This window comes from Schistocerca americana, chromosome 7 (genome assembly GCF_021461395.2).
Source record: "Schistocerca americana isolate TAMUIC-IGC-003095 chromosome 7, iqSchAmer2.1, whole genome shotgun sequence".
In the NCBI taxonomy this organism is placed as follows: domain Eukaryota; kingdom Metazoa; phylum Arthropoda; class Insecta; order Orthoptera; family Acrididae; genus Schistocerca; species Schistocerca americana.
The window spans coordinates 84916280-85060458 of record NC_060125.1 but is presented as its reverse complement, the minus strand read 5'-3'; positions in this window follow the sequence as shown (position 1 = coordinate 85060458).

Below are 144179 nucleotides of genomic sequence, written 5' to 3'. Positions count from 1 at the left end.
GGCGCAGCGCGACCTCTGGACAAGGACTCGGCCGTGAGGGGACAAACGGAGCTGAGGTCCGACTGCGACGGCGCCCCTCAAACACTCCAAGATCCTCCAAGTAGAGGACACTGCTCGGGAACTGACGAGCGAGTCAAGCCAGGTGCGGGATCATAGATAGTTCTTCTCTCACCTAAGCGAAGCACAGTCTAACTCACAAACTTTCGACAACGCTGTAAATTCGAGGCGGTTACACAACATAATTTCCTTTCTCTTGTTTGTCGTTTGTTAAACAGCTCATTTAGAAATATCTCAGTACATACTCCAATGCTTTGTAAACGTAACAAATACTGCCATTTGTTAGTGGCATGGAAACTATTTGTGAAAGTGATTTTATTCTGCACGCAAGAATTCTAATTTATTATTTATGAAACGTTTTCTCGAAGGTGTCAATAAGCAAACAGTAGAATGTGTAGTATGAAATACGTATCTGTAAATCGAGGGTTGCCCGGAAAGTAATGCAGCGAAATTTTTTTCTTGAACAAGTCTTTACTGAACATAATGAGAATTACACACACGAAAGAATGCTGTTTTATCTACACACCCTATTTTTCCACGTAGTATCCATCCCGTTCCATGGCCTCCCTCCGGCGTGAAACAAGGGCGTGTATGCCCTGTCGGTACCAATCCATGTCCTAGTGGCGAAGCCAGTGCTTCACTATGTGAATCACTCCCTCATCGTCCTCAAAATGTCTTCCACGAATGGCATCCATTAATGGTCCAACGAAATGGAAGTCCGAAGGGACTAGGTCAGGGTTGTCAGGTGTGATAGCAGTGGATGGTCTCCCAGACAGCTGCAAATCGTGGAGCTCCGCCTAACCGTCTTTTGATCACCTCACCCTCAGTGCCCAGCGACTAACTGTACTTCTGTCGACAGCAGATGCTCCATAGATTTCGCACAAGCGTTTGCGAATATTCCCCACACTTTCTTTCTCTGCAGTGAGAAATTCGTTGGCAGCACATTTCTTGTAACCTACATCACTTACAGACGCCATTTTGAAACTGTCCTGCAGCTACGCTATCTGTCGGAAGTGACGGAAACTTGGCGCGCTCACTCAGAAGACTTCAAATAATACATACGTAACGTTTCGCATTCGTAGAATTGTTTTCGGCTGAGAAAAAAAATGCGGGGCATTATTTTCTGGGAAACCCTCGTATTTTCGCTAATTTCAGAAACAGAACTCCACTGAATAGGCCACAGACATTGAGTCGAACAGTTGCAGTCTGCTACTGGCATTTTGTCACTGTGCTTTGAATACAGTCGTCTGCACTAAGGCGTCCGGAGTAAAACTTACGGCTATGTATATGTGAGGGGACGATGTACTGAGATGGAGATATTAATCACCATTCATTATTAACCCTATGACACCAGTAAATGAATATACCACAGCAACTACCAAGTATAATTTTTTCTCCTGGTTCACTGGCATTAATATTTCACCCTATATCTTATAGTGGACAGAGTGAAACACGTATGTAACATAGCAGCGATGGCGAGGCATTGTAGCATCTGTGACCAGAGAGTATGCGCTTGACCGCGCGAGTGTTGCGAGCGGGTCTCAGTCAGTAGTCGTTGCGAGTCTGTAGCTCTGTCTAGTTGAGAGCAGTACTCTGTCAGTAGTCGTCGCGTGCAGTACGCTAATAGTCGTCATGCAGAGCGGTCGGTCAGCAGTCGCAGCCCAGTGCGGTTGTGTGATGTAGGCGGTCGGCAACACTGGTCAAGATAGTGAATAAGGTATACTGTTAATCAATGTAATCATTAGATCATGTAAAAATTTATTTATTGTAATTATTCTCCAACAAGTTCCCCAATAATAATTTTTATTTCAAAAGCATTTTTTCAAAAAAATTAATTTTTATTGAACTAAAGATTTCGTTGCACTTCCCATTTCACTCCACTTCTTTTGAAGAAAAATTTCACTAAAATCACAAAAAAAAAGAGAATATTATTATTTGCAATGCAGTTCCTCCAAGCGGTGCGCAACAACAAGAGCAGAAATGTGACATCCATTTATTGTGAGGTAAGACTTTAATTCTGATTGTTTTGCACAGGGCCAAAGACCGATATTTCGGTTTAATTGTATTTTCTTGTCACTGAACGGACTTTAAATTTTGTGAAGAATTTATATTTGAGTCAGATTGCGAATTTCACATTTTTGTTGCCATTGTCAGTACATTTCATTGTGGGCAGGTTACGCTTAGCGCAATGTCCATTAGCATCCCTAAATAATATTGTCCATTATTTTAAATTTTGCGGGGAGGTTACACTTGGCGACACCCAGTCCAGGATCGTATTTCGTTGAGAGTCTTTTGAACAACAGTCAGATATCTGCTCTTGTTTGCTTAGATATAATTAGGATTTGGCGCAACGCTTTTATTAACTTGTAATTTTTTTTCTACAGGTCAACGGCAATTCGTTGCTCTATTGTATTTGTGTGTTGCTTTTGCATTTGTGCTTATTGTTTTGTGAATATTTGTGACTGTTGCAAAAATGCCGCGAAAGACTGTGAATAGTGTATCGCGAGGTATTACGAACGAAATTACCGGCTCAAACGACTCTACCGATAGGACATGTGACACGCAGTGTAATGATGACAATCCTGCGTTCACTAACAATCTGTGCATTACATCCACTAGTGATGACTTTTATATTAATGATGAACAAACGAACTCAATTGTCTCCTCTGTTAATTTGACGACAATTGATGACGCGGGACGCTCTATTGTAATGAGCGCTGCCGAGCTTAACACACCCGATTTGGAAAATTCATGTAACATACAAACAAATTTTTCGAATGAAAATGGTCAGTGTAGTGAGAGTACGACGGATCCATTTAATTCCGAAATAATGTGTGACAGTGTACATCCGACTGACAAACCTTTTTGTAAATCTCAGAATAACCAAATGGTTACAGAAAACGAGACAATACCAGATCCACCACTAAACAGTACAGATAATATAAACGCTAATTTTGACTTGGTACGAATTATGACAAGTTTGATACAACAGCAAAGTGAGAAAATGGACAACAATTTCAAACAACTTAATGAAGAAGTCAAACAACAGAGTGTAGATAACAAACAATTTAAAGAGAATTTCAAACAACTTAGTGAACAGCTCAGACAACAAAATGAAAAATTAGACGACAATTCGAGACAGCTTAGTGAACAAATTAGAGCCGTTGCTGCGCAGTGCCATGACACTAAGGAACAGTTGCGCGTAGAAATTGAGGCTTGTTCACAAAAAAATAGCGAAGAAATTAAGTCTGTTGCGCAGGAATTAAGAGAAATGCAAACAGCCGCAACAGATACACTCAGAGACGAAATTAGCGGAGTCGCTAAACAATGCTCTGAAAAAGCTACACAATTACGGGATGAGTTTAAAGCAATGACGGTAGAACTTTCGCGCACTATGGACGCAAAGATAGACGCGAAATTCGAACAGCAGAACACTCAGATTAACGAGCGCTTTAATCAGCACATACAGAACAGTGATACGCGTTTCCGCAGATTTATTCAGGATCAAAACAAAGTAAAACGACAAGTCATGGAAACAATCACTGCACAAAGACAAGAGGACAAACGTAAAATGTTCGCGAAAGCGAAGACGTATGTAGACAATAATATTACTACAGTGTCCGACAAAATTAATACCATAGAACAATTGAACGCGGAATTACGGGATGAAATTTCTGACCTTAAATCAAAAACAGATACTCACACAGTAAATATTCAAACAGTGACAGATAGTTTCGAACAATTAGATCTAACACAGGATTGTGATGTTATCAAAGCTGATGTTAAAAAACTGAGCGAAACTACGCGCAAGTTGCAAAAACAGATTAATGCGTCTGATTCTAAAACCGACGATCAGGTTAAAATACTGACTGAAAAATGTGATGAATTGGCCAGTCGTATTGATGTTATCGGAAATACTAATGACAATAAATCAGACGATACTGCACCGGTTTCTTTTATCCAAACACCTGAATTTCAAAATTTACAGCAGACAATTAATGAGATCGATTCATCTAACAACACGTTACGTAGGAAGTTATCAAATTTACAACAAGAAGTAACAGAGATGAAAAACATTTCAGTTAATAACATGCCACAACAGACGCCACTTTTTGAACGTGAGTCAGACTCACGCAGTGCGTATAATTTGGGTAATCTACAGAGAGTACGGGACTTAGATTCCGATCAACCACAGTTCAATAGATTCTCTTACGATCCTGAACCTGTTCCATCACACAGAGATGATAATTTCGACTACAAACATTTTCTGTCAGTGAGAAAGTTTAAGGTTTTCAAAAACGATAGAACGCAGATTCACCCATTGGATTGGATTCAACAATTTAGCTTTGCTCTTCCACCGACTTGGCCTGTAACACACAAACTTGAATTTATTTGCAGCTTTTTGGAAGGCGAACCGGCAACTCGTATGAGACCGATCGCGAGACAGTGTTACTCGGTAGAGGAATTTCAGAATGCTTTTCTGTCAGCGTACTGGTCGAAGACGACACAGCGCGGAATTAAAGATCAGTTAATTAGTTTGCCAAATTACGAGAACTCAAATTTTCCCAGTGTGACGCAATTTTTTGAGCACATGGTACAACAAAACCAATACCTGAGTGAACCGTACAGTGAATCCGCACTTATACAATTATGCATCTCTAAATTACCACGGTCATTACGAGTGTCACTTCTAACGGGCCAGCAAAAAGAAAACATTTCAGCATTCAGAGATTTGTTACAGCTCTTGGAAGTACAACAATCTGATTATTCTTTTGTAAACAAAAACTTTTCGTATAATAACCAAGGTCAACAAACGTACAGCAATTATGATCAGGGACGTAATTTCAATCGGAAAGATAACAGACGCTTTAGGAACAACAACTACCAAAACTTTAATAACAGGCAAAATTCTAATTATCAATACCGTCAAAATTTTCAGCAACAGGAACAACACTTTAGTAACAATAGAGGTATTTCACAACAACAACATCAAAACCAGCCGGTTAGCATACCTAACCAACAATGGAATACACAAGGTCAACCAGGCTTTAATGTTTCGCCGCGTGGACGTATGGTCCCTGGTTCAACAAATAGTAACGCACGGGAGCAGAGAAACAACTATGTACAAAGAAGACAGTATTTCAATTCCCATCGCAATACACCGTATAGGAATGACTATTACGACAGACGTAAAAACGATGAGCACAATTACCAGCGTACATATAATAACAGTCGGTCTCACCAACAGCAAAATCATACGCAAGAACATATTCTTATGAATGAACCCGACAGTAGGTACCATCCAGAGCGTAACACGTCTGGAAGAAGTAATAGAACGGTTCAAATAGTCGAAATGCCACAGAATCCTCCTAATAATAATAACACGTCAGATAGAATCTGACTAGATAATGTACAGGACGCATCTTCCAATAATACAAGCACTACCTTAGACACGCAAAGTGTTGTTCACGAAAATGTAATTACTTTTGACGACATCAGAGACACTCTTTTAGAGGAAAGACCAGTTATTCAGAAAACCATTTCACATCCTGTTATCGAAATTAAAATTGGTTCATCGAAATTCTCAGCAGTAATTGATTCCGGCTCACCTATATCAGTAATAAATGAGGAGACTTTTAATGAGTGCAACAAAGAGAATACCTATCCGACACTACCTTTAGGCAAAACAAAAGTGAAAGGAGCAGTATCGAGTAAAGGTGTAGACGTTAAATTACAGACGCATTTATCATTTTGTATTGGAGGTCATACTTTCCACTCTAATTTTTGGATTGTTCCTTTATTGACAACAGACATTATTTTAGGCACGAATTTTCTGGTACAACACGACGCAGTCATTGATTTTCAGAATTCTTATTTAATGTTAAAGGATGAAAATGTACAACTTGCTTTAGAATTTCAGCACTCATTATCTGCGGAAGAACAAACAATCAACCGCACAGAGGTCATTTCCGCAACACGTAACATAGACTGTAATCCCACATTGTTCACGGATACGTACGTACACAACTATAATACTCCAGACGAAGCTGACTACGACGTAATGCAATTGATTTCTGATAAGGTTAAAGAGAGCAATGCAACTACAGACGACGAACGAACGCAATTACACAAAATTCTTTTACAGCAAGCTCCAGTTTTTGACAACATTCCTGGTACTATGTCCGGTTTTATGTATGAATTTCAAGTCAAACCGCACGACACATTTAAAGCAAAGCATTATCCCATTCCGTATATTCACAGAGAACAAGTTAAAAAAGAATTGCAGGATATGCTCGATCAAGGAATTATTGAACCAGCAGTTAGTCCGTACATAAACCCGCTACATATTGTTAAGAAAAAAGATGGCTCACTTCGCCTTGTACTTGATTCACGTCACATTAATGACATTATTATTAATGAAACAGATCGACCACAGACACTAGAGGAACTTTTACAGAAATTTCATGGTACTGCTATTTATTCTACATTAGATTTGAAATCAGGATTTTGGCAAATTCAACTTCATCCAAATTGCAGAAAATATACAGCTTTTCTCTGTTTCGGCGACTGTTATCAATTTTGCAAATTACCATTCGGCTTAACTATTTCTTCTGCAGCTTTTATTCGCGGTTTGAATACTATACTTCCGACAGAACTTGAGGACAGAATTACGACGTATGTAGACGATATTCTTATTGCAGAAGCTAACTGGTCTGAACACAATATGATTCTTGAACAACTGTTGCAAACTTTTCATGCTCAAGGACTCACAGTTAATCTTAGTAAATCGCACTTTGGCAAAACTTCCATAAAATTTCTTGGACACGTAATTTCAGCAGAAGGCATTGCACCTGATCCGGAAAAACTTCAGGCTTTACGTGACATTACTGTTCCTACAACAAAAAAGCAATTACGCAGTTTTTTGGGCTTAATTAACTTTTTTCGCAAATTTATTCATCATTCTGCTTTAGACACGCCTAGACTATGCCAATTAACAGGTAAAAACAGTATTTGGTCTTGGGATAAGCAAGCACACTCTGAATTCATGAACCTGAAACATGCTTTGTTGAATGCACCACTATTATCGCACCCAGATCTTACTAGAAATTTTTCCATTGCCACTGACAGTTCCAACACCGCTTTAGGCGTACACATTTTCCAGGAAATTGAAGAAGATGGTTCAATAGTAATCAAAAACATCGCATTTGCAAGTCGCATTTTGTCACCTGCTGAGCGAAATTATTCTGTTACAGAACTTGAAACATTATGTGTTGTATGGGCTTTTATGAGATTTAGGCACTTTCTTTATGGCAGACATACCACAGTTTACACAGATCACAGAGCGATACAATTTTTACTTTCGGCCAAATTCACGCACGACAGATTAAGCAGATGGAAACTGTATTTACAGGAATTTAATTTTACAATAGTTCACATTCCCGGCACACAAAATGTTATAGCAGACGCACTATCGCGTTCTCTCGGCAACAATCAGCAAGACGTAGCAACCAACTTCTGCAAAACAAATTTCAGTGTCATGTACATTCAACAAGTTGCATTTGAAAACTTTATTTCATCGTCATTACAGGACATAGCACAAGAGCAAAATAAAGACAATGTGTGGAGAGAAATTAAACAGCTTTGGCAAGATAAGAATAATGTTACGATTAGGAACCATTACACTGTGCGCAATGACATTCTGTTTCGCCGCTCTCATCCTGATAGCAACAATTGGTTATTATGCATTCCTGACGAACTGGTTAACAAATTAATTTGGTACACTCATTTAAGTTACGCACATTACGGAGCACGAAAATGTTTTCTTATACTGAGACAGAACTGTTATTTTACTAACATGGAAAAACGTATACGACGAGTTTTAGCGTCTTGTAAAATTTGCCAGAAAGCTAAATCAGACACCACTTCACATATTCCTCCTTTATATCCCATTATACCTGTTAAATTAAGACATATGGCCGCAGTAGATATTTTTGGTCCGATTCCGAGAACTAACAGAGGTTTTTGCTACATATTTGTCGCTGTTGAGCTCACTTCAAAATTTGTTACTTTCACTCCATTACGCAAAGCTACTGCTAAAACTGTTTCGAAAGCATTTGTAAAACATTTTCTATCTCATGTAGGGCATGTAATGAAAGTAATTTCTGACAATGGATCTCAATTTCGTAGTACCGTATGGACACGCATGTTACGAGCCAGAAACATTTCTCCGATCTATATATCCAAGTACCACGCTTCTTCGAACCCTTGTGAAAGATTAATGAAAGAAATTGGTAAGCTGTGCCGAATATACTGCCACAAAAGACATATTGATTGGGACACACACATATTCTCATTCCAAGATGTAATTAATTCCATACCAAATGAATCCACTATGCTATCTCCGTCTGTTATACTGAAAAATGCTGAACCACCTAACAAAATTAAAGAATTAATAACATTTCCTACATCTCGTCGATTACGACACCACGAAATAATTGACATTGCGCTGAACAACATCAAACGTGCCGCAGAGCGCCGGAGAAGACAGCAAAAACAGGTTTGTACACGCCGCGTCTTTCACGTTGGACAGAAGATACTAGTACGTACACACTATTTATCCAGTAAATTAAAAGGTAAGTGCAGTAAATTTGAACTTCTATACGCAGGTCCATATCGGATTCGCAGCATTCCTCACCCCAATGTTGTACACGTCGAAACTTTGAGAACCAGAAAATCGAAAGGCAATCACCATATCTCAAACATTAAACCGTTTATTGAGTGAAACCACTGTATGATTCAACACACTATGATACCATTTACTAATGCAATTATTTCACGTGACTAATTACTGATGATTATCGTATTTTTTCTTGGCAAGTGCCCGGCAAGGTAAGGTTAGCAGGTCGCTTTTCTTGTCGTTACACATCAGACCGTGCACATTTTCCACTTTTTTTTGTGTGTATGATTGTACTCCAGTTTTGTTTGTATACACTATGAAATAGTTAAGATATAACACACACCAGTCGACTTTGACATTTTTTTTGCCTTATGACATCTCAACATCGTGACTGTTTCACTTTTTTTTCTTTTTTTTTTGCTGCTGCATTGTATTATTCTGTGTACATTTTTGCATCTGAACACTGTCAACGTCTTTAACATATTACGTTTTCTGTCATGTTACGCTGTATGGTTAATTGTGTCACCATAAACCAGTCATTATTTAGTGGGTATATGATTTAAATGCAAGACATTAATCTCTGCTCATCAATTTCAGAAAGAAATGATGCATGTAAGAAATAAATTCAACAGAAATGGGAATTTCACCTACAGGATAAACGAAAGGAGATGCAATAACTTTATGAGGAAGAGTAAATGGATCAGGATTAACAAGCATTAACAAGACTATACTGTACTCATCACAGAATAGCAGTCTTAACTAATTTTTTCTTTCAGAATACAAGGTGATTGATGCAGGCTGTCAGACTGAACTACACATCTTAGTTTTAGTGATGAAATATGCTAGAGATAAGGAATAGTTATGTAATGGGTAATGAAGTGATTTTTTGCAGATGATAATGAATACTGATGAATAATGATGAAGGATATGATGTTATGAATAATGAAGTTTTTCTTTACAGGTGATGATAATAGTGAAGTTATGATGATATGGATAATGAAGTTTTCTTTACAGATGAGGATAATGTTGAAGTTATGTATTTATGTTATGTAGTTATTTAAGTATTTGTTGCAGTTTGCTTTGACAGCAGGTGTAATATTGCATAGTAGGATGACGGAAAGTTTTGGAAAGGACAGCTATGGAACACATTTTTATACACATTTCACTACCTGTTAATTCGAAGTTCACTACTTTTCAGCATAGTGTGCGTTTCTTCTTTCAGGTCAATAATCCGTTTTTGTATTTTTTCCAGGAGAAGCTTTTCATGATACTTACTAAACCTGTTAGTTATTATACCTGTTCTAGTACTTGCATTTTTATTTTTTACCCATTTGTGTCTATCATTTATAAATGTGATCACATATACTGCCTTGTTACATAACCTTGGTACAGCTGACTCATGATGAATGACGTTACCTATCCTCATTTGCTGCAATAGGTCAAAAGCAAATAGTGTTATGTTTCAGCAATTAATTATCGATCCCAACGCAATGCATTGCCACCAAAAAAATGTATTACCAGTCCCACATAATGTCACTAGTTTATGATAATTCTGAATAATACTGATCAACTCTGAATAGCATGTCACTTGAGTAATGACCTCTTAATGAGACTATATTCAAAATAATGCTTTGTCACTAGCTAATAACTGCCACTGTTTATTGTAATGATACTACTTATAATGCCTGTGATTACTAATGATTTGACTGCAATTAACTGATTTTAATAATGACTTTGTAATGATCTGAATACTACTGAAGGAGGAACACTGTTTATTGTAATGATACTACTTATAATGCCTGTGATTATTAATGATTTGACTGTAATTAACTGATTTTTAATAATGACTTCGTAATAATCTGAATAATACTGAATGATGATTCTATTCAATACTTGCTGGCCACTGAGTGCCAATAATTTGTATCACTCAATGTATTATGTTAATGCTAGGCCAATAATTGACTCTCCTTTTCAACTAAGACTTCTGATGAACATTATTCTGTCATACTAAATATACTTTGTAACTGGCCATGGACCGCCACTGTTTAAAGTAATACGATTACCCATGATGCCAGCTAGTGATTCTTAATAGATTGGAATGACACATAATTAATTAAATATGGTACTGTTTAATAATGCTTTGTAATTAGGAGAAGACTAATAATTCTTACTATTGGAATGACAAATGATTAATTAACGACAGATGATTAATTAACTGTAATTAGACAAATGATTAATTATCGACAAATGATTAATTAACTGTAATTAGGAAAAGGTTAATGATTATTATTGGAATGACAAATGATTAATTAACTGTAATTAGGAGAAGGTTAATGATTCTTAATTACACTCTGTAACTGAAAATAATGCGATTATTTAATAATGCTTTGTAACCAGGAAAAGAAGGCTACTGATTCCATGTAAAACAATTAATGAACATTTTTCTGTAATACTACATACTTGGTACAGAAATGTTCAATAACTGGGCTATGAATGCCACAAACTAATTATGTCTCTAATTGTCAATATTATGTGACTTGATGTCCTTCACCTCATAAGCTGACTACCCTGAATTATTGCAATGTCCATTTGTCCTGTTTATCCCAGTGATCATGGAGCACTATCTTTGGTTTTGCACTAATTCTACGTTGGTGCGCCTTGTAAGAGCGTGGTGTTGACACGACATGCTGTCCACCACCGTGAGCGATGAAGACGTTATTATGGTCGCACTGTTTGGCGTACCTAATGTACTGCCAAAATGAAAACATGAAATATTACTACGACAATTCAGTGTCTTGGCTACGCTGATAAATTCTGATGGGAAAAGAACTTCAAGTTGTGTCACTTGGTGTTGTACTTCTGTGGAAAGATATGGACTTTCAGAGCAGCTGTGTGCAATCTAAAGTGCTACAACCATGATGCAATCCTTCCCTTTCCTATCCTGATTCTTGTCACATAAAAAAAAAAAAAAATTTTTGGTAACGTCATTTATGTTCATAGGTTATACATTTTTTCGATTTGTTGAACTCCAGTGCGAGTACACTTATGGCACTGGTCGACATGATTTTTTTTTGCCATTATGTTTATTTATTGCAAAAATACTAAAGACATTTTTTTTTATTTGTTCTGAAGTACAGTATATGTACACTCTTGTCTTTTATATTGTATATACATTTTTATTGTAATGATATGTTCTGAACTACAGTGCATGTGCACTTATGTTAGGTGTTAATATGTTTCCTACTGAACTTCAGTGACTGTGCACTTTTCTCATTTTTCAATATGATTTGTACTATTCTGTATATTCAATACTTCAATGCGTATGCACTTATGTCATTTGTTACTCATTGTATATACGTTTCATCATTTACTGATATGTTCTCAACTGCAGTGCATGTGCACTCATGTCACTTGTCAACATGATTTTTTTTTGCCGTTCTGTTTTTGCTAAAGAATCTTTTCAGTGCGTGTGCACTTTGTTATCTGTCAAATAATTTGTATATACATTTTTCTGATTTGCTACTATGTTTTGTACTCGCATTTTGTCTTTGTCTGATATATTTTGTACTTAGTGCGTGTGCACAACATTTAAATATTCTGTAAGTTGTAGAATTTTGTTAATTAAAGAAAAATTTTGCCGCGCTTGGCAAGTCCAAATGACTCACCATCGCTGCCAAATTTTTGCCCCCCCAGTGGAGGGTTATGAAACACGTATGTAACATAGCAGCGATGGCGAGGCATTGTAGCATCTGTGACCAGAGAGTATGCGCTTGACCGCGCGAGTGTTGCGAGCGGGTCTCAGTCAGTAGTCGTTGCGAGTCTGTAGCTCTGTCTAGTTGAGAGCAGTACTCTGTCAGTAGTCGTCGCGTGCAGTACGCTAATAGTCGTCATGCAGAGCGGTCGGTCAGCAGTCGCAGCCCAGTGCGGTTGTGTGATGTAGGTGGTCGGCAACACTGGTCAAGATAGTGAATAAGGTATACTGTTAATCAATGTAATCATTAGATCATGTAAAAATTTATTTATTGTAATTATTCTCCAACAAGTTCCCCAATAATAATTTTTATTTCAAAAGCATTTTTTCAAAAAAATTAATTTTTATTGAACTAAAGATTTCGTTGCACTTCCCATTTCACTCCACTTCTTTTGAAGAAAAATTTCACTAAAATCACAAAAAAAAAGAGAATATTATTATTTGCAATGCAGTTCCTCCAAGCGGTGCGCAACAACAAGAGCAGAAATGTGACATCCATTTATTGTGAGGTAAGACTTTAATTCTGATTGTTTTGCACAGGGCCAAAGACCGATATTTCGGTTTAATTGTATTTTCTTGTCACTGAACGGACTTTAAATTTTGTGAAGAATTTATATTTGAGTCAGATTGCGAATTTCACATTTTTGTTGCCATTGTCAGTACATTTCATTGTGGGCAGGTTACGCTTAGCGCAATGTCCATTAGGATTCATAATTAAATATTGTCATATTTCTTTCTTTCAAATTTTTGTGGGGAGGTTACACTCGGCTCCCATTTGTATTAAGTATTGTCCTTTATTTCTTTTAAAATTACGGTGGGGAAGTTACAAGAGGAATAAGTAATAAATTGACATCAGTTTCATTTATTACCATTCGCAAAGAGCACATGCTGACACATATTTCATTCTGTATATTAACAATCTCACAAACTCCATTCCGCCACTAAAGTCATAATATTCACTTCAACAATGCACCTACACAGATAAGTCGAATAATAAACTTTGTTACGTGAAGAGTGCAGAGTTCAATTTTTTTAAAATTCTATGTCATGTGTTGATTAATCTAGTTGCTTTTTCAATCCCAGTTTCAAACCCATTATAATTGAACAGTATTAGTTATTGCACTGAAATGGAAAAATAAATTAGCTTCAGTAACGGTGTATTTGTCACTAGCGCACATCTTAATTCGCTTCACGAATTCTTCCTCACAATATTTATAAAGGCAATTACAGTCATGTCAGAGAACCTTACTAGCTGCGGAAAATATTTTAATAATGCTTACAGCGTTGTTTCTATGCGTGACAATGTACCTCATATGATTCCTACTCTACTGATACATAAAATTTCGCAAATGCAGAGCTGGAGGATATCAAGCCCTTCATCATACTGCCGTCAAACTTCCAGTTATCTAATTTTTATTTCGAAACTGCCATACTTGTGTGTGCTTATAAACTTTCATTGTAACACGGCGTTGTGAGTCCGATGTGCTACGGTCATTATACATAATTAGGAAGGATATTTATGTAGTAAATCACATCAACCGCTTTAAAAGTCTGTCCTTGACCATGATTATATGTGACTCTTCTTCACAAATGCATAGTCCCGATGACAATCAAATTGGACACATTTTTGACAGGTTGAAAGGTCTGTTGTGGACATGTGCTGAGCGCTACTTACGTGGCAATGTGAGTTCGCTCAATTTCACACATCTTGAATCTAGACCTTTCACTACTTCTATTTTGCTTCCTTTTCACATTTCAGTACACCTTCTTAATGTTTTTATGTTTGATGTGTGTTCAGTTTTTGACAGGCTATCCATTGGGCGATGTTACCACTAAATCTGAGGGGGTGGGGGGAGGGGGTGCGATAGGGTGTTTCCCTCATTAGTAAACCTATCTGCCCGTAGGCTCGTGTTGTCGAGAAATGTGAAGTCGTCCTCACACCGGGCGTGCCGCGCGGGATTAGCCGAGCGGTCTAGGGCGTTGCAGTCATGGACTGTGCGGCTGGCCCCGGCGGAGGTTCGAGTCCTCCCTCGGGCATGGGTGTGTGTGTTAGTCATTAGGACAATTTAGGTTAAGTAGTGTGTAAGCTTAGGGACTGATGACCGTATCAGTTAAGTCCCATAAGATTTCACACACATTTGCCCATTTGAACACCGAGCGTGTTTCTCACCGTGAAGCACGCCAGGCGAGGTTTCCATCGTGGCTGGAGCGCGCTCCGAAACGAGCCGGTACATGGCACGGAACGTAACTTACTCCTCATCGTAATTTGCGGCCACAGCAGTAGTGCAGCTGTATGTGGCGTGCAAACCACACTGTCCACGAAAACAGACGCGTCCGAAAGTGCTTCGTTGGCTCTGTAAAAGCGAACATTTCCTCCCTTGTCCTTGTGCTATCCATGTTCTGTCAGTAGGACACATGAATAAAATTTTTAGTATCGATGAACATGATACAAGGCAAAAAAGAAAGCTCCATGTGCTATCCGTCAGGTTTTAAAAGTTGCGTTATACATAGTGTGATGAAAGTTACAGTAGTCTTCTACATGATATAAAAATTATTATTTTCACTTTTTTAATAAAACTCTGCCAACGGCCTTACCGCAGTGGTAACAACGGTTCCCGACAGATCACCGAACTTAAGCACTGCCGGGCTTGGCTAACACTTGGATGGGTGACCGTCCGGCTAGCCCAGCGCTGTTAGGATGCGGGGTTCACTCAGCCTTTGTGAGGCCAGTTGAGGAGCTACTTGATAGGGAAGTAGTGGCTCCGGTCACGAAAGCTGCAGCCGGGAGAGCAGTGTGCTGCCCACATGCCCCTCCATATCCCCATGCAGTGACGCCCGTGGGATGCGGACGACACGGCGGTCGGTCGGTTCCGTTGGGCCTTCAAGGCCCGTTCGCAGGGAGTTTATTTTAGCAAAATCCTAACCTTTCCATTATCACTGCTTCTATTCAGTGGCGGAATTTTCAGAACTTGTGAAATACAGTATTCCAAAATCTGGGACATTTTTTTGTATGAATGAATAAATACTGAATTGCGATCGAATTAGGTAGTGATATAGGAACAATTCTTGCACTTCACACATCCATCACGAATTGCGACTTAGTCGGAGCAAAACCCCATTGATCCAGGAAGGTATTTATACATTTATTGTAGCTGCAGATTACAAACTTGCTCACCCGGTCAGTACTGACCGTCTTCGGATCTACGAAACACCATATCGTCTTGTCGTGCAGAGTACTTCATATTTACTTTCAAAGTTCTTCATATTTACAAAGCAAATCATCAAATACCAACATAAGCGATAAAGACGGTCACCTACCTGAGTGCACATAATATTCCAACCACACTGAACCAACGTAATGTAAAAATGATACAGTGAAAGTAACAACTGCCGTGCCTGAGGTGAGACACTTTAGCAGTAGCTCGCAGGGTGGATACAATTAAACTTTCGCTACTTGAGAGGGCCCCTTGAAAAACGCGTGATCGTAGGACAATTAAACTCTGTGGAAACATTTGTAAGGGCAAGCGGGAGAGAAATGCCGTATATACCACTGAAAGAACACATTTCAGTTTCCACATTACAAACGTTGCTCAATGTGACGACCATCTGCACCCACGACAGCCTGGAACCGAACTAGAGATTGCTCTATTGCTGCCCAAAATATTTTAGGTGGGACGTTGGCTACCTCTCTCTCTCTCTCTACGCTCGTCTTCAGCCTACAACGCTTGTTAGTGTCCCGTTAACAAACCCTGTCCTTCAGGGAACCCACTGTCAGAAATCAGACAGGTTCAAATCTGGTGAGCTTGGTGTCCACGCAGTTTATAACGATCTGTCAGTGATCCGCTTTTTCCCAAATGTGTTACGGAGTGACCTCACAAGCAGTTTGAGGTGGAGCTCCATCGTGCATCAAAACAGCTGAGTGCAAAGCACCTCTCTCACGTAGAGCGGGGATCACATGTTGGCGAAACAGACCACAGTTAACATGTGCCGCCCACGCTGCATGGTCGCTGGGGTGCGAGTTTCTCGGTATTCCCTTAACGCGTCGCTATTCGCAAAGAGCAGCATCACTATTGCCGTTGTTTTGACAAAACAGTTTTACGAGTAAAGCTCTGCTCACCTTGTCCAGATCAGTGTTGACTGTCTGCAACTGTAGCGTGTTTCAACCCTACGTCGCTGTACTAGTACCACGCAAATAACGGCAAGTCCTGACACAGTTCCTGCAGCGCACGTCCTGAACATCATTCCTGTAAAGTTGGGTACCCATATGGTAAGTAAGTAGTTTTCTGTCTCCATTGCCTCAAGTAGTGCACATTTAATTGTAACCATCCTGTACATTGGCCATTTACTGAATGAATGAATGCTCAAAGCAGCTTCATTACGAGTAGATAAAGTTAATGTAAGTGCGGACACCAGGCCAGTAGCACATAAAATAATCACGAAAGGAAAGGAGGCTTTATTAAAGAAAAATAATAAATATTACAAAATAGTCTTTAAAAAAATAACACTGCAGTATCTGAAATAGTAGACGTAAAACCAGTCTGAAGCAAAAATGCCAATACATTGCCGTCACATATACATACAGAAAATGAATATCCTGCCACTAAAATTCTGTGACACGAATACATTCCTTGTGTTCTGAGAAATATAACTAATTTTGTGTCATAATTAAAGGGTGCCAATACAAAACAAAATGCAACAATTAATCATAAGCGTATGTGCCAACCAGATCGAGCGTAACATATTAGTACATGTGTGCCTGCTTAACTGAGTGGTAACGCGCTTACCTCCCATGCAGCAGGCCCGGGTTCGGTTCCCGGCCGGGTTGGAGATTTTCTCCGCCCGTGGACTGGCTGTTGTGTTCTCCTCATCATCGTCATCATCTCATTCTCATCGACGCGCGAGTCGCCCAATGTGGCGTCACATGGAATAAGACTCGCAACACCGCGGTCGAACTTATTCCGACAGGGCCTCCCCGTTAACAATCCCATACGATTACTTACTTCATGTTGGTACAACTCTTGACAGCCAGTTTATAAATGTGTAATGGGATGGAGAAGCTATTGTCAAACACAACATAACTAACATAACTGTCTTAGACAGCAGATGTTTACAGTTGTTGTTGTCGTGGTCTTCAGTACTGAGACTGGTTTGATGCAGCTCTCCATGCTACTCTATCCTGTGCAAGCTTCTTCATCTCCCAGTACTTACTGCAACCTACATCCTTCTGAATCTGCTTAGTGTATTCATCTCTTGGTCTCCCTCTACGATTTTTACCCTCCACGCAGCCCTCCAATGCTAAATTTGTGATCCCTTGATGCCTCAAAACATGTCCTACCAACCGATCCCTTCTTCTAGTCAAGTTGTGCCACAAACTTCTCTTCTCCCCAATCCTATTCAATACCTCCTCATTAGTTACGTGATCTACCCACCTTATCTTCAGCATTCTTCTGTAGCACCACATTTCGAAAGCTTCTATTCTCTTCTTGTCCAAACTATTTATCGTCCATGTTTCACTTCCATACATGGCTACACTCCATACAAATACTTTCAGAAACGACTTCCTGACATTTAAATCTATACTCGATGTTAACAAATTTCTCTTCTTCAGAAACGCTTTCCTTGTCGTTGCCAGTCTACATTTTATATCCTCTCTACTTCGACCATCATCAGTTATTTTGCTCCCCAAATAGCAAAACTCCTTTACTACTTTAAGTGTCTCATTTCCTAATCTAATTCCCTCAGGATCACCCGATTTAATTTGACTACTTTCCATTGTCCTCGTTTTGCTTTTGTTGATGTTCATCTTATACCCTCCTTTCAAGACACTGTCCATTCCGTTCAACTGCTCTTCCAAGTCCTTTGCTGTCTCTGACAGAATTACAATGTCATCGGCGAACCTCAAAGTTTTTACTTCTTCTCCATGGATTTTAATACCTACTCCGAATTTTTCTTTTGTTTCCTTTACTGCTTGCTCAATATACAGATTGAATAACATCGGGGAGAGGCTACAACCCTGTCTCACTCCTTTCCCAACCACTGCTTCCCTTTCATGCCCCTCAACTCTTATAACTGCCATCTGGTTTCTGTACAAATTGTGAATAGCCTTTCGCTCCCTGTATTTTACCCCTGCCAGCTTTAGAATTTGAAGAGAGTATTCCAGTCAACATTGTCAAAAGCTTTCTCTAAGTCCACAAATGCTAGAAACGTAGGTTTGCCTTTCCTTAATCTTTCTTCCAAGATAAGTCGTAAGGTCAGTATTGCCTCACGTGTTCCAACATTTCTACGGAATCCAAACTGATCTTCCCCGAGGTCGGCTTCTACCAGTTTTTCCATTCGTCTGTAAAGAATTCGCGTTAGTATTTTGCAGCTGTGACTTATTAAACTGATAGTTCGGTAATTTTCACATCTGTCAACACCTGTTTTCTTTGAGACTGGAATTATTATATTCTTCTTGAAGTGTGAGGGTATTTCGCCTGTCTCATACATCTTGCTCACCAGATGGTAGAGTTTTGTCAGGGCTGGCTCTCCCAAGGCCGTCAGTAGTTCTAATGGAATGTTGTCTACTCCCGGGGCCTTGTTTCGACTCAGGTCTTTCAGTGCTCTGTCAAACTCTTCACGCAGTATCGTATATCCCATTTCATCTTCATCTACATCCTCTTCCATTTCCATAATATTGTCCACAAGTACATCGCCCTTGTATAGACCCTCTATATACTCCTTCCACTTTTCTGCTTTTCTTTCTTTGCTTAGAACTGGGACTACATCTGAGCTCATGATATTCATACAAGTGGCTCTCTTTTCTCCAAAGGTCTCTTTATTTTTCCTGTAGGGAGTATCTATCTTGCCCCTTAGTGAGATAAGCCTCTACATCCTTACATTTGTCCTCGAGCCATCCCTGCTTAGCCATTTTGCACTTCCTGTCGATCTCATTTTTGAGACGTTTGTATTCCTTTTTGTCTGCTTCATTTACTGCAGTTTTATATTTTCTCCTTTCATCAATCAAATTCAATATTTTTTTCTGTTACACAAGAAGTTCTAGTAGCCCTCATTTTTTTTACCTACTTGATTGTCTGCTGCCTTCACTACTTCATCCCTCAGAGCTACCCATTCTTCTTCTACTGTATGTCTTTCACCAATTCCTGCCAATTGTTCCCTTATGCTCTCCCTGAAACTCTGTACAGCCTCTGTTTTAGTCAGTTTATCCAGGTTCCATCTCCTTAAATTTCCACCTTTTTGCAGGTTCAAATGGCTGAAATGGCTCTGAGCACTATGGGACTTAACATCTGTGGTCATCAGTCCCCTTGAGCTTAGAACTACTTAAACCTAACTAACCTGAGGACATCACACACATCCATGCCCGAGGCAGGATTCGAACCTGCGACCGTAGCGGACATGTGGCTCCAGACTGAACCGCACGGCCACACCGACCGGCCCTTTTTGCAGTTTCTTCAGTTTTAATCTACAGTTCTTAACCAATAGATTGTGGTCAGAGTCCACATCTACCGCTGGAAATGACTTACAATTTAAAACCTGGTTCCTAAATCTCGGTCTTAGCATTATATAATCTATCTGATACCTTCTAGTATCTTCAGGATTCTTCCATGTATACAACCTTCTTTTATGATTCTTGAACCAAGTGTTAGCTATAATTAAGTTACGCTCTGTGCAAAATTCTACCAGACGGCTTACTCTTTCATTTCTTAGCCCCAATCCATATTCACCTACTATGTTTCCTTCTCTCCCTTTTCCTACTGTCGAATTCCAGTCACCCATGACTATTAAATTTTCGTCTCCCTTCACTACCTGAATAATTTCTTTTATCTCATCATACATTTCGTCAATTTCTTCATCATCTGCAGAGCTAGTTGACATATAAACTTGTACTACTGTAGTAGACGTGGGCTTTATGTCTATCTTGGGCACAGTAATGCGTTCACTATGTTGTTTGTAGTAGCTTACCCGCGCTCCTATTTTTTTTACTCATTATTAAACCTACTCGTGCATTACCCCTATCTGATTTTGTATTTATAACCCTGTATTCACCTGACCAAAAGTCTTGTTCCTCCTGCCAACGAACTTCACTAATTCCCACCATATCTAGCTTTAACCTATCCATTTCCCTTTTTAAATTTTCTAACCTACCTGCCCGATTAGGGGATCTGACATTCCACGCTGCGATCCGTAGAACGCCAGTTTTCTTTCTCCTGATAATGACGTTCTCTAGAGTAGTCCCCGCCCGGAGATCCGAATGGGGGACTATTTTACCTCCGGAATATTTTACCCAAGAGGACGCCCTCATCATTTAACCATACAGTAAAGTTGCATGCCCTCGGCCGTAGTTTCCCATTGCTTTCAGCCGTTCGCTGTACCAGCACAGCAAAGCTGTTTTGGTTAGTGTTACAAGGGCAGATCGGTCAATCATCCAGACTGTTGCCCCTGCAACTACTGAAAAGGCTGCTGCCCCTCTTCAGGAACCACACGTTTGTCTGGCCTCTCAACAGATACCCCTCCGTTGTGGTTGCACCTACGGTACGGCCATCTGTATCGCTGAGGCACGCAAGCCTCCCCACCAACGGCAAGGTCTATGGTTGCGGGGGGGGGGGTAATAATTATAGGTTTCTTTTTATCTAACTTCATATTTCGCTGATTCAAAACCGATGTTTCAATTTATTTCCTGCCTTTTTATGTTGCCCAATCAGTTCTTTATCAATTTTATTGCTGTCTTTGGAGCTCCGTTAACTATTTTTAGCTGTCCTGTGGAAACTCCAGACTTGACGAATACTTCAGCAATATTTTCGATTCTAAAATATGGGGTAATGTTATATTGTAACCTTTCTGTAACAGAGTGGTTTCCTCCCCTCTGCATGCAATTTCTGTCAGATTAACTACCCTACAATACACTGTGTGCTGTTTAGCATTTTCTATAATCTTAGCTACTTTCTTCTGGCTCGTAAATAGTTCACTAAATTTCTTGTGCCTGCTGTATCTTTTCTAATCTGTCTTACTCTTCTAGAAATATCTTACCAAGTGAAATGAAACCGAGAATTCGTTACTAAGTGGTAAATACAATTTGTAAGCCTCCCTTCTTTAAGTCTTTGTGATTATATGACTCCCATTCTACGACTTGCAGTAGTCCTGAGTCAAGCTTTCTCCTAGGTACCACCGATTGCAATAGCCTGACTCATTGGACAACAGACAGTCGCCTGACAACATAATACCTCAGCACACAAGACAATTCAGAAACAGAGATATGCCATTTGTCGGCAGAACGAAAAGTGCTTCTTGACACGAATTATGACATCCCTGTTTATGACGACGAAAAGACTGCCAACGAAGAGGAACAAGATCCTGAAAAAGCAGATGAAAAAAAAGTGGTTTACGACGAGTTTACTGCTATCACCACTATCAGCTACAGCATGATCCTTTTCCTCTTTGCCTTTACAACCTGTGTGACTTTGCTGAAAAACGCTTCTGGCAAGATTATTTCCCAGCTCCATGTGGTTCGCAGTGAAGACCTTGTGCAGAATCCGTGTGAGAAATTTAATCATTTCTGGAAGCAGTTTCTCGATTTTGCAGTGTCTCCACAGGGATGTCAATTTGTGTCATCAGGAAAATGTCTAGTGTGGTATCGATAGTTCCGATTCCACATCGTAGGTGCACGCTCGTAGGTACTACGAGAGCGGACGAACTACTCCGACCACAGCGCCCTCTAGCCGACGCTGTGGAGCTCAACGAGCGCCTCAAACTGAGCTTCTACTTGTAGGGGGGGGGGGGGGGGAGGGGGGAGGCTAGCCATTATAGACTTTGCCTTGTAACTTCTAGTAACTGTTAGCTTTGATACATGAACGGCTTCGCACTTACGTGATTATCTGTACTAAAGTTAAGTAATGTGTTTGTATATGTTTATACACCAGTAAAGGTGCTTGAACTTTACTTGCAGTACCGAAGTGCTTTATCTCACCTGCTCCTACTAGCTTCCTTCATTTGGCCTACTTTACAGGTCTCAGGAGCAGACCCACGCGCCTCCTTCCAGGCGGGATACAAAATCTAGAACCGCCTTTACTGTCTGCCGACAAAACTTGAGTTTCCTCTGGTCAGTATGTTACCGCGACTACAGGAGACAGTTTAGAAACATTTTATTTTGGCTTGTGTGGGGATCTTGTTTGTGTCAAATGAGTGACTGAGGCTACTGCAATTGGTGGTATCTGGTAGAAAGCTTGTCGCGGGGCTATTGCAAGTCATCTGGGGCGGGAGATGGGAGTCATATGAAGATTTAAAGAGCAGGATGCCCTGCGACTTGCAACAGCAACTTAGTAACGAATTATCATCTACACAGTTTCAGTTCGTTTGGCAAGAGATTTCTAAAAGAGAAAGGGAGACTGTGGATTAAATAGAAAGCAGCCGCCACAATAAGTTTTGTAAATCATTTACGAGCCAGGAGAATTGGTTAAAGTTATAGAAAATGCAAAATACCCCACATTCTATATAGGATTGTCAATCTGACATATTGCTTTTAGTGAGGGGGAAACCACTGCTACAGAAAGGTTGCAGTGTAACATCACCGGAAATATTGCTGACGTTGCCATAGAAATAGTTAAAAATAGCAAGGTAGTAAGGCAAGTATCAAAGGTTATGGTTCAGATTAATAAGGCACTCGATGAGCAAAACAAGGCGAGAGCAGCAAATGAGCCATGGGGTAGGATCGAGAGTACCCCAGACCTAACACGAAGCGGGAGATGGCCCAAAAACTCCCCCCCTCCCCCCCCCCCCCCATGCCTCACCCCCCGCGCCCCGGAATTCGGTTAAAATGTTGGAAATAAAACCATTTCCGCAGAGGAAACGGAGAACTAGTTCAGTTGTGCGTGACATGGCTGCCAATATTAGAATCAAAGAATTCGGAATTCAGCATGGAGGGCCAGAAGGAGGAGGTATTCCATCCGGATGTGAGTTATTGTCTTTAAGCATCCGTAACCACAATGTGGAGGTGGTTACATAAAATAAAACTATGAGCTAGTCTGGCATATCCTATGTGGCGGCGTCGTGGTGGAGTCCTTGTGGGAGGAATGGAAGGAGTAACTTCATCAGCAGTAGTGTCAGTGATGGCGCGGAATTTATTACAGGGGGCAGTGGCCCACCAGATGCCGTTCCATCTATGAGTGAGGAAAGGTCTTATTTACAGCTCCAAATGTACAACTGGGATCGTCGAAGGAAATGCCGGGAGACTATTCGTTTATCCAGCCAAATGGTTGGCCAGTTCATACCCTGTAATATCCACATGGCTTGAACCCCAGAGAAAAACTGAGGAGGCATTGCGGCAAAGGTCAAAGAGGTCATGAATAGCATGTATCAAGGGGTGACAAGAGTAACATCGATCAACAACCTGGAGATTGCTCACTAAGACACTAGCCGCAGCCAGGGAGGTCTGATAAATAAAGCGCAGGGCTCCACTATGGCTTTCAGCTCCGCCGTAAAAACAAACAAACTATGATCCTGACCCGTGGAAGACGTAAAATTGAATATAACCAGTCACAACTGCACAGTTAGCGTTGATGGAGGTGTAGCGCGTGCTCCGTTCATAGCCGCCATCTACATCATGGTGTGGGTCTGAAGATGGTCTAAAAGAGACCGAAACCGGTAACCTTATATAATTAAAAAAGTTTATTGCAGTTGTGACTGATTATACAGGGTGTTACAAAAAGGTACGGCCAAACTTTCAGGAAACATTCCTCACACACCAAGAAAGAAAATATGTTATGTGGACATGTGTCCGGAAACGCTAACTTTCCATGTTGGAGCTCATTTTATTACTTCTCTTCAAATCACATGGATCATGGAATGGAAACACACAGCAACAGAACGTACCAGCGTGACTTCAAACAGTTTGTTACAAGAAATGTTCCCCAAATGTCCTCCGTTAGCGAGGATACATGCATCCATCCTCCGTCGCATGGAATACCTGGTGCGCTGACGCAGCCCTGGAGAATGGCGTATTGTATCATAGCCGTCCACAATACGAGCACGAAGAGTCTCTACATTTGGTACCGGGGTTGCGTAGACAAGAGCTTTCAAATGCCCCCATAAATGAAAGTCAAGAGGGTTGAGGTCAGGAGAGCGTGGAGGCCATGGAATTGGTCCGCCTCTACCTATCCACTGGTCACCGAATCTGTTGTTGAGAAGCGTACGAACACATCGACTGAAATGCGCAGGAGCTCCATCGTGCATGAACCACATGTTGTGTCGTACTTGTAACGGCACATGTTCTAGCAGCACAGGTGGAGTATCAGGTATGAAATCATGATAACGTGCTCCATTGAGCGTAGGTGGAAGAACAAACTAAAATGAGCTCTAACATGGAAATTAAGCGTTTCCGGACACATGTCCACATAACATCTTTTCTTTATTTGTGTGTGAGGAATGTTTCCTGAAAGTTTGGCCGTACCTTTTTGTAACACCCTGTATTTAGTTTCAAATAACACATAAACCACTGTACTCCAAATAGACATGTTCTCAAAAATTACTAATACATCATTCTGTTCATGGTTTTAACACGGTCAGTGTAAATTACCTTTTTGTAACACCCTGTATTTAGTTTCAAATAACACATAAACCACTGTACTCCAAATAGACATGTTCTCAAAAATTACTAATACATCATTCTGTTCATGGTTTTAACACGGTCAGTGTAAATTACCGTAGCACCCCGATACTCCGGAAAAACAAAGGAACAGATGCCGTAAGGTCATGGGAGCGACGAACTGCGGAATAGAGCTATCCTAATTCATGGCCTGGACACCAAAAACCAGCAGGTGGCGGGGGAGGGGGGGAATAGGGAGCAGTTTTTAAGGATACTAGGTAGGGATCCCAACCAAAGGCCTCGAGGTGCATTGCAACTGCTAATCCCACCTGGGGTACGGTGTCATGAGGTACATGGCCTTCGTCTGCTAAAAGAATGTGGTAAGTTGGACGATTAGGAAATTGTCTAAGGATGATTGCAAAAGTTAATATCATCAGAACGCATTAGGGAAGATCCCCACTCTGGCAAGGAAACGCTCTATGGGATAAGTTTTAAAGTTGCCAGTGGTCAGTGTTATACATGATGACTGACTGGGTCCTACGATTTCAAAGCTGAAGGTGCCACTGGGCCATTAACCTGGCGTAAATAGCACAACCAGAACGAGACCAGGGCACGGTAAATTTGGGGGGCATTCCTCACGACAAGGGGTGTGGACAAGCGAGCAGACAGAATTAAGCTTCCACACGCAGCTAGTCCGTAGTTGATGAATATGGGGCAGCCAAGTCAGCAATTTCTGAAAGAGGAGTCCCAAACATATGAATTGTGCAAGCACGTCCAATTACTGGGTTCCCAATTAGAGTTAAGGATCAGGATAGAATGTGATACGATGACAGAAACGTTTAACTGGAAACCATTGTAAAATGTCCCAGTGGAGGGCCTTTGGACGGCGCCTTGGAGATGGCCATAAGCCAAAGCTAGAAGCAGTTGTTCCAAGTGTAGAAGTCGTCGAAATGCAGCACAGGGGGACAAGTGGCCCAACGGATGTCACTAACCCATTGACGGGGTAAGGAAGGGAAACACGCAGCGCGTAGCCGTAGGGTATCCCACCCTTTTGGACATATGGCGAGCTGAGTGATGTAGTAGCTCTAGCCCGAAACAACTGGTGGGATGAAAACTGACAAAAACAATCAGCAGAGAGCCTCAAAAGACCTAGTCATGTGGGGTGAGTAAAATGTGACGACGCCAAGCCATGTCGTATGCTTTATGCAAATCACATGAGACTACCACGAGATATTGGCGTTTAGAGAAAGCCTATATAACTGTCGTTTCCAACCTAAAAAGAATGGTATGTTGATTGTGCCTCCCAGGAACTACATAGATAGAGCGAAACAAGTGCTCGTTATTCGGAAAACCAGTGTAATCAACATCATATCAAGTAGTTTTCAGACTACACTGATGCGAGTGATCGGTACTTAGCTTTCGGAGGACGTTGGTTTTTTGTTCAGTTTAAGGATTCGGTCGATAACAGTATCTTTCCATTGTAAAGGGAAGAGACATTCTAGCCAACCACGGTTGAAGATCTTGGGTAGATCGAATAACGTTCAAATGTATCACCTGATTATAAATTGAACATTTATGTGAATGGACAATGTGATACTTACCCAATTTGCAGATGATACGGACTTTCTCAGCAGTGGATGTATCCACACAGCGAACGTCCGAAGACTTCAAGCCTAGCCCACGGCAATCGAAGGATGATGTAGGAAGAAAAAAGTACGACTAAACACCGAGAAGTGCACCGCTACCTATTTCATCTCAATGGACCCGCAAGAACGACGCAACGCTCTCCATAAACAGTCAACTAACGCAGGGGCGAGGACTGTGAAATATCTGGGTGTGTCACACACGCAATGCGTATCGTTAAGGATCACGTCCAAGATAAAAGACGGCGGATGATGAGCATGACGAAGATGTTGCCGTTTACAAAGGACCTAACAGCGACCAGAAAGGAGAGATAAAACACAGTTAGTGGTGGTGTGGTTATTGCTGTGAGAAGTAGTTTATCTTGCAATGAAGTTATTGATGGAGATAGTTCCTTTTCATTAGTATGGCTAAAGGTCGTTCTTGGCAACCGGAATAAATTAATAATAGGTTCCCTTTATAGACCCCCAACTCGTATGTTATAACTGCAGAACAGGTCGAAGAAAACTTGAGTCATTTCAAATAGATGCCCCACTGACGCAGTTTTAGTTAGTGCTGACTTCTATATACCCTCGACATGCTGGCGAAAATACATGTTTAAAGTCGATGGTAGATATAAAACATCTTCAGAAATCGTAATGAATGTTTCCTCTGAAAATTGTTTTGAACAATTAGTTCAAAATCCCTCTTAATGTGTAAATGGATCTGAAAAAATACTTCACATCTTCGCAACAAATAATCCTGAGCAGATACGGAGCATCATGAGAAATACAGGGATTAGTGACCACAAGGCCGTTGTAGCGATACTGAATAGCATAACCTTCAAATCCACCAAACGCAAAAAGTATATATTTAAAAAAGCAGATAAAATTCGATTGAGGCTTTCTTAAGAAACAGTATCCACTCCTTCCAATGTATGCAAGTGTAAACCATATTTGCTTTAAATTCAAAGAAATAGTATCAGTGGCAGTTGAGAGAGATATATATAAGAAATAAATTAGTAAGATATGATACTGATCCACCATGTCACACAAAACAGGTCGGAACACTGAGGAAGTAACGAAAAAACCATGCCAAATTGAAAAGAACACGAAATCTTCAAGCTTGGCTATGTTATACTGAAGATCGAAACATAGCGCCGACGTTAGTGCAAGGCGCTTTCAGCAGAATTTTCTCATTTTGAGTGTACAGGAGGAGCAAAGTGCTTTATTTGCTAAAAACATTCAACAGCCTAGACCGCATAAAATATTTCATTATTTAAGTCAATCAGTTTCGACGACTTTGCTGTTATCTTCAGGTCTCTAAAATCTTTTTGTTGAGAAACGTGTTCATTTTACGTTGAAACTCACTCCAGGTTGTTAAGTGGTTATATATATTGTTCACTCTATACGTACACAGTAGCAGATCTGAGACCTGAGTTTCTCCTGGCGTATACAACTTTCACATAACTTCCGGGAATTCAGCCAGGTAACACTTTCAGCGACCGCCGATATTTCGGCGGGAGAACACCCCGCCATTTTCAAGGCAGTTTGCCTCGTTACCTGGCTGAATTCCCGGAAGTTATTTGAAAGTAGCAGATCTGTTTACTCGAGATGGACACTGAAAATCCAAAAACGGCGAATGAGGTACCACAATATTTAATGGTATCTAGCATGTTCAATGTTTATACTTTTAATAATTCCCACAACGCAACACCCTCTTTAAACCTAGCAGAAAATGAAAAGAAATTCTAGCTGTATGTAAAGTACACCAGCGGCCAGAAACAATAACTTCACTGCGTGACAGCAGTGGTGATGTTACTGAAGAGTGCCACTAAAGGAGATTTACTAAATATGGTTTTCCCAAATTTCTTCACCAAAGAAGGCGAAGTAAATATTCCAGAATTCGAATCAAGAACAACTGCCAACATTATTAACTTAGAAGTAGATATCCTCGGTGTAGCGAAGCAGCTTCAATCACTTAATGCAGGCTAGGCGTCCATAGATTGTATACTTGTTAGTTTCCTCTTAGAATACGCTGATACAATAGCTCCGTGTATGTAAAACTGGTTTGTTTGTCATAACCTAAATTCTGCGTAATGAAAGTTTGTTCTAATATAATGGTTTTGGACGTTGTACAAAACTGCTTGAAATTTCCTGTCCCTTTCCATTTACTTGTATGGGGTTCAAATTTTTGTATTTGGTTTCTCATTTATAAATTGTGTCCAGCTTTACTAACATGTTCTGGAAGTCAGAACTACGTCTTCTTCGCAGCGAAAGGATTTATGGGGGATAGTTTCCATCAACTAATAGTGGAAAACCTTTAACGCAAACTTATAGCTCTTACTGAGAAGATTACGAAAGCTTTTAAATGTGTGAATTAGGTCAATTATATGAAATAACGAGAATTAAATGTTTGTTGCCCAGGAAGCCGTTAGATGGGCAACCTGTAATTCGGGTCGGGTGACACGGTTTAGTAAGTCTTTTGCTCTAAATAAGCATCCTTTCACAATCTTCACTACTGGCCATTAAAATTGCTACACCAAGGAGAAACGCAGATGTTAAACTGGTATTCATTGGACAAATATATTATACTAGAACTGACATGTGATTACATTTTCACGCAATTTGGGTGCATAGATCCTGAGAAATCAGTACCCAGAACAACCACCTCTGGCCATAATAACGGCCTTGATACGCCTGGGAATTGAGTCAAACAGAGCTTGGATGGCGTGTACAGGTACAGCTGCCCATGCAGCTTCAACACGATACCACAGTTCATCGAGAGTAGCGACTGGCGTATTGTGACGAGCCAGTTGCTCGCCCACCATGGACCAGACGTTTTCAATTAGTGCGAGATCTGGGGAATGTGCTGGCCAGGGCAGCAGTCGAACATTTTCTGTATCCAGAAAGGCCCGTACAGGACCTGCAACATGCGGTCGTGCATTATCCTGCTGAAATGTAGGGTTTCGCATGGATCGAATGACGGGTAGAGCCACTGTTACTGCCGTCATGCGAACAAGAGGTGACCGAGACGTGTAACCAGTACCATCACGCTTGGTGATACGCCAGTATGGCGATGACAAATACACGCTTCCAATGTGCGTTCACCGCGATGTCGCCAAACACGGATGAGACCATCACGATTCTGTAAACAGAGCCTGGATTCATCCGAAAAAATTACGTTTTGCCATTCGTGCACCCAGGTTCGTCGTCGAGTACACCATTGCAGGCGTTCCTGTTTGTGATGTAGCCTCAAGGGTAACCGCAGCCAGGGTCTCCGAGCTGATAGTCCATGCTGCTGCAAACGTCGTCGAACTGCACGTGCAGATGGTTGTTGTCTTGCAAACGCCCCCATCTGTTGACTCAGGGATCGAGACGTGGTTGCACGATCCGTTACAGCCATGCGGATAAGATGCCTGTCATCTCGACTGCTAGAGATACGAGACCGTTGGGAACGAGCACGGCGTTCCGTATTACCCTCCTGAACCCACCGATTCCATATTCTGCTAACAGTCATTGGATCTCGACCAACGCGAGCAGCAATGTCGCGTTACGATAAACCGCAATCCCGATAGGCTACAATCCGACCTTTATCAAAGTCGGAAACGTGATGGTACGCATTTCTCCTCCTTACACGAGGCATCACAACAACATTTCACCAGGCAACGCTGGTCAACTGCTGTTTGTGTGTGAGAAATCGGTTGGAAACTTTTCTCATGTCGGTATGTTGTAGGTGTCGCCACCGTCGCCAAACTTGTGTGAATGGTCTGAAAAGCTAATCATTTGCATATCACAGCATCTTCTTCCTGTAGGTTAAATTTCGCGTCTGTAGCATGTTATCTTCGTGGTGTAGCAATTTTAATGGCCAGTAGTGAAGTTTATCCACCGAAGCTTCGTCAGCCATACGAATGAGAAGTTCGAGACTGGAAGAGGTGGGAGTGGGGCAGGGGGATGGGGGAGGTTAGGAGCGAGGAGGGGAGGAACCAGCAATGGAGGGGAGAGGCGACAGGAGGGAGGGGAAAGGCTACCTGAGCGGGCGGCTGGCCGGTCTCTGGTTGCAGACGCGGACGCGGAAGCCGTAGACGAGTGGCTGGTGCCTGGTGGCTGGTGGCTGGTCTCTGGGGTCTGGCGGCCCGAGGCTGCGACAGGCGATACGCGGCGGGCTGCTCGCGTTGCCGGCAGGTGCACGCCGTAGCTCCGACCGACCCCACAGGGCGCCCAGGTCAGCAGTACGCCGCAACACTCTGAGCGCCGGTAGTGTCATCTCTACAGCAAAGACACCGAGCCGCAACAAGTCACTCGCTAGGTTTACCTCCGGATACTAAGTTTCACACACCTACGTAGTGACGAGCTTACCAGACTTTTATAGATTCACGTCTTCCTAGAACATAGAACTCAACACGTTTTTAATCGATCGAAATCGACAGATGTCAAGGTAGTTTTCTCGAGAATCATAAATAAGTCGTACAGAACCGCTACTTTTTACAGTATCAAATATAAATGAGAATATTTTTGACTACTGGAAATACCAGGGCATTTGAAAAGTCCGTGCAAATATAAAAACTACTTATGGGTTTGGGGTAAACCTTTTTTTATTTTTCGACATAGTCTCCTTTTAGACTTAACCACTTCGTCCAACGATGTTCTAATCTGTTGAACCCTTCCGAATAATAGGAATTGTCCAAGTCTGCAAAATAGCTATAAGTTGCTGCAATAACCTCCTCAGTTGAATAAAATCTTCGTCTTGCCAACCATTTCTTCAAATTGGAGAACAAATAGTAGTCCGAGGGAGCCAGATCTAGAGAACAGGGGGGATGTGAAACGAGTTGGAATCCTATTTCCATTAATTTTGCGAACCACAACTGCTGAAGTGTGTGCTGGTGCATTGTCGTGATGGAAAAGGACTTTTTGCAGTCCAATCGCCGGCGTTTTTCTTGTGGCTCTGTTTTCAAATGGTCCAATAACGATGAATAATATGCACCTCTAACAGTTTTACCCTTTTCCAGACAGTCGGTGAGGACTATCCCTTCCAAATCCCAAAACATAGTCGCCATAATCTTTCCAGCCGAACGATTGGTCTTCGCCTTTTTTGGTGCAGATTCTCCCTTGGTAACCCATTGTTTAGATTGTTTTTTGTCTCATGGGTATAGTAACGTATCCATGTTTCATCCACAGTGACGAAACGACGCTTAAAGTCCTGCGGATTCTTCCTGGACAGCTGCAAACCATCCTTGCAACACTTCACGCGATTCCGTTTTTGGTGAAGCGTGAGCAATCGCGGAACCCATCTTGTGGATAGCTTTCTCATGTCAAATGTTTATGCAAAACATTATGTACCCGTACATTCGAGATGCCCGCAGCACTAGCAATCTCACGCACCTTAACTCTTCTGCCATCCATCACCAAATCATGGATTTTATTAATGATTTCTGGAGTCGTAACCTCCACAGGGCGTCCAGAACGTTCAGCATCACTTGTGCCCATATTGCCACTCCGAAAATTTTGAAACCACTTATAAACTGTTCTAATCGAAGGTGCAGAGTCACCGTAATGTTTATCAAGCTTCTCTTTAGTCTCCTGAGGCTAATGTTTAATCCCCACATGAAATTCTTTTTCGTCCATTTTTTGACAATCACTCGACTTCCTTGATTCACACGAACGCCAAACACAAAGAAATAGACCAATATGGCTGAAACTTGGTGTGCGTTATTTCCAAAGATGCTACTAACTAAACATGACCTCGAGACGCGCCGGCGGTGCTATCTCTCGGACTTGGCACGGACTTTTCAAACGTCCCTCGTACACGGGCATATCGTGTTTCTCCAAACACTGAGGCGACAAAAGTCATGCGATACCTCCTAAAATCGTGCCGCACATCCTTTTGCCCGGTGAAGTGTAGCAACTCGATGTGGCGTGGACTCAATGGAAGTCCTGCGGCGAAATACTGAGCCATGGTGCCTCTACAGGCGCACTGCCAGTGCAGGATATTGACCTCTCGATTACATCCCATAAATGTTCCATAGGTGACAAAAACTTTCGCTCGAATTGTTCAGAATTTTCTCCATAGCAATTGCTAACAATTGTGGCCAAATGATATGGCGCACAGTCGCGCATGTAAGTTGCGTCGTTGTTTGGGAACATGAAGTTCATGAATGGCTACGAACGGTCCCCAGGCAGCCGAACATAACCGTTCCAGTAGTCAATGATCGGTTCAGTTGGACCACAGCCAGGCGTTATAGAGCCACCACCAGCTTGCTCAGTGCCTTGTGACAAATACGGTCCACTGCTTCGTGGGGTCTGCGCCACACTCAGACCCTACCATCAGCTCTCACCAACTGCAGTAGGGATTCATATGAGCAGGCTACGGTTTTCCAGTCGTCGAGGGTCCAATCGAAACGGTCACGAGCCCAGGAGGGGCGCTGCACGTGATGCCGTGCTGTTAGCAAAGGCAGTCGAGGCGGTCGTCTGCCGCCATAGCCCAGTAACGCAAAATTTCGCCGCACTGTTCTAACAGATACGTTCGTAGTAGGTGCTACACTAATATCTACGGTTATTTCTGCAGTGTTGCTTGTCTGTTAGCACTAACAACACTTCGCAAAGGCCGCTGCTCTCGGTCGTTAAGTGAAGGCTGTCGACCGTTGCGTTGTCTGAGGTGGGAAGGAATGCCTGTAATTTGGTATTCGCGGCACACTCTTGACACTGTGGATCTCGAAATACTGAATCCCCTAACGATCTCTGACAGGTATGTCCCATGTATCTAGATCCAACTACCATTCTCTTATTTCCTGTTGCGCAGATTTTCGAGACACGGCGAGAGCAATCTAAAGTCACCCGATGTGCCCAAAAAAACTGTTTTACGTAGATGAATCAAAGCTACACACACACTTACACACACACACACACCTAATATTTACCATAAATATTGACAGCTGCCAAGAGTACAAGAGATTGACCTCATTCAAAGATAATTCATCGCACCAACAGCTTGTACCCCTTGTCAGCTTAAAACTGTATGTACATCAACTACTGGCACAAATGTATATCTACCTGCATATTTCATAGCATTAACCAATGTATTCCCCAACCTTTAGGCAGCTACTATATGCAACATGCAATCTTAAGACTCCTTGCCATGTAAATGTTTCCTCTCAATAATCACTCTTTCCTCTCTCCCTCTCTCTCTCTCTCTCTCTCTCTCTCTCTCTCCCTCTCTCCCCCTCCCCTCTCCCTCTCCCTTTCACTCACACACACACACACACACACACACACACACACACACACACACACACACACACACTTTTTCTCTCCCTCTACCTCTCCTTCTGCCTCCAGCCCCTCACTTCACATCTGTTTATTAACCCCAATCAAAGAGTGTAATGTATGTATGATTTTACTGTTGTAGCCAATATGATCATTGAAATTATAGTCTGTAACATTTCACCTAATTGTTATCTATAAGTATGATGTTTAAGCCATTTTAATATTTCACCTGTTTGTATAAACAAGTACGAATGTTTGCTGTTTTAACTTGTCAGAATTGGATTTATATACCACCTGAAGTACACACACATATATTTGACACCTGAAAACAAACACCGCCAAATGCTTAAAGCAATTATTCTGTAATAATATTGTTATGATGTATATTCTTTGCACTTTGCGATTATGTCTGCTATACGAACTTTGCACCCAGCTGATTCCAGACGCCATATTTGTTTACAAATGTGGCAGTATACATGTGATGTGTTGCGACAGCAAAAGGAACCTGTGATCACTGAAGGTACTGTAGTTTACTTATTTAATGTTTACCATTAGATATCAGTTTAATTTTTCATAAAAGTTATCCTAAACCATATTCTGAAATAGTGTCTCGTTTCTCCACTAGGCAGTGCCACAAGTTCCTCCAAAAATCGTAACACAACACACACACAAATGTAATACTTACTAATGTAAACCCACCCGATGATGGAGGTTTAAACCTTCGAAACGCGTCGTGGAAATAAATAAAACGGTGACTGGTAACAGTGAAATTGTTGTTTCATTTAACTAGTTTGTTTCACATTTCACACAAAAACTACCGTTTTGGGATTCACGCTTGTTCTGCAGTATACAGCTCTTCTCATTCGATTCTGAGGAAAACATTCGGCAAAAAAAAAATGATTTTTCCACATCTTATAGCCTGAAATTATTGTTTTATAACGAATTGGTTTCCCTTTCGTTGTTTCCCATAGTGTTATTGTGATACTTCGCAGGTATAGTGTAAGATGGCAAGAACTATGCCCCTTACATGAAGTCATTAAAGATCACCTAACTCACGTTGAGCGAACAGTAGGGCTGAACAAAAATGACTGACAAGGCACAATGCATCTTGTAGAGGGCATAGTATGGACGTATTAGAATAATTAATGTCGGATGATGGTTTTAAAGCAGTTCACACGACATGAAAACTTTGTGGAAACACGTCGATTTACTGGAGGCTAGTTTATCCCAGGGAAGTATTCGAGTTGACCGTGGCCGTCTGTGGAGTGGCAAAGGGAAGCGACAGTAGGCAGCTTAGGGCGGCTCAAACTCTTGAGAAAGCGGTAACGGGGCATGGCCTCCAGCTGCCTTAAGATGAGTGACAGTGAGTGGGTGGTTGACCCCGACTCCATGCTGGTGTACCGGGAAACAGATGGAGAACTTTACACCTGTTGATAAATGTCCGTCATCCCGTTTTCAGTGAAACATGCGAGAAATCCGCGTAAAGCTACGGTGGAGCAGTCAACAGAGGCCAAAATGTGCGTGTTCGTGACTATAGCAACTTAACGCTGAATTCATGGTGAAGAGCGACAGAATGAAATGCGCCGGCCTCCGATGGGAACGTAGGACCGAGTACTCTCCTGGGAGTCAGAATTCCGGAAAAATTGGTGTTTTGTGCAGATGCTAACCTTGATGGGTGGCCAGGGAGGAGCCAAATAGCAGAAGTTGAGAGGAAGGGAAAATTTGTGCGAATTTGTTCACTTCCCAGAGCAGGCACTGGTCGGCGCTGGGAACCGACGCATAATTAACGCGACTTGCGCTGCAATTGGCGTAAGTGATTTTGCTGGAGGGGAAACTGGGGCGAAGAGCGGACTGGGAGAAGTCTCCGTAGAGGTCTTCCGATCCCAGCTTGCCTAGAGTGAGGACGTGCCGTTCTTAGCTTGCCTGAGAGAGAGTGAGCATCTCTGCAGCTTAGGACTTAGCAAACGGAACGATTGAGCTTGGAGATAGAAAGTTTTCGTTCAGCTATGTACTGAGCAAGATAGCTAGAAGTGAATAGACGAGCGCAGCCTTGCAGCACCACGAGGTCGGCCGACGTCCGCATAACGACGCCGCGCCGCCACGCTGAATTCGGTGATATTGCGCCCGCTCCGGCCACTGATTAATTTGTTGGATCACGTCGGCAAATTTTCCACGAGGGTTTCATGGTCCGTGTATTGTAGAATTCTTCTCACACTTCGCATTACGCCTGGGTCAGTCGATAGGAATTACTTTTGATTTATCGCGCTTTACCCCACGCAAACGCAATTTATTACCACTGCCTGTTAGGAGAGTCATGTAATGTGATGATTGAAGGCCGTGAGTTGAAATAAATCTGTGCTAATCGACTGCATCTGTTTTCAATCAAGTAGTTGAAATCCCAAGTCACTTTCTTAATTAATTTTATGTTCAACATTTGCATCTGGTGTTCAATAGCTGAATAGAACATCAATGTGCACCCCTTTTTGGATAAAAAGGGATCAATTCTGAATCAATTAATGTCAACACTGCCACCGCAGTTCAATCAGGAGTCACAGGGCCTTATTACTTTCTTTGCGTTATCCGACATTGCGGCAGTTTTGCACTCTCTGTTGATCTGTTAGTCAATTACCTGGGTTGAACACACACCAAAATCAGATAAGTGACAGGTGGGGTATTACAGTAGAAGCCACCGAGCACAACTGTGAAGAATACAGTCGCTGGCCAGTTTACGTTCGCTGGATGTCAGGTCACAAGTTACTCTTGACCAAATGTAGAGAAAATATCGAAATTATTTTTGACAGCTCTACCTCTTTCCGTTCTCGAGAGCATACGCGAGACATATTGGAGCTCGTCCGCGGTGAGACTGGCAGCCATGCACTATACGCGAGGCTGTATCGCCGCCTGCAATGCGGAGTGCCTCGTGTTTCTCTACAAGCCGAATCTGCAAATGAAAAACTTACTGAAATGAAAAGACACCGGGAACCGTCATCTGTTGACGCTGACTTGCTGTTTTTACCAGTCTGTGCTTCCTGATTTCAGAAAACTTTGCGAAGGCGCGAAAGGGATCTCAAAGCTAAATTCCTGTTACTTCTGAATGAACGGCTGGACGAAGCCGAGAAGGATATGTTGGGATTTTTGTTATAATCATGGGCTTCTTACATTTCTGCAAATATGTCGTCTACCACTGCGAAGAGGTCACCGCCCACTGCTACATCTTTGCTGGTGACTGATCAAACATCATTATCTATTCATTTACTCGTAGCGATGCAAGTTACATCGCGAGGTCGGTTCGGCGTTTTGCCATTATCAAGTGGACTTGTGAAGATGGTAGAACAGTTATAATACTGTTCCTTACGTCTGTGTTAGTCTGTGTCTACATACGGCACCTTATGCTTACGTCTTAGCGGGTACGAGGTGGTCCGTATAGCATCTTGCAGCGTAAATATCAGTTGTCGTTTTGTTATGACTAACATCACCTGTGGTTGAAATTCGACCAATTGAGCCAGTGGACCTGATCTGTGACAAAAAGTATCATGTCTCATAAGATGATAAGATGACAACACCTAAATACGGCGTCTGAAATTTTAGCCTCAGAATTTACCCATATCCAATCGCTGCATTGTAGATATGAGTATTCTTGAAATATTTCTTTGATTTCTCTTTATTTGATCAAGTATTTGAAGTGAGTCCTTAATACATTGCACAGAAAAATAAATTTTGCTTTTTTGACGGCAAATTAACTTTTCCTTTATGACAACACTATGCGAATGCCGAGAGACTGCGTAAAGTACACATCAGATGGGAACTGACTTGCATTACAAAATCTGTACTGTAAATTCACCAAACCGCAATTATAGGACTCAAAATTGTTTGGAATTACATTCAGTGAACATTTAAATGTATCTTTCAAAACAACGATAGAATTATCAACGTCCACATTATTCCTATAACTTTGTTTATGCAAAAATTGTGTCTCTCTAGCTCTTCGTCTCTTAGTCCGACCCGTTAGTGATCTTTTTAGAGGCGTTGCCTAAAACAAATACAGTTTATGTGTAATAAGGACAGTCGTAGCTGTTCAAAATGAAGAATTTCAAAATTACTAACACTTCAGATTTTAATGTGATGGCGGGAAAAGAACACAGAGTTAATTCCGTTTACTCTTCGACAGAAGCAAGTCAGGAAAAGACGCTAATAGATAATGTTTGTTGCCCTCGACTGCTTCGTTACTACGCTTCATTACTCACTGCTGACAATACCAACGACGTAGCAGTTGTGGAACTGCTGGTACGTGTGTCTTACTGCAAATGAACTATTTGCCACAATTAAATATGAACGTCATTAGATGCGATTTCATGAAACATTGTTACTTTCACGTGTCATTTTTACCATCATTTTTACCATAGCACCTGATCGCTGCGCAGGGCAGAAGCTGGTAGCAGTTCAGTTTTGAATCTTCACATATTGAAGATTTTAATGCGTGATAGAGAAGGTATAATCAGAGTTATGAATATGAAAGCATCTTCTTCCTTTTACAACTCTTAACGGCTATGTACACACATGCTTTTTTCTCTGTGCACATCTACGGCAAAGTACCTTTCGAATCTTATAAGTTTGATTGGCCTCCTTGTATAGTTAGCATTAAAATTGGTACTTCAGTTTTCGTATTCATGTATTAATATTATTATATGATACGTTATTTATTAGCATGATTTTGTAAATTTATTTTTTACTGCTTTTTCGACAGCTTCGGCTCCAGCGATGCTATAACTTTACAATGGAATTTCTGTTTCATGGAAAGTCAATGATTCCGTTTAATTTTTCAGAGATAGTATTATTGTGCTTTTTACATGGAGGTAAAGAAAGAAAGGAATTGTCATTGCGTCACAAACTTGAAGCCGACCTCAGCCATCTTACGTAGCCCAAAAACACTAGGTTCACCGCATTTATACCACCACGGTTCACCGCTATGATACTTATCCGTGACGTCTCTCTGATGTGCCCATGCCCAGCTGCGATTCTTAGCAATAACCATCGACTTTCCTGATCGTATCCCAAATAAAATCTGCTGCTTTTATTGTGTGGAGAGGTAAATGTTTCATAAAAATCTTTGTTATGCATGCAGTTCTCTTTCTTTAACCTTTCCATAATCTTTCACTTTGTTGACATGCATAAGACACGATAGCATGCTTTGATTCTTTCCTCATTGCACAGATTTGTGGGCTGACAAAAAACCCGTTGGTACGTTTTTCGCAAACGTGAACATTAAAAATGTTGTGCATACAAGCTGAAAATGTAACGAACAAGAAGCAGTGCCAGTAAGGAAACAAACATTGGTTTCGCAGTTCCAGCTTCATTTGCTATCAATACAAACACAGTAAAATTGGAATTATTTGGATTACGAAAGCACCCTCACACCACAACCCCCTCTTCTTGGTAATTTGTAGTATATCAGGAAAAAACAAGTTACATTGACGAGGCCAAATGTGTCGTATTACTAGAGAAAATTACGCATTCAAGAAAAGAAAAACGTTCGAAATTGCCCTCATGACACAATGTTATTCATGTAAGCATTGTAATTTTTAGTACCGTACTTAAAAGAGCTGTTGCATGCACACGACAGAAATAATGAACAAGAAGAAATTATAAACAGTAGTCTGCTAACGTTTTGGGCTATTTAAGATGGCGGCAGGCCTTGCCCACTCTTACTTCAAACAACGTACAGCCTAAGTCTATAGTGCCATCTCCCTCCTTTTTTTACCTCCATGGGTTTTACGTAAATGATAAGCGTCCTATTGTTTTCTATTTATCACGATAATTTACCGTTTTTCTTTTATAATGTCTATAAAATTTTCGAGGTATTCTGTATGTTTTGAATCAGTTTGATCGTTGAGAATGTCTTCAGGGTATTTTTCTGTATGAGTGTAAATTTCCATTTTCTGCAAAATATTCATTGTATGTCCTTTAGGTAATTTTAGTAGAATTTTTAGGACATTTTCAATATTTTCTGCTTTATGTTCTTGGCTTTTTAAATGCAAGTAAAATGTGGATTGGTTGGTTTCGCAGTTTCGTGTGTGTTCTTTAAAACTGATTCCGAAATTCCTGCTCGTTTGTCCGATATAAAATTTATTGCAGTAATCACAAGAAGGTTTGTAGGCGTCTGGATTTGAAAAAGTGGAGACATTATTTTTTGTCGATAGTATTTTGAGCTTCAAGTTGTTATTCGTACGGAATGCAAATGTTATTTTTCTTTTTTTAACAAGTTGTTCATATTTTCCAATATTTGGACTATGTATGGTGTAACATGGATAGTTTTATTTGTGATTTTTTCTTCTCTTTTTAATATTATTTCTTTATGTATGCTATCTGTTTTTCGTTTTGCATGTTGTTCATATGACTTTAGAACTATTGTGTGCTGAATATTCCCAAAACTGAATCATAATTATACTAATTTGCGGAATTGAACAGCTGTAGAAATACTATCATAAGTTTTTTAATTTGTAACAATTATGTAGATGTTGTTGTTGTTGTACTCTTCATCCCGAAGACTGGTTTGATGCAGTTTTTCATGCTACTCTATCCTGTGCAAGTTCTGCAATTTTCACAACTATCAGCAAATGCTTTCTTTGGAATTGGAATTATTATATTCTTCTTGGAGTCTGATGGTATTTCGCCTGCCTCATACGGCTTACACACAAGATGGAAGAGTTTTGTCATGTGCCAGTTCTGACGGAATATTGTCTACTCTCAGGTCCTTGTTTCTACTTAAATTTTTCAAACCATTGTCAGATTGTTCTTGCAGTATCATATCTTTCATCTCATCTTCATTATGTCCACTTCCCTTTCTATAGTTTCGCTTTCAAGTAGTATATATATGTATCGCAATGAGTGAAGTACCATACCAGGGGTCTTACAAAAAATAAAATTTTCCATGGTGACATTTTTAACGTCATTCACAACACTTTCATCAACTTTACGTTATTGTGATGAGTAGCTGCTTCGCAGAAGAAACAGCAAGTACAAAATCTGTGTCTTGCTTTTCCAGAGCAGCTGATAGTAGTACTCCAAAAAGTGGAATTTGTCTGGACTCATTCTGTAGAATTCGTGGGATTTTTCGTGTTAAGAGACTTCACAAGAAACCAACAGTTGATCAACGTTTGAGACTTATGGCATTGTACGGGTGCACCCAGTACTTCCGTTTCCTTTTCAGTTTTCTGTGCTGTAAGTAATGATAAATCATAATAGCGTCCTCTTCAGAAGGACTTTCGATTGCAGCTGAAACTGTAACAGGAGCGTGATTCGTGCTGTGTCGCTGTTTCTTGTATGGCGAGTAGCCCGTCGCATATCGCGTCATCCCAGTGGGAACTAGAGTGTCGCACCGGAAAGAGTCGCATCGCGCCAGCTCTACTGCAACGTGGCGTGCTGCACATCGTACAGTCTCATTGTGAATCGCGCCTAGCACCAGTAACTAACGATTCGTCAGAGCTGAGGGCCACAAAACAATCTTCCCTTTTGTGGAGTGTTGTGACAGATGTTTCCAACACGCGCTTCGCGGCTGCCTGCGGCGCTGCTGGAAACAGATGCCAGCTGGTAAAACGAATGAAGCACGGCGCGCTTGTGACGTAACAAAAGAGTGGTGGAGCGCCGGTACAGGCAAATGGCGTGATCAAAGAGCTATTTAAAAAAAATTGAAAATAAAACCTTCGGCTGAAATTCTGGATTTGCAGCATATGCTTCTCACGATTTCACAGCTAGAAACGGGATTAAATTTAGTGATGTTACGCAGCAGTTCATTATGATTTCGCCTCCGATTCACTGGCAATTTTCACTGACAAACTTGAGCTCTGACTACAGAAATTAATCGAAATACTTTTATATGGAAAATGTCCCAGAAGTTATTGAATTCTGCATTGCAATTGTGTAGTTCTTCTGTTGACAACAGGAACATGATAACACTTTGTGGTTGATAGCTACAGAACTTTTCGATGATCAGTGTCAGAACGTACACCTCTTTACAATGTCTCTAATGGATCTAAAAGAAAACTGGGACCCTGTTAGCTAGATATCCTGTGTTGACTACGATGTCTCTTATTGGCTATCGTGTAGTCATAGTGACGGAGTGCCAGCAGCTACATTCCCCCCCCCCCCCCCCCCCTAGGAATGTGAGGGATGTGCTCCTGGGCTGCCGCTCTTAACATGTCAGGATAGCACGGCACCTTCACAACTGATTGAATGTCCTAATATGCCCGTCCGTCCCTCCTAGACTTGTTATGACCTTCGTCTTCAAGATTTTCGGTTCCTTTGCTTGTTTTTAACGTTCAGTTAAAAGAGGATTCGTAAGAGAACTTAAGTTTCGTACCGGAAGGGTAGGGGTCTCAGCCAGAGCCATTCCAGACTTCTCCTGAAGGAATGGAATGAGAGTATGATTACTAAGCTGGCTGGCTGGAGTGTGAACTTACATTCTGAATACGACTGAAGTGTGCCTCGATCATTTAACGAGTTATTTCACTATACGAAGTACCATAGTATTCTTTTTGGCAATTAACTGTAGGAAAACAAAATATGACATTTGATGTGCTCATTATGTGCCACGAGAGGTTGAAGCATCCGGTGTGGATGACGTTATATTGTACAGATTACCATTTAGAAGAACAGACTATTACAGTTAAAAACGACTTTATGTGTAACAGGACTCTTATGTTTCTTATGTTTCTAATTATCGAAAAAGTGATGCATGGAAGTACTTCTGGGTCTCTGTGTTGAAATATATTGGGAGGGTGGGGGGAGAGGGTTGGGGGACGGGAGAGAGGGGGGGTTTACAAATTTCCATCGGTATAGTAGTAAAAAAAAAAACTCTCATTATCTTCTTACACCTAAATTATGTGATGCATGTGATCTCATGTAAGTAATTACTTCATTCAGCATGTGCTATAAGATTCAGAGCCCTTCTTTTGACCTATAGATAAGAACAACATGTTCATTTAACATGTAGTAACAAAGGTACATCACATCATTTATTTTAAAATAACGGAAGTAATTGGAAACAAAAGGGAGAACTAATGATCTAAATAACACTTTATAGTTCTCTTTTATACTGTCTATTAAATACCCAATGATTTCACACGAATATGTAGCAAAAATTGTAGAAATTTTATTAAATACTTTGCACATTAATATTTATTATTCCATATTTAGTTATTAGTCTCCTGATTATAATAGTATAGCTAGTTCTATTAAAAATATTTCGGTTCAAGAAACATGATAAAATTACGAAAGGCTACGTACGAAGTATGTATTACCTATAATTTCCACACAGGTGAAAGTTAATTGTATTAGACTCTATACGCCTCAACTGAAACCTCCTTTTCTCCACGTTTGAAAGAACAATTTCTTTGCCTATAAATTATTCGTTTGAAAAGGTAATGACAATGACAAGTTTCGACATCCACAGTATTCTTTTGTAAAATTCAAAAGAGTTGAATAACTGATACTATGTTCCTGTGCTGATAACAGCCACCTTTCTAAAAATGTATACTTTTGTCAGAATTAATGTGCTAATTATAAAAGTTGCAATTTCGAGAAAATGCTCAAGGGAAGTGGGAGACTATAAATATGGGTGTTGGCTGCCAGTTCTGAGAGTCTGTGTTTAGCTTATGACCTGTAAAGATAGCATGCCAATCAGCCTGTGAGTAACTTACTACTTGAAAGATATCACGTCACTCGTCTGAGTATGTCATTTGTCTGGCTTGTTTGTAGAAACAGCTGATCTGATGTTAAGAAATGAAGAAAAGCCAAAGAAATGTAGTTTAGTCATCAGATGACTAACCTGACCAGAGACAACGAGCAGGAAGCAAGAGAGAAAAACAAGTAAAACACACGTTGCTTGTAATTATTTCCTTCCAAATGCAGGGTTTAACAGATATAGGTGCAGATATTTGTATAAGTGGTACCGTAATTTGTACACAATTCAGTGAGTCAGTTGTTTCTTCCTCTCTGGCGAACAGTCTTCCCATAAACAGATCACAAGCTATGGACCTGACGTTTTCTGCACGGTCGTAACTGTGCCGCTAAAAGGACTACGCCTGTCAGAACAGACTAACTGTTTTTCGTCCATGTTTCAACACACGACTTGCTGCCCAGGGGAAAATAAGAATTAATGGCTTGCTCTTCCCACATGTACTTGGAGGTACTAATCAACCTAAAAACATATTACTCGTAATAATTATTGTTATTGGCCTGCAAATGACTTTAATACTGATATAATGTTGTTAAGTACAGTATAATTAAGTAGTACAGGAATAGTGACTACTTATACCTAAAATGCACTTACTTTGTTTGATGATCAACATTGTTGTATACTGATGAGGATGGGATATTGCGGTGTCCTGCAGGCACAGTATTTCAGTACACCTGAAAGTTACAGTGTGGCCCATCGGACATAGAGATGCAGCCGTATAACCCATGAATTACTTTGTCAACTTCACATGTGGACAATACTGTAATTCCGATACCAGATGAAAGTAAATGGACGGTAGTGTGTAACATTTTCTTTACTTTCATGTTATTAAATGCGAAGCATCATTAACACTTATAATTTTGACAAGGATAGATGATTCAGTAGCAATCCCATTGAAGAACCGATTGTAATCAGTGACTGCAATCACTAAAGGAATACACGTAAATCCTGAAACAGAACGGCATGAAGATGATTCATACCACTTCTTCTCCCCCCCCCCCCCCCCCCCCCCCTTCCCCCACGCAATATGAACGCTTTATTTCAGTCGCATACTACGGTTGCAGAGAGAAGTTACTAGATTATTCTGTGAGTTGTAGATGCTACGTTCATGGGGAGAGAGTAATGCTCCCTTTCTTGTCAAAAGACTCGCAGAATTGACACCAAAAGTAATGCACAGCAGTGAACAACGACGGCTTCTTCAAGATGTTGTATGTATTGGAATAGTTACGAATATCTCATTGAGCAAAATAACAACAGGCAGCATTAGCAGGAACCCTAAGTGCAGTAACAGGGAACGCCGTAAGAACCTTCTGTTCAGTAACAACAAATGACATGAGAACCAGGGTGGTACAATGGCGACAGTAATGATGTTGCGTCAGTACAAGACATTAGATTATGAAAGACGCTCTTAAAACATCCGGGATACAAACAAGGTGAAACTGAAGAAACGTACTGAACTTTCGAGGAAGATGTCTGCGGCAAAACTCCCGGGTTCTAGTCCCGGTCGGACAGAAAGCTATAATACTCAGGGAAGTTTCAAATCAGCGCACGCTCCAGTCCAGAACAAAAGATTGATTCTATGAAAATTAGACATACATGTCGGCAAGGATTATTCGTGATCCTCAATGTAAAAAGTGTAGCTATTATCCGTCTGGGGATCGCTGTTTTTGTTATTTCAAACTGCCCATCTGAAGACGGGCGACACTGCCAGAACTAGTCAGTTTGAAATAACAAAAACGGCGATCAACAGACGGAAAATAAGATCCTTGTTTCATATACAGATTCCAAGTTGTGGTAGTACAAACTTTCAGCGAGTATACAGAAAAACCTTATATCCATCTAGGATGTGGAATCCTGTTCCGGAAATGACCGAGTCGAACGCTAGTAAAGGGCTTAAAAAATTAAATTAGCCATGTATTTGCACCGTGAGACAACTGCGCAAGAAGGGTGGCGCGTTATCTCTAGAGAGTACTTGTTCTGCGCTTCCCGCAGACACAGTTTTGCTGCGGTACGGATAACAGCTGCAGGAGAGTGTGCGACTGCAGTGACACGCCGACTGGAAACGTACTCCAAAGTTGAAATACTTGGGACAGTACGATTCTTGTAGACACAACATCTAAGCTACACACACATTCACCGTAGAATTCTGGCAATATATGAACCAAATGCAATATCGCATCCAGCTGTAGAGAAAGGTCAAACAATTTGACCAAGAACTCCTGATGACGTTGATCGGAGAGGAAGGCCATCGATATCCATCACACACAACAATGTCCAAGCACGCACAATAAAAGATTATTTATTCTCACACGAATGGTTTCGGGCTTCTGCCCATCCTCAGGGGTTTTACACTTTCATGTACCTATATGTTTGTATTGCTGGAGATCACTGTTTGAATATAAAGAAAATTATTTGCTGGTGACTAAACAGATACAAGTGAAACAGTTGTGAGTGGCAAGGCTATTTCCTCACATCGAAATTCTTCAAAAGCAATTGCTGAAAATGATTACAAAAAATCCAAATGACAAGATTAATGTTTCCAGTGGGCGGAGACTTGTGAGGAGGAAATGCTGTCGTAATCGGCGCTTGGCGCTACCAACGGAAACTGCGAAGTTTAACCTCACCATGCAATTTTGACATTACAACTGCTAGGTCGCTGACGTTGGTAGAAATGAAAAAAACAGGGGAAGTTGTCTTGAAGTTTTTCGGACAAGTCTGATATGTGACGAAACCAACGACGAAACCATCGGACACCTTTTATTGTGGCACTTACATGCACTTACTGTTGTTGGCAAAGTGGATATCGCCAAGCGTGAACGTGCACCGTTTTCCTTTCAATTCTTTTTATAAGGGGGATAGGTAAGTTGTTAGCTTGTTGATGAACAAAATACATAATAATAAATTAATACTTAAATAAACAGCTCTAAAACCGGTAATATATTTACAATGTGCAGCTGATATTTTTATAGGCCGGTTCGTCGATATTTTTCCGTCGATATATCTACACACATCAAAAAAAGTTTTGCATCACCCCGGTTCCCAGAACTTCTGCAGTTAGACGTTGACTGATGATATTGTATCACAGACACAGTCCTTTTGACTGTGCAGAGATGTCACTAAACCCGCCCAAAGACGTAAACAACCAAGCATGAGCAGCGCCTATTTGACGAAGGGGGGGAAATGGGTCCGACAGCCGATCAGTTCCAGTCATTCCACCAGGAAGGAGGTACACAGCTCGTGTTGCCTGTAGTTCAACCATGCCTAGACCATCAGTACCGCGGTTTGATCGCGTCCGCATTGTTACTTTTGTGGTTTCACCGCCAGACACCACACTTGCTAGGTGGTAGCCTTTAAATCGGCCGCGGTCCGTTGGTATACGTCGGACCCGCGTGTCGCCACTATCAGTGATTGCAGACCGAGCGCCGCCACACGGCAGGTCTAGTCTATACAGACTCCCTAGCACTCGCCCCAGTTGTACACACGACTTTGCTAGCGATGGTACACAGTCCACATACGCTCTCATTTGCAGAGACGACAGTTTAGCATAGCCTTCAGCTACGTCATTTGCTACGACCTAGCAAGGCGCCTTATTCAGTTACTATATGTCTTCTGAACAGATAATATTGTGAATCATGTACCGTCAAGAGCGACGTTCCTCATTAATGGATTAAAGTTAAGTATCAAACTAAATATGTCCGCTTTCTGAATTCTCATTCCTTGTCATGTTCCAGACCTCACGTCAGTATAGTTCTTCTCTCCTCAGCCCAGCCTGCGTGAGCTAAAATGCGTGCATTTCGGCCTCCATTCATAACACGGTGTTGGCTCTTCTGCCAACACAGCAACTTTGTGCCAGGAATGGCTCTCAACAAGGGAAGAGTCCAGGCGTCTCGGAGTGAACCAAAGTGATGTTATTCGGACATGACGTAGATACAGAGAGACAGGAACTGTCGATGACATGCCTCGCTCAGGCCGCCCAAGGGCTACTAATGCAGTGGATGACCGCTATCTACGCATTATAGCTCGGAGGAACCCTGACAGCAACACCACCATGTTGAATAATGCTTTTTGTGCAGCCACAGGACGTCGTGTTACAACTCAAACTGTGTGCAATAGGCTGCATGATGTGCAAACCACTCCCGCGTCCATGGCGAGGTCCATCTTCGCAACCACGACACCATGCAGCGCTGTACAGATGGGCCTAACAACATGCCGAATGGACCGCTCAGGATTGACGTCACGTTCTCTTCACCGATGAGTGTCGCATATGCCTTCAACTAGACAATCGTCGGAGACGTGTTTGGAGGCAACCTGGTCAGGCTCAACGCCTTAGACACACTGTCCAGCGAGCGCAGCAACGTGGAGGTTCCCAACTATTTTGGGGTGGCGTTATGTGGGGCCGAAGTACGGTGCTGGTGGTTATGGAAGGCACCATAATGGCTGTACGATATGTGAATGCCATCCTCCGACCGATAGTGCAACCATATCGGCAGTATATTCGCGAGGCATTCGTCTTCACGCTCCCCCATCGTGCACATCTTGTGAACGACTTCCTTCAGGGTAACAACATCGCTCGATTGGAGTGGCCAGCATTCCCTCAAGACATGAATCGTATCTAACATGCCTAGGACAGATTGAAAAGGGCTGTTTATGGGCGACGTGACCCAGCAACCACTCTGAAGGATCTACGCCGAATCGCCGTTGAGGAGTGGGACAATCAGGCCAATAGTGCCTTGATGAACTTGTGGATAGTATGCCACGATGAATACAGGCATGCATCAGTGCAAGAGGACGTGCTATGGTTCAAATGGTTCTGGGCACTATGGGACTCAACTTCTGAGTTCATTAGTCCCCTAGAACTTAGAACTAGTTAAGCCTAACTAACCTAAGGACGTTGCACACATCCATGCTCAAGGCAGGATTCGAACCTGCGGCCGTAGCGGTCTCGCGATTCCAGACTGCAGCGCCTAGAACCGCACGGCCACTTCGGCCGTCTGAGGACGTGCTACTGGGTATTAGAGGTGCCGGTGTGTACAGCAATCTGGGCCACCACCTCTGAAGGTCTCGCTGTATATTGGGACAACATGCAATGTATGGTTTTCATGAGCAATAAAAAGGGCGGAAATAATGTTGATCTCTATTCCAATTTTCTGTACATGTACCGCAACTCTCGGAACCAAGGTGATGCAAAACTTTTTTTTGTGTGTATATACATCGATACTTGTTTCCGATAAAGCGAAAGCAGGTTATGATATTTTTTTAGTATCGCTGTATGAGATTCTCGATACCTTTAAAAATATCAAGAAGGGTGATTATATTGGAAAACACTGTCAAGTGTCAGTATCACTTTGAAGTGTAGCGCAGTATTCAGTAATAGTTATGTGGCGTACTATAATAATGTGTAACTCACTTTTTGAAGTCGTGTCGTATGCATGAAAATGGAAAAAGCTTCGGATTTGCTGTAGTTCCACTGACGGTGATAAGAATTCGGATGGATATATTTTTAAAAAAATTACTGTTCTGCACAAGATGGTACATTCACTATAGTTGTTCAAAGTGGCGTCACCCAGTTTGTGTATAAGCATTACGTCGTCACACAAACTGGCGTCATACCCGTTCGGACAATTCCTTTGTACTTCGAGCGAACTCACGGGCAGCGAGAATTCTTGCCAGTATCTCCTATTCAGTATCGACAGTCGTTTTGCGCTCTAGATTATGGACACGATCCCACAAGAAAGAATTAATGCGGGTCAAATAAGGTGAACAAGACGGATACGAAACAGGACATAATCTTTCTATCGACCTATCGTCTGATTCAGGTGTTCACGAGAAAAGCGAGGAAAGTCAGCTGGAATTACATCATATTGGTACCGTTAGTAACTGACTTTATCTATCCATGAACTCACAGCAGATATGTGCTGGAGAATCTTCAGAATTGGTAAGTGGCGATTCTCAATGGCCTACACATAAAATCGAGTATTCCGTCTCTGGGGAAACAGGCTTCCTGCGAAGAGAGCAGCAACGCATTCAGTTCGGGATCGACCACACATCGTTGCGCTACGCACTTGTGCAACGCGACACAACGTCTGAAGTCAGCGGTAGTTAGAGCTTATAAGCAAACCAGACAAAGCATTAGTCACACATATGATTCATCACGCTAATACCGTGTAGCACTGCCTTGCTAATGGCCGCAGTTCAGCGAGGAAGAGAGTCCGCCAGTTTTTTTTAGGTATTATATGATATATCCAGAAGATGCCACTCATCAAAGATTAGGAACCACAGAGTTACCTGTCTGCAGATATTTTGAGTGCTACGTTTCTTACGCTGCGTCATACAGCAAGGCCTCAGACGCGGCTGCTCGCTTTGACTCAAATTTGGCTGGTCATTTGTGTATAATCTAAATTAAAGGCTCAAAAATATTCTGACTCAACACCACGTCCCCTCCCCATTCTGCAGAAAACCACCCCAAAATTTATCACTCGCAGCTGACTCAAAAATTGACAGATCGATAACTAATTGGAAATTGAGCCATTCATCATTATACATGTGGAATGAAAACGCATACTTCCGTAGTAATCGAACACAGAAACCGTTACAACTACTGCTTGTACACCCATAAGGTAAACGCTGTTTGACGAGAGAGCCGCTGGTATAGCGACCAACCCATTTCGCTCGGGAGCAGAGAACCTGTGTTTGATTCTCAAATGCATTCTACAGTTTTTTTTTATTTTACTTTTTTTGCGTACCGAAACTGGTAAGAATAGAAGAGTTAATAAGGTAATCAGTAAAGGATAATAACAATGAAGGAAGGTAAATTTCTCAAAATAATTTGAATCAGTAAAGAACTAAAATTTTAATTCTAGTTACCTCACAATGGCTTTCTCACACGCTGTCACACGTGTGAGATGGCGATTTTTTTATGATATTATTGGATGTATTAATATTTGTATAGGAAAATGATATATTTGAAGAATTGTGGTCAGCGAAGCAGTTGTTAGGCAGCAGCATTTGTGTCTGCGATAACAGCACTGTGGAGTCGTAGAATCTTTGACAGTCACCAGCGATTAGCTGCGGTGTGCAGCAGGCAGGGTTCGTTGAGTGTACAGTGTAATGCACGCACGCACTTTTGGAACTATGTAGGTTGCAGACTTTTTACGAGCAGGAATGATGACCTAGAACAATGGCTGTATAGCATATGGACATAAAAAAGGTTTTGAAATGAAGAACACGGTATTATTTGATGTAGGCTTGTATAGTTGGTCCAGTTCACTCTCGTCACAGTCGAATTTTTGATAATTATTCTGTTGACTGATCTTCCGAGTTGATTTACTGTACCATGGAAGTTATTACATTAAATGAATTTTCATATTAGAGTCTATGATTGTCTTCTTTGATAAGTTCTTCCCCCCTCCTCCTCCCCCCCCCCCCCCCCTCCTCCATAAGAGAGTTCTGCACACTTTGTCTGATAATTAACATCCTAGAGACGTTGCGGTCAGGCCAGTGTTGTTTAGTTGTGCATAACGCTTCCCCAGCCCCATGAACCATGGACCTAGCCGTTGGTGGGGAGGCTTGTGTGCCACAGCGATACAGATAGCCGTACCGTAGGTCAAATCACAACGGAGGGGTATCTGTCGAGAGGACGGACAAACGTGTGGTTCCTGAAGAGGGGCAGCAGACTTTTCCGTAGTTTCAGGGTCGACAGTCTGGATGATTGACTGATCTGGCCTTGTAACATCAACCAAAACGGCCTTGTTGTGCTGGTACTACGAACGGCTGAATCTAAGGGGAAACAACAGCCGCAATTTTTCCAGAGGATGTGCAGCTTTACTGTATGATTAAATGATGATGGTGTCCTCTTGGGTAAAATATTCCGGAAGTAAAATAGTCCTCCATTCGGATGTCCAGGCGGGAACTACTCAGAAGGACGTCGATATTAGCAAAAACAAAACTGGCATTCTACGGATCGGAGAGTGGAATGTCAGATCCCTTAATCGGGCAGGTAGGTTAGAAAATTTAAGAAAAGAAATGGATAGGTTAAAGTTATATATAGCGGGAACTAGTGAAGTTCGGTGGCAGGAGGATCAAGACTTCTGGTCAGGTGAATACAGCGTTATAAATACAAAATCAAATAGGAGTAATGCAGGAGTAGGTTTACTAATGAACAAAAAAATAAGGACGTGGATAAGCTACTACGAACAGCATAGTGAACACATTACTGTGCCCAAGATAGACATAAAGCCCACGTCTACTACAGTAGTACAAGTGTATATGCCAACTAGTTCCGCAGATGATGAAGAGATTGAAGAAAAGTATGATGCGATAAAAGAAATTATTGAGACAGTTATGGAAGACGAAAATTTAATAGTCATGGGATTGGAAATCGATAGTAGGAAAAGGAAGAGAAGGAAAAGTAGTAGGTGAATATCGACTGGAGGTAACGAATGAAAGAGGGAGCCTTGTGGTAGAACTTTGCACAGAGCATAACTTAATAATAGTTAACATTCGGTTTAAGAATCATGAAAGAAGGTTGTGTACGTGGAAGAGGCCTGGAGACGTTAGAAGATTTTGTTTCCAGGGACAGATGTGGACTCTGATTACAATTTATTGGTTATGAACTCTATACTAAAACTGAAGAAAGTGCAAAAACATAGGAATGTAAGGAGATGGGACCTGGAAAAACTGAAAGAACCAGAGGTTGTAGAGAATTTCAGAGAGAGCATTAGGGATCGATTGACAATAACAGGAGAAAAAGATGCATTAGAAGAAGACTGGGTAGCTTTGAGAGATGAAATAGCGGAGGCAGCGAAGGATCAAGTAGGTAAAAAGACGTGGGCTATTAGAAATCCATGGCCAACAGAAGAGATAGTAAATTTAATTGGTGGAAGGATGTTTTGCTATTTGAGGAGAAAAATAGCTGATAACTGTCGAAGAAGGGAGAATATAAATTGTATACAGGGTATGCCAAGGAAAGCATTTTTGAAGAAGTGAAATTTATAAACATCAAATATAGATTTAAGTGTCACGAAGTTTTTTCTGGAAGTATTTGTATGGAGTGTAGCCACGTATGGAAGTGAAACATGGACAATAACTAGTTAAGACAGGAAGAGGATAGGAGCTTTCGACATGTTGTTATACAGAGGAATGCTGAAGATTAGATCGGAAGATCACGTAACTAATGAGGAGGTACTGAAAAGAATTGGGGAGAAGAGGAATTTGTGGCACAACTTGACAAGAAGGAGGACCGCTTGGTAGGACACATTCTGAGGCATCAAGAATTCACCAATTTAATAGAGGAAGGTCAAGAGATGAATACACTAAAAAGATTCAGAAGGATGTAGGTTGCAGTAGTTATTCGGAGATGAAGAGGCTTGCACGCGGTAGTGGAGCATGGAGAACTGCATCAAACCAGTCTCTGGACTGAAGACCGCAACAACACAATAAGTTCCTCTGTAATTGAAATTTCGGCACTTAAAGGTTGAGTATGTGTTTCAGTGGCACTCTGTGTCAAAATTATGAACCCAGTTTCCCTGGACCAACTGTAGTTAGTTTTCAGCAGTATTTTTTTAGCTTTTGCGGAGTGTTGCTGTGCTGCTGTTTCTGCCAGTACTGCATTTTACAGGTCACATTTATAATTCGTGATTGTTTCGTTTCCTTTGCGCAATGTAGGTTCGTCAGTTTCTTTGTTTTACCAGGGCCACATGTCAGTGCAGAAATGTTCGTATGTGTGGATTACATTCTTATACAGGTCGACATTACAGTTTTTTTCTATACAGCTACTTTTTTTTTCAAACAATTCGCACTGACCAAATCTACTGAGCGTGAAATTATTGGTTCAAAAGGCTCTGAGCACTATGGGACTTAACTGCTGAGGTCATCAGTCCCCTAGAACTTAGAACTACTTAAACCTAACTAACCTAAGGACATCACACACATCCATGCCCGAGGCAGGATTCGAACCTGCGATCGTAGCGCCTAGAACCGCTCGGCCACACTGGCCGGCTATTTGGTTATGAATGAGCGTTTTCACGCACACAGGATTCTTTTCAGTTCCAGGTAAGTGATATTGTTTGAGCTCAGTAGCTCATTTAGGTTTTCAGTTCACATTCCCAGGCTTATATTTACGATACAACGGACAAGGCTACTGACTTACACACGTCCTTACTTTATTTCCAACAGTTTCACTGAAATGACAAAATTCATGGAAAAAAATACCTCCTTTTGCCCGGCGTTGAGCAGTAACTGGACATGGCATACACCCAACAAGTCGTTGGAAGTCCCCTGCAGAAATACTGAACCGCACTGCCTCTATGGCCGCCCATAATTGTGAAATCGTTGCCAGTGCAGGATTTTGTGCACGTACTGGCATCTGCATTATGTTCGGGCGATCTGGGTGGCCAAATCATTCGCCCGAAGTTTCCAGAATGTGCTTCAAGCCAATGGCGAACAGTTGTGGCCCTGTGGTACAGTGCATCGCCATCAGTAAAAATTCCATCTTTGTTTGGGAACATGAAGTCCATGAATGGGTGTTAATAGCCTCAGAGTAGCTGAACATCCAAAGGACCCAGTCCATTCCAAGCAAACGAAGCCCGCACCATTAAGGAGCCACCACCAAGTTGCACAGTGCCTTGTTGACAACTTCGGTCCATCGCTTCGTGGTATCTGCGCCATACTCGAACCGTACCATCGGCTCGTACCAACTGAAATAGGTACTCATCTGACTAGACCACGTTTTTTCAGACCTCTAGGGTCCAACCGATATGGTCACGAGCCCAGTAGAGACGTTGCACGGGAAGTCGTGCTGTTACCAAAGACACTTGCATCGATCGTCTGCTGCAATAGCCCATGAACGCCAAATTTCGCCACACTGTCCTACGTTCGCCATATGTCTCACATTGATTTCTGCGGTTATTTCACGCAATGTTACTCGTCTGTTAGCGCTGACAACTCTACACAAACGCTGCTGTTCTCGGTCGTCAAATGGAGGTCGTGGGCCATTGCATTTACCATGGTGAGAGGCAATGTCTAAAATGTGGAATTCTCGGCGCATTCTTGGCACAGTGGGAAATGGAATGTCCCATGCGTCAAGCTTTAACTACCATTCCGCATTTAAAGTCTGTTAATTTCCATCGTGCAGCCATAATCATGTCGGAAACCTTTTCCCGTGAAACGCCTGAGTGCAAATGATAGCTTCGCCAATGCACTGCCCTTTTATACCTTGCGTACGCGATACTACCACCTTCTGTATATGTGCATATCGCTATCTCATGATCTTCGCGCAATTACATCGTAACATCCGACGGTTTCGCAAAAAACTAGACCTAATTTATGTTTAAAAATATGTCTGTTTCGCAATAAATTTTAATAAACACTATACACACGATAAACCGCCTAAAAAATTAGAAAAATATTTTTTTCCTACGTTGTTAGTATCCCTAATTGATTACATTCTCAAACCTCCTGTTCCTACCAATCTCGATACATAGAAAAAGCCAAATGAAAAAATGCAAAATGCCTTTGGAAATCGAACACAGGTTAGCTGTTCCATAGCGAAATGCCTTGGTACTTTTTTAATGACTGGGGACAAATCCCGAAGGGAGTCCCACAAGGCTCAACTTTGGGTGTACTCCTATTCCTTATGTAGGGACATGTGAATGACGTGCAACTTAACAATCATCAAGAAGAATTGGTGCTTCTTACAGATGATGCTAGTGTTATAATGAATCCCATTAGTGAGAAAGCAACAAAAGAGATTGTTAGTGATGTTTTTCAAAGAATTATTAACTGGTTCCCTAGAAATGGACTCGGCCTTAATGTTGAGAAAATACACTGATTTCAGTTCTGTACAACAGAGTCATACCAACAACAGATGTAGCACATGAGCAGGAGTCAGTAAACAGAGTAGAATACACCATATTTATGGGTCTACATGTTGATGAAAACAGGATGAAGCGTATTACCGAGCTGCTCATACATTTAGGTTCAGCAATTTTTGCTCCTCGTATAATTGCTAGTATTGGAAACAAACGAATCAACCTCCTGACGTATTTTGCATATAAAGCGTTAATTACACAAAAGCAAGCAGTAAGAATAGCAAGTGGTGTTCGCCCGCAGTCGTCATATAGACACCTCTTAAAGGAGTTAGGCATTTTAACTCATCAGCACAATACACACATTCACTAATGAAATTCTTCATAAATAATCCATTACAATTTGAGAAGGAAAGTGATGTCCATAACTGCAACACCAGAGGAAAAAAAATGATCTCTTTTACCTGTTATTGAAACTGCCAGTGGCCCAGAAAGGAGTTTAACATGCAGCAACAATAATTTTTTATTATTTGCCCAATAACATAAAATATCTGAGGGGTAGCAAAACAAGTTTTAAATCTAATCTGGCAATTCATTCTATTCCATGGACGAATTTTTATTTATAAACTGCTAGCCTGTAAAAGAAACTACTTTTTACGTGTAGTTACATGAGTAGGACTAAAAAAATCATATGTTCATTAACATTGGCAGCCATTGCCAACACATATAATGTAAACTGACTCATTCCATATCATTTCGATAAAAGACTCGTTCAAATGATCTATAGAACATGTAACTAATAATCTGTTTACTCACCCCTGCCTTTAGTCAAGTCGTGCAATGTATTTCTTCTCTCTGAAATTCGATTCAGTGATGCTACAGGAGAATACTGAAGATGAGTAGATTGCATAACTAATGATAGTTAACTAATGATAGTTATGCAATCTACTCATCTTCAGTATTCTCCTGTAGCATCACATTTCAAACGCATCTATTCTCTTCTTGTCTGAATTGTTTATCGCCCTAGTTTCACTACAACAAATACCTTCAGATACGAATTCCTAACATTTAAGTTTATATTCGATGTTAACAAATTTAATTTCACACAAATTATTTTCTTAATATTACCATTCCCAATTTTAAATCAAATGATGGAAAATCCAAGATGGAAGGTATACATTCTCAGTTTTATATTGCCTCTACTTAGGCCATGGTCACTTATTTTGCTACCAAAATAACAAAACTTGTCTGCTGTATTTCCTAATTTAATTACCTCAGCATCTCCTGATTTAATTGGAGTCTATTATATTTAACCTTCGTTTACTTTTGTTGAAGTTCATGTTATAACCTCCATCTTTCATGACACTATCCATTCCATTCAACTCTTCTTCCAATTCCTTCACCATCGCTAACCCAACTACGCTGTCATCGGAGAAATTGTCCATTTCCGTTCAACTCTTCTTCCAAGTCCTTCGCCCTCTCTGCTCCCTGAACTCTAATTCCCTTTGCACATTTCTCTTTAGTTTCTTTCACAGCTTCCTCCATGAACAGACTGTATAATACACTGTCTTACTCTCTTTTCAAGTATTGCTTCCCTTTCTCGTCCTTCGACTTTCATAATGCTAGTCTAGTTTTTGCGTAAGTTTTAGATGACCTTTCGCTCTTTGTAAGACCAATATGACGCTCTAATAGAAACTGGGTAGTAGGTGTTGATAGGAAAATGCAGTTACAACACAGCTAGATAAAAGTGAAGATCATATCTAGCAGTGGATGTCGAACGTTTGATGAACCGATGAATGTTTCCTCAAGAACCTTCTCATTTGGCATATCCAATCCAGGAAACTCGAAGGTTATCACCAAGAAGTTAACTTGGAGTCTACGGCTCAATAGCGTGCAATCAACGCCAACCCACTATAGCAGGGGGCAGTCTCCAGTGATTAACGCACGAACTCAAGCTGCCAGCAGTGTTACCCAAATTTTGGCTGGATAGGACAGACACTGCATACTATACAAACCTTGATCCGCGATAATTCTTCTTTTTGTCTAGTGTACAATCAAATTACTGTGGTGAATGTATTGAATCAGTAGAGAAGACGGCAGTTCTGAAGCGAGGTCGTCTACGAATCGAAGCGCGTCTTCCGTGAGTGGCCGATGTTCTCCAGATGCGTTACTTTGTTAAAAGGTGATTGTGGATCCTGTGTAAACTATTTCGTGTTTGAAAAAACTGCTTTCACTTTCCTCTGCTTTGTATGGCGAACAAACGCATTTCCCAATATCGACTATAGTATCATTTCATAGTTAAAGTGGAAAAGACAGATATCATAGACAAGTATTTTACCATGGATCACTTTAGTGAATTTAAAGTATTAATTGCCTCCGGCACTTGCAAATACCTGTGTTTTCACTCTGCCGAACCAAATGTCATTGCAGCTCAATAACCACATAGTGATTATAATCCGTGTGGCCCCTGTTACTAATGGAAACCTCAAATACTAACAGTGGAAGCTGTAAAAGGAAGAAGAGGCGGAGCCACCTGTCGAGAACGTTTCATTCCCCTGCATATGCAATAATCAGCCAGAGAGAGCATTATGACCACCTATGTAAGACTGTATGTCCACCTTTGGCACGGATAACATCGCCGACGCGTCGTGGCGTGGAAGCAATGAAGCCTTGGTAAGTCGCTGGAGGGAGTTAGCACCACATCTGCACACACCAAGTCACCTGATTCCCATAAATTCTGGGGAGGAGGGCGATAAGTTCTGACGCCATTTTCAGTCACGTGCCAAATCAATCGGGTTCAGATCTGGCGAGTTGGGGGAAGGAGGGGGAGGGGGGGGGGGGGGGGGGGGAAGGCGCACGTCAATTGAAACTCTCCACTGTGTTCCTCGAACCTCTCAAATGGTTCAAGTGGCTCTAAGCACTATGGGAATCAACATCTGAGGTCATCAGTCCCCTAGACTCAGACCTACTTAAACCTAAGGACATCACACACATCCATGCCCGAGGCAGGATTCTAACCTGCGACCGTAGCAGCAGCGCGGTTCCGGACTGAAGCGTCTAGAACCGCTCGGCCACATTGGCCAGCTCGAACCTCTCCATCACACTCCTGGCCTTGTGACATGGCGCATTATCTTGTTGAAAAATGCCACTGCCGTCGAAAACTTGATCGTCACGAATGCATATGCAACCAGTCTACTCGTACGACATTCCTTGGTCGTTCTGATGCCTTGCACGAATTCCGCTGGACTCAAGGATGCCTACGTGATGTTTCTCAGAGCACACTGGAGCCGCCGCCAGCTTGTGTCCGTCCCGCAGTCCAGATGTCAAGGATCTGTTCCCCTGGAAGGCGACGGAATCGCGCCCTACCATCAGCATGATGAAGAAGGTATCGGGATTCATCAGACCGCGCAACGCTCTGCCACTGCGCCGAAGTCCAGTGCCGATGGTCACGTGCCCATTTCAGTCGTAGTTGCCGACGTCGTGGTGTTAACATTGGCACGTGGAAGGGTCGTCGGCTGCGCAGACCCATCTTTAGAAGTGTTCGATGCACTGTGTGTTCAGACACACTTGTACTGCCCAGAATTAAAGTCTGATGTCAGTTTCGCCACAGTTCGTCGGCTGATCTGCTTTACCAGTCTCCATAGCCCACTGCCTCTGACATCTGCAATGAGGGGCGGCCGCCCAAGCCCATAACGTCTGTGAATGGTTTCACCTTGGTTTCGCCACGGGTTGAAGACACTCGCCGCAGCACTCCTCGAACATCCGACACGTCGTGGAATTTCCAAAATATTCGTGCCGAGTTCCGGACCGTGACAATCTGCCCTCGCATCAGACTCAGATAGATCGCGTGCCTTCCCCATTCTGCACACAGACATCACGCTCCCGCAGCTCGTGATCGTGCGGTAGCGTTCTCGCTTCCCACGCCCGGGTTCCCGGGTTCGATTCCCGGCGGGGTCAGGGATTTTCTCTGCCTCGTGATGACTGGGTGTTGTGTGATGCCCTTAGGTTAGTTAGGTTTAAGTAGTTCTAAGTTCTAGGGGACTGATGACCATAGATGTTAAGTCCCATAGTGCTCAGAGCCATTTGAACCATTTGAACATCACACTCACTGGTACTACATGCACTGTGCGTGTGCCTGACTAGCAGCCACTCCTCGCCAGGTGATGCTGCTATAGCCTGGACCGGTTCATATCGGCGGTAGGTCGGTGGTCATAATGTTCTGGCTGATCAGTGTATTGCAGAAATACTGTTCACTGCTGAGTTTCTAATTATGAGGGGCGAAATCTGTGTACAGAATGTTAATAATGAACAGATTGGTCTTGCAGACGTACGCTGGTGATGTTTGTGGCAGTATCAATTGGAATACACCTGCAGTCACCTCTTGCACTGCGATCGACCCTTGTCGCCGGACCTCTCCCCAGTTGACAACGTTCTACATCTACATCTACATTTATACTCCGCAAGCCACCCAACGGTGTGTGGCGGAGGGCACTTTACGTGCCACTGTCATTACCTCCCTTTCCTGTTCCAGTCGCGTATGGTTCGCGGGAGGAACGACTGCCGGAAAGCCTCCGTGCGCGCTCGAATCTCTCTAATTTTACATTCGTGATCTCCTCGGGAGGTATAAGTAGGGGGAAGCAATATATTCGACACCTCATCCAGAAACGCACCCTCTCGAACTCTGGCGAGCAAGCTACACCGCGATGCAGAGCGCCTCTCTTGCAGAGTCTGCCACTTGAGTTTGTTAAACATCTCCGTAACGCTATCACGGTTACCAAATAACCCTGTGACGAAACGCGCCGCTCTTCTTTGGATCTTCTCTATCTCCTCCGTCAACCCGATCTGGTACGGATCCCACACTGATGAGCAATACTCAAGTATAGGTCGAACGAGTGTTTTGTAAGCCACCTCCTTTGTTGATGGACTACATTTTCTAAGCACTCTCCCAATGAATCTCAACCTGGTACCCGCCTTACCAACAATTAATTTTATATGATCATTCCACTTCAAATCGTTCTGCACGCATACTCCCAGATATTTTACAGAAGTAACTGCTATTAGTGTTTGTTCCGCTATCATATAATCATACAATAAAGGATCCTTCTTTCTATGTATTCACAATACATTACATTTGTCTATGTTAAGGGTCAGTTGCCACTCCCTGCACCAAGTGCCTATCCGCTGCAGATCTTCCTGCATTTCGCTACAATTTTCTAATGCTGCAACTTCTCTGTATACTACAGCATCATCCGCGAAAAGCCGCATGGGACTTCCGACACTATCTACTAGGTCATTTATATATATTGTGAAAAGCAATGGTCCCATAACACTTCCCTGTGGCACGCCAGAGGTTACTTTAACGCAATAGACGTCTCTCCATTGATAACAACATGCTGTGTTCTGTTTGCTAAAAACTCTTCAATCCAGCCACACAGCTGGTCTGATATTCCGTAGGCTCTTACTTTGTTTATCAGGCGACAGTGCGGAATTGTATCGAACGCCTTCCGGAAGTCAAGAAAAATAGCATCTACCTGTGAGCCTGTATCTAATATTTTCTGGGTCTCATGAACAAATAAAGCGAGTTGGGTCTCACACGATCGCTGTTTCCGGAATACATGTTGATTCCTACATAGTAGATTCTGGGTTTCCAAAAACGACATGATACTCGAGCAAAAAACATGTTCTAAAATTCTACAACAGATCGACGTCAGAGATATAGGTCTATAGTTTTGCGCATCTGCTCGACGACCCTTCTTGAAGACTGGGACTACCTGTGCTCTTTTCCAATCATTTGGAACCTTCCGTTCCTCTAGAGACTTGCGGTACACGGCTGTTAGAAGGGGGGCAAGTTCTTTTGGAGCATTATGGGCAGGCCGTGCAACCAGCTCGGGATTTTGGAGATCTAATGCGCCAATTGGAAAGAATTTGGCATGATATGCCTCAGGAGGGTGTCCAGCAAGTCTGTCAATCAGTGCAAGAGACATGAAACCCCAACCCACAAAATGACGTCCGGCACCTGTACAACACTATGAGTCGGCCGGTGTGGCCGAGCAGTTCTACGCGCTTCAGTCTCGAACCCCGCGACCGCTACAGTGGCAGGTTTTAATCCTGCCTCGAGACTGAATGACCTCATATATTAAGTCCCATAGTGCTCAGAGCCATTTGAACCATTTGAACAACACAATGCATGTATGTCTGCACGCTTCAGTTCAATATTCTGGCTGTTACGCCGGTTATTGATGTACCAGCATTTAAAATTTGCTTTGGCTTATCTCGCGATTGCGTTAACCTGTGATGTTGAATTTAATAATTGAAATATGTTACCTAGGAAAATGTATTCCAGAAATTTCTCTGCTCTACATTAATTATTTTTTGCTGTTGCGACTTTCTTACCATCAGTGTATACTGTGAAAAGTAATGGTCCAACAACTCTCCCTTTGGGTGCGCTCGAAGATACTTTGGTGCGTTCTGTTTGGTGGAAACACTTCAGTCCAGTGACGTAACTGGTCTGATGTTCTGAAATATCATAATACGCAAGCAGAAAACATGTTCCAGAATTCCACAACACACCGATCTCAGAGATACAGGCCTACAATTTAGTCCGTATCCGGCACAAGTTGCTATGTAGAAATGGTACTTGGGTTGTCGACATTTGTGTATACAGGGTGGTCTATTGATAGTGACCGGGCCAAATATCTCACGAAATAAGCATCAAACGTAAATACTACAAAGAACGAAACTCGTCTAGCTAGAAGGGGGAAACCAGATGGCGCATGGTTGTCCCGCTAGATGGCGCTGGCATAGGTCAAACGGATATGAACTGCATTTTTTAATAGGATCCCCCATTTTTATTACATATTCGTGTAATACCTGAGGGAATATGAAAGTTTTTGTTGGACCACTTTCTTCGATTTGTGATAGATGGCACAAACGTATCAGTCACAAACGTATAAGTACGTGGTACCACGTAACATTCCGCCAGTGCGGACGGTATTTGCTTCGTCATACATTACCCGTGTTAAAATGGACCGTTTACCAATTGCGGAAAAGGTCGATATCGTGTTGATGTATGGCTACTGTAATCAAAATGGCCACTGGCGTGTGATACGTATGGTGCTCGGTATCCTGGACGACGTCAACCACGACCTGCAACAAATTATGATGCCCAAGTAGGTGTTTTAGCTGCTGTCGCGGCTAATCCGCACATCAGTAGCAGACAAATTGCGCGAGAACAGGGAATCTCAAAAACGTCGGTGTTGAGAATGCTACACCAACATCGATTACACGCGTACCATTTTTCTATGCACCAGGAATTGCATGGCGACGACTTTGAACGTCGTGTACAGTTCTGCCACTGGGCACAAGAGAAATTACGGGACGATAACAGATTTTCTACACGAGTTCCAGTTAGCGACGAAGCGTCATTCACCAACAGCGGTAACGTAAACTGGCATAATATGCAGTATTGGGCAACGGAAAATCCACGATGGTTGCGACAAGTGGAACATCAGCGACCTTGGCGGGTTAATGTATGGTGCGGCATTATAGGAGGAAGGATAATTAGCCCCCATTTTATCGATGGCAATCGAAATGGTGCAATGTATGCAGATTTCCTACGTAATGGTCTACCGATGTTACTACAAGATGTTTCACTGCATCACAGAATGGCGATGTACTTCCAACATGATGAATGTCCGGCACATGGCTCACACGCGGTTGAAGAGGTGTTGAATAACATATTTCATGACAGGTGGATTGGTCGTCGAAGCACCATACATACCATGGCGCGCACGTTCACCGGATCTGACGTCCCCGGATTTCTTTCTGTGGGGAAAGTTGAAGGATATTTGCTATCGTGATCCACCGACAACGCCTGACAACATGCGTCAGCGCATCGTCAATGCACGTGCGAACATTACGGAAGGCGAACGACTCGCTATTGAGAGGAATGTCGTTACACGTATTGCCAAATGCATTGAGGTTGACGGACATCATTTTGACCATTTATTGCATTAATGTGGTATTTACAGGTAATCACGCTGTAACAGCATGCGTTCTCAGAAATGATAAGTTCACAAACGTACATGTATCACATTGGAACAACCGAAATAAAATGTTCAAACGTACCTACGTTCTGTATTTTAATTTAAAAAGCTACCTGTTACCAACTGTTCGTCTAAAATTGTGAGCCATATGTTTGTGACTATAACAGCGCCATCTAATCACAAAGCGAAAAAAGTGGTCCAACTAAAACATTCATATTTCTTCACGTACTACACGAATATGTAATAAAAATGGGGGTTCCTATTTTTCAAAAACGCAGTTGATATCCATTTGACCTATGGCAGCGCCATCTAGTGGGCCAACCATTGCGCCATCTGGTTTCCCCCTTCAAGCTAGACAAGTTTCGCTCTTTGTAGTTTTTTCGTTTGACGCTTATTTCGTGAGATATTTGGCCCGGTCACGGTCAATGGACCACGCTGTATAACCTAAGATCTGTCTGAGAAATGTATGAGACTGTCGTCTTCACGTGGGTATTTTTTTTTTTTGTTCCAATTTCAGATTCATATTTCTTTCACACGGAAAATATGAGACGCGGAGGCAGCAGTGGACCGCTGACAGCTGCTGTCGCTGACAGCTGCTTTAGGCAGGCGGGCGGCAGGAAGGGTAGCAGTAGCGCCAACAACAGGTGTGCGGCGAATGGGACAGTGGCGTAGCGTCAAACGATCCGGCACCGAGCGACCTTTTACGGGCAGGATGATCACCGTACAAAGAACCTAAGGTTGGACCAAGGAGACCAAGAGGCAATGGGAGGTTTACAACTTTTTACACTTATGGTACGTGACGCCCAGAACTCAAATATAGTGGTCAAAAATAAATGTTGCATATTGCTTCATTGTCAGTACTGGAGATAATCGAAAAAAAAAACTGATTTTGTTCTGTCAGGTACACCGATGATAAAACAAAAATAAAGTAGATATACACATTTACACTTGATAAACACTAACAAAAAAACTTACAAAATATTCCACTGTCAACAATACATTTTCTTCTCGCTGTCTTCTTGCACAACACATTGTTTTTGAACCATTTGGCCCTCCTCGTAATTGTAGACACTTTCGAGTGGCGGAACCGTGCGACTGCTACGGTCGCAGGTTCGAATCCTGCCTCGGGCATGGCTGTGTGTGATGTCCTTAGGTTAATTAGGTTTAAGTAGTTCTAAGTTCTAGGGGACTGATGACCACAGCAGTTGAGTCCCATAGTGGTCAGAGCCATTTGAACCATTTGAACTTTCGAGTGGGATTAGGCATGTTGTTGTTGTGGTCTTCAGTCCAGAGACTGGTTTGATCATCTCTCCACATGCTACTCTAACCTGTGCGAGCTTCTTCATCTCTGAGTAACTACAGCAATCTATATCCTCCTGAATCTGCTTAGTACATTCGTCTCTTGGTCTCCCCTTTCGATTTTTACCCTCCACACATGCCTCCAGTACTAAATTGGTGATCCGTTGATGCCTCAGAAAGTGTCCTACAAACCGACCCCTTCTTCTAGTCAAGTTGTGCCACAAATTTTTCCCCCCAATTCTATTCAGTATCTCCTCATTAGTTACGTGATCTACTGATCTAATCTTCAACATTCCTCTGTAGAACGACATCCTCTGTAGAACAGCATGTCGAAAGCTTCTACCCTCTTCCTGTCTTCACTAGTTACCGTCCATGTTTCACTTCCATACAAGGCTACGCTCCATACAAATGCTTTCAGAAGAAACTTCGTGGCACTTAAATCTATTCTTGATGTTAATAAATTTCTGTTATTCAGAAACGCTTTCCTTGGCATAGCCAGTATACTATTTATATTCTCCCTACTTCGACAGTTATCAGTTATTTTGCTCCCCAAATAGCAAAACTCATTTCCTAATCTAATTCCCTCAGCAGCATCTCATTTAATTCGACTACTTTCCATTATCCTCGTTTTGATTTTGTTGATATTCTATCCTATTTTCAAGACACTGTCCGTTCCGTTCAGCTGCTCTTCCAGGTCCATTGCTGTCTCTGACAGAATTAGAATGTCTTCGGCAAACTTCGAAGTTTTGATTTCTTCTCCATGGATTTTAATTCCTACTCTAAATTTTTCTTTTGTTTTCTTTACAGCTTGCTCAATATATAGACTGAATAACATCAGGAATAGGCTACAACCCTGTCTCACAACTTTCGCAACCATTGCTTCCTGTTAATGCCCCCCGAGTCTTATAACTGCCTTCTGGTGTCTGTACAAATTCTAAATAGCCTTAGTAATGTTGATGCATTAAGTTGTTCTTAAAGCGGTGCTGATATTCAAGACAGTAAAAGCGGGTTGAAAGCTGTGAGCTATCAGGGGAAGTTAACCTTGCATTACTGAGCAACTGTTTCACCAGGTATCCAGTCTAGCTTACCAAATTCCCAAACACACTAACATTAATTATAATCTTTTAATAGTCATCTTACGACAACCGGTGATATATATATAAAAGGAGAACTTGAATAAAAAGAAATAAATCAGTTTTTATCTAGACGTTTATTTCGACATTGATCATTGTTCCGTTAAAATTTCAGCATATTAAACTTGATTCATAACTAAACTGGTGCCTTATTTAGGATTGTGAAAATGTGAGTTTGTAATCTTACAGAACACATCAAATATGGAACCAAGATTGGGAGACTGCATACAACCCTGCATTCATAAAATAACACACGAAGAACGTTGAAACATATGCAAGAGGAAATTTACCACAACCAACCGATTCAATTTTCACCCAAAGAAGTTACGTTCGTAGCAAAATCCTGTCCGTCATGAAATTACCACACACTGGTATACTAAATTCATACTACCTCTCTGTGAAATCTCCCCGAAAAGAATAGCTGAGGGTTACTTTGATGATTACACCACATGCTTCACGTGGTCAACTTGGTTTACACAAAGAGTTTAACTCCACAATAATTTTGATAATTAAAATAAATTACATCGAAACGCAATTTACAAAAGAAAAACCTCGAACTGGTTACTATCGCCTTACTATTAACCTGATGGGTCAAACAATTGTATAAGCACGTGGTACTGGTCTCACAAAGTACACCCCACGTGGGTTGAACATAAAGAAAAGTTGCTATATTGAAAAATATTGTCAAGACGAGACGTTATAATCTCACGCACATTCGCATTTAAGATTGATGATCTTAGTTAGAGTTACTGATCAACACGTGGTTCCACTTTACTCACAAAGTAGTGACAAAGCAACTACTGGAAGATATTCTGAACTTCACACTCGAATTACACTGCATTGGAATTTAAGATAACGTAAGATATTTTAGATATAAACTTGAAATAAAGGCGATTAGATTTTCAGTTAGGCTGAACTTAAGAAATCCATTGTCCTACGGACTTAGCAGAGACGCACTTAGCCAGAGATCTTACCACTTCAGACGCTCGCCGCGGACAGACTGCCCGTGGGCCCCTACCGAGGGTGCTTCCAGATACAAAACGGAAGTGACCATAGAGGCAGCTTCCTACACCAACATGACAAGGGACAGAAAGGGCCACACCAAGAATAGAAACCTCTTTGCTTTTAGAAAGCATAGCTACCTGTTCCGACGTTGGTCCTACTTTTCTCTAGCAGACAGGCTTGTCTGCTACCATCAAGCATGCAACTAGAAATACATTTGCTCATTCATCCATTCACACAGAAGGGAAGAAGGATGTCAGTATCTTATCATATACAGTATTTAAAAGAAAGCGGATTTAGGTTCCGTATGAGACTGTGTGGCATGAATTACATATAAACTGTGTTTTAAAGTGTAGTAATGTGACAGACGTTCTTGTTTATGTGTAAAAGTAACACGTTCCACTGCTCAGTCTCCTCCAAGATTGAGTCAGAAACACCACAGTAAATTTAGAAGAGGAATTTATGCCGTAAATGACAACATATTTAAGAAATTAACATGAAAGGAATCAGACAGAGACCTTTCACCTTTCGCTGCCTGTATTTTACCCCTGCCACCTTCAGAATCTGAAAGAGAGTATTCCAGTCAACATTGAGCTCTTGATGTTTAGACAGGTTGTTCTCTTTTCTCCAAAGGTCTCTTTAATTTTCCTGTGGGCTGTATCTATCTTACCCCTACACAGTTGTCCAGGTATGTCAAAAATGGTTCAAATGGCTCTGAGCACTATGGGACTTAACATCTATGGTCATCAGTCCCCTAGAACGTAGAACTACTTAAACCTAACTAACCTAAGGACATCACACAACACCCAGTCATCACGAGGCAGAGAAAATTCCTGACCCCGCCGGGAATCGAACCGGGGAACCCGGGAACCCGGGCGTGGGAAGCGAGAACGCTACCGCACGACCACGAGCTGCGGACCCAGGTATGTCCATGGGATGTTGTCCCATTCGTGTACAGCGGTCTCTGTGACGTTTTGTGGATGATGACACAGGACGACTGGAAACCGCTTATTTTAGCCTGGATCATGCATTCTCGATGCAGTTCACAGCTGGAGGATGAGGGCTTTCCATCTGACTGATTCTATGCTCCTCTAGGGAGTTGTTTACAGGACTGTGACGGCGAGGATGTGCACTGTTATCCGTCTGCGAGAAACCCTCTCCACAATGCGTTCACAGATATTGTCCCGATACTTCACAACAGTCATGATGCTACGACGCATTGGTACAGGGGGGGGGGGGGGTGTGCTGCGGGCCACACATGATGCCACCTTAAAACATTACTGATCAGCCTTGATGTGTGTGGCGGTTTACGATACATTTAGGGTGTCGACGTTGTGCTCCCTGCCTCCACTACTGTCAAGGTAGGATGTAAAAATTTTGGAAATTTGTCGTAAGGTCTTATGGGACCAAACTGCTAAGGTCATCGATCCCTAAGCTTACGCACAACTTAATCTAACTTAAACTAACTAACGCTAAGGACAACACACACACCCATGCCCGAGGGAGGGCTCGAACCTCCGACGGGGTGAGCCGCGCGGTCCGTGACAAGGCGCCCTAGACCGATCGGCCGTTTGATACGGGTCTCATCAGAAACGAGGGTTTTGTCCCACTGCCACCTGGTCCACAAAGGCTGACACGAGCTCCACTTCTAACCAGATGGAGGAGCGTTGGCAGGTCTTCTGCCACAAATGCCTGCTCATGGACCCTATTTCGCATCATTTGGTTGACATCTGCACTCCTGTAGCTGTTTGGAACTGCAGCCGTAGACATGTAGCATTGTGTTGAGGGTTTCTGCTCGCTGTTAGAGGCAGGCATCGATCCTGCATACCTGTTCGTCTTCTTCTGCGGCCACTTCTGTGACGATCCTCAACTGATCCTGTCGCTGGAAACTTGATCCAGATTTAAGAGACGTCACTTTGACTCACAGCGACATTCGTTGCGACGTCCACCTGTCTCATTCGCACATCCGTTAGAGTGACTATACGGAGCCTCCGATCGAACATTTGTGTCGTGCGAAGCGTCCTCAAGCAACACAACTCTCGTAATGACACACAGCACGAGTACTGCAATGTTTACAGGCAGTGTCCGACCGAACATTCGGCTTCGGCTACGGCCACCTTCGGCCAAAAATTCCACCTTCGGCCAAATCTTCGGCCTCGGCCAAAATATGGCGAAGGTTTGGTCTAAGCCGAAGATCCTAGCAAGCCCCGGAATTGAACTGTTAGAACTGCGCATGCGCGATGGACACCCGTCGCAACAGTACGAAGTTTTCACTTACTTGGCGTGTTCGGTTGGTCAGTGAACACAAGCTCGTACGTGAATTAGATTATCTACTTTGGCGTTTTGTCATACGACTGCAAATATTTTTATCTGATCGAGAAGAAAAGAAGACTGATTTTGTGGAAAGCACATATACCTATTTTCGCCTAATTGGACTTAAATATTTATCTGCTCCTCCTATTAGTGTTCTTAGAGAGCAGGTGTTCAGTGCAGCACAGTGAGACAGATATAAGCGGAGAGGCGATCTAACTTGATTGGTAAAAATGTAGACTAATTATTGTATTTAGCTTACAACATAAGACTGTTTAAGTTTGATTGTTCTTTTTCATTGATAGATATCAAAACACTAACAGAAATTTAAGATTCATTTGGCTATTATTACGTGTTTTTCAATTTGTAATTGTTCAAGTACATTTTAAGTAAATAAATATTATAATTGGCCTTCCTTTTCGCCCAGTATTCCTTCATAAGCAACGAATGGGCTAGCTTTCGTTGCGTAGACCACGTATGTCGGTTAGTTTTTCTCTCTTCTTCCTCAAAACCCCGTGTGTTTGTGATTTTTCTGATTTCATTTCTGTCATGTAGGTTTGGAGACCCTAATTCTCTCAGGTCTTTTTCCGTCTGTTTGTACCAGTTCGGTCTTGTAGTTTTGTTCTTTAAAAATGTATGGATTTTGTACGTTAACCTGTTTGAGTCCATTCTTTCTAAATACCCCATGAATTGGATTCTTCTCATGCACGATGTGTCTGTTATTTTGGAGATATTTTTATATATTTCTGCATCGGGTTTTGGATAATGCACACCATCTTTAGTTCTTGGTCCTAGGATTTTCCCCATTATTTTACGTTCTTTCACTTCTAATGCCCCTTTTAGTGTTCTGTGTTGAAGGTTTAGTGTCTCCGATGCGTAGAGAGCTTCGTGTTTAATTACTCTTGTGTAGTGTCGTATTTTGCAGTTCCACGAGAGACTCTTTTTGTTGTAAACGTTTTTTGTTAACTGAAACGCCGTCTCCATTTTCTGGACTCTTCATGTGACAGATTTCTTTTCATTACAATTTCCTGCAATCCATTCCCCTAAAAATTTAAATTCTTTTACTCGAGAGATGTAGTTATTACCAATTTTGAGATCAGAAGGTGCATCTTTGATGTCAATCATGAATTTTGTTTTTCAAATGAAATTTGTAATACTATTTTTGCTGCCTGCTCTTGTAATAGTACTAGCTGTTCCTGTGCATCCGTAATGTCCTGGGCGATCAGCGCCGTGTCGTCAGAAAATGCTAAACAGTCTAATTCTATGCCCTTACGTTTGGGTCCCAGTCTGTGTGCTGGTGCACCTGCTTTTCTCCATTCTCGATCAACTTTTTCAAGAGCACAATTGAAGAGCACTGGGGACAGTCCATCCCCTTGTCGTACTCCTATGTCTATTTCAAAATATGTGCTCAATTCTCCCATAAATTTTACTTTGGATTTGGTCTCCGTGAGTGTTTCTGTTATGATGTTTGTTGTCTTTTGATCTAGTCCAAATTCTGTTTATATTATATTTAAAAAATTATTATTTTATTCACATGTTGGTAATCTTGAACGGAATTTCTTGGAACTATTAAACCTTCAGCTTCGGCTTCGGCCGAAGGTTAGAGCGGTAGCCGATTTATCGGCTTCGGCCAGAAATCGGCCTTCGGTCGGACACTATCTACAGGTGACACGGCTGCCACGGGCTGCACACACACACTGCTCCTTCACGGCAGGCACATGGACTGTTTCCGCTAGATTTACGCTATAAACAAACCAATGTATTAATATCGTAACATATTTCTGGATCACAGCGTTCAGTAATTAGGTTTCTACAGCAAGCAACATTTATTTTGACAACTGTATCAATTCTCTATAGCATTCCGATGCAGTTGTATAAAATTCTCAAGAAAATCGGCTATGGACTTTTCTCATCATCTTTAATAGGCTAAAGTGCGGTCGACTTCTTTTGACAGTTAAAGTTGCTGACTGGTAGAATTCTACTCTGTCATGTGGGTCGGCTTGTTTCGATTCGCAGCCAAAACAAATTTTTAAACAAAGGTGCGTGTTCTGTGAGTATTTCCACGAAGCACACAATACATAAAGATGGAAAAAATTGGTAGCGCTCGAGGCTGGTAATCGTTACTTCGAGTCTGGCGGAAATTCTCTCTAGAAGGGAAGTCTGCATTGTTGAGGGCTTGCACTCGCTGTGTATGATATGGATAGAGTACTTGCCTATGTAAAATCGGCCACACACTGCTATGATTCAGGATACGCTCTTGAGTAGCAATCCTCCCTGTTGAAGTGCTCGGACGTTCGTGTACAATGCGTAATACCATTTCCTCAACATCAGGTGTTATGGATCTGGGTCGACCTTCTCGCACATTGTCTGTGAAGCTCCCGGTTTCTCTAAGGCGCTGATGTAGCGGGCTAAATGTACGCTTGTCGGGCTGCCTGCGGAGAGGAAAAGCTTCTTCATACAATCGTACAGCCTCTAGGGTACTGCCATTCGCTTTGTCATACATGAAGTGCGTGTCAGCATGCTCTTCACTGGTGTAACCTCTGCCCATGGTGCCTCTACGTTCGCAACAGATTGTGAGGCCCGCACAGCACAGTGCACAGAGTGGGAAAGGGAAGTAGTTGGATATGAGTAAACAAACAGGTAATCGACCCCAAACCTCGAGATACCATAGCTCGGTATCCAGGGGCTTTTATAGTTGTTTTCGACTCGAGTTACTGCGATATCTCGGCAACAGTTGATTTGGGGACCCGTGTTTATTAGAACTTTTTAGCTGTTTTTCGTGTTTGAATTATTGATCATCACTTCTGAAACAACCTGTACTCATAAATGAATAAGGCGATGGCGGCCAATGGTCCCTTCAGCGCTGATGGACACCAAGCTCCAGCTCACGGGAATCGGCGAGATGCCGCGAGTAATGACGATAATGATCATTTAGACTACATCAGTAGTGTGGAGTATAAGTTGAGAATTTGCGTCTGCAAGGAGTCGTGGTAGGGCAGTCCATGCAGTTGCGGTGATCACTGTGTCTGGATGGCGTAGTCGTCAGAGCATCTGCCTAGTAAGCAGAAGATCCGGTTTGAATCTTGGTGCCGGCCGGTGTGGCCGTGCGGTTCTAGGCGCTTCAGTCTGGAACCGCGTGACCGCTACGGTCGCAGGTTCGAATCCTGCCTCGGGCATGGATGTGTGTGGTGTCCTCAGGTTAGTTAGGTTTAAGTAGTTCTAAGTTCTAGGGGACTGATGACCACAGATGTTAAGTCCCATAGTGCTCAGAGCCATTTGAACCATCTGAATCTTGGTCCGCCATAAATTTTCAACTTGCTCCATTGCTGTAAATCAATGCAGCTAATGTCTTTAATTCCTTTGTCTCCTCATTATAAAATTGGTTGTACTTTTATATTAGTCAATACAGTGCCAACGCGGCATGCAGTCAGCTCTAATATACCAACTGAATTATCAAAGTGAACAGGCAGTAAAAAGGTGCAATAAAAGACACACATCAATAAACTGATATCACACGATACGTGACGAGGCTGCTACGAACTATATGATACTGGAGCTGCACATTTCCTCAAATACCCGTTGTATGGATGTACCTGGACAGTACGTATTGATTAACGTATTAAACTACGGAAGCGACCACTGCGATAACCACTGACAGCAGGAAGAGGAAGTCCGACAACCCGCAAAAGAAGGAAATCGAATTGCTAGTTTCTGACGTGAACCGTACAGTAATTAACAGGCTCAGTGTCCACTGTGAATGAACCAACCAGATTTAACATTAAGTGTCAGGGAGGGAGTCTTGTCTGGTGTACCGTCCAAAACGCCTATAGAAAATATTTTGGCCAATATTAAAAAGCTGGAACTCGAGTTTTAGCTAAACCATTTGGTTATAAAATACCAACTGCATCATTCAGAATAGCTTAAGTAGAGTAACAAAGAGTAAAAAAAGAAGCCTTCAGAGATTCAAACAAGGATTAAGATATTTTAGCGCTTCCATCGGAAACGATCGTGCTCCTGTAATGTTCAGCACTAAAATCCGTGACACACCAATGCTGTGTAGGTAAAGATGACTCAACTTCCCCAAGTCCTCTTTGCTTGGGACAACGAAACATAACGAGTCTTTGATTTTTGCCCTTGACAAGAAGCATCTCACCAAATTAGAAGCCTTTGGTTCAAATGGCTCCGAGCACTATGGGACTTAACTGCACAGGTCATCAGTCCCATAGAACTTACAACTACTTAAACCTAACTAACCTAAGGACATCACACACATCCATGCCACAGGCAGGATTCGAACCTGCGACCGTAGCGGTCGCGCGTTTCCAGACTGAAGCGCCTAGAACCGCTCGGCCACACCGGCCGGCTTTACAAGCCTTTAGCGAAACATTACAGAGTGGATATGCCATTAAGATCAGTTCCAAACTCTTCTCCAACCGATCTTACAGATTTCGATTTGGGATTATGGAACAAATACTTTCCCATACACGGGGAAAAGGGCAGGGGGCTTCCCCCTAGCTCTGAGGGAAATGATAAAATGGACTGTAGTCGGATGTTTTTCTTTCAAGAAAGTTATTTAAAAGTCGGTATTACACGGGCTTTTAACTGGGTCGTAATTGGAATATTTTAGTGACTACTGACAAATCGCCATCCGTCTTCCAAAATATTAAAAATACTCTATACCACCAGACATAGCCCCTCCCCCCACCACCACCCCCACCCCTCCCCTTTTCGCTCCCGCCCTACAAATTGTCGTATGGACGCCCTTATTGTGGAAGACCTAGACACCTGGTCATATTTACATACACTTTTAAGAAAAATTATATTTACATAAGAGAGTTTTGCACATTTTGCCTGATAATGAACATCCTAGAGACATTACCGTCAGTTTAGCTGTGCATAACGCTTCCCTATGAACTGCGTAATGTCAGAAAATACTCCGTTAAGTTCTTCAGTCACTGTACGACGTCATCTCAGTTTCTATGGGACACCTAACTGTAAGAGAAAAATGATGCCATAATTATGGAGAATACGCTCAGCGCGATTACTGCACAGAAAGCTAAGAAGAATCATCCCTTCGGACGGCAAGGAAGATTCAGTTAGCCAAATGTCCACGTGGTACTCACACAACATTTAAACCAGAAAAAAAGTTCCCGGGGTTGTCTAACGGAATTGGCAAAGTGGTTGGGATACTAAAAGGGCATGCCACAGACCACAGTTCAAACCCGCGGCTAGTAATCCAGATTTCGGTTTCCATGGTTTCCGCAAATCAGTTACACCAGGCGCAGGGGATAGCTTTTTTATAAGGTTAATCTTGTGAAACTTAATACGCTCGCTTCGTCCATATCTTCCATACTGCTGAGACAACAGGAGATGGGGATTGGAGATGGGAGGGGTGTCATGATTTGTTACAGTATCTTCCATCCTCCCCCCCCCCCCCCCCAAAAAAAATTAACTAACCGTCACTCCCGCTTTTAACCTGTCACAAACGTCTATAGTTATAATAATATTAACAATATAGTATGTAAACTGATTTAATACGGTAATAATACAGTGAAGTCACAAATGTCATGAGATACCGCCTAATATCGTGTCGGACTTCCTTCTGCCCCGCATAGTGCAGCAATTCGAAGTGGCAATCACTCAAATGGTTCAAATGGATCTGAGCACTATGGGACTTAACTTCTGAGGTCATCAGTCCCCTAGAACTTAGAACTACTTAAACCTAACTAACCTAACGACATCACACACATCCATGCCCGAGGCAGGATTCGAGCCTGCGACCGTAGCGGTCGCGCAGTTCCAGATTGTAGCGCCTAGAACCGCTCGGCCACTCCGGCCGGCCAATGCAAGCGCTCAACAAACCGTTGCAAGTCCGCTACAGAAACATTCAGCCATGCTGCCTTTGTAGCCGGAAGTGTTGCCGGTGCACGAACTGATCTCTCGATTATGTCCAACAAATGCTCGATGGGATTCATGTCGGGCGATCTGGATGGCCAAATCATTCTCTCGAATTTTCCAGAATATTCTTCAAACCGAACGCGAACAGCTGTGGCAAAGTGGCAAGGCGCATTGTTACCTATAAAAATTCCATCGTTATTTGGAAACATGAAGACCATGAATGGTCGCATATGGTCCTTAAGTAGCCGAAGATAACCACTTCCAGTCAACGATCGGTTCAGTTGGACCGGAGGACGCAGTCCATTTCACGTAAACACAGGCCACACCTTAATGGAGATTTTACTGTGCCTTGCTGACAACTTGGGGGGGACTATGACTTCGTGGGGTTTGCGCCACACTCCAAACCCTACCATCAGCTCTTACCAGCTGAAATCGGGCCACGGTTTTCCAGTCGTCCAGCGTCCAACAGACATGGTCACGAGCCTAGGAGAGGCGATGTCGTGCTGTTAGCGATGGCACTCGTGTTGTCGCCTGCTGCCATAGTCCATTAACACCAGATTTCGCCCCAGTATCCTGACGGATACGTTCGCCGTGCATCCCACACTAATTTCTGCGTTTATTTCACGTAGCGTTGCCTATCTGTTAGCACTGACAGCCCTGCGCAAACGACACAGCTCTCGGTGCGTTGTCCGTGGTGAGAGGTAAGCCCCTGCGACGTGGTATCCTCGGAACACTCCTGACGCTTTGGATTGTAACCTCCCCACCGAAATTTTAAAAGACAGAAATAATAAATGAATGGGAGCCAAGCGTAACCTCCCTAGCAATTAAATTTAATGACAATAAAAATGAGAATCGCAATCTGACTCAAGGTGTAAGCTGTCACGAAAGTAATGAAAAACAATTCAATGCTAATGAGACTTCAGTGACAATGTAAACTCAATTAAACCAAAATATCGGTCTTTGGCCCTGTGCAAAAAAAAAATCATAATTAATTTCTTACCTCATTGAAACTGCATGTCAAATTTCTGCTCTTATTGTTGGCCACGGCTTGGAGGAACTGCATCGCAAGTAATTTTTTTTTTTAATTTAACTGAAACTTTTCTTTAAAGGAAATGGAAGGAAATCGTTCGTTCAATTAAATAGTTCTTTTGTTAAAAATATTGCTTTGAAATCAAAATTATTATTGGGGGCACTTGTTGAAAATTAATTACAATAAATAAGCTTTACATTATCTGATGTGCGCAATGCAGCTTAATTAACAATATACCTCATTCAGCATCTTGACCAGAGACCCATGTCGACGCCTGCGACTGCGTCCCGCTCGCGACCGTGATAGGACTAGACCACTACTGCCGACAGACTACATCACACAACTGCACTGGGCTGCTACTACCGACAGACTGCACTGCTCACAGACTGCCCACTGACTACTGCTCGCAACACTCGCGCGGTCAAGCGCAGACTAGCCACGATAAATGGCTCTCTGGTCAGAGACTATGCAATGCCTCGCCATCGCCGCCACACAACATACGTGTTTCATAACCCTCCACTGGGGGGGGCAAAAATTTGGCAGCGATGGTGAGTCATTTGGACTTGCCAAGCGCGGCAAAATTTTTCTTTAATTAATCAACTTCTACAATTTACAGAATATTTAGATACATGAATTAAATGTTGTGCACATGCACCGAGTACAAAACATTTCAAACAAAGACAAAATGTGAGTACAAAACAAAGTAGCAAATCAGAAAACTGTATATACAAATTATTTGACAGATAACAAAGTGCACACGCACTGAAAAAATTCTGTAGCATTTTCAGAACAAATAAACAGAATGGCAGAAAATCATGTTGACAAGTGACATGAGTGCACATGCACTGCAGTTGAGAACATATCAGCAAATGACGAAATGTATATACAATGAGTAACAAATGACATAAGTGCATACGCACTGAAGTATTGAACATACAGAAAGAGTACAAATCATATTGAAAAATGAGAAAAGTGCACAGGCACTGAAGTTCAGTAGAAAGCATATTAACACATAACATAAGTGCACATGCACTGTAGTTCAGAACATATCATCAAAATAAAAATGTATATACAATATAAAAGACAAGAGTGCACATATACTGTACTTCAGAACAAATCGAAAAAATGTCTTTAGCATTTTCACAACAAATAAACATAATGGCAAAAAAATCATGTCGACAAGTGACATAAGTATACTCGCACTGGAGTCCAGCAAATCGAAAAAAAATGTATAGCCCATGAACATAAATGATGTTAGCAAAAAAATGATTTTCACTATTAGGATAGGAAAGGGAAGGATTGCATCATGGTTGTAGCACTTTAGATTGCACACAGCTGTTCTGAAAGTCCATATCTTTCCACAGAAGTACAACACCAAGTGACACAATTTGAAGTTCTTTTCCCATCAGAATTTATCAGCGTAGCCAAGACACTGAACTGTCGTAGTAATATTTCCTGTTATCATTTTAGCAGTACATCAGGTACAGCAAGCAGTGGGACCATAATAACGTCTTCATCCCTCAAGATGGTGGACAGCATGTCATGTCAACACCACGCTCTTACAAGGCACACCAACGTAGAATTAGAGCAAAAACCAAATATAGTGCTCCATGATCATGAGGATGGACAGGACAAATGGACATTGCAGTAATCCAGGGTAGTTAGGTCAGTAGTGGAAGGACATTAAGTCACATACCAGTCTTCATTAGCCATTACATTAGTAGTTTGCGGCATTCATAGCCCAGTTATTGAACATTTCTGTACCATGTATGTAGTATTACAGAAAAATGTTCATTAATTGTTTTACATAGAATCAGTAGCCTTCTTTTCCTAGTTACAAAGCATTATTAAATAATCGCATTATTTTCCAGTTACAAAGTACAGCATAGTTAATTAATCATTTGTCATTCCAATATAGTATTAATCATTAGCCTTCTCCTAATTACAAAGCATTATTAAACAATCACATTCCTTTCCAGTTACAAAGCATAATTAATCATTTTTCATTTCAATATAGTAAGAATCATTAGCTTTTTCCTAATTACAAAGCATTATTAAACAATCACATTCTTTTCCAGTTACAAAGTATACCATAGTTAATTAATCATTTGTCATTCCAATACAGTATTAATCATTAGCCTTCTCCTAATTACAAATCATTATTAAACAATCACATTCTTTTCCAATTACAAAGCATAATCAAGAATCATTAGCCTTCTTCTAATTACAAAGCATTATTAAACAATCGCATTCTTTTCCAATTACAAAGCATAGCATAATTAATTAATCATTTTCCAAGTGACATATTATTCATTGCTGATCAGCATTACTCAGAACTCTCTTAAACTGGTATCATTATTTGGGTCTGTTAATAAATTTTTTGTTAGCAATGCATTGCGTCGGGTAATTATAGGGGAAAGCAAGAGAGAAGAATTTGCTTCTGGGTTGTTGGTATAAATGAAAATGTGTAACGTCATCCGTTATAAGTCAGCTGTGGCAAGATTATGAAACAAGTAGAGTATATGTAACCACATTCATAGATTTAATGAACAAATGCTTATAGCACATTAATCTCATAAATAATTTCTCCTGCAAAATATATAAAAATGGATTATTAAGCTGAAAAGAGAAATGCATTTTATGCTGAAAAGTAGTGAACTTCGAATTAACAGGTAGTGAAATGTGTATAAAAAATGTGTTCCATAGCTGTCCTTTCCAAAACCTTCAGTCATTATACTGTGCAATATAACACCTGCTGTCAAAACGAACTGCAACAAATACTTAAATAACTACATAGCCTAAATATAACTTCAACATTATCCTCATCTGCAAAGAAAACTTCATTATCCATATCATCAAAACTTCATTATCATCATCACCTGTAAAGAAAAACTTCATTATTCACAGTAGCATATTCTTCATCATTATTCATCAGCATTCATTATCATCTGCAAAAAAATCACTTCATTACTCATTACACAACTATTCCTTATCTCTAGCATATTTCATCACTAAAACTAAGATGTGTAGTTCTGTCTGACAGCCTGCATCAATCACCTTGTATTCTGAAAGAAAAAATTAGTTAAGACTGCTATTCTACGATGAGTATAGTATATTCTTGTTAATGCTTGTTAATCCTGATCCATTTACTCTTCCTCATAAAGTTATTGCATCTTCTTTCGTTTATTCCGTAGGTGAAATTCCCATTTCTGTTGAATTTATTTCTTACACGCATCATTTCTTTCTCATTCAGCATCTTGACCAGAGACCCATGTCGACGCCTGCGACTGCGTCCCGCTCGCGACCGTGATAGGACTAGACCACTACTGCCGACAGACTACATCACACAACTGCACTGGGCTGCTACTACCGACAGACTGCACTGCTCACAGACTGCCCACTGACTACTGCTCGCAACACTCGCGCGGTCAAGCGCAGACTAGCCACGATAAATGGCTCTCTGGTCAGAGACTCTGCAATGCCTCGCCATCGCCGCCACACAACATACGTGTTTCAGGATCTCGGAATATTGAATTCCGCAACGATTGCGAACTGGAATGTTCCACGCATCTAGGCTGCCATTCCACGTTCAGAGTCTGTTAATTCCCGTCGTTCGGCCATAATCACGTCGGAAACCCTTTCACATGAATCACCTGAATACAAATGACAACTCCGCCAATACACTGCTCTTTTATATCTCGTGTACGCGGTACGACCGCCATCAGAGTATGTGCACATCGGTGTCCCATGACTTTTGTCACCTCAGTGACACAATATAAATCCAAGCGTGCACTCGCAGCTGTCGGTATTTCACTAAGTGCAACGATTTTGAAGACTGTTCTGCAAACCATGGCTATACAAGCGTGTAAATTGTGGGGAATACCGCTTGTTTTAGGCGTACCCGCGTACATTAGGGAAGTCGGACTTTCTATTGTTTCTTTTTCTTAGTGCATTATAGTTCTCTTTCTATCTTCCCTTACTCAACCTCATGTGGTTTGCTGGATCTACTCGTGTAATCAGCGTGTCGGATTTGTTGTTGACAGCAGCGAGGTCAGCCGGCTTGCGCACTCGGCCCCTACACCTGTGTGGAATCTTCTCTGCAGGTCCACCACGCAAGCAACAGGAAAGCGCCCTGTGCTAAGCATTGCATTGCTTGTAAGCTTCTAGGACCCCTTACCATTTTCTGGACTCTTTGACGTCATGCCAGCTTATTCTTCTAAATTTGCTGGAAATCTGGAAATCGATATTTATACGTCATTATACAGTGAGCCTGTCCTAATAGTCGTCAGATGCATTTTCTCTGGTTCCTATATCGTCAAAAGTTTGCAATTTAATTTTTGCAGTGTGAAGCAATGAAGAAATCGAGAGACTTCCATACTTGTTTATGCGAAATCCTTGAACTTACAGGGGACGATGAGATGGCACAGAACATTCTGGGCCGGCCGCGGTGACCGGGCGGTTCTAGGCGCTTCAGTCCGTAGCCGCGCGACTGCTACGGTCGCAGGTTCGAATCCTGCCTCGGGCATGGATGTGTGTGATGTCCTTAGGTCAGTTAGGTTTAAGTAGTTCTAACTTGTAGGGGACTGATGACCTCAGATGTTAAGTCCCATAGTGCTCAGAGCCATTTTTTTTAACATTGTGGTGCTGAAACTGAGGAGAACTCACTGTAAAATTTATAACATCTACACAAAAAAATGGATGTCCATACAAACGAACATCAGCCACCATAACACAGTTATCAAGTTAGAAGTCTTGTACGCTATCGAAACGGTCACACTCCACAGAAACGGTTATCTAGAGGGTATCCTAATAGCAAAGCGTAAAACACTAAGAAAGGTACTAGACCCCCTAAAGTACAGAAGATGTAAACAGACTGCAACTCCGAAAAACAACTGGAAAACTGTCAAAGCTCGCGGCACTTCAGAAAAAGAAGATTGAAATTTCATGGCCACATTCACGGAGTTCCGACAACTTGACCCACCCATAAAATTGCGAACTACATAGAGCAACTCAAAACCGTGCCCTGGATCCAGCAGGTCAAAAAGGATTTGGAAAAGATTTTCAACAGAAAGGCATAAAATTAGTAAATGGGAAATACTGTACGAGAATGAAATCGCCACCAGACCAGGGACAAAGTGCTCTGAAGAAAGAAACAGAATCCACGGAGAAGAAATGAGGGTCGCTTGGAAACTGTCAAGACACGAACATACTAGCTTTGCATGTTCCGACGGGGTCCATGCTATATACTGTACACAGTACATACAAAGTATTTTACCGTTCATGTTACACACTTCTAGAGGTTGCAGAAAGTAGGTTGCAGAAAGGAGGTTGCAGAACGGAAAAATCAAGTTTTAACAGGAAACCATGTCATCTAACGACGCTACAGAGGGTCAAAGTTAGAGGCGCCGGCGCCTATACATATATACATACATACATATATATATATATATATATATATATATATATATATATATATATATATATATATCAAAAACTAAATGAAACGCATGACCTATTTAAGAAGATAAACAGCATCAACCGAGAGTTCAAACCGCGCACGTGGATGGTAGAAGATATAGATGACTCTATTATTAGTGACAAGCAATTAGCAATAGCTAGGTGGAAACAAACAACACTGTGAAACACTGTATTGCAAAGGAAATAACATCGAAGAAGAGAAATGTATGGCATCAAATAAAGAGCCTGATATTCTGTACAGTGAAATCGAAAATGCCATCAAGCATCTGAAAAACAACAAATCCCCAGATATAGATGGTATTTCCAGAGAAATGCTGATTGCTATGGGAGACGAAGGAATGCATGCCCTACATTTAATATGTAATAAGGTGTGGAAAAAGGGAGAATGGCCTAAAGACTGGACTACATCTGTCCTAATTCCTCTGCACAAAAAAGGATCAGTTAGGGACTGCTCCATCTATACGACCATAGCATTAATATCACATGCTAGTAAAGTCCTCCTGCATATAATAAATCAACACCTAAAACATTTTCTGCAGTCTCAGATTTCCGCAGAACAAGGGGGTTTCGTGACAGATAAAGGTACTCGAGGAGTAGTCTTGAATTTAAGGCAGATAATTGAAAAAAATTATGAGTTCTGTGCCCCTGCCTACATCTGCTTCCTAGACTATAAAAGGTCTTTGATTGTGTCATGTGGGACAAGTTGTGGCATGTGCTCAACGAGTCTGGGATTCCAAAACACCTGGTAACCTTACTAAAAGGTCTTTTTAATAGCCACACTGCAACCATAAAAGTAGATGGTGAATATTCGGAATTTTTCTATTTGACAAATGGCGTCAGAAAAGGTTCCATACTGTCACCTCAGCTCTACAATATCTATGCAGAGTGTGTAATCAGAAAAGCACTGGCTAGCTGGGACGGTGGGATTTCAATTGGCGGTAGGAAAATCAACAATTTACGCTTCGCAGATGATACTACACTCATAGCAGGAAGAACTTGGTAATCTGTTCTCAAGAGTTTTAAGATATTAGTCTAAACCTTGGCCTAGAGATAAACAAGAAAAAACCAAACTAATGGTTATAAATCGCCAAGGCATCGATCAAAACCAACTTACAGGATTATTAAGGAATCTAGAGATAGTGAATGATTATGTATCTAGGCTCTCTGATCAATTGCACAGGAAAGTGTGATAAGGAGATAAAACGACGAATCATTCTTGGCCGAGCCTCAATGGTCAAACTCATCAAGATATGACAGAATCGGGCAACATTCAAGTCAACGAAGATGCGCTTGTAAGAAGCATTGGTGTTTGCTGTATTCTTATACGGATGCGAGACCTGGACCGTGAAAGGTAGTGATAAGAGCCGCATTGATGCCTTCGAGACGTGGTGTTGGCGGAGGATGCTACGTCCACCGTGGACACAAAAAAGAACAAATGTTTCAACAAAAGAAGAACTTAAAATCACAAGAAGGTTATTTTATCGTGTCTGACAAAGATACCTTCAGTTCCCTGGGATAATTTAGAGAAGACCATCGAGCAGGGAAAAATTGAGCGCAGAAGACCACGTGGGAGACCAGCAAACAGATGGTTGGATCAAGCGAAGAAGATTACTAGCCTGCCTCTTCACATGATATTAAGAAAGGCCGAAGATCGCTGTGGATGGAGACATCTGAAGTTTCAACTGTGTAAGAATGAATGAGGAAATGAGGTTCAAATGGCTCTAAGCACTATGGGACTTAACATCTAAGGTCGTCAGTCCCCTAGACTTAGAACTACTTAAATCTAACTGACCTAAGGACATCACATACATCCGAGGCAGAATTCGAACCTGCGACCGAAGCGGTCGCGCGGTTCCAGACTGAAGAGCCTACAACCGCTCGGCCACACCGGCCGGCAGGAAATGAGGTCACGACACTCAGCAATGAGTAAAACGAATAATGATGATGATGATGATATGCAGAGTGTTTCCGTGCTGATGTTACAAGCTTTCAGGGAAGATGAAGAAGGATAAATGTATCAATTTGAGGTAAGGGCCCCTGAACCGGATAGCGATCATGAACCGCAGTGGTTCAGTAATATTGAGAGCTTGTGACTGTGGTGGCGAGGGCAGATGCAGTAATTCATCCTCCTGCTTTCAGAAACAGACCTACATGGGTGGGTTGTGTGAATGGGACCCCTGTCTTGGAACACAGCATCACCGTTGGGAACACGCATTGTACCATGGGATATGTTGTGTATGACTTTGTACACAACAGTGTGCAGTGGTGGGCTCCGGAGTGGCGTGGCAACAGTCGTCACAGGAACGCAGGAAGGGATCAGAAATGAATAGCGGACGAGTTAACACAGTAAACAGTTACAGCCGTGTGTTGGTTAGAAGGATGCCATTTGAGGGCCTATAACCAAACTGTCTGCGTCCTAGACCCGCTGGACCTATTATTGGGGTTATAGTCTGGGTTACGATTTCAAATGGTTCAAATGGCTCTGAGCACTATGGGACTCAACTGCTGAGGTTATTAGTCCCCTAGAACTTAGAACTAGTTAAACCTAACTAACCTAAGAACATCACAAACATCCATGCCCGAGGCAGGATTCGAACCTGCGACCGTAGCGGTCTTGCGGTTCCAGACTGCAGCGCCTTTAACCGCACGGCCACTTCGGCCGGCTTTACGATTTCGTATGACAGCACCCTGACTGCAAAATTTGTACAGCAAGCTGGTGATTCGACCTGGTACGCTACCATTCACGAACAGCATTCCACAGCGTGTTTTCCTACAGTATAGCGCCCGCCCACACACCGCTGCTGTAGCCCAAGAAGCTCTACGGAGTGCCGTCATGTTGCCTTAGGCTGCTCGATCACCGAGGTCTTTTCCCAGTCGAGCACAGTACGCTCTGCTACCAATGATACGTCGTACTTACTGGAATTAAGGAAAACGTGGAAGGGAGGACCCACCAATATAACCTTCTTTTCACGCAACCTGTTTATTTGACAATATATAAACTGTGTTTTACAGATAATCGCAGCATTTAACAAAATGAGCCAACTTGCAAAATTCTTTTGACCTTAAATCTTAAGTTGCATAAGCTTTTAATCTTTGCAAACGAAATCTGAAGTGCTGTATTGGAAAACAGCAAACAATATGCAATGATTACAAGACGGCCGGACTTGCAGCCCGCCCGTTATCGGGTGAAACAGCGGTGTTTACTACCGTGCTAGACACAGTCTGTCTTATTAAATGCCCCTCTGCGACAGATGAAAACTATATAAGCACCACTGATGACAAGAGTGATTCAATCACTGAAAACAGATAACTTTTAATTTGGAAGCTGTATGTCGAAAGGTTCGGGGTTAAGATGCGCACCTGTGCTCAGAGGTTAAACAGATTAGCAAACAATATGACAATGATAAGGCTTACTTCAAAGCAACCAATCTCTTCAAAATGGTTCAAATGGCTCTGAGCACTATGGGACTCAACATCTTAGGTCATAAGTCCCCTAGAACTTAGAACTACTTAAACCTAACTAACCTAAGGACATCACACACACCCATGCCCGAGGCAGGATGCGAACCTGCGACCGTAGCAGCCTCGCGGTTCCGGACTGCAGCGCCAGAACCGCACGGCCACCGCGGCCTGCAAACCAATCTCTTAATTTGAAACGGTAACCAAGGTGCGAAAGGATCCCAAAACGTCCCTTCTGACAATTTTATTTTGACTAAAGCCCGGGTGACAGTTGGCTGTTAATATTTTCCAAGTTAAACTGACCGCTCTGAAGGAACGTCTTAAAACATTACTTGTGAACACTTATTACAAGAGAACTCACTCGGCGGTACTAGAAGATCCAGCTAAAATACGGTCTTTCAAACAGAGAAACATACTGCTTAGTACAACACGTTGTTCATATTATAACTAATGACTGAGAAATGCAATTACTATCAAAGAATTGTACCGGTTAACAGCTAAATCTGACCACGAGGTCCCCCTTTTGTTTAACGGCAACCTGTGCCTTAGTACAATTGTTCCGGGATAATTACAACATTAATGATCGGCTACAATCCAGAAAGGAAAGACAATATAACAACGGGACAAATTTTCAAACGACAACTGGTGTCTAAGTACAATACTACTGCCTATATTTACGAGTAAAGAGCCGACCGAGTAAAACTCTGAGGGTCGGATACAAACCAGAAACTAATAAGGAAGACAGGTAGACAATGATACAAATCACCACGAGGATTACAGAATGTTACTCTCCTTTATCAGCGAGCGGTTCTATGAATCCACGGTGAGTCGCAGCGATTACTGAGTGGTGCCGATGAAAGCCAGGTAGAAGGGGGCAGCCAGGCCACGAGCGGCCGTCAGACACCAATGTTGCCAACCAACCGACGGGACGTCGACCCGCTGCTTGTAGTCGACGCTGATCCCGGTGAAGTACTCCTGTATCTTCGCTCTAGGCCCTCCTTGCGCAGCTCGTGGTTTCGGCCGCTCGGACCTCATGACCACCTTTTGTCGCGACGCTACCGCCAATCCCGAAAACTTTTGCCTCCCTTTCTCATCTCTGCGAACCCCGCATATACCGGGTGATCAAAAAGTCAGCCGGGCGGGATTAGCCGAGTGGTCTCAGGTGCTGGTCCCGGCGGAGGTTCGAGTCCTCCCTCGGGTATGGATGTGTGTGTTTGTCCTTAGGATAATTTAGGTTAAGTAGTGTGTAAGCTTAGGGACTGATGACCTTAGCAGTTAAGTCCCATAAGATTTCACACACATTTGAACATCAAAAAGTCAGTATAAATTTGAAAACTTAATAACCCACGGAATAATGTAGATAGAGAGGTAAAAATCGACACCCATGCGTGGAATGACATGGGGTTTTATTAGAACCAGAAAAAAAAACAAGGTATTGCTAGACGCGTGAAAGATCTCTTGCGCGCGTCGTTTGGTGATGATCATATGCTCAGCCGCCACTTTCGTCATGCTTGGCCTCCCAGGTCCCCAGACCTCAGTCCGTGCGATTATTGGCTTCGCCAAAAGTGTATCGTGATCGACCGACATCTCTAGCGATTCTGAAAGACAACATCCGACGCCAGTGCCTCACCATAACTCCGGACATGCTTTACAGTGCTGTTCACAACATTATTACTCGACTACAGCTATTGTTGAGGAATGATGGTGGACATATTGAGCATTTCCTGTAAAGAACATCATCTTTGCTTTGTCTTACTTTGTTATGTTAATTATTGCTTACTTTTGTATTTTGTTGGTTGCTAGTCTCCTACCAGGCGCCTCCCCAGGTGGCGGATAGGGGAATGCTCACCAGATATGGTGGGTACCGGGGAAATAAAATACCCGGGGTGGACCAAAACTAGCAAACTAGGGCACGACGGTTCCACATGTCAGTGGCGGTTTCCCGACAGCGTCTGTTCCACATGTTAGTGGCGGCTGATTTGTGTTTCAAGGCTCCACAACCTTGATCCTACCAACTGGCACATGTCAGACCAAAATACAATTACAAGTAAAATCGTGGTTCGTGTATGTAATAACAAAAGTACCCCAGGTGGTGAAATCCACCCACCTAGCAGAAAGGTGGCAACCGGTCTATCGGATTCTGGGGAGACCGGACCTACACGACTTGTGAGTGCATCGCAGCACTCTGGAAAACTTCCCAAAAATGAAGATTACATTGGAACAGTAAACATACGGACACTAATACAAACCGGAAAATTATACACATTAACAGAAGATTTAAAGAAGCTGAAAATCCAAATCCTAGCAGTACAAGAGACCAGATTTCCTGATAATCAAATCACTGACTACAATGGCTTCAGAATTTTCAAAAGTGGAACGGACAGAAAAATTGGTAAAGGGGCAAACATGCTTGGTATGGCCTTTATGGTCGAAAAATCCTCAGTTAAATTTGTAAAATCTGTAAAAACTATTAGCAATAGAGTAATGTTTCTTAGGTTGAAACACAAGAATAAATATTACACCCTAATTAATGTTCACGCACCCTGCAACGTTGACAATAGAAAGGACCTAGACAATGTGGATAAATTTTGGGAACGATTAGAACTTGAAATGTCAAAGATACCGAGGAATGATGTCAAAATACTTCTTGGAGATTTCAATGCACAGATTGGCAGAGAAAAGAAATACAGGAAGACGGTTGGGCTATACCCAGCACACAAATTGACCAACAAAAATGGCATGCGACTAATCCAACTTTGTCAACAATTCAACATGAAAATCAGCTCAACGTCGTTCAATAAGAAACCAAGAAAACAGAAGACCTGGAGATTCCCTATAAGCCAATTGGGAGAATTTCAAATTGACCATGTGGCCATCTCATATAACTTCCAAAAAGAGATCAGAGATATCCAGGTTAGGAGAGGTGCAAATATTGACTCAGATCATTATCTCACAAGAGTTCGGGTCCAATTCACCCCAAGAAGGAAAACACCAAGAATTCCACCAGCAATCCCAAAATTTGACCTACAAAAACTAACAGAATCAGAAACAATTAAAAAATGGGAAAATTCTCCCGCAAACAACTGGGAAACATTCAAGGAAAAAATCACAAAAATAGCGAAGGAGCAAGTACCACTGAAGAAGAAGCACAAACATCCATGGTGGAATATGGAATGCGAAAAGGCAATTCAAGTTCGTACAGAAGCCTTTGCGAAGTACAGTTCAAATAAAAATGAGAAAACTCTTCAAAACTTTTTAGAAACACGGAAACTTTCAAATAAACTTATTAGACAAGAGAAGAGAAAGTATGTAACTCAGCAACTGGAATCAATAGAAGCAGATTTTAAAAATTATAATACGCATGGATTCTACAAAACTTTTGCAAACCAAATTAAAGGGTATATCCCTCAAAATGTCTGTTTTCGGAAATCAGATGGGAATCTGGCACTAAGCGACGAAGAAAACTGTGAAGAATTAGCCAAATATTTTGAAACGCTACTAAACTGTCCAGAACCAACAGAAGCTCTTCCAATATCCAGCACTAAAGCCCCGCAACAGCAAGACTCTGTACCGCCAACTGAAGAAGAAATTATCAAACACATAAACAAACTCAAAAATAACAAAGCATCAGGAGAAGATGGAATTGTAGCCGAATTTCTCAAAAGTCTAGGGTCTAACTCAAGAAATGAGCTAGTTAAAATTATTCAAAACATATGGGTTACTGAAGAAATACCAGAAGATTGGAAATGTGCCCTAATACATCCGTTACATAAAAAAGGGGATAAATCGGATGTGAACAACTATAGAGGAATCTCCTTACTTGCCGTCACATACAAGATATTATCAGCTTGTCTTCTTGAAAGAACACAAAAACTGCTAGAACCCAAAATCTCAGATTTCCAAGCTGGTTTCAGACCAAACAGATCATGTCCAGAACAAATTTTAAACTTGAAATTGATTACAAGGATGAGACAAATGCGAAGGAAGCCTACAGTATATGTCTTTGTCGACTTTAAAAAGGCATATGATTCAATTCACAGACCCACACTATTTAAAATTCTTGAAGAACAAGGACTGGATAAGAAGACACGGAACATCATAGAGCAGACATTAACAAATACAAAATGCAAAGTGAAATTCATGGGAAAACTTTCAAAATCATTTGAGATAAAAACTGGGGTTAGACAAGGTGATGGATTATCACCTCTGTTATTTAACTTAGTTCTGGATAGAGTCATGGCAGAATGGGAAAAAGAACTCAAAAAAGAAAAGTACTGGAAACCAATATCACTGGGAACCAAAAAAGATGACCTACAAATCCCCTATTTAGCCTACGCAGACGATCTTGCAATAATGGCAGATTCTAGTGAAATGGCAGTCAAACAGATAGAAACCTTAAAAGAGTGTGCAGGAAAAGTTGGCCTACAAATATCTTTTGAGAAAACGGTGTTTACAACAACAAATCTAGAAATTTCTAAGTTACAAACCAAATATGGAGAAATTAAGAGGGTACCATACTTTAAATATTTAGGAGAGATAATTTCTGAAAAATACTCACAACAAGAAAGAATATTAAAAGCTCGTAGGGGTCTAGGGCTAGTCCAAAACATTTACAATAAAAAATGTCTATCTATAAATACAAAAATTAAACATTATAAGTCGGTAATTAAACCAATAATGCTATATGCCAGCGAAACCTTGACACTTAAAAGGAAAACAGATATGGAAAACCTGAAGAAAGAGGAAAGGAAAATAATTAGGAAAATTCTGGGACCAAGATGGACCAAAGAGGGGTATAGATTACAGAAAAATTCTAAAATTGAAGAATATTCTAACATAGAGATAGACATGAGGAAGAGGCGTCTAAAATTCTATGGCCACATAATGAGACTTCCCGATCACAGACTTACAAAAAAAATAGTAAGATACGTAGCATCCCTTGTTAATGGAGGAGAATGGATCAAAAATGTAAAGAAAGATCTGGAATTAGCCAACATTACTACTGAAGACATGAACAAAAGAAACAATTTCAAACTTAAAGTTGACAAATGGAAGGTCAAACCAGAGACAAAAGCGCCGAGAACTGGAACAAAATGGAGCGAAGAAAGAAAAGCTGAATTCTCGCAAAGAATGAAGACCTGGTGGGCAAACAAGAAGAATAAGAAGCCCCAGAAGTGAACCATCTTTACTTAGCGTCTTCCATGTTGGGAGCTTTACGACTAATAATAATAATAAAACCCCATGTCATTCCAAGCATGTGTGTCAATTTGTACCTCTCTATCTACATTATTCTGTGATTTATTCAGTTTTCAAATTGATACTGACTTTTTGATCACCCGGTTTATCGGCAAGCAAAGACCGTCTAAGGACACAACACACAGATACTAACTCTTCCTCACAGATATTGGCAATGGGGCCGCAAGAGGGATAGTCGATACTACACCTGAGCGAGTGGCGCCGGACAGAACAGTCTACTAACTCAATGGCGCCACGGCTCATGTGGGACGTCACCGGACGACAGCTCCAACGTCATCCACAAACAGCCTGTCATGAAAGACCAAGTACAACAGGCATGGAACTACATCCCACAAACTGACATCCGCCACTTGTACAGTACACTGCATGTACGTTTGCACCCTTGCGTGCAACATTTTGGCGGTTACATCGGTTATTAATATACCAACATTTCACATTTGCTATGGCTTACCTCTAGCTTGCACAACCTGTGATCTTGCAATATTAAGCTCTTAAATACCTTGTCTAGAAAAATGTGTTGCTGAAATTTCATTACCCTACATTAATTATTTTTTGATGATGCGATTTTTTCCGCCAGTGTAGAACAGGTTAGTGCTTTCAGATATCTGCGAAGCATAATTACGGGAGATATGAGATACAAGAAGTAGGTAAAAACGGATATAGCAACTGCCAATGAGGCATTTAATAACAAGGACAGGCTTCTATGCTGGCGCGTCGACAGGAACCTGAGGAAGAGACAGACGAAGTGCTTTACATGGAGCGTGGCATTATACATGGACACTGAGGGAAGACGAAGAATAGAAGCATCTGAGATGTAGACTCAGAGGAGGATGGAAGGTTTGGATGGGTAGACAAAGTGGGAAATGTGGAGCTGTTGAGAAGAAAGGGGGAAGAGAGAGAAATTTTAAAGGTAATCAGGAAGAGAATACACAATTTGGCTTAGACATTGGATGACAAGAGATTATTTACTGATGGATGCTACGGAAGACGAAAAAGTGGACGCAGAAAATATGAGGTGATGCATAATATAAGAATCGGAAACAATTATGAGGAAACGAAGAGGGTAGCAGATGACAAGACTGCAAGAAGAGCTGCATGTGAAGACCTGCGCTAGACCACATCACCGACGATGATGATGGTTACAAGGCAAGTGGTGTCTCTGGAATGTACTATAAACAAAGTAACTATTGAATAACAGGGTTGCTGCTGGGCTAAATCACCTAGAAAAGAACGAAAGGAACTTCGGTTGACCTTCATGTCAAGGTTCGATCGGTAAAGCTGCACCATTAAACAAAAATTCATTAATATTACATTAAGAACCCAATACAGCAAAGAAAGTTTGGTCTTGCGATTATCCTGAAACATTTACACTTACTAACCTCTTGATTCTTAACTAAATATCTGTACTGGTAGTGGAGCCTACAAATACATTGGTGCGCAAAACTTAAGGGCGAAAGCAAATTTCGTATGCTGTGTCAGTGCCAAGTCGCACAGCTAGATGGAACTTGGACCTTACATAGAAACAAAGAACTTCTACAGTATAGTATAGTACAGTATAGAAGGTAACTAAAAGGACGTAAAGAAATGATACTTTTTTAGGAAGAGCAGGCATTGGCTGCATGGGGAGCAACTGTTAAAACTTCTGTTTTCAAAAACTTAGAAATGATACTTTTAATCAACAATATTAATTGCACTGTAACGGCGATCTAACGTGGGGAGGCCACGACCTTGGGATTACAGATTTACTTCAAACTTTGTACGCCTTTAGTAGGCCATTAAAACAACGTAATGTTCAAGTAGTAAGGTGCACTATTCTGGCAATTCCAAGAAAATCGCAAAAGAAGTTTTACGCGTCTTTGAAGTAATTCGTGTATCTGTGCGGAGAGTGTGGTGTTTTAGAAGTCGTTGTGGTCTAGTGGATAGCACTCGAGCGTTACAAGAAGGTAGTGGGCGAGGCGGCGGGTCGAACCCCGCCAACACTCGTTTTTTAATCTATTTTTGTTGTATCCACGGATCCAGCCAATCAACCAACTCTCGCACGTGCGCCCTGACCGTGACATCGCTGGCCACAGTTCCTGTCGCGGCCGTCGGCGTCTCAGGGCGTTACCGCCGACGGAAGAGGTCGCGCTACGGCTGAGCTCGGGTCCGCAGCGCCCTCTGCCTTTTGCATATAAGGAGGAGCGCTGGCCCCGAGACGCACAGTCTGTTGTCGATAGTCTATTGCTAGCCTTTCGTGGAGTTTATGGCGGAGCCATCGCAGTGTGATATTTGCTATTGTATTGGACTAGGCTCAGTACAAGGATTACTTTCGGATATTACTTGGATTGTATTGCTGGTGCACGTTTCGTCAGAAATAAAGATAAGTTATCTCTTCATTCTAGCTGGCTCAATTCTTGTCATTAATTATTTTTCGGCCGACATAGCTACATCCTGGTCACTACCCACGCTTTATACAATGTGTGGGGGCTGCCCCAAAAGTACCTGCTAGGACCTTGGGTTTGGGAGCCGTCACAAAAAATTTTTTAATCACTGGTCACATTATTTAATTTATATGACATTTGAGAGGTAATATAATAAAAAACCACGTGCATTCTCATGAAGTTATTGAGAATTTCATACTTTATTAAATTTTCAAGGACGAGGGACAGCGTTGGAAAGGCCAAGTCGAACATCGATAAACAATGATGATACGAATGACGTTATTCACAATTAGTACTACAGTACGTTACAATGCGCCAGGCCACAGGAGTAATGTCCAATTACTCGTTAGGTGCGCTCTGGACATCACACATTGCAGGATGGTATTTGTCACAAAGACATGGGAAACATAAATTGAAACGGCATCTACTACTTCGAATGAATGCAATTTTCCCGCATTTACAGGTAATGTTCAGTTTCTAGGGGAAAACACAACTCCTTCACATTTTGAAAATTAAATAATATGACCAGTGATGAAAAAAAATAGGTTAACAATTCAGCGGGTGTCGAACCATCGCGTTCCTCTTTAGAACCTTGAACACTAATCACTTTTTTTTTTTTGCGTTTTGTTCGTATTGATCGTTGTGTTTGGTCGTTGCGGACGCCGCAAGAGTTCCTATTCAAGTTCGGTGGTTGATCTTTCCACTTAGTTTTTTATTACAGAGGCCAACCGTCTCTCTGACCGAATATCTCGGCCACCATGATCTCTAACGCCCGGCAGCTGCGCACAGATACATCAGCCACATAATAGGCGCGTGAAACGTAGGATTTTCTCGGAATTGGCAGAGTAATGCACCTTAAAAGTTGCACATTATGTTGTTTTATTGGCCTGCTAAAGGTGTACAAAGTCTGAAGTAATTCCACCAGCTTGTTTGACAACTGATAGGTGGTCATTGGTGCATGTCGATCTACTGCAATACGACTTCCCACCGCATCCCACTTATCGTTTCATTCTTTAGCCATAAAAACTGCGAAAAGGTTTGAAATGGTGTGTTGGAAGTCGAAAAATGCTCTCGTTCTGAAGTACTGAACGTATATAGTCTGGGTAATTTGCGCGTCGTAAGTTACGCTGCCACAAGAGATGTCGACAGCTTGTGACTTTAGTAGTTGCTGTTATACTTTTAGCGCAGTATTATACCAATTAGTGAGTAGATTATGACAGCAGTTTAAAATTTTAAATTCGGTCAATGACTACATGAAATATTGAAAATCAAACCCGGAAGGCATTAGACAGCCAACCTGCAAGTGGAATTAGGTAACCGTGTAGCAGTTTAGTAGTACAGATACCTTCGTAACAAACACAGTTATAAAAAGCAAGAAAGCAATAACAGTGGTTAATGACCCCTGGTAGCTAACCAATATTTGCTTACTACATTCTTTTTTTTTTTATTTTGCTGCTCCACAGAAATTTATTTGATGTGGTCAAGATAAATGGGTGATCTCTTTCACTTCCCCGGGGCGCACCTTGAGTCACTTCCACTTCTGTTGATCACTCTCCATCCACGTTACTTAGTTAAATAGTCGGTTAGTTTCATGTTCCATGGATCATTTTGCAAGATAAATCGTAATGAGTTGGAAAAAGTAATTTTACATTCACTACACAAATTAATTTGTAATTATGGCTACATGTTGAACATTTATACTGTTATTTTTAATCACCAGACGTGAGTTAACAATTCCTATTCACCACCTTTTGCACATTACAATAATTTAACTCCTCCTGCCCATCAGGAGGAGTTGTCAAGGAGAAACTTCTTCAGACTGTAGATCCTTCAGTGATTGGTGAGTCACATTGTCCTTAAACAGCCCTTTTCAATTTAATCCAGGCATGTTCGATAGGCTTCATGTCTGGAGAACGTGCAAGCAACTCTAGTCGAGCGATGTCGCTATCCTGAAGGAAGCAATTCACAAGACGTGTACAATGGGAGCGCGAATTGTCGTCCATGAAGACGAATACCTCGCCAATATGCTGCCAATATGGTTGCACTATTGGTCGGAAGATGGCATTCAAATATCGTACAGCCGTTATGGCGCCTTCCATGACCACCAGTGGTGTACGTCGGCCTCACATAATGCCACCCCAAAACAGCAGGGAACCTCCATCTTTCTGCACTCGCTGGACAGAGTGTCTAAGGCGTTCCTCCTGATTGGGTTGCCTCCAACAGCGTCTCCGACGATTGTCTGGTTGAAGGTATATGCGACACTCATCGGTGAAGAGAACGTGATGCCAATGCTGAGCGGTCCATTTGGCATGTTGTTGGGCCATTCTGTACCGCGCTGCATGATGTCGTGGTTGCAAAGATGGACCTCGCCATGGACGTCGGGAGTGAAGTTGCGCATTATGCAGCCTATTGTGCACAGTTTGAGACGTAACACAACGTCCTGTGGCTGCACGAAAAGCATTATCCAATATGGTGGCGTTGCTGTCAGGGTTCCTCCGAGTCATAATCCGTAGGTAGCGGTCATCCACTGCAGAAGTAGCCCTTGGACGGCCTGAGCGAGGCATGCCATCGACAGTTCCTGTCTCTCCGTATCTCCTTCATGTCCGAAGAACATTGCTTTGGTTCACTCCGAGACACCTGGACACTTCCCTTTGTTGAGAGCCCTTCCTGGCACAAAGTGACAATGCGACGCGATCGAATCATCTAGGCACGGTTGGACTACCGACAACACGAGCCGTACCTCCTTCCAGGTGTAATCACTGGAATTGATCGGCTGTCGGACCCCTCCGTCTAAAAGGCGCTGCTCATGCAGAGTTGTTTGCATCTTTGGCGGGTTTAGTGACATCTCTGAACAGTCAAAGAGACTGTGTCTGTGATACAATATCCTCAGTCAACGTCTATCTGGCAACCGGGGCGATGCAAAACTTTTTTTGATGTGTGTAGGTTGTTTCAGGAGATTCAAAATGTGCTTTTTCCACTTTAAGTTCTCACCAATATGGGCTCCTACAAATTTTGAAATTTCCACCCTATTTATTATTTCCTCGCCATGTGTTACACTCATCATTCGTGTAGTGCTTCTACCAGGGGTAGACGCATGAAACCGGAATTTCCCTATAGATGGTGCTAGCCGTTAGTTTAGGGCCCGTGAGACCGCGTCTGCAGTGCCATCTGCTTCCTGTAACGGCTGACAGCGAATGTCAACACACAGTAACTCACGTTCAGTACATCTGTATCTGTTTCAAACCCGTAAACATGTCGAGTTTTTTTGCCTACGAACTACGATGCGGGGACAGCATTAGTTTTCTGTTATCATATGAAGAAACTGATACAGAATCGCATCGTTTGCTTGTCGAAACTTTCGGCGAATTTGCTCTTGAGGAAACACAGTGATTAGAGTAGTTCAAAAAATTCAAAAGTGGTGATTTAGACGTGAGAAACGACGAGCGAGGGAAACCACCGAAAAAGTTCGAAGACAACGAATTGCAGGCCTTATTGGATGAAGATGATATTCAAACTCAACAGGAACTCGCGGAGCAATTGAATGTTACGCGGAAAGCCGTTTCTCTTCAGTTGAAAGCTTTGGGAAGGTGCAGAAAGTGGGAAAATGGGTTCCGCATGAACTGAATGAAGGACAGACAGCAAATCGAAAGACCACTTCTGAAATGCTGTTCGCCATACATAAAAGAAAGTAGTTTCTCCATCGTATAGCGACAGGTGATGAAAAATGGATATATTTTGAGAATCCTAAGCGTCGTAAATCATGGGTGAATCCAGGCAACCCATCGACATCAACTGCAAGACCAAATCGCTTTGGAAAGAAGACAATGCTCCGTGTTTGGTGGGATCAAAATGGTGTCATCTATTATGAGCTGGTAAAACCTAGCGAAACCGTTAAACTATTCGCTACCAACAGCGAGTGATCGCTTTCAATCGAACATTGCGTGAAAAACGACCGGAATATGGAAAAAGGCAACAAAAAGTCATATTGCTCCATGATAATGCCACATCACACACAGCAAAACGGGTCAGGGAAATGATCGAGGCGTTCAGTTGGGAAATACTAGGGCGTGCGGCTGATTTTCCAGACTTAGCTCCGTCCGATTATCATCTATTTGCATCACTGGGACACGCTCTCGCTGATCAACGCTTCAATTCGTATGAAAATGTACGAAAATGGCTCTCTCACTGGTTCGCTTCAGAAGATCAACTAACTTCTTGGCGTGGCATTCATAGCCTGCCGGAGAGGTGGGAGAAATGTACAAATAGAAACAGAGATTATTTTGAATAAAATATCGTTTATCAGTTTCAAACAACAGACATGTAATTATCGCAACGAAATTCCGCTTTCATACTTCTGTACCTGTAGATATGCAGACCTGCACACTTGTATGTTTGGAAATTGAGAATGAGATAATTCGCAGAAAACTGGTCCATGACACGACTAAGGTTCATTGTTTACCATTTCTTCTGTTGCTGTATGCATGCTTGGCTTGATTAGTGTACTAGTGTCATCCGCAAAATACTAATTCTGCTGGTTGTATATTAGAAGGTCGTTTACAAAAATGGTTCAAATGGCTCTGAGCACTATGGGACTTAACTTCTGAGGTCATCAGTCTCCTAGAACTTAGAACTACTTAAACTTAACTAACCTAAGGACATCACACACATCCATGCCTGAGGCAGGATTCGAACCTGTGACTGTAGCGGTCGCGCGGTTCCAGACTGCTGCGCCTAGAACCGCTCGGCCACCCTGGCAGGCGATCGTTTACATACATGTGTAACAACAGCGGACCTAAGATTGAAGCTCGGGGAATCCCACACGTGATTTCTCCCCAGTCGGAAGAATCTCTCCTGATTGCGTTAGTAGAATTACTATCTACAACTTCCTGCATTCTTTTGGTTAGATGTGACACTATGCGTTGGTTGGCTATAACATCAGTTCCACAAAGGCTCAGTTTATCTAAGAGAATATTGTGATTCACACAGTCAGATGCCTTAAATAGATCGGAGAAAACACCTACTGAGAGAGGTAGCCAAGAGTTGCATTCACCTCACAAGATGGTAACTCAGATTAATGGCAGTTTAAACGCATGACCAATAATCACTTGACGAATATACCTAACGTCCGATGACCAACGCAATGATGGAACAACACACCCAAGCTGGAACCGGCAGTCAGCACTATGTCTTCAGACTCCGGTGTTTAGAGCATCTGGTAGCAGAAAGGAACCACTAATACCACAGTAGGAAAAAAGAAAAGCACACCATCGGGCCCACAAATCAAGGAAGCTGTCGAACTACACACCTTACCGGACAGCTTCGGCAAGGCGAGGAAAAGTACGCTGCCGTAACATACACTAAGCTCCAGGGCAGGTAACCGGGTCGTTAGCTGCCTCCAGGCAGGAAAAATTCCACTGGTTGAACTTCACAAATAATAACATCTAGACTGCAACAATTAATAATAAGAAGTGGAGGAAGGTTAATTAGGTTTGCCTTCCCCAAACGCTCCACTCGCTGCTCTTTGTCATGGTGACACTGCGAGCAGCAACACACAAGCAAATGGCGAGATATCACAATGGTGGAGGTTTCACTACTTGAATTAAAGTCCACTCAACTTAAACTTCCTGGGTCCGTTTGACATCGAGGTTGTACCCCTTGCGACTACAGCCCTTCCATCTAGCAGTGCATGCTTGCCGCCAGTGGTCCCAGCGTGTTCTCACGCTGCGCGGACCTGGCTGCTCGTCCGTCCGTCGCCCCAAAGATAGTACCACCGTTACTAGATATCGATAACCGCCGCTGCTGCCACTAGCGGACGGACAACGCTTGCAAACTGGGTTGCGCCAATGAACGCAAGAAGAAGACGACAACCGTAACTGTACCAACTAAACGATGCCAACCTAGCAATGACACCACCGCGAGATGCAGCACGGATCACCTACTGGTGCTATTTCGTTATTTAATGCTTGTAAAATTTGGTGAGTGAACGTGTAAATGGTTTTTCAGTACAGCAAACTCTTCTGAAATCGAAACTGTGATTTAATGCGGATTTTGTTGCTACTCAGGTGGGATACTACTCTAGATTACACCACCTTCTCAAAAATTTTGGCTAAGTATGTCATGAGTCAATTTTGGCTAATGATGTCAGTAGTGAAATGGTCGGTAGTTGTTGACATCTCTCTTATTATGCTTCTTATTGATGGGTTTAACAATGACGTATTTCAGTCTGTCTGGGAAAATGCCTTCAGTTAGTGGTGCATTACATATTTCAGTCTTATTGTATGAGAACAGATCTTTAGTATCCTATTGGAAACATCCTCAAATTCAAATCAGCTTTTATATATTATCTCTCTTTCAGGGGGAGAAGTTTGTGGGATATTCAGACGATTGCTGCTTTATAAAAATATTGCTGCGATCTTTCCCTCGAATTATTTGTCCCTACATTTTCTACTATATTGAAAAATGATTTAATCCTATGGTGCATTTGTCAACTACATTGGACAGTTGTTAATGTCGTTTGTTTGGCGTTTTCAATCAGTCCTGAGGTTGCAAATGCACGCAGCCCGCTTCGGTGGACTCTCCCTACTGGTGTTGTGTCCTGCGCGCATTGGCAACCTCAGGATTGAGGATTGATTGAAAACGCCAAACAAGCGACATTAACAGCTGTCCACTGCGTTGGGCATATGTATCATAGGGCTACCTGTGACTCGTCATTTACAGTCCTTCCGTTTAATTCGGTAGTGATGTAACAAGACAGACGAGATAACTAGCTTTGTCCTCCCTACCAAGAACATCTCAGTGCAAGTGCAAGTTGCCGGTGAGGCGGTAGTGAGTATAGAGCGTCCCACCAGGCCGCATATGGGCCGAATGAAGTATTCGTGCGGTCTTTGGTTCTCTGCCGTGTTTTATAATGAGCAGCATCAGTCAACTAACCGTCGAATCCATTAGCGTCAAACTAACGTTAAGAGCTTCTTGAGAGCGTAACTTTCTTGCTCAGTAACAAGCAGAAATACTTACACAGACAGCAACATTTTAATATGTGCTTAACTTTATATAAATTGAAGGTGGAAGGGTGGGGGAGAAAAGGAAAGGGAAGGAACTGTTGATATCAGTTTCATCGGGACTTTAAGCAGAATCAGCGGCATCGAGGCAAATGTGTCCTGGACCAGGATTCGAACCCAGGGTCTCCTGCATACTAGACAGCTGAGTTAACCACTGCGCCATCCGGACACAGGACTTACCGCACTTGAGCGGACTACCTCGGCACGCCTCCCAGCCGACCCACATCCCCCCCCCCCCCCCCCCCCAGCGCCATCTATGCGCAGTCCCCGCCTGTGCCCTCCATGCTCACTGCTTTCACAACAGGAGGTCGAAGGTAATTGTGCACCCACACTCAAGGTGTTGGATTCATTGCCCATCGAGGCGAATCAATTATATGAATGCATCGTGTCTTACGCCACGCATTCATATAATTCATTTAAGTTTGCCGATTACCTCAGGGGCAGCGTGGTATGTAGCGCGGACAGTGCAGGTTTAGAATAAGTGAGAGGGGGGAATATTTTGTCGCTTGTCATCCAGTGCTGACAATTGAGAAAGCGTTCAGATCCAGCACCGATAAGCCACTATGGTATAAATGTCGAACCCAAGTAACGTGGATTTGTGAATGGGCATCACAGAGACGGTCATCTTCAAATGATTTTAGCAAGTAATATGCAATTAATGAAAATCTGTTGTAATACGAGGGTAACCCCAAAAGTAAGTTATCCTATTCTTTTATAAGTACATAGACATGTCTATTTCTACAATGGTTTACATCAGTTTACAGTTTGAACATTTAGCTATTTTTCGACATAATCACCATTTCTGTCGATGGATTTTTGTAGACGCTGTGACAGTTTTTGTATGCACATGTCATACCAGCTCGCCGCCATGCTGTTCAGAAAGTTACGAACCTCTTCTTTCACCTCGTCGTCGGAGCTGAATCGCTTTCCGACCAAATGTTCTTTTAACCTAGGGAACAGGTGATAGTCACTGGGCGCCAAGTCAGGACTATAGTGTGGGTGGGTGTTTATGTTCCACTGCACCTGTTGCAGGAGAGCAACGGTTTGCCGAGCGATGTGTGGGCGAGCGTTGTTATGGAGAATGTGTACGCCCTTGCTCGATATTTCTCTTCTCCTGTTCTAAATTGCCCGTTAGAGTTTTTCGGAGTCTCACAGTACCTGTCAATGTTAATTGTGGTCCCAGGGGGCATAAAGTCGACCAACAACACCCCCTTCCGATCCCAAACAAACAGTTGTCATGACTTTACCGGCAGACTGTGTTTGTTTGAATTTCCGCGGCTTTGGCCAAGAAGGATCCCACCACCGGCGTGATTGTTGCTTGGTCTGCCCAGGTTTCGTCACTAATTGTTGAGTCCACAAAGTTGTCCTGTTCGGCTGCAAGGCGGTGAAGAAATGCGCGGAGAGCATCAACTTATTGCGGCATGTGGTCCTCAGTCAGCATGTGTGGTACCCATCTTGCGCACACCTTCCGGCAGTTCAATGTATCCGTTAAAATTCTGTGAGCGGTGCTTCGGGAAACCTCAGGAACCAAAGAGCAGAGATCATCCAGGGTGATCCACCGATTTTCACGCATGCTTTGCTCAACCTTCAACACTGTGTCCTCAGAAATTGACGTCTCCCTCTCCTTTGTTCGTCGTAAATTTCGGTCTGGCCAGCTCCAAACACTCTACACCACTTACGAACATTTTTGACAAAAATTGTTCAAATGGCTCTGAGCACTATGGGACTTAACATCTGAGGTCATCAGTCCCCTAGAACTTAGAACTACTTAACCCTAACTAACCTAAGGACATCACACAACACGCAGTAATCACGAGGCGGAGAAAATCCCTGACCCCGCCGGGAATCGAACCCAGGAACCCGAGCGTGGGAGCCGAGAACGCTACCGCACGACTACGAGCTGCGGACCATTATTGAAATCCATGCACGTCTCACGATACACTTCCGTCAATTCGCAATGGATTTCAATCGGCGCAGTTCAAAAACCGAATAACTGCGCGCAATTCGCACTTGGCGGTAACATCCAACGGGAGCTCCATTCTCGGCGGTTGCCAAGCCAAGACTGAGCGCCTCAGCGCGGCGTGCGCATGTTTACACACAGCGCGTGAAGCACTCTTCATGACAGTGTGGCCAACTGCCACACAAACAGAGTTCTGTACTTATAAAAAAAAATAGGAGACCTTAGTTTTGGGATTACCCTAGTACAATGCAAGACTGAAAAAAAATTCATTGAAAACATCTGTGATCGTGTCTTCTATTACGATTACTGTTATTATTTAATAGAAAATACTAATTTATGTAGGCCAATTAATAGTAAGGCCGGTAAGGGGAAGTGTAGTAAAGTGGCCAGGACGAGAGAAGCGGCCACTGCATTTTTTTTGCGCTGAACGGTAGTGCTGTCTGTCGAGAATCTGCCATACTAGTCCTAATAGCGTACGTCGCCATTGTCGTCAATGAGATTGACAGACGAAGCTTCTTCCGTTACTTTTAGCAACCATGTTCTCGTTTTTTTTAGTCGTCTGATAAACGTCATTTGTATTATTCTTGTTACCTCATTCTGTCCCTTCAGATTTTGCTTAATTAAGTTACATTGTTTAAAACCGTCTCTGTTCTGTCGTATTTCGCGTAGCAATTGTTCAAATGGCTCTGAGAACTATGGGACTTAACATCTGAGGTCATGAGTCCCCTAGAACTTAGAACTACTTAAACCTAACTAACCTAAGGACATCACACACATCCATGCCCGAGGCAGTATTCGAACCTGCAACCGTAGCGGTAGCGCGGTTCCAGACTGCATCGCCTAGAACCGCTCGGCCACAGCGGCCGCCTTCGCGTCACACCAAAGTCCGATTGGAAACGGCCTGTTGCAGCCGCTTGGTATTCTTTCAGATACTAGGGCCTCCAGACGTCTAGAAAACGAGCCCAGTAATCAGGAAAACAAAGAAAAGATAAGGAAAACAAACAAAAGATACTGTTGCGATGGCACTGGCTACGGCACCCGCTTAGGTATGGATAAATAGTCACTACGTAAGCATACAGAAAAATGCGCGTGTTTCGAAAATACGGGGTGTTTGAAAAAGAATGACCTGGTCTCAAAGTTTCACATTTATTCATAAAAACGTACTACATTCTTGGGATGGATTGAAAAATACGCAAAAAATCTTATAGTTTCAGCTATGCGATTACAAATGGTCTATGTTTCCACCAGCAGCAACAACATCTAGACAATAGCTCCATTCGTCATAAACCTTACATAATGCTTCTGCTTGTACAGAAGTTATGGCGGCTGTTGTTATCTCCTTCACTTTATCTACGTCACGAGATGTAGGGGAGGTGAAGACGCTTTCCTTCACATACCCCCACAAGAAAAAATTCGCCTGGGATCACGTCCGGCGATCTTGGAGGCCAAGAACGTGGGAAAGTGTCTAGGGGTCCCAGGCGCCCTATCCAGCCTTGAGCTATCTTCAGATGCTGCAGAACTGGCTTTCCCGCAACTTCAGGAGGACTCAATGACTTCATTTTCCAACAGGATGGCGCTCCACAACACTGGCACAACGCAAGTCACTTTCTGAGTGACGCTCCGTCTCAACGCTGGACGGGGTGCTCGGGACCCCGAGACACTGGCATGCGTTCTTAGCCTCCGAGATCGCCAGAGATGACCCCATGCGATTTTTTCTAGAGGGGATATTTTGAAGGAAAGAGTCCTTTACCTCGTGACATGGAAGAAGTGAAGAACAGTATAACAGCCGCCATAACTTCAGTAACACGAGATACGAGGGTCATTCAAGAGTTAAAGAGGTAAAAAATTGGTCTGGGAAAAAACTGTTAGTAGGGCTAGTTTGGCACTTTTATGGCTTAGAACAAATAAGCCCTCGGTCACAAATATTAAGTAAAAATTGACCAGGTTTCGACGCTACTATGAGCGTCGTCTTCAGAATTAAACCAACTGTTCTAAAACATATTAGGTATATAATACATTGTTGCAATCATTGTTCACAGTACGAGCTGCCCTTAGCGGCTCGCCATCTCACTTACAACTATTCATGACGTCGCCTTTCCGGCTTAGATCTTTTTTAATATGTGATTTGTAAGTACTGCATCTTTTTCCAGTCAGTACAAACTTTAATTTTATTAATGTACTGTATACCTAATATGTTTTAGAACAGTTAGTCTAATTCTGAAGACGACGCTCATAGTTGCGTCGAAACCTGGTCAATTTTGACTTGATATTTGTAACCGAGGGCTTATTTGTTCTAATATAATTCTGACACGGTCACTGAACCTTAGCAGCTATGTTCAAAGTTTTACTTTTATGGCTTTAAACTGGCATCACTGGGATGAGCCCTGATCAGATGATGTATCGACAATGTTTGTTTATAACCTCAAAAATTCTTTTCAAGATGGCGAGACCGTTTGAAACGTTCACATTAGTTGAACAACGTTCTGTTATTCGTTTTTTACTTGCTGAAGGCGAGAAACCAGTGAGTATACACTGGAGAGTGTCTAAAGTTTATGGTGAAGGTTGTATGAATCATGCAAATTTTTACAAGTGGGTAGAGCACTTCAAAAATGGTCGCGACTCAGTGACTGATGAACACCATTCTGGCCGACCAATTGCAGTTTCAACTCCCTCACTTGAAAGTCGAATTGATGACATTATTCGTGCCGACCGCCGTGTGAGTGTGGAAATGATAGTCGATAAGGTTCAAGTTAGTGCTGGTACAGTTGAAATGTGTGTGAATTCCTAAGGGACCAAACTGCTGAGGTCATCGGTCCCTAGACTTACACACTACTTATACTAACTTACGCTAAGAACAACACACACACAAGCATGCCCGAGGGAGGACCGCAACCTCCGGCGGGAGGACCCGCGCAGTCCGTCACATGGCGCCTCAAATCACGCGGCCACTCCGCGTGGCCTACTGGTTCAGTTCATAATGTTATCTGTAACAAGCTGAAGCACCGCAGAACATGTACAAGAAGGGTCACAAATGAGCTGACGCGGCTACGCAAGGAAAGAAGGTTGAGAGTGTGCACAGAGGTAAAGGAATGTTATGAAAGAGAACGTGAGCATTTCCTCAACAAAATTTTAACTTGGGTTCACTGTTATGAGCCAGATACAAAAAGAGAAAGCATGGAGTGGAAGCAAACCGACTCACCTGTCAAGAAAAATTCAAAACTCAAGCATAAGCAAGAAAAGTCATGTTGACGGTGTTTTGGGATGCTGAAGGTCCAGTTTTTTTATGATTATTTGAAAGAGCGGCGTACAATGAACAGGCAATACTAATCGGTTTTGCTTTTAAACAGGGTGAAGCCAGCCATGAGGAAGAGACATCGTGCATCTCAGAGGAGAGGTGTGATTCTCCAGCAAAACACCGCACGTCCACATATCGCTCAACTAACCAGTCAAACCACCGACAAAATGCGCTGGGAAGTACTGCCTTACTGTCCTGATTTAGCACCTAGTGATTTCCATTTGCTTGGTGCGCTGAAGGAAGCATTACGAGGGAAGAGGTTCCAGGACAACGAGGAAGTGAAAAAGCTTGTGGGAAATTGGTTCAAACATCAAGATAAAGAGTTCTTTGCAGCCGGAATAAAAAGGCTTGTAGCCCGTTGGAACAAGTGCAAGCGCAAGGTTCGCAGGAGAGCTTCTGTGAAGTTTGGAAAGTAGGAGAGGAGGTACTGGCGGAAGTGGAGCTGTGAGGACGGGGCGTGAGTCGTGCTTCGGTAGCTCAGAGGGACAGGCAAAGGTCCCGAGTTCGAGTCTCGGTACGGCACACGGTTATGCCGGCGCGGTAGCTCAGCGTGTTCGGTGAGAGCGTTAGTTGCCCTCTCTAATTAAAAAAAAATCTGAGTTAATCGATCAACGACGTCCGCCCCGAGCAGATACAACGAACGAAAGCGAACAAAATGAGATTTAAAAAAAAATGATGGTAGAGCAGTTGCCCGCCAAAGGCAAAGGTCCCGAGCTCGAGTCTCGGTCCGGCACATAGTTTTAATCTGCCAGGAAGTTTCAAGAGCATAAATGTTCAAGGGTATTATGTTGAAAAGTAGAAAAAGTAGCCGCGCGGCATTAGCCGAGCGGGCTAAGGCTCTGCAGTCATGGACCGTGCAGCTGGTCCCGGCGGAGGTTCGAGTCCTCCGTCGGGCATGGTTGTGTGTGTTTGTCCTTAGGATAATTTAGGTTAAGTAGTGTGTAAGCTTAGGGTCTGATGACCTTAGCGGTTAAGTCCCATAAGATTTCACAGACATTTGAACATTTTTTTTTTTTTTAGAAAAAGTATTGTTTTGTAAAAATAAACGCTATTTTCTCCAGACCAATTTGTTTCTTTAATTATTGAATAACCCTCGTGTACTGCGTAATGTTTATGACGAGTTTAGCTGTCGTCTAGATGTTGTTCGTGCTGCTGCTGGTCACATAAAGCATTTGTAATAGCACGGCTAAGACTAAGATTTTGTGAGTATTTTGCAATTGATCCCATGTTTGTAACATGTTTTTATCAATAAATATAAGGTTTTGAAACCAGGTCATTCTTTTTGGAACACCCTGTATTATCTTTTTTTTTTCGCACAAAATTATTTGATGTGATACCCTAAACTATGCAGATTGAAAATGTATTTAAATGGTAAGCTTCTACCAGCGACCATGGTATGATGAAAACTCAATTTACATTTGAGTCGCCACTTTACGCCTCCCCCCCCCCCCCCCCTCCCTCCCTTCCTATGCGGCCAGAGGTGTCACCCTACAGAGTCAGTATCGGCTCTTAAGCAAAAAGATTTGACGACCACTGGGTGTAGAGCGTTTTCTGGCGCTCGTCGGACGGCTGGCGCCAGCCGCGGCCGACTGGCTGAGTGGCGCGCCACTATAACGGCGCTGGCGCGATCACTCGAGCTGGTGGGGCGGCACTCCTGAAAGAGGGTCGCCGGGTCGAAAGCGATCCACGGCGGCGCTGGCGGCGGTCCGCGGCGCCACAAATAGCAGCGGCTTCGCCTTCGCCGGGGGGACGGGTGGCCGGAATCTCTCCGCGACGCTTGGACCCCAGCCGAGGCCGCCGCTCGACTATCCGGCCGCTCCGCGGAGTCAGCAACACGGCACAAGCGCGCGGCCCACTCGGGATTAAGAGGAGATGGTCTTCCTACGATGACTTGCGGAAGGCGTTTGACGCAGCTCCGCAGTGCCACCCAGTCAACAAAATACGAGCGTACGAAGTACGAGACCGTGTAATCCCCCTTTCTAAAAAAATATTTTTGTGTAAAAAAAAGCATAAAAGGTAAACATTTGATCTGGTGTATTAATAGATAAACAATACATTAGTAACTCGAAATAAGTTCTTACATTAGCAATTATTTACAACTACAGTCTACGATACTCACACAGTGAGGCGCCAAAGAAACTGGTATAGGCATCCTTATTCAAATACAAAGATAGGTAAACAGGCAGAATACGGCGCTGCGATCGGCAGCGCCTATGTAAGACGAGTGTCTTGCGCAGTTGTTAGATCGGTTACTGCTACTACAATGCGCATCTCGTGGTCGTGCGGTAGCGTTCTCGCTTCCCACGCCCGGGTTCCCGGGTTCGATTCCCGGCGGGGTCAGAGATTTTCTCTGCCTCGTGATGGCTGGGTGTTGTGTGCTGTCCTTAGGTTAGTTAGGTTTAATTAGTTCTAAGTTCTAGGCGACTGATGACCTCAGCAGTTGAGTCGCATAGTGCTCAGAGCCATTTTGCTACTACAATGGCAGGTTATCAAGATTTAACTGAGTTTCAAGATGGTGTTATAGTCGGCGCACGAGCAATGGGACACAGCATCTCCGAGGTAGCGATGAAGTGGGGATTTTCCCGTACTACCTTTTCACGAGTGTACCGTGAATATCAGGAATCTGGTAAAGCATCCAGTCTACGACATCGCTGCGGCTGGAAAAAAAAATCGTGCAAGAACGGGACCAACGACGACTGAAGAGAATAGTTCAACGTGACGAAAGTGCAATCCTTCCGCATATTACTGCAGATTTCAATGCTGAGCCAGCAACCGGTGTCAGCGTGCAAACCATTCAAATTCAAATGGTTCCAAGCACTATGAGACTTAACATCTGAGGTCATCAGTCCCCTAGACTCAAAAAGCCGGCCGGCGTGGCTGAGCGGTTCTACGCGCTACAATCTGGAATCGCGCGACCGCTACGGTCGCACGTTCGAATCCTGGCTCGGATATGGATGTGTGTCTTGTCCTTAGGTTAGTTAGGTTTAAGTAGTTCTAAGTTCTAGACCTCAGAAGTCAAGTCCCATAGTGCTCAGAGCCATTTGAACCCTTTTAGAACAACTTAATCCTAACTAACCTAAGGACATCACACACATCCATGCCACAGGCAGGATTCGAACCTGCGACCGTAGCAGCAGCGCGGTTCCGGACTGAAGCGCCTAGAACCGCTCGGCCACAGCGGCTGGCGCGAACCCTTCAACAAAACATCATCGATATGGGCTTTCGGAGCCGAAAGCCCCCTCGTGTAGCCTTGATGACAGCACGACATGAAGTTTACGCCTGGTCTGGACCCGTCAAGAGACAATGGACTATTGATGACTGGAAACGTGTTGTCTGGCCAGTCGAGTCTCGTTTCAAATTGTATTGAGCGGATGGATGCGTACGAGTATGGAGACACCTTCATAAAGCAATGGACCCTGTATGTCAGCTGAGGACTATTCAAGCTGGTGGATGCTCTGTAGTGGTGTGGGTGAGTGTGCACATGGAGTAATATGGGACCCCTGACACGTCTAGACACGACTCTGACAGGAGACACATACATAAGCATTCTGTCTCATCACTTGCATCCATTCATGTCCATTGTGCGTTCTTACAGACTTGGGCAATTTCAGCAGGACAATGCGGCACCCCGCACATCCAGAATTGCTACAGAGTGGCTCCAGGAACAGTCTTCCAACTATAAACACTTCCACTGCCCATCAAACTCCCTGGATAGGAGCATTATTCAGCATATCTGGCATCCTTGCAACGTGCTGTTCATAAGAAATCTCCATCCCCTCATAATCTTACGGCTTTTGGACAGCCCTGCAGGAATCATCGTGTCATTCCCTCCACCACTACTTCAGCCATTAGCCGAGTCCATACCGCGTCCTGTTGCGGCACTTCTGTGTACTCGCGGGGGCCCTACACGATATTAAACAGGTGTGACACTTTCTTTGGCTCTTCAGTGTATTATGATAGCTTAAGGGAGAAAGACAGATGTAAACAGCCAGGCTTCTCCTGTCTGCTCTCTAACAAATTAGAAGGCTACGTCTTCTTTTAGTACATAGATAATGCAAAAATGAAGATCGATTCCACAGTCTAACACAACAGTCGCGATACTCCGTTTTTCGTTGCCCACTGTGATAGTAGCTCGCCGAGCGGCCACCAAGCGACACTTCTGAATACAATACCGCGCGAGTGCGAATACTATCGTCTCTATTCATTTCTTACATAGCTTACGCAATAGGGAGCGTACGTAGTGCAATAAAAATCAACAATAACTAAAAAATGACAGCACATCTGGGAAGTCTGAAACGGCACTTTACAGGACAGTTCATTTCTGAATCTCTTGTATCGTACAGATATTTACTGAAGGATGTCGGACTCCTTTAACAACAAAAAAAATTGCTAGTAAATACTAGAAGACGTGAACTTTTGCAGAAAGGCATCATATACCCGTCCAACATCGCGACATTTTGTTCACTACACTTTCATCCAAATCAGTGAACGTCGAACGTAGGAAACCTGTCCGAAATGTAATATCTACATTATTCAACATAGAAAATAAGACACCACACCCGTAGCTGAAGGAAAAGCCACACAGACGTGATTATAACACATCAAAGGAAATAAAACTGTTTCTCAACACCGAAAAAACCAGTTCCACAATAGCTGCCGCATCCGAACCACAATCGGCAAGAATCTTCAACATATTCTCTTTCGAAGCAAAAGCAATTACATTTACAAAAACATTCATGAATTCCAAAACCGAGTAAAGTGTAAAAATGGGCGAATCATTAGACTCCATAGAAATTTTGTACTTCTCGAGGACAGTCCCTATCATAATAAGAACTGTCAATAACAGAAATAATACGCTTCTCAAGAATGAAATAAACGTCTATACTCTCTTGCTTTCAGTGGTATAAGCTGCAATTATACATGTTTTTGAAAGTATTTGTTCATGAGTGAGTTGAAGTTTATGTCATTAAGTCAGTGAGATTTGATTGTTTTTAGGCGCCATAGAATTAGTGACCGAATGTCGGGAGTTTGGGTTGGATGTGAATCGTGCTTAGCCAGCCAAAGTTGTTACGGCGACCGCTCTTGCAAAATGGGAAATCTGGTTTGGAGTCCTCATCCGGCACAAATTTTCAAGTGTCATCACTGAATTATTTCAATGCACTCATCCGGCTGTCGTTGGTATATCTCGGACATGTCATAGAGAACAGACATCACACACATAATAATAATAATTACTCTTCCCACACACTATTCGCGAGTGGACCAGGAATGAGTGGAAGAAAAAGTGGTACATAGAGTAACCTCCAGTACACACAGTTTATTTATTGATTCGTAAGGCTCATATGCAGTTTAAAATCACATGTATATTAGTAGTACTATATATATAACAGGAATACGAAAATATAAAACTACATATAAAACTAACTAAATATCAATACCTAGGTTCCTACTTCATATAAGAGCCGTATGAACATCAGCTTTCATTAGGTGGCTCCAAGTCCCCTGATAGAAACACAAACATGGTTATGGAAATTCGTGGTATCTAACTCAAAGTTTTTCTTACCACTCTCTTTTCTCCTTTACAATACAGTTTTTATATAATGTTTTGAGTTAGAAATGTTATGTCAAAACTTCTACAATTTGCAGATCAGAAAAAGTATTTTCAGCACATTTTCTTGTTGTTCTAACTCGTAAGTTGGCTCTTATATAACTATTGGTAAGCACATTTCTATCGAGACTACAGCAATGTTTTCTTCTTTTGGAAGTGTATCTTTTGTTTGACTCCAGCATCATTTTTATCAGGCCATCTAAGAAGAGCATCGTCAGCACTGGAACTCCAATTACAAATTACAGTAAGATCCCCTTCCCATAACATTTCTTTGGAATCCCTAAAGAAACCACCAAATATATTCAGTGGATAAAACACTTCATTTGTCTTACTTTTCATTTTGCCTTTATTTAGTATGTGTCATTCCATACTTATGATACTGGTAACAGATCAAGTCAAATGCAATGGAACTGATGAATATTATATCCTTCCATTATAGTTACAAAATCGAGTATCTTGGACACATAATTATCAATTAGTTTTTGATTGGATTTTCCACTGTATGTTGGATAGTCTGTACCATCAGATCCAATAATAATGAAGCTCATGTATAATGAAGTATCCCTGGGATGTACACAGCCATCGCCATTATTTATATTCATCTCTCTATCCTTGTTAGGCATATTAAAATTATTTTTTGATTTCTCAGTCACAGGTAATGAGTAAAACTGATAACTCTCTATTTCTTTCATTATTTATTAAAGAATAAATTTTATTAATCTATTTCTAAAAAAGTTGTCACACAAGCACCATTTTCGTCTGTTATACTTATTTCTAAAACTTGAATAGGGTCAAAATTTGATTCATGAATTATCAATCCCCCAAATTCTGCATTTGGCTTGAATGAAGTATTAAGATTAGTTTCTCAATGAAAATGATCTATATGCTTTATAAACCTTCCATCGACTAAATTAAAATTTATATTAATTAATTTGAAGGGAACATCTTTAGCAACAGTTTTTTTATTAGCTTCAATAGTTTGATCACTAAATCCAATACTATGTTTTTCATCCATATATAACTTAACGTCACTTTCAATAATAATTCTATTTAAATTTCATCTGCTTTAATGTGAATTTCAGCTATTTTGTATGAATAAATTTTTCTAAGTTTTTTAAACTCTATTTTCCAACAGAAATTTCCATCATTTCTCCTTTAAATACAGTTTTTATATAATGTTTTGGGTTAGAAATGTTATGTGAAAACCAACTAGTGCTGCATTAGTGTAGCTATCTCATATAAGTGCAATTAATCCTTTTTTGACAACAGATGACTTACCATCTAATTGAAATAATCTACTCATTTATATGAATAAAAATTATTCAAATTAAATGAGAACTGACTGCGGACCAAAAGTAAGAATTCCAGAGAAGGAATCAAATTATAAACACAGTATACTTTTATCGAATTCTATACAGTGTGCAATAATAGGACAAAGCAGATATGGAACTACATTAATGACTGACAGTTACATTGCAGCACCAGGATGGTTCAACTGGAATAAAATTAGACATTTATATATTTATTCTAAAAGCTTAGATAAACTGAAACATCAAGAATATATAAAAATGTGCAATAAAATTGGAGACAAAAATAATGAGAAGGTTATTTGGAATATGTATGTGACACTAGCTTCCCTAGATGTAAAAAACCTCTACAGTAGTGTCCCCATAAAGGAAACGATTCAGATTATTAAATGTAATCTGCTAACTCATAACAAGATTAGTACTGCAGAATACACAGAATTAATAGAACTTTTAGAATTTGCATTAACTTATCACTATTTTACATTTGATGACAAAATATATAAACAAAAAGATGTTCTTGGGATGGGTAACAGTTTGGCTGGTATGTTAGCAGACATTTTCATGAACGACTTAAAATGTAAGTTCTTTGCTACGTTTCCACAACTGAAAGACAAGACCATATATTATAAATGTTATGTCGATGACATCTTGTTACTGTTAGAGGGGGACGAGAATGAGGTTACCACATTTGCTCAAGCCATGGGCAACATGCACCAAAAATAGCGTTTACTACAGAAATAGAAGACGCACACTCCATTAACTATTAAGACCTTACCATTAAGAAGGTTGATGACAGACATAAATTTTCGATGTTCAGAAAGCCTACATGTACAGATAGTATTATCGGAGCCAGTTCATGCCATCCGTCTCGATATAAAAGGGCCTTTTTCACCTCCATGATCCACCGACTTCTTAGCTTACCATTGGCCGACAATCAAATATGCCAAGAACTTAGTATACTAAAGCAAATTGCAGTAGCCAACGGTTTTTCAGCTAAAGATGTTATGCGCCCATACAATAGGATGAAAAAACAGAAAGTAAATAATAGGCAGACCCACAATCATCTAGAAAAAAAGAAAGAATAAAGAAAACTATTCCAATGAAATTTTATGGAAAAATGTCCCAACAAATATAAAAGTGTTTGAATAAATCTAAGGTTAGATGTGGTTTTCTAGTTAACAACACTCTGAAACTCCGTTTAAAACATAGTTTGAGCAAAGTCTCTGATAAATTTGACAGTTTGGGTGTTTACAAAATCATTTGTAGTAGTTGTGACAAATTTTACATCGGTCAAACCGGCCGATCTTTTAAAATTAGATTCAGAGAAGGGTGCGATCTCGACTTGTTGGAGGAGTTGGAGATTTACAAAGCCAAAAAGCATGAGCCCACTAGGGTACTCAATGGACAAAACGATTTTGTACCCAAAGCCTACTTTGCTTCATTTGATAAAGAACTACGATAACCAAATAATGCCTCGTGTATTTATACCTAGCCTTACTTGATGAGTTATGTTGAGAGCAGTAGGCATTTGCCTTGCTTCCATATATTAGACACTCTAATCCTATAACTGATTATCTCCAACCCATTCATGGAATGTATAGCCAGACTATATAATTTTATTTATTGACTGCTTGTATGTTGCTTAACTATTTTCTGTGGGAGACATGTCACGATGTATGTAAAGCCCTCTAGTGGTGAAGTTCTTATGATCGGTTTGCACCTACATTACATCCTAGTAGCCGACCCAACAGAGGGCACTGAACATTCATCTGCCTCTTTTTCAGCTGTCATATAGACATTTTATCTTTCATAAGCAGTTTATAGGTTGCCAGCGGCAATGTATTACATATATTGATTGTTGACCATAAATTCATCTCTTAATGTATCACAATTGGTTCCTACGATGACATCAATTTTAATAAGTCTGCTACATGCATTTTACCTAATGTGTTTTTATCAGATTATGTTTTTTGTGTAAATGATGACTACATCTAAGTAAGCCCACAGTAGCGACATCTAGAGAGAATGTAGGCAAACAGGTTTCTGGTTGCTACTGTACTTCAGTAGCCAGTTGCAATAATCACTATGTAGATGATGTGGCCTGTTCTATACCTTATTTTAGATCCATGTGACGATGCTGTGCTGATTATATTTATTTGCTTTGATGATTCCAATATGGCCTTATCACTTTAGGACATGGTTAAAAAAGGTATGTTATACCATATTTTATCTGTTCATTCACTCACTAGATGTATATATTTATATATTTTAGATCTGAGGATGGTCATTATGGACTGAAACCGGTCATCATCTAAGGAATTGATATTGAGATCAGAGACTGGAATAAAACACATTTGATAGTGTTGGATCACTGTTTGTGTACGCAATTATGTCACAGTTGGTGAAAGAAGATGGTTCCTTATTAACATCATCGTGAAGAAAAGTTTTATTAACACTATCAGAATCCTCATTTGAGAAAAGTTTATTTCATAAAGATGATGAAAGTTCATTAACTATACTGCTCCAACAATAACAAAGGATATTGGTGCTCTCCATGATAAAGTTTCTTGTTTGCACCTCATTAATGGTAAACACTGTAATGGAGATTCTGGAGTTAAATTTAACAATTATCACATCTTAAACAATGAAAAATATTATAAAGCAACTGATGATTTAATGAAATGCTTGACTAAGAAAATTTTGATGATTAATATATGATGAGAATGCTATAGACAACTATGAAGAAATATTCATATCAACAAACACTATCTTTCAAAATAATGATCCTAATGTTTATAACTTACATCAAGCAAATACAAGAAATATGATGCAATAATCAAACCAATATGGCAGACAATGAGAATATTTCCAAGTCCCAAAACATTATTGCATAACAAATATATGCAGAGAAAACAGTTGAATATGTTTGGGTGAATGATATTAGAGAGTTAATCGATAGATTAGTAGTAATACATGCAGAAGAATTAGTTGGAAATACAAATTATCATAATGAAGAAGTTGGAGTAATACAAATGTTAACAAGTAAATTTAGTGATTTCATAACCAAGAGTCTATACCGAATTCCATTAAATTAGATGAAAGTTTAGCTATAGGAGACCAAGGAATAAATCCATTAGACAAAGCTTGCAGACAACATAATATAGTTTGTAGAGGTAATAAATGTTTAGAAAAAAGATTCAAAGCAGATAAAGAACTTCAATTAGCTTAAAAGAGACAATACATTTCTCTGATACATCAACCGGAGAAAAATTAGCTGCAACTGCAGTTAGAGAAATAATGTATGGGAAATGAAAATTAGGTATGGGTATTGATATTGATGAAAATAGTTGGGATTATAAAAGTTTCGGTATTGGTAAAACTTCATTATCTAAGAAATTTAAGTAGCATCATTTCAGTGCTATATAAAAATATTCATTCTGACAAAAAATTTTATCTATATAAATGAATAACTTCAGCATTTATTATAGTTCGCTACCTAGTGGCAAGAGTAAAACATAATGAACAATTAAGGAGTGTCAATAATTTTTAACTGATGCACGGGAAAGAATGAGGCAAAGAAACTGTAGGAAAGTTGCTTATAACATTAGGTACTCCTGTTGTGAAAAAAAATCATTGAATATCTAATAAAAAAAGAACTCTGTCAAAGCCAGTCCCAAGTCCAGTTGAGAAAGGAGGAGAAGGAGGAGGAGGAGTAACACCTTGTAAATAAACCTTGGCCCAGCTGGTAGTACCTTGTAGGGTCCCCCTACCAGGGTTCAGGTGAAGAGGATCAAAGGCTTTGATCTCACTTGCAGAGAAGGTAGCAGAATTCTCTTCTTAAAACCCAAGTGGCGTCTGTCGTGGAAACAACCGGCAACTTTTTCAGTGACTGTTCATCCACTAGGTGTGGCTTTAATAACTGCTCCAGGAACTAACAATCCTTGGTTCTACACAACCAGCCTAGGTGGACCAAATTTAATAACAAACACTATGGTTTGAGAGAGCAGCAACAACATTGCCCCACATGGTAACCAATCCACCTGGGCATTTGGATTTTGAGGAACCAGGCAACCATGAACTCAGAGGAAATCGGAGTTCTTGGTAAACTACCCACTAAAACACCAATATTCATTGGCACACCAAATATCAATAGACTAATACAACCGGGAAAGCTACTCAGTCTTACTATAGAATTAGGCAGACAAGTCATCCTGTTACTGGGACTTCAGGTAACATGATATACTGATGATGATACGACAGATTATTGTAACTGCAGCTTATTCAAGGGCAAAACTGATATACTAATTGGCAAATGTGCCCCCTTGTTGGTAATGGCGATACTTGCACACAAGAAGATCATAAACTCCATCAAGGAAGTCACTCCCGCCAATAACAGATTCATGACGGCACATATACAGTGTGCCAACAGAAATTATACACTAGTCAACGCTCACGCCCCAACCAACATAGACAACAAGAAAAAATCAACCGAAGTGGAGAATTTCTGGAACTAACTGGTGGAGACTATGGCATAGATCTCCAAGAAGGACACCATCTTACTCCTTGGTGACTTTAATGCACAACTGGGCAGAGAAAAAGAACACAGGAAGATTATAGGCAGATATCCTGCACACAAAATTACCAACAGAAATGGAAGGTGACTAGTTGAACTCTGCCACCAATTCAACCTGAAGATAATGTCGACATCTTCACGAAAGCACCCCAGAAAGCAAAAAACTTGGTGCTCTCCTATTGTAGAACTTGGGGAATTCCAGATTGACCATATAGCAATCAGCCACACACAGCAACGAGAAATTCATGATGTACAAGTCTGAATAGGCGCCAATATTGACTCAGACCACTACCTTACACAAGTCAAAGTAAAATTCACTCCACAAAAATACAATCCCAAGAATTCGCACCTGGAGAGATTCGACATAAACAGTCCCACAAAACAAACATAAAGGACGAATGGGAGAAAGAAGAAGCAAACACATGAGAAGAGTTCAAAAACAAGATTATACATAAAGCACAGGAACTACTACCGCTGAGAAAAAAAGAAAAAATATGTATGGTCGAACGACAACTGTGAAAACACTCTTAAAGCACGCGAATTGGCCTTCCAGAAATACAGCAGCAAGAAAACGCCAGAAACACAACAAATTTTTTTCAAAGTAAGGAAAGAAACAGCCAGAACCATCAGACAAACCAAGAGAAGATACCTAAACGAACAACTGGAACACCTGGAGAGTGACTTTCGGACTTACAATATAAGAGATTTCTACAGGACATTTGCAAATAAGATACAAGGATACACACCACAAAATCTCTGCTTTAAAAAACAAAATGGAAAATTAGCACTTACTAGTGAAGAAAACTGGAAAGAACTCGCAGTTTATTTCGCCAATTTACTAATCTATTCAGAGCCGACAGAAAGATTCCCACTTATTGAACCTGCACACACCAACCAAGACTCAATACCACCATCAAAAGAAGAAATCCTCAAGCACATCCACCATCTCAAAAACAACAAAGGGGCTGGTAATGACAACATAGTAGCTGAACTACTGAAAAATTTAGGCCCTAAATCACTTTAGTAGCTCACGGAAATTATCAAAGAAATTTGGACAACAGAAGAAGTACCTGGCGATTGGAAGTGTGCACTTATCCACCCCCTGTACAAAAAAGGCGACAGAACGGATGTCAACAATTATCGAGATATTTCACTACTACCAGTCACCTACGAGATCTTCTCTTCATGCATGTTGCAGAGAACATAGGAACAAAGTGAATACAAGATTGGGGAGTATCAAGCAGGTTTACGACCTGGACGTTCCTGCCCTGAATGTTATTTTTAACGTTGAAATACAGAGCTATTAGACATAAGCTCACCATATGTTCATTCGTGGATTTCAAGAAGGCGTATGACTCTGTCGACCGTATATCCCTTGTCAACACTCTAACAAGACTCGGACTTGACCAGAACACACGTAAGCTCAGTGAACAGACACTCTCCAACACAATCTCTAAAGTAAAATTCATGGGGGAAATTTCGGAAAGTTTTGATATCAGAACTGGAGTAATACAAGGAGAAGGACTATCACCAATTCTATTCAATATCGTTTTGGACAAGGTCATAAGGGAATGGGAGAGTGAGCTTAGAAAATGTGGCCTAGGGAAGCCATTGAAGAGTGGAAGGAAAATTGAAGTCACCTGCCTAGCCTTTGAGGATGAACTTGCAATTTTGACAGACAATGAACAAAGTGCAATACATTCAATAGAAATTACTCAAGGAATGCGCCAAGAAAGTTGGCTTACAAATTTCATTAGAGAAAACGAAATTTATGTGTACACTCTTAAACATACAGAATCTCACCAAAATATATGGACAGATAAACAAGATGGACAAATTTTAAATAACTGGGGGAAATTTTGGAACCCACAGGACTAGAAAAACCTCAAGAAACTCGAGCACAGAAACTAAACAGAACGTACGGTCGAACATACGAAATTAACAACAAAATGTACATGTCCATGCGTGCAAAAATCAGGCACTGCAGCACTATCATTAAACCCGAGGTGCTATACGCAGCAGAAACCTTGTCACTCCATAACAAGATGCTACTACAAAATCTACAAATATAAGGACGAAAGATCATTAGGAAAATCCTTGGATCACGAAAAACTGAAGTTGGATACAGACTGCAAAGCAACAAGACTACAGGGGAAATTTCAAATATTTCTGATGACATTAGAAAAAGACGCCTTAAATTCTATGGACACATACACAGACTCCCTGAGTATAGACTCACACACCAGATACTCAGAGCCACTGAAAAACTTAAAGGTATTACAATAAAAAAATGGGCCAAGACCTCACTGATGTTCAACTCACCATTCTAGGCACTGAAGACTGTATCATCTACAGCTAGACACAAGAGCTAAAATGACCAGTCCAAAGTGGACAGATGAAAGAAAGAAAGCCATGAGCGAGAAAAAGAAGGTCTCATGGAAAAACTGCAGGAACAACAGTAGAAGCTTCACGTGATCCACAAAGGGTCTACTATGTGTATAATAAATAAATAAATAAATAAATAAATAAAAAAGGATGGTGCAGGACTAACAAAACATTAAGGCGAATTTCCGCCACTGTTATTGGCCACATTATCATTTTTAGCAACTATTGGTTCTGTAGCAGGTGGATCTGCAGCTATTGCAAGTGCAGCGATGAACAAGAGAAAAGTTGATAAAAATTACAACAAAAAAGACATAATTTAGCAATGGAGAAGAAATCTGGCACTGGGTACAGCCCAAGTTGGAGCATAAAGTCAGCAACTGCTCATGAAAAGGCTGCTTCAGCTGTTGGTGAAGTAAAAAAAAAAATTAAAAAAAATAATTCATATGTATCTGCATGCATTAACTAATTTCAATATAGAAAAACTTACTAAGCAATTAAAAATTACACTCTTTCATGGTGTTTTTATTGTTGATGAATTCACTATTCATCCTACAGAATATGAATCTGGAATAGATAATTTAGATAATTTGATCATGCTGGCTCACACTGGATCTGTTATAATACGAATAAAGATAAAAAATGCTGAAATTACAATGAAATGAATAACCTAGCTGCATACAGGCGTTGATATAAGTCAAAGCGAACAGTTGAAAATGTGTCCCCTGACAAGGACTCGTACCTGGGATCTCCTACTTACATGGCAGACACTCTATCCATCTGAGCCACTGAAGACACAGAGAATAGTGTGACTGCAGGGACTTATCTCTGGCATGCCTCCTGTGAGACCTACATTCGCAACTTATTGTCCCATACTATACCCATAGTGCACCTGTCCATTATACTCATTGCTCGCAGCTTTACTGCCAATTCCCATGAGAGTGCCGGCACTGTTTGTGCATCTGCACAAAAGAAGATGGCCGGTAAGCCTTAACTATGTATACACTCCTGGAAATGGAAAAAAGAACACATTGACACCGGTGTGTCAGACCCACCATACTTGCTCCGGACACTGCGAGAGGGCTGTACAAGCAATGATCACACGCACGGCACAGCGGACACACCAGGAACCGCGGTGTTGGCCGTCGAATGGCGCTAGCTGCGCAGCATTTGTGCACCGCCGCCGTCAGTGTCAGCCAGTTTGCCGTGGCATACGGAGCTCCATCGCAGTCTTTAACACTGGTAGCATGCCGCGACAGCGTGGACGTGAACCGTATGTGCAGTTGACGGACTTTGAGCGAGGGCGTATAGTGGGCATGCGGGAGGCCGGGTGGACGTACCGCCGAATTGCTCGACACGTGGGGCGTGAGCTCTCCACAGTACATCGATGTTGTCGCCAGTGGTCGGCGGAAGGTGCACGTGCCCGTCGACCTGGGACCGGACCGCAGCGACGCACGGATGCACGCCAAGACCGTAGGATCCTACGCAGTGCCGTAGGGGACCGCACCGCCACTTCCCAGCAAATTAGGGACACTGTTGCTCCTGGGGTATCGGCGAGGAGCATTCGCAACCGCCTCCATGAAGCTGGGCTACGGTCCCGCACACCGTTAGGTCGTCTTCCGCTCACGCCCCAACATCGTGCAGCCCGCCTCCAGTGGTGTCGCGACAGGCGTGAATGGAGGGACGAATGGAGACGTGTCGTCTTCAGCGATGAGAGTCGCTTCTGCCTTGGTGCCAATGATGGTCGTATGCGTGTTTGGCGCCGTGCATACGACCGAGGCACACAGGGCCAACACCCGGCATCATGGTGTGGGGAGCGATCTCCTACACTGGCCGTACACCACTGGTGATCGTCGAGGGGACACTGAATAGTGCACGGTACATCCAAACCGTCATCGAACCCATCGTTCTACCATTCCTAGACCGGCAAGGGAACTTGCTGTTCCAACAGGACAATGCACGTCCGCATGTATCCCGTGCCACCCAACGTGCTCTAGAAGGTGTAAGTCAACTACCCTGGCCAGCAAGATCTCCGGATCTGTCCCCCATTGAGCATGTTTGGGACTGGATGAAGCGTCGTCTCACGCGGTCTGCACGTCCAGCACGAACGCTGGTCCAACTGAGGCGCCAGGTGGAAATGGCATGGCAAGCCGTTCCACAGGACTACATCCAGCATCTCTACGATCGTCTCCATGGGAGAATAGCAGCCTGCATTGCTGCGAAAGGTGGATATACACTGTACTAGTGCCGACATTGTGCATGCTCTGTTGCCTGTGTCTATGTGCCTGTGGTTCTGTCAGTGTGATCATGTGATGTATCTGACCCCAGGAATGTGTCAATAAAGTTTCCCCTTCCTGGGACAATGAATTCACGGTGTTCTTATTTCAATTTCCAGGAGTGTAGTTTTATATTTTCGTATTCCTGTTATATATATAGTACTACTAATATACATGTGATTTTAAACTGCATATGAGCCTTACGAATCAATAAATAAACTGTGTGTACTGGAGGTTACTCTATGTACCACTTTTTCTTCCACTCATTCCTGGTCCACTCGCGAATAGTGTGTGGGAAGAGTAATTATTATTATTATATGTGTGATGTCTGTTCTCTATGACATGTCCGAGATATACCGACGACAGCCAGATGAGTGCATTGAAATAATTCAGTGATGACACTTGAAAATTTGTGCCGGATGAGGACTCCAAACCAGATTTCCCATTTTGCAAGAGCGGTCGCCGTAACAACTTTGGCTGGCTAAGCACGATTCACATCCAACCCAAACTCCCAACTTTCGGTCACTAATTCTATGGCGCCCTTCCTGTCCAATTTCGCCATTGCATGATCCCCCCAAGAGGTCGGACCAAGGATGCATCCTCACTGAAGATATCATGAAATTCCGTCACATTTGTATCGAATGCATGCAGTTATTACACGTGTCGATTGTTCTCCTTGAAATTCATTTCACCATTGTCATTGAACCTCATTAATGTTTTTGTACTTAATGAACCACTTTAAAAGTTCATTTCTTTCATCGAATGTTAGCCTTGCACTAGCCGTGTTCACGTATCTGAAAACAAAACGCAACACTACCACATAACAAACCAAAACAACCCGTTATGTGGCGACCATCACATAACAAACGAAAACAATTACGTGGCGACTATCACGTAACAGAACAGAAGAACCCTTTTGTTGCTAAACTACATAAAATGAGATGCTTCCATCAATTAATTTGAAAGTTAAGAACAATTAAACAGTGTTTACGGTTTTTTGGCCCACTCTGTATATACATCAGCTTGACTCGCGAACAGTGTGACTGAACTTCTGACGTTATTCACTAGGTCATTAGTATACAGATTGTTTAAGAAATGTGATAGCACTGGTCAAAACTAGAAGAAAAATTTCTGTAACTAGATGTCCGGAAATCACTACCTGGTCAAATACGGACTGATGATCCGTAGTTCACAGACTGCCTTTTATTTGCAGATGAGGCAATGAGACAATGTTGTGAACAGCAGCACAGTGTCTCTGTTGGTATGTTGTCTTTTAGCGTCTCTAATGAGGTCGGACGATTGCAGTAGATCTGTGAATTCTGGTAACCCCACAACCAATGAGATCTTTCAGACGTATAGCAATACGGGTTGGAGCGCCATCCTGCATAAAAGTCGTACCTTCCAGCAGGTGTTTATCAGCGAAGCTAGTACACATCGATGTACCTCCCGCTGTCAAGCTCACTGTTTAAACAGTAACACCTCGCATTTTCTCGAATAAAAAGGTCCGATCGCGATTGATGTAGTAAATCCATACCGCACCGTGACTTTGTTGCCATGCAATGGGGTTCTAGGATATTCGATAGCCCAAATTCTGCAGTTGTTTGTGTTGATGGATCCTCGTCCGTCCACAATACCTTAAACCAATCGCCATCTGCCACACCACATACTCTCTCCGCGTCGCATAATCGATAGCTAACAATTCATGATGACACTGGTTTTTTTATACGGACAGGGTGACGTGCGACTTCACGAATACTGACTTCACCATGCGGAGATGAACCCACTAGAGTCTCCATTTCTACCCGAACTGTCCGAGCAGCAGTAGCACTTGTGTCTGCGAGCCAACTACGGGGCCGACTGTCTAAAGAGCCGGCGCTTTCGAACTTCGTGATAGTTTTCTTCATAGCGACACTTGTCACAGGACCTTTACCCGTTCGAATACCCTTCTTGTGATGACAGGATCGTAAAGTTGCAGTAGCGGATTCTCTATTCTGACAGTAAAGCTTCACCAACAGCACATTTTCTGGTAAAATCATCGCGTCACGTTTGCTGGCGCATCTGACTCCCTCCCTCAATACAGCTCATTTTACGCACGGTTCTTAGGCAGCGCCATGTGTTGGCCGAAATTTGCTAGTGTCCCAAATTGAGTTGGGAGCGACGCAACAGAGCATGTGAACCGACGGAATTTTAGGAAATGTAACTTGCATACCGCAATTCGATAATCGCTCTGCGCTGTATGACTGACCAGGAAAGACTCCCGGACTTCTTCTCTAAACGACTGCAGGCTCTGGTCGTACAATAAGTAAAATCAACATTGCATATTAGTAATAAAATCACGCCAGTGGCGGATCGGTGCCACATTGAAGTGCTACGTCTTCCCTGCGAGAAATGTTGTAACACAGAACTCGTAATACTGTAAATACTGGGGTAAACATGTGATCTTGTGGATTAATAATGATACAACATCTTAGTAACTCAAAATAAGTTCTTATATTACGAATCACTTACAACTACAGCCTACGATGCTTACATTGTGGTAGCTGGAGGAAGAAAGACAAATGCGAACAGCCAGGCTTCTCCTAGCTACTCGCTATAAAAAAAAAAAAAAATGAAGACTGCCCCTTCCTTTACTACACAGATAACGTGAATATCAACATTGACTCTTTGGTCGCAAATTTTTATACAAGATTTTACAAAAAAAAAATTGTGTAAAGATTTGCGATCAAAGAATCGATCACAGTCTAATACAGTCACGATAATCTCTGGCGCGAAAGGTGTTACCGTTTGACAACGGGAGCGACACTAGCGCTCCAAGCGGTGAGAAAGCAGATAGTTACCTGCATCGTAATGCCAACGTTTGTTTTTAGTTATTTTTTACTTAATTAACGATATAGTTGTTATGTTTCGCGTTCCATGCATTATTATCGTGAAGGAAAGGTAAAAACAATCAAATCTCACTGACTTAATGACATAAACTTCAACTCACTCATGAACAAATACTTTCAAAAACATGTATAATTGCAGCTTATACCACTGAAAGCAAGAGAGTATAGACGTTTATTTCATTCTTGAGAAGTGTATTATTTCTGTTATTGTCAGTTTTTATTATGATGGGGACTGTCCTCGAGAAGTACAAAATTTCTATGGAGTCTAATGATTCGCCCATTTTTACACTTTACTCGACTTTGGAATTCATGAATGTTTTTGTAAATGTAATTGCTTTTGCTTCGAAAGAGAATATGTTGAATATTCTTGCCGATTGTGGTTCAGATGCGGCAGCTATTGTGGAACTGGTTTTTTCGGTGTTGAGAAACAGTTTTATTTCCTTTGGTGTGTTATTATCACGTCTGTGTGGCTTTTCCTTCAGCTACAGGTGTGGTGGCTTATTTTCTATGTTGAATAATGTAGATATTACATTTCGGACAGGTTTCCTACGTTCGACGTTCACTGATTTGGATGAAAGTGTAGCGAACAAAATATCGCGATGTTGGACGGGTATATGATGCCTTTCTGCAAAAGTTCACGTCTTCTAGTATTTACTAGCAATTTTTTTTGTTATTAAAGGAGTCCGACATCCTTCAGTAAATATCTGTACGATACAAGAGACTCAGAAATGAACTGTCCTGTAAAGTGCCGTTTCAGACTTCCCAGATGTGCTGTCATTTTTTAGTTATTGTTGATTTTTATTGCACTATGTACGCTCCCTATTGCGTAAGCTATGTAAGAAATGAATATAAACGATAGTATTCACACTCCATGAGGGGTGTGTCAGAAATAAGTCCCTGCAGTTGCACTATCCTCTGTGTCCTGAATGGCTCAAATGGATAGAGCATCTTTTATATAAGCAGGAGGTCCTGGGTTCGAGTCCCAGTCAGGCATACGTTTTCAACTGTCCCTGTTGATATTTATGAATACCGTTAAGCAGCTAATGGTCTGAATTTCGTTGTAATTTCATTCTTCGAGAACTGCAAGATCACCAGTGGTATCTAGATACCACCTTCATGTTTGGAGGAAATATTCCCAAATCAGTGATTAAATATCGTTGCCCAGATGAGCTCTGCTGTAATCAATAATGAATACAAAATTTCAATGAAGTTATTTGTATCCGTTTGTGTATATTTGTGTTGAAGCTGTTATCAGTGCTAGCTAATCAGGCTTAGGCTTGATGCCTGCCTTCTTTCAAGTGTAATGATATTTTAAATTTAATAAATTAACATTTTTTGGAATAAGCTACAGACCCAGTCCGAAACGATACATAAATAAAAAAAATAATCTTAAATGAAGTTATTGGCAAAAATACATCCAAATATAGAATATTTCATCAACTAGTTTTATGAAGAAGTATCAAGCATTTTAAATCAACTGAGACTTACAAACGTTTTAATTATAGAAGATCAGTAGAAGTGAATGATCCAATATATGGTTACCATGCTATTACCACACAATACTTAGATAAACAAATAAAAGACATTTCCACAAAGGGTGACTACACAAGTATTTTAACAGAAATCAATAACTTTGCCAACAAATATGTTCTAAAAAATCTTTTTGCGAAGAATGACTACAAAGCTATTCTCACTGGCTATAAGAAGGGAAATACAACTTATGACAGTACTGCTGAAGATTATCATAAAAAGATACATAACATCGACACAACTGTTAATATTTGTTAAGAAATTATTAATGAATTACATAAACCAATGAGAAAAATTTTAAAAGAAGAAATGTTACTTCTCTTGGCATAAATGATTTATGGTAAGCAGATCTAGTAGAAATGGAATGTGGTAAAATGAAAGGCGTTTCAAAAATAAAATAAAAGATATAAATATTTATTAACTGATTTTTTAAAATTTTCCTAGGCTATTACAGTTAAAGAGAAACAAAAGTAAGAATGTAGCTGATACTTTATAAAAATATTTTGAGAGAGAAAGCCAAGAAATTTATAAACAGATAATGATAAAGAACTCTACAGTAAAGAATTTCAAGAATGGATAAAATATTTAATATTATTCATTATTCAACTTTTATAGAATTAAAAGCATGTGTTGTAGAAAAAATTTAATAGAATACTTGCAGAAAAGATGTGGAGGGAATTTAGTCTTCAAAGACATTATAAGTGAATTAATGTTATTTCTAAATTAATGACACAATACATTCAAGAATACAAATCAAACCAACAGATATTAATGAAAAAATTATATGCCAGATGGTGTTGTACCTAATGATGATGCTAAATTTAAAATTTTCGATAAAGTTAGAACTAGTAAACTTAAAGGAATTTATGAAAAAGTTTATACAAATAATTGGTCAACAGAAATTTTCGAAATTGAAGATATTATTCATTCCAATCCAATGAGCTACAAATTGAGAGATTTAAATGATGTAGAAGTAAAAGGAAATTTTTATGAGTTACATGAAACAAAATATACTGATGTACTAGTGTATTTAGTTGAGAAAGCACCCAGATAGAAAGGAGATCAAGTATATGTTAAACGGCTGGGATCTGATAATTCACATAGTAGTTGGGTAAATAAAAATAATGTTATTTCACGAAAACTCAGTCTGATGGAGACGTATTATGTCATTAACTCATTCTAATTGTGTATAGTCATCCAAAATATTGAAATAGTTGTGATGGTACATAACTGAGAAAACAAAAAATTATAGATCTTATTAGGAGTAATATTAATAACAATAATGGGGTGAATGAACTAAAAGCTAAACAACAACTTATCCAAAGGGATAGTAAATCATATAGGCAAAAATTATCTTAAGAGTTTATTAAAGAATTCCAAGATAAAATAAATTGGAAGGAAATATCAGCACACCAAACAATATCTGAAAAATTTAAAAGAGAATATCAGAATTAACTAATTTGGAATAATATATCAACACATCAACCGTTATCTGAAATTTTGTAAGTGAATTTCAAGACAAAATAGACTGGGATAAAATAGCATATAATCAAAAATTATCTATGGACTTTATAATTGAATTTAAAGATAAAGTTAATTAGGAAAATAATTTAAGCTGTCAAAAATCGTCTGTTCATTTATACAAAAATAATAACAACTTGCAAAGTAATGTATTCTTCAGAACTTAATGAATGGTGCAACCTGGAGGCTGCTGAAGCAGTTGGTTGTTCTTCTTATGCTTAACTGATCAAAACTGTCAGTTTGTAAAAATTCAATTTAATCATATTTTTTTGTATGGAATGTGCTGATAAATGCTTAGCAGATCGTGTTTCTTGTCCAATCTGTAGAAATGTTATTAAAAGAATATAATTACAGAATTTGTTGAGGAGATTGAATATATCATTAATCAATTCTAGTTGAAGGTAATCATCCAAAATATTAAAATAATTGTGCCAACATACATTCTTAAAGTTTTATCATTCTTTGATATAAATTTACTGAATTAAGATTATAATTATATCTTAACATTTCTTGACAATTTGGATGTCTTTTTTGATTGTATATAACTGTTTTGGAAATTTTTTCATTGTCCTCTAATGACATCAAATAATTTACATCGAATAATTTTACAAGAATAAAAGTAGGCCTTCAATATTGATTAACTGTTTGAGGTATGTCATGAAGTAATAACATAACTTTTTCTCTGCTTCTTTCCTGTATTGTTTCTAAGGCATTATCAACTATTCCACTTAAATTTTCTGTATGTTCATCCTTAATTTTGTTTTTATTTTCCAAGTAAGTTATTTGAACTTTAATTTTATATTTGCCGTGTTCTCTAATCTAAGGTAAATTATTTCATAAACCCAATCTTGAAAATCTGCTAATCTCATTTTTGATTCCATGAATGACAAAGATAGACCAGGCTAATTAATAACATTTGTCCTGGATGCAAGAGTAATGATTATACTTTATTGTACTGTTTTCGCTAACATGCCTGTAGATTGCCTCCCTTGTATTTGTAAATTCCAAAAGTTTGGCCAAATCTTTTGCTTTAGACTATAGAGTATTCATTTACTCAATTATCTTGAACACATGCTTAAGTAAACTTATTACTGACTGGGTAGATGACTGACTCTATTTAATAAAAACAATTTTTATTAGAAATATATATTTTTAAATTTTATAATATTTTAACTATATCAATGCAGGAACTTCTATACTCTTGTTTGTGAAAATAGTGGTTGCAGTGTCAGTGGCAGGTGAAGAAAATAGTGATTGCAGTGCCAGTGCCAGGTGAAGCAGCACCAGCTGAAGCAGACTTACACCTGTAGCCAGGCTTAGGCCTGTGAAATATATGGCCACCATTGTCTAAAGGATCTAAATGGAAAAGGCAATGTGTTAGGTCACACATTGTTTCCAACTATGATTAATGATCCTTTGGTAATATATGTGGATGACAAAGAGCCTTGGTATTTGGAAATAGATGGAAATACACTAAAAGATAAAAAAATCAGTTTGAAGTTTTGGTTCATGAAATCTGTCATGCATTAGGTTTAGAACACACAAATGTTGATGGAGAAATAATGTATCCATACTATAATGGTTCAAATTCAGAATTATATCAAGATGATTGATATTTTTGGTATTCCTGTTGTTTCATCTGAACCAACTGAATCTTTATGTCCAATTAAGAAGTTTGACCACTTATTATTTGTGAATGGATTTTCATAAATTTTTTATTGAAAGTTGGTGTGAATCAGTAGTGATAAGAAATGTCAACAGCTCTGGGTGGTGCCCCTCTAATAACTAAATGTTTAACTTTTCACCAAAGATTTACAAAAAATAAATGGAATATGCCAAAGACCAAGTGGTGGAATTGTTTTATTTGCTGTCAGTAGAATAAATATGGTAAACTAGAATAAACTACGGTTAATTTCAGGATATCCAAGACAACTTTCTGGTCGAGAATTACGTCAACATTTTAAGTTATTTGTTTCTGATATTCTTTAATGATTTTTTCTATGCAGAGATGGATGAATGTAATTTTTTCCAAAAATGTGTGATACCAAAAACAGAAGATTTTCTGGATTACCTACAGGAATACATTCGGCATTTGGGTACATTAATAGAGTGTTGTATTTTTCAAGGATGATGTTTTCTATGAATATAATCATTTATGAGAAAAGTAGTTAGAGTTGGTACAACTGAATTATCTGTATTTGGTATTGATTTTAATAAAACATCAGAATTAGTTCCTGAAGTAATAAATATATTAAAAGCTACATTGCAAAAACTAGAAAATTTATAAAAATCTATTAAATTATTTGTATAGTTAGAATCGCTTGGGCACCAGCGGCGGCAGTCTTTGGAATGTGTTCAATCCAAATTTTCTAATTATTGCAATAGTGAGAAGTCAACTGATAGTTTTACTTCACAGAAATACACAAAAGGTCGTTATAGAACGATGTGTAGACAAAGTCTAAATCAATATCATGAAAGAGTGTACAGTGAAAAACGAAGCCTTGTGTATGTGGAAATAATATATCTATATATCACTTACAACAGATTCTGAGTGATGAACCTTCAAAGATATTCCTCTCCTTGAAAAAACATTGTCACAAATTAGGCCCCACCCTCAAAAAATCTAGCATCTATTAAAAAATTAAACATTTAATTTATTTCTATGCAAATCCTTCACATAGAGATAAACTTAATAATACATGCAAAAAAATAATTCATAGAATATAATAAAAAGAAAAAATCTCAATCCCAGTGGAAGCACACGCCATCTGCAATAGATGCAGTCTGAAGAATGCTTTGTCAAATACTAGTCTTCAGCCAGTGGCCAGTTGAACTTACTATTACATTACAAACATAAAAAGATGTTGTACTTAGTTTTTCAAAATGTATTAAATTATCAAAAATAAAAAATCTCAGCTTGGCCAAACTTAGTTTTTTTTAAATCTATGAAATTCACAGTTGCCCAGCTTTCTGATTATTTTATAAGGAATAATATAATTAATTACAATAGATTAAGAAAAAAGACTTAACTCTCAATCAGCTCAAAGCCCTGGAAATTAACAAACTTCTTTCTCACAGTCCAGATTTAATCATAAGTGACCTGACACAGCTTAATACTTAACCTGTTCTAAACTTCCCACTCTGCCTGTTGCTTCATATTCTTCCATATTCCTATATTCATTAAGTTCTTTTATTTTATTGAAACTGTCTTTGTAATTTATATAGTCTTTAGTTACAATTGTTAAGTCTTTTTAACACAGTTTTGAGTATAATGTTATTGCTTTTCCTGTTTGCTCCTTTTATGTTAGTGTATTGTTCCACTTTTTACTTTTTAAAATGCATTACAGAAACTCTCAATGATGGAATTTTTTTACATTGCACGACCACCACAATGCTATGTGCTGCATGTCACCACTTCCATCTAGAGGTGTAACTTCTTGTCCAAGGTCATTTCCAAACTTCTTTAGCACCAATAGTCAGTAAATGTCTGAAGACAGTCTTGTAAACCAAAAATTGGTTAACAGAAAAAAAATCAGACTGTATAAGAAAAGCAAACTTCATTAGATTAAAAAAAGATGAATTAATTAATTTAATTATATCATATAATTACCTGTTCCTTGAGTGACTCAATAATATGAGGATAGCTGGACTAAAAGCTAGAGGTAGAAATCTCAGCACTAGAGGTTACAGTAAATTATAGAAATCAGAATTAAATAATTCAGTTGTCTTACAAGATTTCCCTTTTCATCAAGAATTATTTCAGTAGGCTAGATCAAGACCAAAACGAGTACCTAAAAAAAATTATTTTTACATGATTTGACGATGACGTTATCGAAAAAACTCAACCACTGAGAGAGAAAAAAAGAGTGCTATATGATCCAATATATACATTCAATAGTAAACTATTCAAACAAGAAAAACAGAACTAGCCATCGAAAAATAATTTATTTGAGATTAAGGAAATGAGATATAAATGAACCTAAAAAGTTGAAACTTGATCTGTTGATTGTAAAATAATTTTTAATGATGATTATATTAGTTAACACGAAACTGTTAATGTAAAAACAGATTATATAATGAAATTACTCAATTATATGCTGCAAATAGCTAAAAAGTGAAACAAATTCAGAAAAGGAGAAAATATGTACACAATGAATATAAAAGTTTCAGATCAAAAAGTGGCTTATCCAATTTCTACAGGGTATAAAGCATCAAATAACACTAATCAATTAGAGCCAGTTTTGAATAATAAAATCAGATATTTATTAACATCTAATGAATCTAAGTGATATACCAAATATGGTATTTAATATTCAAATGTTACCAATTCTAAGAGGCAGCCAGAGGCAATAAAATAATAAATTTAACTAATCATAAAGGACTAAAAGACATATTACTAGAATTAGTAATAGTGACAACTTGTGTTGTCCTAGAACAGTAGTAGTTGCAAAACATATTACGCAAATATTATCTTAAGAAGAGAACTAACTGCTGGTGAAATTAAGAAATTTAGAGAAGGAGATAAATATAAATTATAAAAAGAGCTAACCAGAATATTATGTAATCAGTTAGGCCAATACAATGATGAGGGAATTACTCTAGACAAAATTAGAAATGTTGAGCACTTATGGGATATCCAAGGAAATGTTGTACACACTGAGAATTACAATTCAGTTATCTACAATAAAATCATCTTGGGTTGCCAGATGAGTCGATTCTTTGTTCTACAACAATGCTTCAGGAAGTTTCTTACTTGCCATTTTCAGGCCTTCACCTGAAGATGACAAGTGAGAAACTTGCTGAAATGTTGGTGGAGAACAAGGCACTGACTCAGCTGTCAATCTGAGTAGATTTTATCATCGGGATTCGCTGAGAAAGCCTGTATTTTCATATAATTCAGTTGTTTATCATGGTCCTGAGAAAGAAATAAAAACATGTTTCTGTACAAATCACAACAATTTTGATGTGATTAACAGTATGCCAGCATTTTTAGAGCTTAATATTTGTGTGATAAATGTAGCAAAACATATAACAAAAGAATCAGTGTAAATTATAACTAAAATAGGTATATTATACTTTTGTCCAGAACACAAAACTGCAGAAAATAAAGTATATTGCAAAAAATGTAGTAGATACTGTAACAATGAACAGTGCTTAAACAGTCACCAAGAAGTTTGTGTACAGCTTATAAATACGGAGAATGTAAAGAGATTAGTTCAAAATTGGAAGAACATAAATGTGGCATGGAAAAATGTAGAAACTGTTAAAAAATTGTAAAAATAAAAAATGGTAATGTTATGTGCAATGCAAATTGCAAAAAGACAGTGTTATTTAAAAAATTAGAGAAGTCTTTATAGTCAATGGTTATCCAAATTTTAATCAAGACAGTTGTCATATTAATGGAGAATTCAAAGATTATCATGTTTTTGAATGTCCTAATTGTAATAAAATAATTGAAGGGAAACAATTTAAGAGTTATGAATAAGGAAAAACAAAGCGAATTCCCTGTACACATACTGAAAAATATATTTTGTTTGATTATAAAGCTGAACAAGAAACCGGAATACATTTGCAAATCTCATAATTGTTCACACCTATAAAGCTGATGTTCATAAATTCAAAACAAATGACGAATTCTGTAAGAGGATGTTATCTGAGAAATCAAAAATTATAAATTCATAGCTCACTATGCTAGAAGTTATGATTCGCAATTTATTTTGAAGTATTGTGTTCAAAGTACAAAAAACTATATTCTTTTGACACATAACTAAATTAATGTTATCAAAGATCGAACAGTTAGGTTTAAAAATGATAGATAGTAGCAATTTTGTACAACAAAAATTTAGTCAATACCTAGAAATATTTGATTTGAAAGAATTAGAGATTACATTACCTCCCACATTTGTTCAAACAAAAAATATGTAAGACCAGCTCCTGATTCCAAATATTATTGCACTGATACTATAAAACCAAAAGAAGGAGCAGAATTTCTCAAATGGCATAGTCATAAAGTTACAGAAAATCATGTCTTCAATATGAGGAAAGAAATTTATAATCATTGTAATTCTGATGTAGATTTACTGAGAAGTGGTCGTTCAGATTTAAGAAGAGAATTCCTAGAAACTGGAAATATTGATCCATTGTGTTATTTAACAATTTCCAGAGTTAGTTTGGGTATTTACAGGTCTAAATATTACCATATATAATAATTGCTGTATTGGGTATAGAACAAAAAGAAAATTATAAAAAAGAATATAAAAATTATAAAAAAGAATTATAAAAAAGAATTTCAGCTTGCTGAAATAGTTTAAACAATAAGAATGTTCAACACACATTTAGTGGTGACAAAGTAAAAATAGCTGGGCCAAAAGTAGACAGATTTGATAAAGAAACAAATACTGTTTATTAATACCATAGCTGTTTTTGCCGTGGTTGTATAAAATGTTTTAGAACTGAGACAATTAATAACAAAATAATGAATTTATGGATGATCCATATCAAAAAACATTAATGAGAAATGTAGAAAGATGGAACACTGGATATAATTTAGTAGAAATGTGGAAATGTAACTGGATTAAATGAACTGTGTATAAAAAAACTTGAAAAATTAAAACAGTTACCAGAAATCGACGAATCGTTAAATCTGAGGAATGCCTTCAGTGGTGGTCATTCAAAACAGGCTTTTGCCTACAGCCATATGGTGTTAACACAAAAATAAAATATATCAACATATGGAGTCTTTATTCAACTGTACAATTTTATAATTATTACCCTGTAGGTCATCCAATACAAACATAGAAAATAAGATAATACTGAGTGGATTTATGAAAGGTAAAATATTAGCACCAAGACATTTGTAACGTCCTGTTTTGCCAGTATGAATAAAGATTGATAAAAATGAAAAGCTGTGTTTTTCTTTAGGTGTCAAATATGGAGAAGAGAAAATCAAAAAATGTAATCATAACAATAATGAATGAAGTTTTATTGGAACTAGAATAATGATAAAGTAAATAAAGCTACAGGAAAATAATCTAAAATTTTAGGTATGTACAAAGTGTGGAATTTTGAGGAAAAAGCAACATGTTGTTTAAAAATTATGTAAAAGACTTTATAAAAATAAAATCATATACTAGTAAACAATTTTAAAAAAGATTATATATTTAACAAATATGTGACAGAAAAACTTGCTGCTGCTAAAATATGTCTAAATTCACTGTGGGAAAAATTTGGACAATGTCAAAATTACAGTAAAACAGGTATGTTGTAGATGTACAAGAGTTTTATGAAACACCATTGGATGATAGATCAGATATTACAGATATAAATTTTATTAATGAGAATATTGTGCAGATGAAATACTGTTTATTTTTATAGCAGCAGTCTAACATCAAATGCAAGACTCACATTACATGATATGTTAGATAAACTAGGAGGAGCTGTTGTATATTTTGATATAGACAATATAGTATATATTGATAATGACGAAAATACTGTGGAAACAAGTTGTATGTTTGGTGAATAGACTGATGAATGGATTACAAATTACAAATAAGGCTTCAACTGGACCAAAAAGTTATTATTGTAAGGAAAATTATGGAAAAGCAGATATGAAGATAAATGGGTTCACTTTAAACTGTTCTAGAAAATTATGATAGAATACCATATGATTATTAATAAATTTGTATTCTGTATAAATGGAAGCCCTTTAGGAGGAGCTCAACAATATTATTATGTTTAAAAAGATTAGTGAGCTACAAGTAAATGTTTCATACAGCATTATGGATTGTGAATATTATTGTACTAAGAATGAGGATAAAGTATGTTTATAACTAGATAAAGAACTTAAATTATTTTGCCAGATAGTTGTTTGAAAATAATTAGTAATTGATATTTTCAGTTGTTTAAAGAAGGGAATATTAAACTGAGATATATTGGAATGGAGAAGCTTAAAAATAATGATAATGAATTTCATAATTTGCAATTTTTACTCTGATTTTTTCACCATAATCTAGTGTTGAATGACCATCCAACTCAGAATAAAATTTAAAATATTATTTAATAATCTCATGGGCAATGACCATCCTCCTCAAGAAACTGATACACCAAACTGAATATTTCAACTTAATCATAGTGCTTGGCCAGATGCCTAAGCCAGTTTCAGCTGGTGCTCAACATACCCAATTTTTCCAGGGATCAAAAATTTGTCCTCCTATAATGGTACAGATTTTCATCTTCGTAAAGTTTATTCGATTTTAGAATAATTCTACTGCACCCAACATACCCAGTTAAAATTGATATAAGTAGTAAGTGACTATGTAGAGTGTAGTCAGAGTGTTTTAAATGTATGCACGTTCACAATATTTCAGTGGGGAATCATCCACCACTAAAATATGTGAAAACGCGTATATTAAGAACACTCCGACCGCACTCAACATACCCACTTACTACTGTTTCGTTATTACGTACTGTAAACGAACACATATGACAATAGCCGGCCGAAGTGGCCGTGCGGTTAAAGGCGCTGCAGTCTGGAACCGCAAGACCACTACGGTCGCAGGTTCGAATCCTGCCTCGGGCATGGATGTTTGTGATGTCCTTAGGTTAGTTAGGTTTAACTAGTTCTAAGTTCTAGGGGACTAATGACCTCAGCAGTTGAGTCCCATAGTGCTCAGAGCCATTTTTGAACATATGACAATAAAGGTAGTAATGTTTGATTTGGGTCTAGGTTGTAAACTAAAAACAACAGATTAAGAATAAATCGTTGAAGTGAGAAGAGGGAGCGTATCACAGTGGTCAGAGAGCGGGCTACTCCCTCAGAACTACATCCTATATCGCACTCTACCTGCTTACACACTCAATGTGCCTGGTCCAACCTGTGAAATCCTGTCACCCTGGTTTTCCCGCTGTATGGATACGTATGTAGTTTAAATAGGGCTATTCCATATGATTACATCTTACATTCATGAACGTTTTAATGATTTATTCCGTTTTAATGATTTATTCTGATACCAACGTATTACTATAAAACAAAGAATTTGCCTCTACAGTTAGTTCTCACTTAGAATCTGGATGCTTCTTCTTCTTTCATTTCCTTGCATTTTCTCGTTCGCTGCGGGATCGGCACTGTTATAAGGGTTGAAGCGATGTCAGTGATAGGTGGTGGTCGGATTCCCTTCTCGAGCCCCCCCCCCCCCCCCTGCCCCCACCACACAAAGAGACGGAATCTGCGTGCCCCTCTGTCTGCGCCTAGTGTAAATCTCATGGTCAAATACAGAACGTTTTCTAATTGTTTGCATAGCGTGTACATGCGGCGAGATATGCGCACCAGTCCGGTAGGTATTTACGTAGTTGTATGTGGGAAAGAAAGTGCGAAATGGCTAAGCTGGAATGGCTGGAGCACAAATGTAAGGACGTAAAAGAATATATCACCAAGGTTAAGATAGATGCTGCACACAGGAAAAGTAAAGAGACGTCTGCAGAAAAGAGAGCCACCTGTATGGATATCAAGAGCTCAGATGGAAAACCAGTCCTAAGCAAAGAAAGGAAAGCAGAAAGGTGGAAGGGGTATATAGAAGGATCTATACAAGGGCGATGTGCTTCAGGAGAATTTTACGGGAATGGAAGAGGACGTAGATGAAGATGAGATGAGAGGTACGATACTGCGTCAAAAATTCGACAAAGCGCCGAAAGACCTAAGTCGAAACAAGGCCCCTGGAGTAGACAACATTCCGTTGGAACTAGTGGCACCCTTGGGAGAGCCAGCCAGGACAAAACCCTTCCATCTGGTGAGCAAGATGTATGAGACTGGCGAAATAACCTCAGACTTCAAGAAGAATATAATAATTCCAATCCCAAAGAAAGCAGGTGTTGACAGATGTGAAAATTACCGAACTATCAGTTTAATAAGTCACGGCTGCAAAATACTAACGCGAATTCTTTACAGACGAATGGAAAAACTAGTAGAAGCCGACCTCCGGGAAGATCAGTTTGCATTCCGTAGAAATGTTGGAACACGTAAGGCAATACTGACCCTACGATTTATCTTAGAAGAAAGATTAAGGAAAGGCAAACATACGTTTATAGCATTTGAATGTTTAGAGAAAGCTTTTGACAATGTTGGCTGGAATACTCCCTTTCAAATTCTGAAGCTGGCAGTGATAAAATACAGGGAGCGAAAGGACTTTTTACAATTTGTACAGAAACCAGATGCCAGTGATAAGAGTCGAAGGGTACGAATGGGAAGCAGTGGTTGAGAAGGGAGTGAAGCAGGTTTGTAGCCTAACCCCAAAGTTATTCAGTTTGTATTTTGAGCAAGCAGTAAAGGAAACGAAAGAAAAATCTGTAGTAGGAATTAAAATCCAGGTAGAAAAAGAAAAAGCTTGAGGTTTGCCGATGACATGTCAGAGACAGAAAAGGACTCGGAAGAACATTTGAACGGAATGGACAGTGTCTTGAAAGTAGAATATAAGATGAACATAACAAACGCAAAACAAGGATAATGGAATATGTTCGAATCAAATCAGGTGACGCTGAGGGAGTTAGATAAGGAAATGAGACACTTAAAGTAGTAGATGAGTTTCGCTATTTGGGCAGCAAAATAACTGATGATGGTTGAAGGAGACAGGATATGAAATGTAGACTGGCGACGACAGGAAAGCGTTATTGAAGAAGAGAAATTATTTCAAGATCCAGTATAGATTTAAGTATCAGGAAGTCTTTTCTCAAAGTATTTGTATGGAGTGTTGCCATGTGTGGAAGTGAAACATGGATGATAAACAGTTTAGAAGAAGAATCCTAAGGAAATGCAATCTGAAAACAAAGGAAGTAGGTTACAGTACACTTGTTCGCCGCCGGCCGCGATGGCCAAGCGGTTCTAGGGGCTTCAGTCCGGAACCGCGTGACCCCTGCGGTCGCAGGTTTGATTCCTGCCTCGGGCATGGATGTGTGTGATGTCCTTAGGTTAGTCAGGTTTAAGTAGTTCTAAGTTCTAGGGGACTGATGACCTCAGATGTTAAGTCCCATAGTGCTCAGAGCCATTTGAACCATTTTTGAACTTGTTCGCCCACTGCTTGAATACTGCTCAGCAGTGTGGGATCCGTACCAGATAGGATTGATAGAAGAGATAGAGAAGATCCAACGGAGAGCAGCGCGATTCGCTACAGGGTCATTTAGCAATCGCGAAAGCGCTACGGAGATGATAGATAAACTCCAGTGGAAGACTCTGCAGGAGAGACGCTCAGTAGCTCGGTACGGGCTTTTGTTGAAGTTTCGAGAACATACCTTCACCACGGAGTTAAGCAGTATATTGCTCCCTCCTACGTATATCTCGCGAAGAGACCATGAGGATAAAATCAGAGAGATTAGAGCCCACACAGAGGCATACCGACAATCCTTCTTTCCATGAACAATACGAGACTGGAATAGAAGGGAGACCGATAGAGGTACTCAAGGTACCCTCCGCCACATACCGCCAGGTGGCTTGCAGATTATGGATGTAAATGTAGATGTAGATGTAGACAAGAAGAGAATAAAAGCTTTTGAAATGTGGTGCTACAGAAGAATGTTGAAGATTAGATGGGTAGATCACGTAACTAATGAGGAGGCACTGAATGGAATTGGGGATAAGAGGAATTTGTGGCACAATCTGACTAAAAGAAGGGATCGGTTGGTAGGACACGTTCTGAGGCATCAAGGGATCACCAATTTAGTATTTAAGGGAAGCGTGGAAGGTAAAAATCATAGAGGGAGACCGAGAGGTGAATACACTAAGCAGATTCAGAAGAATGTAAGTTGCTGTTCTTACTCGGAGATGAAGAGGCTTGCACAGGATAGAGTAGCATAGAGAACTGCATCACACCAGTCTTTGGACTGAAGACCACAACAACAAGATGTGAGAAACTATCTGAAAACCACATCCAATGTGGCCAGCCCTCGTTGTTAATCCGGCTTCAACCCAAACGCCGTAAGCAGCGTGTTAACGAACTCGGCTGTGTGGGTAAGTACTTGGAAGCGACGTCCTGTAAACTGCACGCAATGTAAACTACACGCAATGAAAGCTGCACAAGTGAAATCTACGCCCAGAGAAGGTCGAGGAAGGATCCACTAATCCCTCTGTCCCACTCTGCGACTTGCTCGGGAAGCGATTTTTAAAATCGGAAGTGAATGTATTACATATATTGTCACGCTAAGTAAAAGGCCATTACGTGTGTATGTAGGTGGCATGGGTTGTACGTAACTTCTTCTCCCACTCCTAGCGCTACGTGCGCACGTCCTCTATATCTGACTTAAAAACATCAAAACTGTTTCCGTTATAACGATAATTCTACATGTGCATCTATATCCGTACTGTGCAAACCACTGTTAAGTGCATGGCAGAGAGTACTTCCCATTGTTTTAGTTTTTGTGGTTTTTCCCGTTCCATTCACGTGTAGAGTGCGGGAAGAAGGAGCGTTTAAACGCCTCAGTGACGTGTCCTCGCCATCCCTATGGGACCGAAACGTAGGACATTGTAGTATATTCCTAAATTCATCATTTACAGCCAGCTCTTGAAACTTACTACCTAAGCTTTCTACGGATAGCTTGCCTCGATCTTCAAACGCCTGCCAATTCATTTTCTTTAGCATCTCCGTGACACACTCCCTCTGGTCAAACAAACCTGTGACCGTTAGTGCCGACCTTCTGTGTCCTTGTTAGTCCTATTGGGGACGCTTACCAGACACTTGAGCAATATTCTAGGATGGATCACGCCAGTTCAGAAAGTCGTTCACAAAAGAGAGTCGTATAAACATACCATCATTTGACAATCGCACAAACTCCCTATGGACGACATAGTAATAAGCATCTCTGGCGTAGAGAAACAACTAAAAGATTTGAAAGCAAATAAATCACCAGGTCCGGATTGAACCCCAGTTCCGTTTTACAAAGAGTGCTCTACGGCATTTCACTCTTACCTAGCCTGCATTTATCGTGAATCTCTCGCCCAACACGAAGTCTCGGAGACTGGAAAAAAGCGCAGGTGACTCCAGTATATTAGAAGGGTAAAACAACGTATCAACAAAATTATAGGCAAATATCCCTATATTCGGTTTCCTGAACAATCCTTGAACATGTGCTCAGTTCAATATAATAAACTTTCTTTGAGACTGAGAAGTTTATGTCCACGAATCAGCATGGCTTTAGAAAGCATTGCTCGTGCAAAACTCAGCTTGCCCTTTTCTCACATGTACTGCGAACTATGGCTGAAGGGCAAGAGGCAGATTCAATATTTCTAGATTTCCGGAAGGCATTTGACGCGGTGCCACATTGCAGGCTGTTAACGAAGGAACGAGCATCTGGAAGAAGTTCTCAGATATGTGAGTGGCTCGAAGAATTCTTAAGTACTAGAACCCAGTACGTTGTACTCGACTGCGATTGCCACTGCGAAGTGTGATGGGACGGCTGTTGTTCTCTCTATACATAAATGATTTGCCAAATAGGGTGGGCAGCAGTCTGCAGTTGTTTGCTGATGACGCTATGATGTATGGTAAGGTGTCGAAGTTGAGTGACTGTAGGAAGATATGACTTCGACAAAATTTCTAGTTGGTGTGATGAATAACAACTAGCTCCAAAAAGAGAAAAATGGATGTTGATGAGGATGAGTATGAAGAACAAACTTGTAATGTTCGGATACAGTATTACTACTGTCCCGCTTGACGCAGTCAAGTCGTTTAAATATCTGGGTGTAACGTTGCCAAGCGATATGAAGAGGAACAAGCATGTGAGAACTGTGGTAGGGGAGGCGGATGGTCTACTTCGGTTTATTGGGAGATTTTTAGGAAAGAGTGGTTCACCTGTAAAGGAGACCGCATGCAGGACGCTGGTGCGACCTATTCTTGAATACTGCTCGAGTGTTTGCGATCCGTACCAAGTCGGGTTGAAGGAAGACATTGAAGCAATTCAGAGACGGGCTGCTAGATTTGTTACCGGTAGGTCCGAACAAGACGTAAGTGTTACAGAGATGCTTCAGGAACTCAAATGGGAATATTGGAGCCGGCCGGTGTGGCCGTGGGGTTAAAGGCGCTTCAGTCTGGAACCGCGTGACCGCTACGGTCGCAGGTTCGAATCCTGCTTCGGGCATGGATGTGTGTGATGTCCTTAGGTTTAATTAGTTCTAAGTTCTAGGCGACTGATGGCCTCAGAAGTTAAGTCGCATAGTGCTCAGAGCCATTTGAATATTGGAGGGAAGCTGACCTTCCTTTCGACAAACACGTTTGAGAAAATTTAGAGTGCCGGCTTTTGAAGCTGACTGTCGAACTATTCTGCTGCCACCAACATATATTGCGCTTAAGGGCCACGAAGATACGAGAAATTCGGCTTCATACGGAGGCCTGGAAGAGCAGTTGAACGGAATGGACAGCGTCTTGAAGGGAGGCAATAAGATGAACATCAACAAAAGCAAAACAAGAACAATGGAATGTAGTCGAATTAAATCAGGTGATGCTGAGGGAATTAGATTAGGAAATGAAACACTTAAAGTAGTAGATGAGTTTTGCTATTTGGGGAGCAAAATAACTGATGATGGTCAAAGTAGGGAGGATATAAATGTAGACTGGCAATGGCAAGGAAAGCGTTTCTGAAGAAGAGACATTTGTTAACATCGAGTCCAGATTTAAGTGTCAGAAAGTCTTTTCTCAAAGTATATGTATGGAGTGTAGCCATGTAAGAATGGGAAACATGGACGATAAATAGTTTAGCCAAGAAGAGAATAAAAGCTTTCGAAATGGTGTTCTACAGAAGAATGCTGAAGATTAGATGGGTAGATCACGTAACTAATGAGGAGGCACTGAATAGAATTAGGGAGAATAGGAATTTGTAGCACAACTTGTCTAGAGGAAGGGCTCGGTTGGTGGGACGTGTTCTGAGGCATCAAGGGAACTTAGTATTGGAGGGCTGCGTTGAGGGTAAAAGTTGTAGAGGAAGACCAAGAGATGAAATCACTAAGCAGATTCAGAAGGATGTAGGATGCAGAAGTCTTCGAAATGAAGCTTGCACAGGATAGAGTAGCATGGAGAGCTGCATCAAACCAGTTTCTGGACTGAAGACCACAACAACAACGACAACAATAACGGAGGCATATAGATAGTCATGACTCGTAGTGGTACGGTGGCTTGCAGAGTATCTATGTAGCTGCAGATGCAGATGTAGATGTAGATGTAGAAGTAGTGTTTTGTAAGCAATCGCCTTTGTAGACTGATTGCACTCCCCTTATATTCTAGCAATGAACCGATCTACTTTGCCCACGTCTGAGCCTACTAACTGTTACGCCCAGTTTGTACAGTCCATAGTTTTACATTTCTGAACATTTAAAGCAAGTTGCCAATCTTTTCACCACTTTCAAATATTATAAAGATCGGACTGAATATTTTTACAGCTTTTTCACATAGTACCTTGTTATAGATAACTACAGATAAAGTCTGAGGTTACTAAAATGTGGTCTGTAAGGTCATTAACATACAAAATTAACACCAAGGGTCCTTAGCACCCTTCTCTGAGGTTCACTCGAAGTTGTTTACACATCTTCTGATGATTTTCCATCCAAGATAATAAGCTGCGTTCATCCTACCAAGAAATTCTCAATCCTCTCATAAACTTCACTTAATATGCGACACGATCGTACTTTTGATGATAAGCGTAGTTGCGGTACGGAGCCAAAAGGTTTTCGGAAATTAAGAAATTCTGCTCCTATATGACTGTCTCGCTCCGTGGCTTTCAAGATGTCATGTGAGGAAACTGCAAGCTGGGTTTCACAGGATTGATGTGTTCGGAATCTATGCTGTTTGGCATGGAGGAGGTCGTTCTCTTCTAGATACCACACTACGTTTCAGTTCGGAAAATGTTCTAAGATTTTGTAGGAAATTGATCTCAAGGATACTGGACGTTAGTTTTGTGGTTCACTTCTGGTACCCTTGTTGCAAATGGGTGTGAGCTGTACTGTCTTCCAGCTACTGAGCAGGGGTTTTTATTTCAGGAATCTACGAAGATTATGATAAAAAGAGAGGTTGACTCAGTCACAAGTTTGGTGTAGTATCTATTAGGGATACCAATGATACTAACCCCTATATCATTCATTTTTACAGTGGTGCTCTTCTTCCGGTAACTGTATGTTTTATTTACGTTGCTGGTCATTTGCATGGTAGTGTCGACGCAGCTGGGACATGGCGGCACAACGCCTCACTGTCGACATAAGGAGCATGTCCGTAGGTCGGGGATTCGGGACGTAGGTAGGTCGTGACGGAATGAACACGTAGCTTCCTGGAATACTGAGCGCAAATTTCACAGATTTCTGGTTTGGCGCAAATTTCACTGGGCGCATCTTTCATATACCGCTGGGAATCTGCGAGCTACTAAGTCAAATGCTGGGATGCTTCCTTCGTAAAGGACATGGCCGAGTTCTTTCCCAGTCTTCCCAAAAGTTATTCTCTGTCTCTAATAAATTCAGCGGCAACGAGATGTCAAACTCTTATCTTCCTCTTCACATATATGGATATGTTAATTGTCGTCATACTTAGCCAACAGACAAGCTTTGGCAGAAGCGAAATATGGTGGGCGGTGAGGAAGGCTTCTACAATGAAGGGGGTATGTGGCAACTGGTCAAACAGAGTGAATTTTGTTTCTTCTGCTTGCCACACCTAGTAATTCATTTCTAACAGATTAAGTGGCTTGTGTACCTACTGCCTAAACAAACTTCATCTTATTCCTTGATAACGAGACTTTCATAGCAGATTTCAGGCCTTCAACGGTGTTTATGTGCATATCGCAATCTCAAGCGATCGAGGTTCTGGTTCATGTCAGAGAATGACTTCTGTAGTGTGTGGAGGACAGACAGCAAGTATGATGCGAAGATTACTATGAGTTATCATCAACGGTGACGACTGTGATGAATTGCTGGTCCTCTCAGCAGCAGCCGATCACTTAGGAAGTAGTACATGTTAAAATGA